The 144,179-nt window shown below is 35.8% G+C and overlaps 1 long non-coding RNA gene and 1 pseudogene across 1 annotated transcript; both read left to right on the top strand.

Annotated features, from left to right (window-relative positions):
- Positions 1–32,774: 32,774 nt before the first annotated feature.
- LOC118982307 (MKI67 FHA domain-interacting nucleolar phosphoprotein-like) lies at positions 32,775–33,779 on the top strand (annotated as a pseudogene).
- Positions 33,780–42,485: 8,706 nt separating this feature from the next.
- On the top strand, positions 42,486–127,821 carry LOC118982357 (uncharacterized). Its single transcript, XR_005065522.1, has 3 exons — positions 42,486–42,839; positions 122,989–123,041; positions 127,116–127,821. It is a non-coding gene; the product is annotated as an uncharacterized LOC118982357 (long non-coding RNA).
- The last annotated feature ends 16,358 nt before the right edge of the window (positions 127,822–144,179 follow it).

Raw genomic sequence — 144,179 nt, 5'->3', positions numbered from 1 at the left:
CTATTTTCATAAAGCAAAAAGAGGTAATGCACCAGTAAAAGAGGAAAAGAGAAAAAGTGTGTGGTTAATTAGGACAGTTCAGCTGATGACTGAACATCATTGGAGTGGTACCATAGAATAGTGGTACCATTGGAGTCCCTTGTGACATGATCAAGAAAGCCGAGATGTCTGTGCCACTTCCATTTATACTTTTCCACTTGTTTTAATGCACATAAAAATTAAAGGACAATGTCGACCTTCTGATTTGTAAGTGTTTACAATTTATGGAATTTTTACTAATTTTTATGGACAGAGTAAATACCATATCATCTTGCTTTTAAAGTTAAAAGAAGTCTTTCTTTCAACTTTCCTGTTTGATCCTGCACTTACTGTCCCATTATTCTTCCTAGTCGTTTGAAGATTGTATTAATTTCCTATTGCTGCTATGCAAATCACCAAAAACTTGGTGGCTAAATAAACATATATTTGTTTTTCTCACAGCTCTGGAGGTCAAAAGTCTAAAGTCAAGCTATTAGCAAAGCTGCGTTCCATTTAGTGGCTTCAAGGGAGAATGCATTTTCTCACTTTTTTCTGCTCCCGGAGGTTGTCTACATTCCTTGGCTTACCACCCATTCTTTGCCTTACTCCAAACTTTTGCTTCCACAGTCACATCTCCTGCTCCTCACTCTGATCCCCCTCTACAGACCTTTGTGGTTCATGGGAACCACTTGGATAATTTAGTATAATCTTCCTACTTCAAGATTCTCCGCTTAATCACATCTACAACATCCATTTTAACATGTAGCAGGGGTTAGCATTTCTGGGTCACACAGGAAGGAGAAGAGTTGACTTGGGCTACACATTAGATACACAAATAATGATGAAAATAGATGAGCAACAAAAAGATTTTAAGTAAATTTATGATTTTTTACTCTTTTAAAAAATTGTTGTTCAAGTACAGTTGTCTCCATTTTACCCCCACCGCTCCCCCCGACCCCAGCCTTCCTCACTTCCCACCCTTGATCCTACCCCCCCTTTGGTTTTATCCATGTATCCTTTATACATGTTCCTGAAAACCCTTCCCCTTTTCCCCCCATTATCTCCTCCCACCTTCCCTCTGGTTACTGTCAGTTTGTTCTTAGTTTTACTGTCTCTGGTTATATGTCCTTGCTTGTTTGTTTTGTTGATTAGGTTCCACTGTATCTCAGATCTCACCAAAAGTGGAACCTAAATTACAATTTTGTGTTGGACCACAGTCATAGCCATCCTGGGCCACATGTGGCCCATCAGCTGTGGTTGGACACTCCTGATTATAAAGCATCATACAGGCAGTTTCGGAGGATTTTGGACATAGACATCTTCAGGGGGTGTTTATTCAGTCTATCATAGGTATTAACAAGGCACTGATATTATCCAATTTGACAGATAAAGAAACTGAAATAATGGGATTGCAAAGGTTTTTATGAGTTCCACTCCCTGTCATTGGAAGTGGATTCATAGGATCCATGGTTCTTAGGACCCATAGGATCCACAGGGCTAGGATCCATAGTTCTTGACTTTGAGATTGCAGCAGTTCTCTGTGAGCCAACCAGGCTAGACTATGCCAGTTGGGCACTTCCACTCTGATTACATTTTGCCCAAGACAGCCCAGACAGGCAGTGACAAAGCCTAAACCCAACACTTCACAGTCAGTTGCCCCTTAGAGTCACGGGGTTTGAACCGGGCACCTCCACTGCAGAGACGAATACAATACAATGAGTTGCATGCCTGGGATCAGATCAGAGTTGTGGGGGCAGTAAGTGGCGTGGCCATTTCTCACTGCTGGCATCCTACCTTAGTAAGTACTTGAAGGGTCAGTCACCTTTTCTTTAATGAAGTGGAATGTGGATAACCCCCCAGACCAAGCCTGAACAAAAAGTTGGGCTGACAATTAAGAACAATGCAAAGATAATACAAAGGTGCACATTATCTAAATATTTATTATCTGTGTCATACCAGTTACAAAAGTTACAATTTCAGGTAAATAAAGGGAATCATGAAGGGAACATATTTACAAATGAACTCACACTTTATAAAATTAATTTCCCAATTTAGAGAAAATTAGCACAGCAGTTTGCTTTTATCTGAGGTTTGAAATTCTGTAGTTTCAGTTACAGTCAATTAGGTTCTAAGATATTAGACAGAAAAATCCAGAAATAAGGAACTCATAAGTTTTAAGTTGTGCACCATCTTGAGAAGCATGATAGCATTTGAAACCATCTTGCTCCATCCTGTGGGGATGTAAACCATCCCTTTGCCCGGCGTGCTGGCGCTGTGTGTGCCACCCGCCGTCAGTCACTCAGTGGCTGTGCTAGTTACCCGGTCAGCGCTATGCAGTGTTTGTGTTCAAGTGACCTGTAGTTTTCTTACTGAGGCCATATTCACATCACTGCTCCTATAGGATAACGTGACAATTGTTCTATTTTATTAATAGTTATTGTTGTCGATCTCTTAATGTGCCTAATTCATAAATTAAACTTTATTAGAGGTAGGTATACATGGATGTATAGGAAAAATCATAGTTCTGGGGTTCAGTTTATCCATTGTTTCAGGCATCCACTGGGGGTCTTGGAGTATATGTCCAGCAGGTAAGGGGAGGACCACTGTATTCTGCCCTACTGACTATCTTACTGATTTTTTTAAATTGTAAACACTGCATAATACAATTACAATGAATATCAGTTACAAATAAAATGCTGATTTTGTAATACCATATTAGAAATTCAATCAAACCATATTGAAAATCATTGACAAATTAAAATTAACGTAGCTCACTGCTCAATACTGACTAAGGAAAAATAACAAGGATAATGATAGGATAGATGCTTCCAAAGAAAATGATTTGATTATCAAATTATTAGCAGAAGCCATTGGGGAAACTGGTGAAGATCCCAAATATTGTACTTTTTTATGATCCTGTCATAAAGACAAAATATAAAAAGAAAATTATCATTCTCAGCTTTCATATAATGTGACTGATTTTAGGAATTTTTTTGTTCATTCTAAGAGTTAAGTAAAATTTTAATTATACTTTGATGTTATCAACTATAAAATGAAACAAACATATCATTTAGGTTTTATTTTTGAGGTAAAAAATGTCCCTTGATCTCTTAAGATTTAATGATTTCATCCTTATCTTAAGCAATTTCCTTGCTATAGTTTTTCTTATTACAAATGACCCTTGGATAATAAGGACTTTCTGTATTTGGGAGTCTGTAGCCCACCTTTAGCTGGCAGGGAAGCATGCGAAGTTTTCTAACTCCTGGTAAAACACAACTTAAGGCTCCTTTTTTTTTTTTTTTTGGCAGTGTGCTGGAAATTTTGAAGTGGGAAACAGAAGCAGTGACAGTTAATTGAGCTTCCTGGGAAGACAGTTTTCTAAAAGACCTTCTTGGGTCCTATTGGAAAAAGAATCCTACCTTCAGAGAATAGACAAATAGACCTTGTAGAGGGCTTATAGGAGCCAGGAAAATCCCTCAGAAATCCTAGAAGTGAGGCAGAGGGACCACTTCTGACCAGCAGCCGTGAGAGCCCACATCATCAACATGATTCACGGGAAAGATGAGCCAGCGGAGTCCTTCAGTCAAGGCGAGGCCTCCCCACTGCCCAGAGGATGACAGAAGCAAGGCCATTGCATTCTTCCAGTGGGGTGTGACTAGGTGAAACCTAGCAGGGACACTAAAGAGCAGTTAACAAGAACACCTTTTCTTGTGAAAGGCACGGGCTGCTAAACTCTTAATGTACCTATATTAATTGCTTAGTAAATCTTTCTGTAGTTAACTCAAAATATTTTGGTTTTCTTTCAACTCTTTTCTTTCATTGTTCACTGAATTCCCCAAGTAAGCATAATTTTAGGGTTTATAAAACAGAAATAATTGAATTTGAGTGAATGTAGCTAATCATTTGAGAATTTCTATAGCAATGCTGTATCAGGAAAAAATTAATAGTATACTATGACAAGGATGGTTTCAAGAATTGGTGCTTGAAAATGAACTTGTTTCCTTTGAGTGTTTCCATAAAACGTTGTAATCATTCTGTTATTTCTCTCCCTCTACGTCTCCCTCCTCGCTCTCTCTTTCTTTCCCTCTGCCTCTCTCTCTCCCTCTCTTTCTCCCCTTCACATGCACACTAACACATCGTCTGCTTCCCCTGCTAAATTTCACTCCCCTAAAGGCAGGAACTGTAGCCTATTAATGACTTAGTTATAATTCTCTTAATGTAAAAAAATGGATTAGATGAATCAGTAAATTTGAATAATTTAGTGTCATAGTTCTATAGTTGGCTTTATTTTCTTTCAAATTATAGAACAACATATTGTGATAACTGAGAATGTAGATCTAATTCCACTAATGTAGCAATATTTACCTCCTAGAGAGAAGAAAATAAAATAAGATGGTGTTTTATTATCATTTCCAGATTTATGGTTCTTCTAATTGATTGTATGTAGATCATAAGAAAAGAAGACCAAATAATATTTGGGAGCCTAGGATCTTCAGGCTATAAAACACTGAGTGATAAAAGCTCCTATAATTTACTACAATTTCTTGAGTATCTATTGTGCAAGATACTTACTTGTAGCCCCTTTTTACAGAAAAGGATATTAAGGTTCGTAATTTTCCCTGCATCACAGAGTAAAAAGCTTGTAAATGGAAGAAACCCAGAATTTAAATTCAGGGCAGTCAGACTCTGAAGTATTATGGTATGTTCTGGGTCTTAGCAGACTACTGCAAATGATATGCTCAGTTTGGGATACCAGAGTATGAGTCTAAAGGGACCATTCACTGGTGACTAGTAGCTAATTTTGGGTTTATGCATAGAGTCCTTCTTCAAGAAACACTTCACCTTTGTGAATTCTGAGTAAAGTAGCATCTGTAGACACTGTTGGCCATAAAGTCTTACTGACTCAGCTGTGTAGTGATGCAGGAAGTTTGTACTCTCATTGAGTACAGAAAGTCTCTAGACATAGATGACTAAATCAGCCCTCCCCTCAATTAGGCCTTTGGCATGTGGTGCTCTGAAAGCCTGTCTGCCTCTGTTCAAAGTAGAGAGGAGGTCACTCTTGTAACTGTGGTTAGTGTGGCTCTGGGAGAATAAAAAAAAGCCAAGTAATCCTGGCAAATACCAAGACCACAATGTGTGTATTGGGTCCAACCATTGTTTAAGTGCACACAGATAGACTTTTTTTGTTGCATATAATTTGAATTTTGAATTTTTATGCTACAGTATCCTGTTCTTACCTGTAATTCACCTAACTGCAGTTGGCCAGACTGGATCATTTGCAGAGAGAATGTCTGTTTCCCAGTGGTGTGGGCTTGATACTGATGACTGCTGTCTCCCTGGTTTTCTTAAAGAATGATTTGAGGAAACAATTCAAAAGACTTTTGAATTATAGCTACCCCATAAGCATATTTGCCTCCATAAAATTTTTCCTAATATGAACTTACAAATGGAGATGATTTATCAGTGTTTACATTAATACCATCAGGTGGGTGGAAGCCTAATACCATTTTTCAAATGAACATCTGTGTGTCGGCTGCATGCTGAGTGTTATACTTACAAGGACTTTGTCCATTGGCATCACCCTTCCAAACACTGTTTCCATTTCTGTCTTCAGGGTCCCTTGGTAAATCCAGATGCCGAGTGAATCAGGCTACAGGCGAGGCACATACAGATTAATAGGAGCACTAGATTGGCAAGGCTGGTGACTCAGATTTTCATTAGGCAGTTCGCAATGATTAGCCCTGTGCTCTTAAATGAATTACTTAATTTCTCTGAGCCTTAGTGTTCTCGGGTAAAAATGGGAGACTCACCTAACTGGCTCTGATGTTCAATAAGTCTACTGATGAATGTTGAAGACATATCAGTGATTTCTCAACAAAATTTAGAGGTTTTGAGGCCTTCATTTGGTGGTTAAAGCAGAATTAGGAAGAAAACCAGCAAAGCCAGGCCTCCTGAAACCGAGCTCTAAGGAACAAAGCAAGGCCTTTCTTTAAGCCTTACACCTCCTTGCAGTTCCTGTTGTCACTGCTTTAACTCCTCATGTTGTCATTCCCAACTCCCTGTGGCATTTCTGTAGTCACTCACTCAGACTGCAGTGATAACCGTCCAACTAGTGTCTAAATCTGAGTGTCCCGCAACTCTAATGAAGTTTACAATCTTCTTCCAGATTAAAATCCTTGAAGCAAAGTCATGTCAGTCTTATAACAAATTCAAACTAAATAAAGCACCAAGAGTGAATCGCTACTGAAATCAGAGTTAAAGCAAACTCTATTTACTTTTGTAATCTGACTCAAATATTATTTTAAAAAATAATTCCCATTGCTTTTCCCACAGTGTATGTTCCAGCAAACTGCCTCTGTGGAGTTTCCTATTGATGTGCCTTCATGTGATTGACATTTCTGTTATTAGGAAGTTTCCAAAAATGTCTTTTCAACTCCATCTTCCAAAATCTCTGTACACCAAATCACATTCTTTCAAGTTTCAGGTCAATTATCACCACCTTCACAAACGTCTTCATAATACTCCACTTGGAATGTAATTTTCATTTAGTATTTGATCCCATACGTATACTCTTCATATTCATATCTCTTTGCCTCTGTTTGGGCACTTAGCAATATCTCCTCTCTTTCTTGAAAGATTTTATAGATATAGATATATAGGTGTGTGAATATATGTAATGATATATTTAGATCAGTATATATGTCATCTGAGTATTCTTTTCCCATGTTATAGTGCCTTACAAATAGTGATTGCTCAATAAATACTTCATCATCAACTTGAATATCAGATTGTTAGTCAAAGTAGGAAAGAATAGAACTGGAAAACAAAAAATAATAATAAAAAGTAATGAACAGATTCTATTGTATTTCTTAAATGCAAGTTTGCTTTTTTATTTTCATAGGCTTTGAGATCTTTAATAGTTGCTAGAACTTGAGAACTCCCTTTGTTGCTCAAGTGATCATTTCATAACTGTCTTCTTTCTTAGTGGAATGATTATTTTTGTCATCTTCAAATAGCTTCTTTGTTTCTTAGCACCTGGAATGTATATCATACTGCCCACTTTTGTTTGTGTCTGACAAGGTACCCTGATTTGATTTTTCAGCTCAAAGAGCTAATATGTAAATTATATAAATTATATTAATTGTCCCATCCAAGTTTACTTATTATGTATGTGTATCTGTTCTGGTGTTGCTTTGATAGAAAATAATGCATTTGCACTATTCGTGGTGAGACTTTTGAGAAGAAAAGAATGTAGAAAATATATAGATTTTTAAATAGTTATCTTGCATTTTCAACATTTATAGTAGTGTTCATTTATAAGGCTTTTATTTCAATCATCTTTTGCTAAAAAGGATGACCATTTCTGTGGGCTGAGATGAAGGGAGGATGTTGAATAGGGCTTGTCTGAGTGTACCAGTAACTGCATTTCCTCAGAATGTGATTCATTTTTTCCTAAGACAATTAATTTTACTTTCTGCAATTAAAATTTGCTTTTCATGAGAGTAGGGGATATGAGTACCAAGAGAAAATTTATAACTACTAGCAATGCAAGTTGTGTTTGGGGATGAAACTTGGAATTTTAAGTTTTATATTAGTCTCATGTTAATTGAGTAAAATATATGAGTACTCACATGCTTTTATTGTAAGAAAGAGCTTTCTCTTCTAATTGAAAAATTAGAGTGATATTTTGCTTGTTTTTCCTATCAGATAGAAGAAATGGGTCATAAATGAAAAAGATTGAAATATTAGATATTAAAATATTTATTTAGTGTTGCTTTGTCATAACAAGTGGAGAACATATCACTGGTAATTATTATAAAATCGGCTATAATGTTATGCCTAAAATATCATATGCGTGCCCATCACACCCTGTAGCAGAAAACTAACACTATTACTTTATTCCCCAGTTATATGATGGGATTCCCTAAGTGCTGCTCACACTACATTTTCTAGACTGTAGTTGCTCTGCAGTGTATAGCCTCTTCTTACTGCTCTTAGGGTCCTAGTGACTGGAGACTGCTGCCTATAAATCAATTTAGAAGTCTTCTTGCTCTTCTTGCTCTTCATTACTGCAGTAATTAGAGCAATTACTGCTGGGACATCAATGTCCCAGCCAAAGTTGCATTCTCCATATTTGCCTTCAAAAACATAGACTCTTAGGGATCTAGACAGGGCAGGACAAACAATTTTACCTGTCACCTAGTATTTTTTTAAATAAGTGCTCTAGAGGGGTTTTGTTTTGTTTTGTATTTTATTTCTCAGATTTCATAAAATCTCAGAGTACAGTTATATCCAGTACTGTTTCTGGATAACAATCTTCTTTTAGAATTCTGAAGTTGCTTATGGAAACATTGTTTCAGCTGTTGTTTGTCAATATTTACTTTGTCCCTGTGTGTGCATGCAAGCTCTTCGCTGTTGCTGTGGTAGATTGTTAGACTCTATGCATCAACCATCCCTCTGTCCATAACATTTACTATTGACAGTGTAGTTGGTAGAAATGTACTCATTTGATACAATCCTCTGGTTCTGCATGAGCAACAGCAACAATCTAAGCGACATGCAGCAGTCACAGGTATGTTAGCAACCGAGGGTCAGATGACTCGTACTAGGCTTGGTAGGTGGCTCTACTTTAGCAACAGTGGCTGGGAAGCTTACCTCTTACTGCAGAATTGTGGGTTAACTGGGGGAAGGCTCTGCTTGTGTCTGTTATCCTCTTTGGACCACAGGATTCACCTAAGTGTGTTTTTCTCATGACAATGGTAGAAGTACAAGAGTCAGGCAAAAATGTGAAAGGCTTCCACCCAGTTCCATTGCTCAAGTAAATCATGCAGCTAAGCCGTAATTAGAGGATATGGTGTCAACAGGATTTCATTTTGTGAAGTATGTACTCTTTTCCCACCTTTCTGTCAGAGTGCATGCCTCCTTTTCTGCCTGAATTTTAGGAATATTTGGCTTTTTTTCCTTAGGATCTATTCTTTTACTTTGACTAACATTTAACTCTCAGACAACAAATTCATGTTTGCATCTAACATCATGTATCTTTTTTTTTCAAATGAAGGTGTTTTACCTGTCCACCAACAAAAGGGAAGCCTCAAAACACCATATTCATCCCTGGCTGGTATATCTCAGTAGATTGAGTGTGGGCTGTGAACCAAAGGGTCGCGGTTCGATTCCCAGTCAGGGCATATACCTGGGTTGTGGGCCCAGTCCCCAGTGGGGGCCATGTGAGAGGCAACCACACATTCATGTTTCTCTCCCTCTCTTTATCCTTCCCTTCCCCTCTCTCTAAAAACTAAAAAAAAAAAAAGAAAATATTTTTAAAAACACCGTATTCACTAGTTTTATATATCCAAATGAAATTTTTCACAGGTATTCACATTGCTAGATTTATGGTGCCATGAATTGAGGAACAAGTTGGTGAAATCAATGTTTGGATTACAATGATGCTACAGAAGGCATTCCATTAGTCTAGAGATGATGAGTTTAGCAAAATCTAATCTGTATGGAAAATAAATATATATGAAGTAAAAGCATAAATACTGGTCATGACAAGTTGCTGCTTTTTTCTTAATGGAAGTGAATTCAACCTGTCCCAGGTTCTTAGCTGGTTTCCTGAGTGACTGAAGCCCTATCATTTCACACTGACCTCTTCATTTATTGATTGAGGTTTCCACAGTAACATTGTCTAGATCAGCCTTGGTAAGAGGACATCCATGTTTGACACGATTCATCATCTCCATCCCAGTCACCCTGGCTAGTTTGTACATGGACCAGTTGAATAAGCATTGTAGCTGAAAAGACAAAACGTGACAATAGCCATAGAGTAAGTCACACTATCTACCTGATTTTTTAATACAGTTTGGTAGGCTTTCATAACGGACACAGTTAAAATTCTATGTCCACTCTGCTTGGTGCATTTCCAGATATTTTTGTCTCCAATCTTCCTATCTTGTTCCTCCCACATCCAGACCATACTAACAACCCATTGGCATTGTCTCTGAATCGGTGTATACCTCTAAATCATGTTATTTATTTATTTTTATTAAGAGTGGGCAGCCACATGTATTGCTCTTGAATTTTGCCTACTAAAGAGATTTTCCTTCACCACTCTTCTTCAGAGTCATCCCCAAGTGTGGCTGTAATGTAATGGCATTTCATTAGTTCCAGTGCCACCATATTATGCAGAGTCACTTGTAAAACAGGTCTCACTGTTTCTTTCTTTGTTACCTAATTATAGGGAACTTCACATGGGGTTATAAGTGGATGCTGAAGAAGGGTGAGCAATACAACAGGAATAAGCATCACAAGAATCTGATCTATCTGGTCAAGCAACATACTTGTGTCTTCTGACCTATTAAAACATAATGTTGTGTAAGTCACTTCCACTCAATGACACTGAAGCTGAATTCACTTACTATTGTGGCTCATTGGATTAGCTAACACCTAATTTATTTGAAAAAGGGCAATCTATAATAATTGCTTATTTTTTGGTCATGCTTTCAGTGTCTACCAAAGCTTAGTAGGCATCAAATAACTGCTTCTCCAAAAAGAACAGTTGTTCACACAAGAGAAAATAATTTTTCTCCAAAACTTTGGCATTGACTCTCCTCCTAAGTCCAACTAGGGGCTCCATGAAAACATCTTTATTTGCCATAGATACTTTGATTACTGTGGTTCTACTGGGTTATAGGACTTGAGTGGCAAAACTTGCAGCAGAGTTAGAATCTGCTGTGGAGTAGTCCTTAGCTCTAGGTCCCACTCACAATTAGCTGATTCATGTGCCAAATAAAATGTAATAGTGCCACACCCAAATGTGCTTTATGTTGCTTTCTAAGTCTGAAGAGGTGCATCATATATTGTGCTTTTCAACAGCCAGTAGCTATTACAGAGTATAGCAATCTGTTTTTTTCTTTAGTGTAGATACTCATCGATTCCACACATCACTGAATCTCTAGAAATTCTACTAATATACTAGGGTCTTAATTGGGGGGGAGTTTATCTTCTACCCTCTGAACATTTGATATAAAGGCATCTTGACATCTAGGGTACTTCCTATACACAGGTACAATCATAATGTCATCAATGTTGTAGGTCAACTCAATGTTCTTTGGGACTGTGGACTATATTATAACATAAAGCAGAACTAACTTAGCCCTAAGGTAAGACAACAAAGGTGTATTGATGTCCCCACCAGGTAAAATCAAATTAATTTAGATATGCCTTGCTATGCAGAAAAGTGCATTTGCCAGATAAATAGCTGAACACTATGTGCCACTGGCTGTGCTGATTTGCTCCAGTAAAGACCTACATCTGGGAAAGCCTCAGTTAGAATCACTCTTTGATATGTGAGCAGTAACACAACTCATAAATCCATCCAGCTTTTGCATTTTACAGACAATGTAAACAGGGACAGGCTGTGAATCATCACCCCTATGTCATTCAAGTTGTTTATGATTAAAGTAATCTTCATAATTTACTCAGAAATGTGGTATTGCATTTGGTTTAGTATTTTAGCAAGGAGGATTAAATTTAGGAACATTCACTTGGTCTCCACCATATTAGCCCTCAGTCCCTGAGTCAGGAAGCCAGTTTGTGGATTTGTTTCATTTGCTGAGTCCAGCTATTTCAACTATAAATACAAGAATTAACATATGGAACACCACAGGATGTGTGTACTGATTAACAAGATGAACTCAGGCTAAACCTCCATTTATCACTGACCTAATTTTCATATGGACTGCAATGCCATTTTATTTCTTCCAAATTAACATGAATTTAGAGCCAATGTCTCTCAAGTCTGGTTTTTCCAAGTTCATAGCCATCTCACATAAATGGCTTCACAGACCCTTGAAAACATCTTGGAGAAATACAGTATATATTTGTGTGTATATATATATATATATATGCATATATATATATTTGTATCAGTTTTATCTTGTTGATATAAAAATTCCCACAAATCTAGTAGCTTAACATAATAAAAATTTACAAGTCTTATCTTTCTACACGCTAGAGGTCTGATACAGATCTCACTAAGCTGAAATCAAAGTAGGCCTATGTTTGCTTGTGGCAGCTTTCGCAGACATATTTCTTTGCCTTGTCCAGCTCTAGAGACGGCCCTCATTCCTTGGCTCCCGCTCCCTTCCTTTATCTTCAAAGCCAGCAACCATGCAACTCTCTTGCGGTTCTTCCAGCCACATCTCCCTTTGACTCTGTGGCTCCTGATCTTCCTCTCTCTTGCACACTTAAGGACTCTTATAACTAATTACATTGGATTCATCTAGATAAGGCAGAAAACTATGTTTATTCTAAGGTCAGCTGATTAGCCATCTTAATGCCATAAGCGCACTTAATTTCACTTTGCCATGTAAACTAACATAGCTACAGGTTTCATGAATTATAACAAAGACATCTTTGGGCAATCACTTTACTGCCTAACACAATTCTGTCACCTGAGTGCAGAGTACTTCCTCAAGGAGCTCAGGCTCCCCTTTTGTAAAGAGCTGCTAACTGGGTGAGAAGTGTCTTTCTTTTTTTTTTTTACCTCTTAATTTTAAAAAAAAGTTCTAATTAGAGTTGCCAGGCAATATTATATTTGTTTCAGGTGGACAATATAGTCAGTAGACATTTCTCTAACTCACAAAGTGATAAGCCCGGTAAGTATAATACCTGACAGCATACATTGTTATTACAGTGTTATTGACTGTATGCCCGATGCCTTATTTTACATCCCAGGACTGTCTTTATAACTGGCAATTTATATTTCTTATTCCTTGACTTTTTATAGTGACAGTTCAAATAAGATATCTGTTCACCATGCACAAGGATTTTATTTCACTCCTTGGTTCACCATAAACAATGAAACTCTCATAGATTCCTTTATGTAAAAGTACCCTAAGTTCACCTCTACCTATGATGCCTGGTGCAGTATTGGTGCCCACGGTGTCTCTGATGACTTGTTACCTGAACTGCTTTTCTCCTGAATTCCATCATTTCTACTGAATTCAGGATGTTCATTTCAATGGCAGCACCTCCCACCATCATTCCTATTTGGTAAATGAGATTTTATACATGTTGCACCTTTTGTTATTTTTTAATTTCTTATTGTTTTAGAAAACGAAGTGTCCACTGGGTTCCCCTGGTGGATATAGTCAAGGAGAGGGTATTCTACTTGTACCAAATAACTTCAGTATGCTAGACCCATCTCTCATAATTTTTACAAATTATGCCAGGGGATTCTGTCATCTAAATTTCATTGAATGAAAGCCACCATTACAACCAAGATTCACTCAACCAAACTAATCATATGTTAGAGTCACTTCCAGCTGCTCACAGTGACACATTAAATCAAGAATCTTGATTAAAGACATCCATATTAATAAATTTATTCTTCATCCATTCATAATTACATCCGTTTAGTATGACATTCATAGAATTCAATCCTAGACATATTCCCTAAGTTCCAGCTGATATAAATTAACAAGATATTTCAATTGTTTGGTTTATAAGCAATCAGTCTCTTAATAGAGAAGATTCTGTGTTGGTACATAACTACTTACAGACTTGAGGGTAATGAAAAAATGTTTGGGTGGATTATGAGGAGAATATCATGTCCCTTGTAAAAAGCAACCCTTCAGTTAAAGCCACACATGGAAAGGCTAATTTAGTCAGACAAGAGAAGGAAGCTACTTCTGTTGGCAAAGGAAGCTCAAAAATATTTAGAGGTTCAAGTTTTATAAAAGCCTTCCTACAATACTTACTCTAAATACTCTCTTAAATTAGACAAAAATGACTTGTTAAAGCTATTTTCTACTTGAGTTTTGATTGTGAAATATGCATATTGAACATTTTAAAGCAAATTCTAAACCATGAATTCTCTGAGGCTACTAAATCAGAGATCTTAAAACTGAAAACTAAAGCCCATAGCCCATGCTCAAAATGGCTTAGACATTTTTAAAAAGTTAAAAAAGAAGAGGAAAAAATAAGACTGTCTAACATGGACTGTATGTGACCCCATAAATCCTGAAATATTTATGATTTGACTTTTACTGAAAATTATGGCTGAATCCCAAACTGGAAAAGAAAAAGGTCTTTTAAGATTATGTAGAAGGTCTGGTGTTCTAGCTGATGGTGCCTTAATTTAAGAGTTAAAATTCGGGTGCTTTTTCTATAAACTCTGTCATAAATAGTCATCGTACCTCTCAAATTGTAGTCATTATTACATCTGTACTGTCAACTAGAATAGCTACTTGGTCTCATAAAGCCTGTAGTCAGCCAGCATTTCAGCCTAAGCACCTATAAATTATAATTTCATAAAGTCATGTATTGATAGTAGCCCACTTTCACCAGAAAACATATCACCAAGAAGATAAGCTCAAGAGAACTGGATACTCCAATTTTGTAACTTCGTATTGAAAGTCTTGGTACTAAGAACAGTATCAGTCAGAATCCAGTCAGAAAATGGAAAACATTACATGTATTTCAAATAGAGGTAATTTAATATAAGAAATTGATTATATGTACAACATAATGGAAGAAGAGTAGCAATAGTTTAAGTGCCCATCAACAGATCACTAGGTTAAGAAGCAGCGGTACATTTACACAATGGAATATTACACAGCAGAAAGAAGGAATATTCCTTCCTTTTGTGAAATTAGTATGTAACGAGAGACTATTATGCTAAGTGAAATAAGCCAGCTGGTGAAAGACAAACGCTATATGGCCTCACTTATAAGAGGAATCTCATGAACAAAATTAAGTAACGAGCAAAGCAGAATCAAAGACATAGCAACATGGAACAGACTGACAGCTGCCAGAGGATGGAGGGGAAGGCATTAGTCAAAGAACATGTATGAATGATCCATGGACTTGGGCAATGGTGTGGGGGTTGACTGTGGGAATGTGGGGTGGTCTGAGTGGAGGACAGCAGGGGTGGAGGGTGGGGAAATTGGGACAACTGTAATAGAAAAACAAGAATAACAAAATGAAGTTCCCCGATGTCTCTAGGGCTATAAAGAAAAAGGGAAGAAATGATGTTATCAGAGCCCAAAGCAGGTTCATTGTGCAGCAGCTAGAATTATAGTGAGTGAGCCTATCAAAAGCTGGGACATGGAGCACAGACATGGTTGTTCAACACAGGATGGACCAATGTGTTCTTATGGGAAAGAACACAACTGCTTTTATCGATGCTGTTTAAAGCAGGTGAGTGAGGCTATTCTGCCCACTCTCTTACTTTTGGCTTGCGGTTTTCTGTTCTACCTGCATAGACTGAAGCTACTGGGAAATAGAAAGCAAGACAACCTGCAAAATGCGCTTCCCTCCTAGATAAAGCAAAGCAGAGAAACAAAAATAACTTACTTGTTTTGTGTTCAGCAACATGCTAAAATCTTTTATTAATTCAAAATTATTATATATTCTGCTTCATTATGCATGTAATGAACTTCATTAATGAACTTATATTATGCATGTAAAAATGAACTTCATTTTTTTATTCTTGTTTTTCTATTACAGTTGTCCCAATTTTCCCCCATCCCCGCTGCCATGTAATTTTGTAATTTATAATTTTTTTCCAATACAACATATATTTTTTACTTACTGCACTTATTAGAACTGCCAATAAAATTTTATATAAATACTGTAAATACTAAAATTATATAAATACTATATAAAATTTTTATATAAAATTTTATAAAATTTTATATAAATAGTATTTATATAAAATTATTGTCTTTTCACTATTGCAAAGGTAAATTTGCCAACATGTTAGCATTAAGTATATTTGCTATGGGTATAGGATGACTTTATTTTCCCATTTTATTGAGGTATAATCTATATACAAAAACCTGCACATATTTAATAAAATTTCATGAGTTTGGAAAAATGCATACATCTATGATATTAGACAATAATCAAGTAATAGACATATCCATCACCTCCAAAATTTTCTTTGAGTCTCTTTGCTTTGTGTGTGTTATTAACACTTAATATGATAGCTACCCTCTGAACAAATTTTTATGTGCATAACACCATATTGTTAACTATAGACACTGTTTTGCAGCAGACATCTAAACTTTATTTACTTAGTATAACTATAACATACATAATTAGCAACAACTTTACTGTTCTCTTCTCTTCTCAGTCCCTAGCAATCGCCATTCTATTTTTTCATAAGTTGGACTATTTTAGACTCCTTAAAAAAGTGGAATCACACAGTAATTGTCTTCTGGGACTTATTTCATTTAGCTTAATGTCTTTTGGGTCTACCCATTTTGTTGCAAATGGTAGAATTTTTCCTGTTAAGGTTGAATAATATGCCATTGTATATTATATACCACATTTCCTTTATCCACTCATCTGTCAATAGATGTTTGAATTGTTTCCACATTTTGGTTATTGTGAATGATGCCACAATGAACACAGGAGAGTAGAATAGACATCTCTTTGAGATCTATTTTATATTTAAGCCTTTATATAAAAATGTAAGAACTGCTGTATCATTTCATTTTTTTCACAGTTTTTTCTCATTTTTCCATTTATTTCATGTTCTTACTTTTTTATTTCATCTAATTTTTTAGCAACTGGATATTGGTATGGTATGAGCTATGCAATATATTTCCCATTTAGCATGCAAAGTAATTTTCTTAACTATTAATTTGTTTTCTTTAGTAAAATACTTTGGAGGTATTGTCTTTCTCTGGGTCTTCCACATACATTCTTGTTCATTCTAAAGAAACTTTTCATAACTTCCATTTTGGATTTTTTAATATTTATAAGTCCTTGCTCAAATGAAGATCTGACCAAATAGTATGCTAATTGTTTGGCCATATATATAGGCCCTGTTCAAACTCTTTGTCAGTCTCAGCACTGGTTGAATCCTCTTATGGTTTTCATGACTAGTAGACACATTGTGTATAGTTTATGCCTCCATTCTCAGTCTCTGATAGGGTTTGTTTAACACAATGAATCTGGAATAAGCTTCTCATACTTTGAGTACCCACCTCTTTGAAAATCTTAGCATATCAAATCATTTAAAAACTTCACATGCAGGTGTATATTGCTATCAGGATGCCGATGTTGGTTTCCAGATCCATGGCCAGTTGTATGTAGGAAACATATCCTGAGTAAGACCAGCAGGAGCACCCCAGCTCCTTAGAAACACGTAAGTGGGAAGTTGGGAGAATGCCAACCTTCTTATGTAAGACACTGCTATACAGCAAACTAATTTTTGATTAATTGTAAATGTATTCATACACATAATTATTGTATAAATACTTCAGTGGTGTAGTAAAAATGTTCACAAAGATGTTATCCATGTTTTATCTCTAGAATTTCTCCTTGATCCTATTTATACAAGGTCCTATAAACTATACTATCAGAGAGGATATAAAAATATGTAGCAAGAGTACAAATATATTTAAATTACAAGAACTATCTAACTTTATTCCAAAAAAAATCAAATTTATTTCTTGGTTTTTCTCTGATTTTAGTCACAGGTTCTTTGGAGATGTTATAAACCAAAGACTTCCCCAGCCCCAGCTGGTGTAGATTATTGCAGACATCGCTGGTCGAGAGGCAAAGAACTGTGGTACTGATCCTCTTTGTATATCTAATCCTCACTACAGAATTCAGAGTGTATCTGTGTTTTCTGTAAAACACAAGAATGCTGGAAGTCAGCCAGAGCAGAACAAAACTTTAATCAATTCACTGTTTCTTGTTGTGGGTGGTTTTGCTTCAGTGAGCAGAAATCCGATTATCTGTAAAAGGCTAAAAGTAAAGTTGCACATACCCTCCAATAATGGTTTACTGACCACACCACTTTTCCTATTTGTTTGCTCACTGAAATATGACCTCCTCTTGTCTTCCACTGAGTTTTTTAAAAGTGTTCAATTTAACTGGAAGTGAGTAGCAGCATGAAGATGAACTTGAAAATGAAATCCAATGTTTATGTGTTCATTTGACAAAAGTATGATTGCATATGATGTGTCAGATAGAGTGATAGGAACTGAAGGGTCCAAGGGTCCAAGATGCCTCTTTAATCTCAAGATGCTCCCAGACTGGTGGTGAAGAAAAACAAAGCTAAAACAATCAGTGGAATTTCTGCAGTAACACAGACAACATTTCTTCTATTTCTTTACCAGTGAGATAAAAAATTAAAGTACAAAAAGGTGAAAAATTACAATGTGGTTTTCTAAATTTGAAATTATGTATATATATGCACACATATGTGTATATGTATGTATACATACAGATGCAGACACACACAGACCTTCTCGCTCCCCCTCTTTTTTCTTTCTTTTTTACTTTACTTTTGTCTCTCATTATCAAAGTTTCAACTAACAAAGAAACAGAAGACAAACTGATTATATTCTACACACTTTGATAATACAATTATGTCACATAAGACATTGAAATATTTCATGAAAACATTTTGAAATTCTAACATTTCATAAAATACAAAGAGAAATTACATTTTAAAATTTAGTGTCTTTTTCATAAGGGTTCAAATCTCATCTGAGGACAATAAAATACTGAAAACATCAAACAGAAAAAAGAGCAAGTTAAATTAATATAATTGAATCACCTAATTGCTGCACTGAAAAATAAATAAATAAAATCACACAGGTAAAATATATGAGATTAGGAAATGCGATGGGTTTCATGTTCCTTTCCCCTAATTTTTACTTGCTTGTTTTAGAATGAATTTCCAGTGTTGTTCAAAGCATAATGAGTTTCTTTAAGATTTCTTTTGAAATCATGGGACAGGGAGAAGTGTGCCTGGGAATGAGTCTTGGAAGAATAACATCTTCTGAGAGCATGGGACTTCCACTAGTACCCTTTCAGAATCATGGATGCTTTGGTCCAAAATAAGTTTATCTCACTCATGAAAATCACAGTCAGAGGGGTTTTAATTGTACAGGCACTGGTTTTAAAGATTCTTATTGATAAGCATGTATTACAGAATGCTTTTAAAATGAGAATTTAAATTTAAATAATTCATATGTCATTGGTTTGAACTTATCAACTTTAATGTCTTTTCTAATAATATATTAGTGAATACTTTTACAGTTTACTTGGATACAAAATACTTCCAATTAAATATTCACATAGCAGTGTCTTCCAATAATGGCTATGTGAAGGAATTGTTGATCCCAACCATAAATAACAATTTTACATTTGAAAAACTAGAACAAAATATTTAAAAACAGCTACTTGAAGGAATTTAAAAACAAATCGGTCCAAAACTTGTCAAGTGTTTACTTCAGAGAAACTGCTGCACCAGATAAGAGCAAATGTGTGGCTTTCATGTTTGAGGGTGTTCCCTAACCCGGTGTCCCCAGTTTAGATAGTGGTTCTATGCAGTATTTTTGACCTAAGTTTTACGTAGGAGAGTTCTGAAGAGCAGATAAGCTGGAACACATTGCACACACTTGGGAGGTCTCAGGGAGTCCAGGGCAAGGTGGACAGATGTTAGAGAAAGCCCAACTTTGAAAGGGAATTGCTCCTGATGAGATTTGCATGTTCTATGTGCTTTTAGTGGGTTTCCAAACCCATATACAATTTGAGCAGAACTTGGGGCTCATAGTAAGATTGGGAACAAAGCCCAGATGCAAAGAAATGTCGAAGGAGTTAAACCTGAAAATCTGAATATAAACTCTGCCTGGTCTTTGAATTAATATTGAGCTACACAGGCTCAGGCGAGACTCCCAGGGCCACAAGCAAAAAAGTAACAGCTGGTAAAGAAAAAAGCTGAGCAGAATCATCAGCAGTTATCCACCATGAGGGAGAAAGATTTCTCTGTATAAGTGTTGGCAATTAAAGCAGCTACTATAACAATGCAAGGGCAACAAGCATCAGTAGAAAAAAAGATCATATTGCAAAGCTTCATAACAATGGATCATGAACATGTGAACCACATCAGGAAAAAAGCAATTATTAAAAATTGACTCCAAATAGACTCAGTTGTGGGATATAGTAGATAATGACTTCAGAGCAACAATTTTCAATTTGTTCAAATAATTAAAGTAAACCATGTATTAAAAGTCAAAGGTAAATTTTATATTAATAATAGAAAGATAAGGAATCACAATACGAAACTGGAAATTATAAAAATAAAATAATTGGAAGTAGTAAGCTAAAAAGTGACAGCTGAAATGAAAAATGTAATATATAATCATAAAAACATATTTAAGCTGGTATAAAGATAATCAGAGGGCTTAAAATTACATTAGTAAATATTTTCCAATCTGACCAACAGATACAAAAAAAGAGAGACGTTAAATTAATATGGTGGCAGAAACCTCTGGAGCAATGTTACATGAACACTGCACTTGTAGTTGAGAGACCCACGGGAAAGGTAAGTAAAAAGGGGGAAGGTAATTTTTTTGAAACAAACAAACAATAGTTCAGAACTCCATAAATTTAGTGAAATGCATTAACTTACAGATAAAAATAGTCTAAATGCAAAGAAAACTGCACAAAAGCATGTTGTATTTAGTTAAATGTATAAAAGACAAAAATAAAGAGAAAATATTGAAAGAAGTAAAAAAAAGCGCCAACATAGTGAGCTCTCATTTCACATTGTCGATGGATTCTATAACTTTAACGAAACAACATACTATAGAACCAATTTACAATAGGTTATTTGATATACATCAAGAGTTCAGTTCCTCCTGTATCTCATCAACTCTATAACAAAGTGATGTTGAACAAAACAACAGAACTGCATCTCAAAAAGAAATAGAGAAAATCATGATGAAAAGTAGTGACATCAATGAATAAATTGGATTACACAGAAGAAATAAAGAACACCAGAAATGGTAATTATATGGGTAAATATAAAAGACTACACACATACACATATGTTTGTACATACATATATATACATATACATATGTATGCATATTTTTCTCTAATTTCTTTGTGAGACAGATTAAAACAAAAATTCTAGCACCGTTTTGCTGTTTTTTAACACATGTAGATGAAATACCTGTACTAACAATGGTAAAAAGAATAAGAAGGTATAAATGAAACAATAATCTTGGATGTTTCCTATTTGAACAGGAATAATACAATGTTAAAGTAAATAAAGCTATAATAAGTTTAAAATGAATATTGTAATCTTGAGATAAGCTGCTACAATATGTGAAAATAGAGGTAAAAAGTCAAAAGATTAAAATATACTTAAATGTCAACACAAAATAAGGCATAAAAATGGGTAAGAGAAGGAAACATCCATCATATTAGACAAATGAAAACAAAGAAAAGTGGGAGACCTAAATCCAACCATATTTCAATCACATTGAATATAATGGACTAAACACTCTAATATTAAAAGGCAGGGATTGCCATACCTGATAAAAAAAAGCAAGGCCCTACTCTATTTTGTATAAAAGAACTCACATGACTCCACTCCAGGAAGACAAACAATCCAATTAAAATATGGGCAAAGGACCTGAACAGACACTTTTCCAAGGAGGACTTCCAGAGGGCCCAGAGACATATGAAAGGATGCTCAGAGTGACTGGCCATGAGAGAGATGCAAATTACAACCACAATGAGATACCACTTCATACCAGTCAGAAAGGCCATTGTAAACAAATCAACAAACAATGAGTGCTGGAGAGATTGTGGAGAAAAGTGAACCCTAGTGCACTGTTGGTGGGAATGTAGACTGTTGGCAGCCACTGTGGAAAACAGTATGGAATTTCCTCAGAAAACTAAAGATGGAACTGCCTTTGACCTGGCAATTCCACTGCTGGGCTTATCCCTTAAGAATCCCGAAACACCAATTCAAAAGAACCTATGCACCCCAATGTTTATAGCTGCACAATTCACAGTAGCCAAGTGCTGGAAGCAACCTAAGTGCCCATCAGTAAAGGAGTGGATCCCAAAACTGAGGTACATTTACACAATGGAATACTGTGCAGCAGAAAGAAAGAAGGAACTCCTATCATTGGTGATGGATGGAACTGGAGAGCATTATGCTAAGTGAAATAAGCCAGGTGTTGAAAGAGAAATACCATATGATCTCACCTATAAGTGGAACCTAAACAACAAAACAAACAAACAAGCAAAATATAACCAGAGACATTGAAATAAAGGACAAGCTGACAGTAACCAGAGGGGAAGGGCAATAACAGTGGGAAAGAAGTGGAAAGGTCATCAAGGAACATGTATAAAGGACCCATGGACAAAGCCAAAGAGGGGGAGGATTTAGGGTGGGAGGTGGGGTGGGGAGGGTGGAGGAGGCTGGTCTCAGGAAAATGGAGACAACTTTACTTGAACAACAATAAAAAAAGAAAAAATTGCACATAAAAACAAAAAAGGAGAGATACTAAAAAGACAAAAAAGTTAAATGTAAAAGGCTGGAAGACTATATATCTTGCAAACAATAATCATAATAAATTTGACTATATTAACAGCAAATAAGATATACTTTCAGATGAAAATATTACTTTTTATATTTACCGTTTTGTAAGAACCCAGGACAGTATACAAAATCAATTGTATTTCTATATACTAGTGATGAACATGGGAATGTTAAAGATCAATTTCTTTTACAATAAAAACAAATACTGAGGGATAAATTTTAAAATAATACTTAACTATATTGAGTGATATACCATGTTACATATTCAAAGATTCATTGTTAAGATGATAATATTCCTGAAATTATTCTATAAATTCTATTTAAAATTAGCCAAATTCTCCACAGGAATTGCAGGTTAATTTAAGATTTTATACGTGCCTTGATTGGTGTGGCTCAGTGGGTTGGGTGTCATCCTGCAAACTGAAGTGTCATTGGTTCAATTCCCCATTTGGGCTCATGCCTGGGTTGCAGCCAAGGTCCCAGGTTAGGAGCATGCGAGAGGCAACCGATTGGTCTCCACATCAATGTTTCTCTCTCTCATCAATGTTTCTCTCCCTCTTTTTCTCCCTCCCTTCCCCTCTTTCTAAAGAGAAATAAATAAAATCTTTAAAAAATTGTGTGTGAATTCAAAGAATCAATGAAAGCTAAAATGATTTAAAAAATTTAAGTTGGCCTTACAATAACAGATATTAAGATTTCTTTAATGTAATTAAAAGTGTGGTGTTAATTTTAAGAACATTTAAGATAAATGCATCAGTGAAATGGAGTAGAGAATTAATTGAATTGATAGGGAAAGCAGCGGGATAGGGAAAGTATGTTACCAAGAAAAGGTGCTTGAAAAAATATATCTATGTGAAATAAAAATTAGTTCAATTCTGAGAAGGGTGGAAATGGGAGGGAGGGGGGAGGATGGGGGGTAGGACGGGATGGGAGTAATAGACAGAAAACTGTACTTGAAAAATAATTAAATAAAAAAATTGAAAAAAAAAGAAAAAAACATTTGTTCAATTCTTACTTTACACTATGCAAAAGTTAATTCAAAATCAATTGTAGATCTAAACAGAAGAGATAAAATCATAAAACTTTTTTTAAAAAATAGGAGAAAATCTTTGTGACTTTGGGTTAAGTGAACATTTTTTGGATAGAACACAGAGATAACAAACCATGAAAAAATGTTGAATGAATCACAACAAAATTAAAAACTACTTTGAATTACTCTTTGAAAAGCATGTTAAAGAAATGAAGAGCAATCTTCAAACTCTAGATAAACATTTCCAAAAATTTATATCTGAAAATATGTTAGTATTTAGTTAATTCTTACGACTTAATGCATAGTAGTTTCCATCAAATCTGCTGTTATTAGACATTTAACAAAATGTTATGGACAAAAGAGGTTATACTCAACATCGCTCATCAACCTATAACCATTACTGGATACCATTATATTCAAATGTAGAATGAATAAAGTGAATACAACTGACAACACCAAATGCTGACATGGATAAAGAGCAAATGGAACTTACCTGTTGCTAGTGAAAATTTAAAATGAATCAACTTTGAAAGATTATTTAACAGTTTCTTATGTAGTTAAACCAAAACTACATGTGGCTGTCATATGACTCCATGATCTACTCCTAGGTAGTTATGAAAGTAAATGAACAAAATATGTTGATGCAAAGACCACAATTTATAGCAGCATAACTTATAAAGGCCAAAAATGAAACAAATGACCACCAACTGGTAAATGGATAAACAAATTTTGATATATCCAGTCAGTTAAATGATATCTAGCAATAAAAAGGAACAGACTAGCCCTGGCTGGTGTAGCTCAGTGGACTGAGCACAGGCCCGTGAAGCAAAGGGTCACTGGTTCTATTCCCAGTCAGGGCACATGCCTGGGTTGTGGGCCAGGTCCCCAGTAGGGGACACACGAGAGGCAGCCACACATTGATGTTTCTCTCCCACTCTTCCTCCTTCCCTTCCCCTCTCTCAAAAAATAAATAAATAAAATATTTAAAGATGAACAGACTATCTTTATATGTGCAATAATATAGATGAATTTCAAACATTATATTTTTAATGAAAGACACAAAACATATATTTCTGTTTTCATGAAATTCTAGAAAAGGTACCATTATATTGTAAAAGCAGTTTGATTATTGCCTGGAAAGGGAGCATAAAAGGACATTAAGGGACATTTTGGGAAATGGAAATGTTCTATATGTTAATTTTCATGGTATGTGTATGCCTATATAGATTTTTAAAAACTTACTGAACTATACAGTTGAAGTGAGGAAAGTTACTACAGTGGAATTTCAGTTCTTGAACATAATTTGTTCTGGAAAGCTGTTCAAGAAATGATTAGTTCAAAAATCAAATAATTTTTCTCCATTAGAGTAATGTATGTTGACTTAGTCCATTACAGACCCACGAATGATTCTGTTTTAACCTTTGTTATATACAGTACATGTCTGATGTACTGTTTAACCTATAAACACTCTAAAAACAATAAAAACATAAAATTTAAGTGAAAATTTAACAAAAGGGAAATGAAATCTGCAGTAAATAATGAAGTTTTATGTACACACTAGAACTTACCTTTAATGTTGAGAGCAATTGATGACTGAATTTGAGGAGGACAGATGGAGAGATGTTATTGTTGGGAAGGGGCGTTCCCTTCCATAACATCAGGTGTAAGTTCAGGGATTCTTTCTTTTGTCTCTGCTCCATTAAAACTTGCTTCAAGCTCATTGGGCCCCTGTATCATTAAAACCCTATCCAATGATGTTTGTTTTGCCTGCATTTTAACACTTGCCTGAAGTGAAGCACTGTATTGTCATTGAAAAAGCTTATTGCACAGTTTGGTACTTCTTTGTCAGGGTAGTATTTCTCAATAAAGCTTTGCATTTCTCTTCATTTCCCAAGCATTTCCTTGATGAGTGAAGTAGGAATATCTTTTCTTCCCTCTTTTTCTACTTCTTCAATTGCAAATTGAATGAATGATGTTTGAGAACCAAGGTTGCACTGTATCAGTATGAAAGGGGTGTCAGGCCAGGGCTGAAGTGTTGTTCAACAAATAGGACATTTTTTCTGTGATTAACTTGGTAGAGAACAGAATTGTTCCAGATAGGCCATGCTCGAGAACAGCACACTGTATATGTAAACTATACTTTATAAAGCTAGTGCAAGTGAGCTTAATAAGGAAGGGAAAAATAGTTGAAAGTATATAACTCTCTTATGTTTTGTTAAATCATGCTAACTAATATTTTTATACAAACTTCTTATCCCCTTCAGTTATAACTTTTCTCTGCTGAACCCAAGCTAATACTAGGTGCTGTGAAGATGAGCAAACAAATCATTTAATTTTTGCAAAAATTGTTCATTTTTGATTACTAATACATTTTTAAAATGACACATTTGAATCTCAGGGAAATTAAATAAATTTTCAAAAATAACAACTAGTAAGATGTAGAGTTGAGATATCAATGCTCAAATTCTAAAGCCTAAAATGATTTTAAGCCTGTAATGAAAAAAAACAAAACAAAACAAAAAAAACCGTACAAACTTGAATTCTCAGGTACTATTTATTCTTCTCTTTTTCTTGTACCATATGATTAGAGCCAATATAGCTACCTCTTTTATTCCTTGTTCTGATTTATTTTGTTTGGCCTTAATTCAATTATTCAGTAACTTAGTCTATCCTTATCTCTTAACTTGCACACTAATGCCAACCAGCTAAAAGATGTAATGATATTTACCTCATAGATACTTTGAAATACTAATAAATTAACATATTAATGTACTGAGGGGAGTGAAACTAAAATACTAATCACTATTTAGTAGGCTAAAATGCTATTATTATTTTGTCTAATAAATCAACACATTCTTTTCCATTGATTTTCTCACACTCTTCTTTTTCTTTCGCTCTGCCCTGACTCTAGTAAAGTTCTGCATGGTGCTCACTTGAGCCACATCAATAATCTTTCACTACACCCTCTCATCCGCCCTATACTCTGAAATTGCCCTTATCCTTCTTTTACAGAATTTGCAGCATATGATTCTTCAAGCCCAAAACTTTAACTCTCTATTGTCTGCCTATTAAAATCTGTACTTCTTTTGTTTTTCACCAATTTGATATCAGTTTTATCTCTCATATTCCAGTTAAGGAATGGTATTTGTTAACTTGATGTTTTTCAGTTCCATCTTTCACTTTTTCTTCATTAAATTTTGGTGATGCTTGCTCCCTTAAAATAATAATATCCTCCCTGACTTTAATACATTATGATTAGGTATCAAGATTGAGCCATTTTAATGAATCCTCTTCTGTGATTCTTAGATAGTAATGAACATTGTTTTCTTTGAATTTCTATAGTTCTTGTCCTCTGAACCTTAGAGAGAAGCAAAGTAAAGTTATAAAAGCGTAAGAGTTTAAGGCAAGAGACTTAGATTCATTTCTTGGGTTTTTTTTAAGACCTTTGAAATCGTGGGAACATTTTTTTTCCAGATCAAATATTGGAGTCCATGTGGTAATCCATAGAAAATGTATAATTATTAGTTTGTTTTTTTAATATTTTATTTATTTATCTTTTTAGAGGGGAAGGGAAGGAGAGAGGAAAGAAACATCAATGTATGGTTGCTTCTCATGCATCCCCTGCAGGGAACTGGCCCCTGCCGGAAACTGGCCTGCAACCTAAGGATGTGCCCTGACTGGGAATCGAACCGCGATTGTCTGGTTCGCAGGCCAGCGCTCAATCCACTGAGCTATACCAGCCAGGGCCTAATTATTAGTTTTTATTATTACCAGTACATGGCTTTTTATACACTATCAGATAGTATAGGCTTTGATATTAAAATTCTGATAGTGAGTTGAAATCTGTCAGGAACTAAGAAGCCATCATATGTTGTTATACTGCACCCATAATGCAACCAACAACATTTAATAAATAAGGACTCAAGGAACACTTTGAAATATATAGATCATGTATCATAAAAAATGTATGCTTGAAACCTATGTGATCATATTAACCAATGTTAATATTGGTTAAAAAATTTTAATTAAAAATAAAATAATCACTTCAAAGCCATTCTTAAAAAAGTTACATATATCTATGAAATATAAGAAAAATAATACTTTTCATTATATGATTAATGTGTAATGTGTAGATGAAAAATTCAAATTTTTGCACATTTTAGATTATTAAATTCTTTTGATGCTAATTAAAATATTATTCAAAATGTGACTTTTACAATTTTTGGTGCATTTCATAAACCATTTTCATGAGCTTGTGAATGATATTTGGCTCATTTAAAAAATGTTAATGTCTAAATTTCAAGTATGTTTTCCATCTGCCGCTCTGTTAAGGGTAAAAGATGAAACCCGTAGGGAAATACCATATAACTCTGCTATAGTTCAGCTTCTATCTCTTTCTTTTTCATCTAACATAATCATAGAATTTATGTCTAAATCCCTTCTGAATAATAACCATGTTTGTCATCGCGGATCAAAAAATATGACTCACATGCAAAAAAACAGCAACATAATAGGAATGACATCTATTCTTTAGTAATGTGCTAAGAACAATTGCATGTGCTTTACATGTGTGATTTATTTTGATCCCCACATCAAATTTCTGAAGTAATTATTATTTCCTTTTGTAAATGAGGAAGTTATGGCACAGAACGCTTAAACTTCCTAAGGTCCCTCACCTAATATAAAAGTAGGAACCAATTTTGAAGCCCAGGCAGCTTGAATCCAAACCTCACCAACTATGATTAAAATCTTGAAAGTCAACACATCTTATAGCACTTAATAGTTCACATATGCATGACAGATATTAAACCATAAAATCTTATTTTGGCCAGTTATGTAATGAAGAGGGAGTGGCAGCTTAGATATAATTAGTTGGGAGGGGAGGATGCTGTTGGTAGGCTAAAATGCTGTCCTCAAAGATATCTGAAAATCCCTAAAATTTGGGAACTTTTAAAGGGATATTTGTGGATGTGATTAAAAATCTTGAGATGAAGACATTATTATAGATAATCTCAATGAGCTTGCTTGCTTCCTTCCTTCTTTCCTTCTTCCTTTTCTCCTTCCTTCCTTCCTTCCTTCCTTCCTCTTTCTTTCTTTCTTTCTTTCTTTCTTTCTTTCTTTCTTTCTTTCTTTCTTTCTTTCTTTCTTTCTTTCTTTCTTTCTTTCTTTCTTTCTTTTTAAAAAACATTATTTTTATTATATTTTTTCCATTACTATATATCTCCTTATGCCTTTTTTCACCTCCACACACCCCACTCACCTCCTGCCCTCACCACACTGTTGTCTATGTCCATGAGTCCTTTTTCCTTTTTGCTCAGCCCCTCGGCTTTCTAACCTGCCCCCTTAGCTATCATCCTGCTCTCTGCGCGTCTGTCTTTATTTTGCTTGTTAGCTGTTTGTTCATTAGATTCCACATATAAGTGATATCATACGGCATTTGTAAGCTCTTTCCAAAAGTGTTCAAAAGTGAGGCATAGGGCGATTTCACACAGAAGAGGAGACCATAAAGTCAGTGACTGGAGTGATGCAGCCTCAAGAGTAGGAATGCCAATAACCACTAGAAGAAGTTGGAAGGGCAAGGATGGATTCTCAGAGCTCCCAAAAGGAATGCAGCTCTGCTGACACCTTGAATGTGGCCTAGAGAAACTGATTTCCAACATCTGCTATCCATAACTGCAAGAGAATAAATATATGGTGTTTTGATTCACCAAGTTTGAGATAATTTTTATAGCAACCATAGGAAACTAACTCATATACAGTCTCTGTCCCCACTCAGATGTTTCATGAGGTATAAAATAGCCATACTCCTCTTTATTCAATTACCCAAAGCAATATACAGATTTAATGGAATCCCCATAAAAATCCCAGTGTCATTTAAAAAATGGAAAAAATATTAGATTTGTACAGAACCACAAAATACCCCAAGTAGAGAAAGCAATCCTAAGAAAAAAGATCAAAGCTGGAGGTATCACACTATGTGAGTTCAAATTATACTACAGAGCTGCAATATTCAAAATAGCATGGTATTGGCAGAAAAACAGACACATAGACCTATGGAACAAAATTGAGACCCCATCAATAAAATTGTATGTATATAGGCAAATTATTTTTGACAAAGGAGCCAAAAACATACAATGAAGTAAAGAAAGCTTCTTCAATAAATGGTTCTGGGAGAAATTGTAATGTTATATACAAAAATAATGAAATTAGATTACAATATGTCCTCATGTACAAAAATTGATTCAAATGGGCCTAACTTCAAAATCTGAAACAATAAAGTACATAGAAAACACATAGGGACTAGATTTATGGACCTTGATCATAGAGAACATTTTATGAATTTGATCTCAAGAGCAAGGGGTGTAAATGCAAAAATAAATGAATGCGACTATATCAAACTAAAAAATTTCTACACGGCAAAAAATACTGATAACAAAACAAAAAGGCAACCAATTGACTAGCGGAAAATATTTGCAAACAACAGCTTTTAAATGGTCAATATCCAATACATATAAAAACTCATGCAACTGAACACCAAACAATTTAAAAAATCCAATTAAAAAATGGGCAAGGGACCTGAACAGACACCAGTCCCTAAGAGGACCCACAAATGGCCAACAGATACTTGAAAAAGTAATCAATTTCATTAGCTATTAGGAAAATGAAAATCAAAACTATAATGAGATACCACCTCACCTCACACCCATTAGAGTAGCTGTTATCAGCAAGACAAATAATAACAAGTGTTGAAAGGTTATGAAGAAAAGAAAACCCTCATTCACTGCTGATGGTAATGTAAACTGGTACAGCAACTATGGAAACAGTCTGGATATTCCTCAAAAAATTAAGAATACAGTGACCATATGACCCAGCAATCCCTGTCCTGGGTATCTACCTGAGAAACTTGAAAACGTTTATTTACAAAGATATACTCACCCCTATGTTTATTGCAGTATTATTTATGGTGGGCAGGACACGGAGACAACTGAAGTGTCCTCTGATAGTGGATTTCATACAAAAGATGTGGTACGTATATACTATGGAATACTACTCAGCCATAAGAAAAGTTGAAATACTGATCTTTCTGACAACATGGATAGACCTTGAGAACATTACGCTAAGCAAAATAAGTCAGATGGAAAAAGCTAAGAACCATATGATTTCACTCATATGTGGAGTGTAAAACTGAAACTCATAGACATAGACAACAGTATGGTGGTTAGAAGAGAGGGGTAGTGGATGATGAGGGTAAAGGGGGACAAATATTTGGTGATGGAAAATGATTTAACTTTGGGTGGTGGATACATATTGCAATGTATAGATCATGTATCATAAAAAATGTACACTTGGAACCTATATAATCTTATTAACTAATGTCACCCCAACAAATTTAATTTAAAAAGAAAGATATAGTTCCCAGAATATGGGGGAGAATAGTGCTGGCTAAAATACTCAGCTTGTATTTTGTGCCTGGATCTGTGCTCAGCACTACACAGTTTGTCTTATTTGACCCCATGCAACAACTCCATGAAGTGCTTGATATGATAATCTGCAGGCATTTAGAGAGATTGAGTAAATTGCTCGTGTTTACCCAAATGAGATTGGAACACACTTTTGTCTTAAACCATGTGTTGGTTTAACCATTATATTACATATATAGTGCCTCTTAATCAGGTATACGCTTCATAACAACTCAGCCATGGCCAAAAATTGTTCTAGAAAAAAATGTGAGTATAATCAGAAAAACAATGATGAATATTAATTTAAAAGCCACTGTCTATTTGCCTTGTTTGTATTTTGCCATTGGAATAAAAGATAAATAGATTTCTAATGATGATATATGGAAAAAGAGATAGCTTTACTGTCCCCTCCCCACCTTGTTAAACACTCAAAATGAGACATAGAAATTGGTCTCTGATGTTACTGGCTCAGTAAATCCAACAAAAATATAAGGCTTTGAAGAATCTAAATAAAGAAAATTATAGGTAATAATTGGTAGAAAGCTAGCTGGCTAGATTCCTTTATTAGATAAGCAGATATGATTCCTAAATTCATTTCAGATATTTCTCTTGGCTCCCTAATAAAAATATACTTCTTTTACCTTGTAGAATGCATTCAATATATTGGGGGATATTCCTCCCAACATCCTTTAGACTGTGTCCCGAAGGCGTGCACTTATGACCTTGCTGATGTGCTTTCTTCCCTAGGGTTTGATAGAGAACAATAACACACATAAAATGGTTGTGAATTACACCACAAATTGAGTAAGAATAGTATATTAAACAGTCCATTTCATTTTTTTAAATAAAGAACAAACTGGCAGTCACCAGAGGGGAGGGAGAAAGGGGATAGTGGGGGAAGACAGGGGAGGGCTAAGTCAGGGAACATGTATAAAGGACTCATGGACGAGGACAAAAGGTGGGGGGTTGAATGTGGGAGGTGGGAGGTAGGTAGGGCAGGGGAGAATAATTGGGGGGGGGAGGATGACTGTAATTGAACAACAATAAAAAAATAAGAAAAAAGTTTTCAGACATTCTAGCTGCTATTCAAGAATTAAAAAATGATATATTCTCTTCAGAAGGACATCATTAGAAGGATAGTTCTGCTTTCTTCAACCTGTGAAGGTTAGACTGCAGATTATCAACACTGCAGTGTCTTAGAAGGCTTAAATGTATTGGTAAAAATACAAACCCATTTTAAATACATTGTAATATATATGTATATATGTACACACATACACATATATTTTATTCTTTTAAATTAAAAGCATTGCTTTTGACTTAAAAGAAAATAATTTTTTGAATCAAGATCTTTCATGCTGGGTATGCTTAATTACTATTTATTTGTGTCTCACTAGCATTTTACAGTAAAAATATATGTACTGAGGCCATTTTATTTATTCTTAATTTTATTGAAGTATAACTGGCATAAAGTTGTAAAATATATACATTTCATTGATCCACTTTTAATTTCAGATTTATTGAGATATAATTGACAGGATAGGGGTGAGCAAAGGGGGAAATGCAACAACTACTGAACAACAGTAAATTAAAAAAATAAAATTGTAAGATATATAATGATTTGAGATATAATGAAAGGATTCTTCCCATCTAGTTAATTAACATATCTATGACCTCATACATTTATCTTTTTTGTGTGAGAACATGTAAGTTCTACTCTCTTAGAAAAATTCAGTGATACAATACAGTGCTACCAACTATAGTCACCATGTTTGATATTAGTTCCTTAGAATTATTCATCTTATAGCTGAAAATTTGTATCCTTTTACCAGCCTCTCCTAACCCATCTTTTATTCCAGACCCTGGCAACTACTTTTCTGCTACATTGTCTGCTACAATGCATGTCATTAAAAAGAAAAACAACAGAGCTTGGATACTTTCAGCATGGTGGTTTTTGCAGCCACTCCTGTCCCTGAACCCAAAGGAGGAGGCCAAGTTTCACAAGGAGGTGGCTCAGGTTCGCCACAGGTGCACAACTAAGCAACAGAAGCAAGAAAAAGAAAAACTTACTCCTGGTGTACTTTATGTGGGCCACGTACCTCCAGCATTTTATGAAACCCAGATCGGAGCATATTTCTCCCAGTTTGGCACTGTTATGAGATTCAGACTGTCCAGAAGTAAAAAAACAAAACAAAACTGGAAATAGCAAAGGCTATGCCTTCATGGAGTTTGAATCTGAAAATGTTGCCAAGATAGTTGCTGAAACAACGAACAACTACATTTTTGGTGAAGGACTCTTAAACTGTCATTTTATACCACCTGAGAAAGTACATGAGGAACTTTTCAGAGAGTGGCATATTCCACTGAAGAAGCTATCAGATCCAGCAGTGAAAAGGTGTAATAAGAATCGGACACTTCTTCAAAAGCTGTGGATGGAGGAGCTATTTAAAAAGAAAGAAAGGTTACTCAGGAAGAGATTAGCTAAGGCAGGAATTGGTTATAACTTTTTTTATTGATTTTACATAAAAGGGAAAAAGCAATGCTTCAAACACTGATCTTCGGAAATCCACAAACAGCAAGGTTTTACCGAAGAAGAAAGAAAGAAAAGGTTTATATCACACCTAATACTCCTGAGAAGACAGCGAGCAGCCAGGACGCCACACCAGTTTGTATACCAACAGTTTTGAAGAAACAAAAATCTGAAGTGGCTGAAATGGATAACTACGAAGATAATAAAATAGTGTTCAAACATCCTTTATCTGGCATAAAAGAAGAAACACAAGAAACTAAAACACAAGAGGAAGAAAACGCAATCAGTGATTCTGAATGTATCATGTATCATTTTGGAAAATGTGATTTTATTATGAGGGCTGGATATTTTTTGTATTCTTTTTGTATCTAAATAACGTAGAGTGCAGCTCTTGACAAGATCAGAAGAAACACTGTTGGCTCATGTCCATAAGGAAAGGAATCAGCGAGTGTGGCTTGCCTGCTGTAGCTGAAATACGGAGTGCACACACCAGTTCACTGCAGCCAAGCTCACGGTGCCTCTGTCCCAGTCTCTTCTAGTTTTCTTTGCAGATTTCATTGCTGTCTCTGATGACTCTCTCTGGATAGAAGGGTCACCATTAACTGCAAGTTTAAGTACTAAGCTGCAGTATTTGTTGTTAACACCAAATAAAGAAAATAAAACCTTGGGGGGGGGGAAGAAAACAACAACTATAAGTTTATTATCTGGGGGATTTCTTTACTTCATATTTCTGGTCTCATTATCTGTAATAGTTTTTTAGAGCTGTATACCTTCAAGGTCTTATCTGCTCCCTTTTAATTTTTTCATCTTAAGTATTTTGTATTTGAAAAATTCTCAAGATGAATATAATGAGTATTCATTTAAAATTACTATACAAATGAAATAAAATTCTTATGTTCCTTTCCCAAGTCTATTTTTTCTCACTCAATAATATCAACTATTATCAGCATGTGGTTGAATAATTACCATGCACTTCTTATTTTTATATATGTACTTTCTCATTAGTGTATAATATTGTTTTAAAACTACATTTTGTTACACCTTTCTATGTGCACATTTTATATACACTATGCATATAAAATGTTTTCTCTTAAATAATGCTTTTTACTCTTTTTAGTTTACTGAGATATAATTGACATATAACATTGTATAAGTTATATGGCATAACGAATTTGATCTACCTGTACATACAGTACTAGGGAGTGATTACCACAGTAAGTTTAGTTAACATTAATCTCCTCTTGTAGTTACACCCTTTTTCTTCTGCTGAGAACTTTTAAGATATAATTTCTTAGCAACTTTCATATACACAATGAAGTACTATTAACTATAGTCACCATGCTGTGTATTACATTCTTGGAATTTATCTTAGAACTGGAAGTTCATACTTTTGACCACCTTCATACATTTTCTCAACTTCCCATACCTTTCCTCTAGCAACTGCCAATCTAGTCTCTGTATTCATGAGTATTTGTTTAGATTCCACATATAAGAGAAATCATACAGTATTTGCCTTTCTCTGACTTACCTCACTCAGCATAATGCCCTCAAGTTTTATACATGTTTAGTCTTATTGTGTCAAAACATGTAGCTTTAGTTCAGTTTTTCAAAATGATATGTAATAAGCCATTGTCTAAATGTACTATAGTTAATCTTTTCCTTCTGTTAGGCTAATATAGATGTTTTGAGATTTTTTATTACAATCAATGCTCTATGAACATTATCGTGTATTTTCTAAGAACACATGCACAAAATTTTCTCTAAGGTATATAGTTAGTAATGAAGGGTTATAGTCAACTTTACTGGATAATATTATATTACTTTCCAAAATGAGTGCATGAAGTTACAAGCTCTCAACAATGTACAGAAATTTTCATTGTTTCATTTCCTCATTTACAATGCCATTGTGGCACTTAAATTTTGCTGATGCAATGGGTGTGAAGTTATATTTCCCATAGTTTCTATTAGTATTTCACTCATCACTAACGAGGTTGAGTTGCTTTTCATATGTTTACCAATTGTCTATATTTCCTCTTCTCTGAACTATTTTTATTGGGTTGCTTATATTTCTTACTGAGAAGTAAGAATTTGCTAACTTCTCTGCCCGCTAATTTTTCATGGTATTTGTCTTTCACTAACTGGCTTACTTTGCTTTAATATAATGAGCTCCCAGTTCACCCATGCTGTCACAAAAGGAACATACCAACATTTCTTGGCGGAATCATTAGGGTTTGCTATGTATGAGATCATGTAAACTCAGAAAAATTTTACTTCTTACTTTCTGATTTAGATATTTTTTATTATTGTTCCTCTTGTCTCATTGATTTGGATAAAATGTCTAGTACTATGCTGAACAGAAGTGGTGAGAGTGGGCATTTCTATCTTGTTCCTTCTTTTTTATCCTAAATAAAAGCATTATTAAAGTATAATTGTTATACAATATACAACATATACTTAAAGTGCCCAGTTTAATACATTTTGATATAAATTTATATGCTCTTGAAACCATCACCACACTCAGATAATAAAGGGTTGCAAGGGAGAGTGAAGCAACTTTCATGGGTAGTAAAAATCATTCCTTCAGGTTCAGAAGACAGTATTTTAGTTTTTACCACTGAGTACAACATTGGATATGGGATTATTATATTGATGTACATTATTTCTATATCTAATTTTGTTGAGCTTTTATTTTGAAGGGTTGTTTGAATTTTGGCAAATGCTTTTTCTGTGTCTACTGAGATCATTTGATTTTCTCATTCATTCCATTAATATAGTGTATCACATTTATTAATTTGTGTATGTTGAACTATTTTTGAATCCCAAGGACAAATGCCACTTGATTATGGTTTATAATCTTCTAAATATGCTATTGAATTTGATTTGCTAATATTTTGTTAAGGATTTTTCACCTATTATCATGAGGGATGTTGGGTCTCAACTCTCTTTTCTTGATGTCCTTGTCTGGATTTGATATTTGGCATTATGTGCTAATGCTTATTGAATGAGTTTGAAAATATTTTCTTCTCTTTAATTTTTTGGAGAGTTTGGGAAGAATTGGTATTAATTCTTTTTTAAATGTTTTGTAGACATCACTGTTGAAGCCATCAGGTCCTGCACTTGCCTTGGTTGGGGGGTTTTTGATTAATGATTCAATCTCCCTACTTGTTATTTCTCTGGATTTTCTAGTTCTTCATAATTCAATCTTGGTAAAATGTACATTTCCAGGAATTTCTACATTTCTCCTAGGTTATTCAATTTGTGGGCATGTAATTATATATAGTAGTCTACAATGATCTTTTTAAATTTTCTGTGGAATCACTAATAGTGTTGACTTTTCATTTCTGATTTTATTTGAGTTTTCTTTCTTTTTATCTTAGTATGGCTAAAGGTTTGTCTATTTTATTATTCAAAAAACTCAGTTTTGTTTATTTTTTCTATTGTTTAGTTTTCTTTTTTTAATTATTTATGTATTTTTAGAGAAGGGAAAGGAAGGAGAATGAGAGGGAGAGAAACATCAATGTGTGGTTGCCTCTCATGTGTTCCCTACTGGAGACCTGGCCTGCAGCACAGACATGTGCCCTAGAATGCCAATCGAACTGGCAATGCTTTGGTTCACAAGCTGGCACTCAATCCACCGAGTCATACCAGCCAGCATTGTTTTCTATATTTTGTTTATTTCTACTCTAATTTGTATTATTTTCTTTCTTCTTTTAACTTTAGACTTAATTTGTTTTTCCTTTTCTAGTTTCTTAAAGTATAATATTAAGTTGTTTATGTGAGATCTTTTTTTCTTTTTTGGTTGTTTTTGGGTTTTTTTTGCCCTATGGGTTGTTGTAATTTTCTTCTCAGTAATTTTCAGTATTGCCCAGAGTGTTTTTTCTTTATTTTATTTTTATTTTTAAATATATTTTCTTAATTGTGCTTTACAGTGGTCCCATTGTCACCCCTTTATACCCTTCCATCCTGCACACCCCTCCCACCCTCATTCCCCCACCTTAGTTCATGTCCATGGGTCTTATATATAAGGTCGTTGGCTTCTACATTTCCTGTATTATTCTTAATTTCAGCCTGTCTATTTTCTACCTACCATTTATGCTACTTATTCCCTCTACCTTTTTCCCCATCCTCCCTTCCCAGCTGATAACCCTCCATGTGATCTCCATTTCTGTGAGTCTCTTCCTGTTCTAGTTTGCTTAGTTTGTTTTTGAGGTTCGATTGTTGATAGTTGTTAGTTTGTTGTCATTTTACTGTTCATACTTTTTATCTTTTTTCTCAGATAAGTCCCTTTAACATTGCATATAATAAGGACTTGGTACTGATGAATTCCTTTAACTTGACCTTATCTGGGAAGCACTTTATCTGCTTTTTCATACTAAATGATAGCTTTGCTGGTTAGAGTAATCTTGGATGTAGGTCCTTGCCTTTCATGACTTGGAATACTTTTTTCTAGTCCCTTCTTGCCTGTAAAGTTTCTTTTGAGAAACCAGCTGATAGTCATTTGGGAACTCCATTATAGGTAACTGTCTCCTTTTCTCTTGCTGCTTTTAAGATTCTCTCCTTGTCTTTAATCTTGGGTAATATAGTTATGATGTGCCTTGGTGTATAATTCTTTGGGTCCAACTTCTTTGGGACTCTCTGAGCTTCCTGGACTTCCTGGAAGTCTATTTCCTTTGTCAAATTGGGGAAGTCCTTCTTCATTATTTTTTCAAATGAGTTATCAATTTCTTGGTCTTTTTCTTCCCCTTCTGGCACCCCTATGATTTGGAGGTTGTAACTTTAAGGTTGTCCTGGAAGTTCCTAAGCCTCTCGTCATTTTTTGAATTGTTGTTTCTTCATTCTGTTCCTGTGCAATGTTTATTTCTTCCTTCTGCTCTCAACTGTTGATTTGAGTCCCCATTTTCTTCCCTTCACTGTTGGCTCCCTATACACTTTCCTTTATTTCACTTTTCATAGCCTCCACTTTTCTATTTTGTGACTATATTCAACCATTTCTGTGAGCATCCTGATTACCAGTGTTTTGGACTCCGCATCTGACAAGTTGTCTATTTCTTCATCACTTAGTTGTATTTTTTCTGGAGCTTTAATCTGTTCTTTCATTTGGGCCATTTTTTTTTTTTTGTCTCAGTGCACCTGTTACGTAGTAAGGAGCAGAGCCTTAGGTGTTCACCAGGGTGGGGCAACCATGTCATTGCATTGTGCCACTGTATATGGGGGAGGGGTCTAAGAGGGAACAGTGCCACATGTTCAGCTGTCCACTGGCTTTCAGTCACTTCCACCACTACCCACAAGCAAATTAAGCCCTATTAGTACTGATTCCCTGGTTGGTGGGTTTGTGTACATTCTAGGACCCTGTGGGTCTCTCCAACAAACTCTCCTTGAGGCTGAAAGTTTCTCTCGCTTCCACAACCCCACAGATTTTTTCAGTCAGAGGTTTTGAGGCTTTATTTCACCACACTGGAACCCTGGGTTGTGAGGTCTATCTCACTCCCCAGTTGTTCCTCCTGGTTTATCTGCATGCAGATGTGGGACTGCCTGCTCTGCCAGTTGCCACCTTGCCTGTTCTCCAGGTGCCACCTTTCCCACCCCAGTCCTCCAGTGGCCACCTTGCCATGAGTCCTCTGTCCTGGTGGTCCATCTGTGTCTCTCCTACCAGTCTGGATGAATGTTTCTTATTTAACTCTTTGGTTGTCAGACTTCCTTACAGTTCAATTTTCTGGCAGTTCTGGGTGTTTTTTGTTTTTAAATTTGTTGTTGTCCTTCTTTTGGTTGTGTGAGGAGGCACAGTGTATCTACCTTTGCCTCCATCTTGGCTGGCACTTTTTACTTTTTTGGTGTAAGCATTTATCCCTTCCCTTTTAATATGAAATAGTTTTTTCTTTTCTAATTTTCCTTCTGTTATTAATTTCTAGTTTCATACCATTGTGGTTGGAAAAGACACTTGATATGATTTGAATCTTCCTAAATTTATTATAACTTGTTTTGTAGTCTACCATGTGATTTCTCCTAGGGAACCTTCCCTGTGTACTTGAGAATAATCTTTATTCTGCTGCTATTTGCATGAAAAGTTGTGTATGTGACTATTAGATCCATTTGGTCTATCATCTGATATTTCCTTATTTTTCTCTGTGGATGTCCTATTCATTGTTGAAAGTGCATTGCTGTTTATTTTTCCCTTCAGTTCTATTAATATTTGCTTTATCATTTTGGGTGTTCCTAATGAGTTGACTCTATTATCATGATATACAATGTACATTTTTTTGTTTCTCATACTTTTATTTTGTCTTTTTGTCTCATATAAAATGTAGCTATCTTTTGTTTACCATTTGTATGAAATACATTTTCCTTCCCTTTATTTTTATTCTCTGTGTGTCCTTAATCTAAAGCAAATCACCTGCAGACTGCATGTAGTTGGGTCTTTTATTTTTATCTATGCAAACACTTGAAATAATTTGACTTGGGATTTTAACTCATTTATAATTTATGTTTAAATTTATTATTAATGAGAAAGTATACTATTGCCATTTTCTTAATTTATTTCATCTTCTTTCATGTTCCTACTTTTTTACTGTCTTTGTGTTTTTAAGTTTTTTAGTGATTTTGTTTGATTTCTTTCTCTTTTTCTGTTTTTTTAATAATACATATGAAGTTATGTCCAGAAAGTATCCAGCCACACACTATGAGAAATAGAGACATTTACTGAAGAAGATACAAGATATAAGAAACATTGTATGTAGGACAATGTTGTCTCAGTCCCCCTCAAAAGAAGTACCTTGGGACCTCACACAGTCTCCCAGTGTCTCTTCCAGTGTTTAAAACACTCTGCAAAATCAGAGTGTTTTAAACACTCTTTCTTGGAATCGCCATCAGCTGCCCCGTTGTATTCTCCTGAATCTCACTGATGGTCTGAAATCTCTTCCCTTTCAAAGGTGATTATAGTTTTAGGAAAAGCCAGAAGTTGAAGAGTGCCATATCTGGGCTGTAGGAGGGATGAGTCACCTGGGTGATTTGATGTTTCACTAAAAAACTCTTCACAAGACATGATGTGTGAGTGGACATGTTGTTGTGATGAAGCTGCCAGTCACCAGCTATGCCAGTGCCCATAGCTGCTGCCATTTTCATCATATCACATCTCTCAACTGACTTAGAACATTGAGGTAGTACTCCTTATTCATTGTTTGGCCTGGAGGGGTATACTCATGATGGACAACACCTTCCCAATAAAAAATACAGTTAACATGGTCTTGACCTTGCTATGACTTTGTGCTACACTTTTATTTGCACTACACTCATCGCATCATTCCTGAAAGTCTTCTGAATCATCTGACTAATTTCCATGGGGAAATGTTCAAGATTAAGGTAAAATTTGATGTAGATTTTTTGCTTTATTTGTTTAGTCATTTTGAATAAGAAGGCCACACAGTATACTTGCTTACTCAGTGGTGTCTCCCACCATTACTTACTAGTATAGTAAAGTTGCCATTGTCCATTCATGGACATTTCAGTCCACTCTCCCTGGATGCCAGGTTACATCGATGTTGCACAAACTGCTCGTATTATATTAACAATGGCGGACTTTTTCCTGACAGACCTTGTTTATCATTCCATTCTCTTCTGAACTGGAAGGTTTTTGCTAAGAAATCTGCTAATGGTTTTATGGGGGTATCACTGTACATGATAAGTCTTTTGCTATTATCAAAATTTTCTTTTTGCCTTTGCTTTTCAGAAATTTTATTATGTGTCTCTATGTAGATTGTTTTGGATTTCTCATATTTGGAATTTCCTGGGCTTTGTGAATCTGAATATTCTTATTTATTTATTTATTTTTTAAGATTTTATTTATTTATCTTAGAGGGGAAGTGAAGGAGAGAGAGAAATATCAATGTATGGTTGCCTCTCGTGCGTCCCCTGCCAGGAACCGGGAACTGGCCTGCAACCCAGGCATGTGCCCTTGACTGGGAATCGAACTGCGATCGTGTGGTTCGCAGGCCCGCGCTCAACCACTGAGCTACACCAGCCAGGGCTGAATATTCTTTTTTAAATACTCATTTCTGCCCTAGACTTGGAGGGTTTTGCCATTATTTCTTTCAACAAGTTTTCTGCCCTTTCATTTCTCTCTTCCCCTTATGGGACTTTGATGATGCACATATCATATTTGTTCACCTAATTGTTTCCCCTAATTCATTTGGGATTTGTTTTCACTCTTTCATTCTTTTATTTCTTGTTCCTATGACTGGATAATTTCAAATGACCTCTTTTCCAGCTCATTGATTCTATTGCTGTATCAAATCTCTTGGTAAGGTATATATTGGATTTTTCAGTTCAGTTATGCTGTTATTTCATAATTTCTGTCTAGTTCTTTTGTAGGATTTGGGTCTTTTTGTTTATATTCTCATTTTCCTCATGTATTTTTCTCCCCATTTTTGTTTAGTTGTCCGTGTTTTTCTGCAGCTCACTGAGCTTCTTTAGGATAAATTTTTTTTTATTTTCTTTTTGTTTTGTTTTTAATTTATTTAATTATTTTTCAAGTACAGTTTTCTGTCTATTACTCCCCTCCCATCCCACCCTCCGTGCTTTTGAATTCTTTCTATGAACTTCATAGGTTTCTATTTTTTTCTATTGGTTACTAGAAATAATTTTTTATTTGTTAGTGTTATATTTCCTTGATTCTTTGTGTTTTTTTTGTAGCTTTGTGTTGTGTGTGCATATTTGAAGAAGCAGACAGCTCTTTCAGTTTTAATATCCGACTTTAACAAGGAAAGATGTTCACCAATCAGCCTGGTTAGAGATTCCGAATGTCTCTCAAGCCTTTTTATGGAGGATGCACATCCCACTCTCTCCCTCCTTCCTGGGAGAGAGGTCTCAGGACTGTATGTCTTCCATTTCCGCTGAGTTATGCTGGGTACTGGGAGCCACACTTCTCTTTTCCCAAGGACAGTGCACTAAGGTACCAGGACATTAGGCACAAGTCCCACTTCTCCTCCTCCTGAAGAAGTGTCTTGGTTGTGCGCCTCATTTCACTCCTGCAGATGTAATCCAGCTGCTAAGAACTGCACTGTGTTCTGAGATTCGTGCCTTCTGCTGAAAATTGCATCATCTGCTGAGATCCACACAGACTGCTGAGATCTGTACTATCCGCTGAGTTCCATGCCATCTGCTGGGGGATGAGCTGGGTTTTTTGTGCTGCGCCCGCTGCCAAGAGCCACCCATGCCTCTCCTTTGTTCTTAGCTGCTCCAAAGCATTCCAGCTATGCCAAATTCCTCAGTATTCTGGGTGAAGACAGGCAGGAGAAGATTTCTCGGGCACCATTCCAAAAGGCTGGGGATGTTGATTGTGCCTCTCTTTCTTTTCCTTGCAGGAGAAATTATTGGCAGCAGAGATATTTCTTGATATTTAACTCTGCCAAGTTGGAAGAGAGGAAGACACAGGTAAAGGTAAAGTGCTTTTGTTTCTTGTTTCGATGTGGTTGTCCTTAGTCCCATGCTTTTCTGGGGTACTGAAAGTTTTGAACTTGATTTTGAAGTTGTCATAAAGGTATTTTTGTCCATATGTTGTTGTTAAGTTATTGTTGTTTTGGGGAGGGGCAAGGATCAGAACCTCCTCTTCTGCCATCTTGCTGACATCAGCCCCTTTCTTCAAAACGTCTCGAAATAAATGTTTGTCAGAATTCCTCTCCCACTTGTATATGAGATTTTATTATTTGTGTAGGTTCTATTCCCAGCCATATCTCCTCACAGTGTTCTTTCCCTTCACTGAATATTTTGGGGAGCCCTGTGGACCCAGGGTATCTAGCATGTTGTGATCATCTCACAGTCCCCTTTTACTTGCCTGAAAATTGGAAACTTTGGAGTTCTCCCTAATTAGTCAGTTTACTCTTTCACTCAAAGAAGTGAGGGGCCGTCAGGAATTTTTGTTTCCTAGATCTTCCTCTGCCAGAAGCTCTCCCTGTCTTTCCTCTGTTGCTCCCACACAGCAGCTTCTCCTTGTCCACAGCTTGCACGCTGCCTTTGGGTTGGCCTGGCTTGCTCAGACGCCGAGGCTCACAAAAATATCCTCTCAGCAACTCTTATGGTAGATGTTATGTTTTTNGAAACTTTGGAGTTCTCCCTAATTAGTCAGTTTACTCTTTCACTCAAAGAAGTGAGGGGCCGTCAGGAATTTTTGTTTCCTAGATCTTCCTCTGCCAGAAGCTCTCCCTGTCTTTCCTCTGTTGCTCCCACACAGCAGCTTCTCCTCGTCCACAGCCTTGCATGCTGCCTTTGGGTTGGCCTGGCTTGCTCAGACACCGAGGCTCACAAAAATATCCTCTCAGCAACTCTTATGGTAGATGTTATGTTTTTCTTTGCTTGTCGTCTTACCTCTTTTTAAGAAAGGATTGAGAATATTCTAAGTTAGTGCTACTGCTACAATTATCTCATCACTTGCACATATGACTTTTAAAAGGGAAAATATTAAATATTTTAGGGGCATATAAAACATGCACAATACAATAGTACAAGACACGTATAATTTGTTTCATTTAAAAGCTCCTCTGGAATGGGCTGTTTAGGTCAGATTAGAAGCTGAGAAAATTTAAGCAAAAAGAGTCAATCAGTATCTTGGTTTGGAAAATGAATGGTGTCAGAGGCCAGAAACTTATAATTCTAGAGGGAAAACTGGGAGATATTACCTAACACAGAAGATTTATAATTGAATTATATGTCAGGAACAATAAGACAGTAATCTGACACAAGCTCAACAAATTAAGGACAGCCAGATTAATGTGTGCAAATAGACAAAGTTCGAAAATAGTGGATCAGTGTAAATTGAATTGCAGGATGCTGAAAATAATCTAAGAATATAAAAATTCACTGCCCAAATGAGCCTGTCTAAGCCAGTTGCTAGGGTGTTAATTTTTTTAGTCTCACATACTTACCACATCATTTAGGTTGTGGGACTACTTCACTGAACTCTTCACATTGACTGGCTGCCTCCCTGTTTCATAACCTGTTAAATTTCATGGTATTATACAAAAATAGTTTAGTTCAAAAGACAAACAAAAACTGCTTCATTTTACAAGAAGGTGAAACCAATAATAGCTAAGCAGTAGGATGTGTCAGAACCGAAAAAAATGAAAGAAAAAAATGTATAGTAACGAGAAATTTTTAAAAAGTACTTCACACCAAGATCCCAAGTAAAAATTTTTATTTGTTTAATTTACTTGTTTTAGTGGGGAGGGAAATGAACAACTTATTATGCAACAACATTATAGCAATCTAATATATAATCTATGTTTAAAAACTATAACATTTAGAATCACAAGGATATATTTTCAGGACTGTTTTAAATAATGGACAAGATTTCAAAGGAGGATAGTAAGAGCAGACAATAAAAGAATATGCCATTAGGCTGGCAATATTCCAATGTACAGTAGTTTTGTCTTATCTCTTACATATATTCTTTCAAAAATATCAGAACAATCAGAAACTAAGGTCTGGTATTAAAGTTTAAAAATCATTCAAAGCCTTCTGATTTTGGAGCTTCAAGAGTCAAACTTGGACCTGGCTTTAATTCAACTTTAAGAAGTAGTGCATAAAAAATTTATATTTGTTTTATTTAGCAAAGTTACTAAGGAAAAAATCTTCATTCTGATAGTTTCTCTTAATATTAAGAGGTCTCCACATTAATGCTCAGGTTGGTTCACTAATCTTATCATTACATAAATGTCTGAAATGTAGACACCCTCATGGAGTTAACATTATAACTGACTATCAAAATTTTGATTCATGTTGTACTTATTGATGTATTTGTTTATTCTTGGTTATTTCCTTATTTTTCAGTATTTTTATGAAAATTAGAAAATCCCTTGAAGTTATTTATGTCTATTGTATACATGTGGTGGAAGTACTATATATTGTATCTCTTCTCATCTTTGTATTCAGTGATATTGTGTCAGAAACCTGAAGTCAGCCATTGTGATAGTTGTTACACCACAAAAATCAGTAAACACCACAAACAAGAACTTCTTTCCATTTCCTTCCCTCCCCTTCCCTTCCCTTCCCTTCCCTTCCCTTCCCTTCCCTCCCCTTCCCCTTTTTTTCTTCCTTCCTTTTCCTTACCCATACCTCTGGCAATCTGATTGTTAAGTATTTACCAACAAACCACTATGGGGATCAAAAGTATGGGATGCCCAATGATAACAATTAATTTCCAAAGATCAATATATTTATCATAAAGAGCAAAAATGACATGGTAGTAATAAGAATTTCTTGAGTTTCAGGGATCTCTAACAGTGGCTAATTGATCCTGGTGTCCCTAGTCGGGGGAAATACTGGTTAGTCAACTAGAGCATTGCATGAAAAAAAAACCTTTATGTTTGGTAGCCAAGAACCTGACTTGAGCCATCACAATGGAGACTCATAACCATATTATTTTTAGACTTAAAGCCATTTGACTGAAGGGACAGTGAGTTTCTTTGAGGAAAAACCATGTATCACTGCTGCCAATACATAATCCAGTCTTTCTTCAAACAGACCTCTGACTGTTTAATAGAGGGACTCTGCACCAGAAAAAAAAAGAAAGAAAGAAATGCCAAGATCTCTTAGATAAAACTAGACACTAATTCTGAACTGGTGCTAAAATCTGAATGAGTGCTACAGCTATAGACCATGACTCAAAGCAGGGCATTAGGGTAGTCAAGTGATAGAGTCTTAGCTCACATTCAGTTCACAGGAGTTCTAATTGTTTTTCCAGTTCCTGGATTTATGATTGGAATAAATAGAAGAGACAACTGGCAGAATCCTTACATTTGCTTTCTGATCCAATAGTTGATAGCCACTTTTGTATGGAAACTCCTGAAACTTTCTCTCCTCATGAACATTGCATTCTGTTTCATAGCAGAAGACATTTTTTTTTTGCAGGAATTGTAGAAATTAATGCCATTACATCTTGAAAGAAGCAGGGTGGTGATACCTGTCACATCTACATTTACTCATAAGTTTAATCAGTGAGCCTGGGTAGAAATTGAATGAATTTTGGAGAATATCTGTATACTATTATAAGCTTAATCAGATGGTGGCTCTAATTACAGCGTCTGTTCTAAATATAGTCTCCAAAGGAAAATCTGCATGGCCCCTTCTACCTGGTACATGTCCGTTGACCTGAATAATGTCTTTTTTCCTGTATCTATTTCTAAGGACCACCAGAAGCAGCTTACTTATAATTTTATAGAGCTAAAAGTACACCTTCATGGGTTTGGTTCAGACGTACATATATTATCCTTCTCTCTGTTGTAATATAATCCCTAGAGATTTTGTTACTTTGACATTTCACAAAATTTCACATTAATCCTTTCCACTGACTGCATTATATTGATTGGATCCTATGAGTAGAAATGCAAGTACTTTAGGTGCCTTGTAAGACATATCAAACCAGACAGTGGGAGATCAACTCCACAAGAGTGTAGGGGCCTCCAACTCAATATTTCTAGTGTTGTGAGTTTTGGTAAATGTCTGGAATATTTTGACATATCCCTTCATAGTGAAAGTCAAATTGGTGTACTTCACACAATGTACCATGAAAAAAAGAGGCATAATATTTGGTTTGCATTTCTGGATTTGGTGGCAACATACACCACTTTAACCAGTGTTACTTTAATAAATCAACAGTTATTTGTAAGACTACCTGTTTGTCCTGGAAGCTAGAACTTTTCAGGAAGTTAAGGCTTCAATAAAAAATTGCCCTAATACTTGGGCCTTTTGATCCAGGAGATCCAAGGACACTCAAAATGTCCATAGCAAACAGGAAAGCTGATTGAAATCTCTGTCACCCTGGCTGGTGTGGTTCAGTGGACTGAGCTTTGGCCTGTGAACCAAAGGGTCACTGGTTCGATTCCCAGTCAGGTTACATGCCTAGGTTGCAGGCTAGGTTGCAGGCTAGGTCCCTGGTGGGGGCATGTGAGAAGTAACCACAGGTCAATGTTTCCCTCTCTTTCTCCCTCTGTTCCCCTCTGTCTAAAATAAATAAATAAAATCTTTAAAACAACAACAAAAAGAAATCTTTGTCATCACGAAAAGGAGAATCACAGCACAAACTTTGGAGTAATTCAATGCCTTTCCCTGCAGGTAACTAACCTAATTTTTGGAAAGAGTTTCTGGTTTATTAGTGGGCCTTGGAAAAAACTTGGGTCAGTATGGGACCTGAGATTACCATTACTGAATATTTTCTGCCCAACTTCCCTTTAGTTTGGGTGTATACAGCAACAATGTATCATCAAGTTGAAATGGTATTTAATAGACTCAGGCATGTCCAAAAAGTATAAGCTGTAATAGTACACTCACATTCCTTTGACACTGATTTGTTTTATATCATCTCCCCTCCCTTAGTCTGTGTCAATGGTCTGTTGCAGTGTTACTTACTACTAGTTGACGGGGAAAGTAAAAATTGGAGACTGGTGAACAACTGAGTCTTTACAATTTGCTCTTTTATAAACTAAAAAGAAATAACTAGAATATTGCAGGCCTACTCAAGAGTGACCCTAAAGGACAGTGGTAAAGAAAATCTTCTAGTGGGAATAAGTTCAAGCAGAACATTTGGTAGCTCACTTTGCCTGGTATAAGATAGCCAGAAGTATGGATATACAGTGATCTGTGGTCATTTGTAAATGACTTGAGTGGATGTGTGGCAATTTGGAAGAGATAGGATTGGAAGGCTGGTGACAAGAAAGTCTGGGTAAGAGGTATGTGGATGGACTTTTGAAACTGAGTACAGATTATGAATATATTTCTGTCCAAAGTGAATATCCATCAAAAGTATCCAAAAACAGAGGGAATCTTAATTACTAGGTAGACAAAACTATAGACTTTGTGGATGTGCCACATTTTTCTCAGATCTTGGTTGAAGAATCTATTTGGAAAAAAAAGTAGCCAGTGGGGGAGGCAGGTGGTAAGTAGCCCTGGAGATGGCGTGGAGGCTAGGCATGGGCTGTCCAACATGGGATTTTCCTTACCAAGCCTGACCTGGATAATGCTGCTGCTCAGTACCCCGCCCATTATTACAGGGGGCAACACAGCGCCAGTTATGGCGCCATTCCTCAGTGTAACCAGATAGCTACTTAGTCAATTACATTGGGTTTCTTCTACCTCGATGGGGAGAGGTTTATCCTTATAGGACGTTCTGGACACACATATTCTGGACACAGAGTTACTTTCCTTGCCTGTAGTACTTCTATAAACACCACCATCCCTAAACTCACAGAACATCTTAACCACTCTCATGGAGTCCCCACAACACTGTTTCTGATCAAGAACGTCATTTCACAACAAAGAAAACTCAGCAAAGGTTTCACACCTATGAAACTAACTTATCTTACCACAGACCTTATCATCCAGAAGTTGCTGAAGTAAGTGAAAGGTAGGTGGAAGAGCTTACTAAAAAATCAGTTAGATTGCCAGTTGGATGACAGCCTTTGAAAGACACACATTCTGTTTCAGGATGTGGTATGATTTAAATCAGAGATTATCTTATGTTTCTGTGTCCCCCAGAGCCAGTGTATGTGCTTGGGTTTGGGAATCAAGAGTAGAAGTGTAAATGTTTTCTTACTCTATTCTACCCAATGAATTGAACAAAATAAAAAAAATTACCAATATAAATAATAAATAAATAAATAGGGGTAAAAATGTTTTTTAAATAAGAAAATGCTAACTAATGAATTAAAAAAAGACAGAATTAGAAAACTATTATTTGACAACTATGGCAGTAATAATTCAAGCATGAAATAACAATGAAGGTTCTAAAAAGTAGTTCGATGAGAATGACTATTTATATAGACTCAAATACTTCCTCACAAAATGTATATTATGAATTACAAAGGGTAAAATAGTGATTTTACAGTGAAGGGAAATTGACAGACATGAGCTTAAGCAAATGATCAAAAGTGACATCATCAGTAATTGAATAATTGTACCACCTGATAGAATACAATGGGATAGGATATAGAAGTATGACCTCTGTAATATTCCTGTCAAAAATGCTTAACACGAAAATACTCGTGAGGAGCACTGGTTCATATGACTCAGTGGATTGAATGTCAGCCAGGGAACCAAAGGGTTGCTGGTTCGATTCCCAGTCATGGCACATGTGGGCCAGGTTTCCAGTGGGAGGTGTATGAGAGGCAACCACACATTAATATTTCTCTCCCTCTCTTTCTCCCTCCCTTCTCCTTTTAAAAAATAAATAAATAAAATATTTAAAAATACTCATGGGGAAACCTTTGACTAACCCAACTCAGAGGGCATTCTATAAGGTGCCAATGCCATGAAAGTTACAGAAAGCCTGAAGAACTGTTTCTGGTTGAAGGAAATCAGAAAGATGTGTTAATTAAATCCAAGATGTGGTCCTGAGAAGGATCCCTGTGCTGTAAAGGGCATTGTAAAAATTGAAGAAACTCATATGGAGTCTGTAATTAGATGGCAGTCTGTAGCTAATGTATCAGTGTTACGTGTCCGAGTTTGAGTGTAGTATTGGGTCCTATAATAATATATCCTTGTAAGAAGAATTATGTACTGATATATTCCGGAATGATCAACATCATGTTTCCAACTTACAAGTGTTTCAGAAAGAGTAGTTTTTGTCCTAGTACAACTGTTGTATAAGTATGAAAATATTTCCAATTAAAGGTTAATTTTTTACATTTAAGTAATTGTGTAACTATATATTACTGATTTTAGAGTTTTTGTTAAAATAGAAATTTAACAGACAGGACATAGTTTCATTTTATCTAACTATTGTAGGAAAATTGTCCATCACCTTACATAGATTTAGAGAGTTATGTAGGAATAGAAAGACATTTTTTTACCCAATTTCAAGTTCATAACATATGGAAATGGGGAGAGCAACAGGGAAAAGAAAGGAAGAGAATGGACACTTATCACAAATTAAAACTAATTTTGACCTCTGCTAGTCTGTAGTCAGATTACTGGCATCACAATAATCGTCACAAATTGTCACAATCTTCATCATCAATTGTTGAATTGTGTAAAGTTCTATCAAGTTGCTGAGAACATTACTAATAATTCATAATAATCTCTCCTTAATTCAGGATAGAAATTATAAAATATAAAAGGTAGATGAAACTAGTGGGAAAACTGTTCTCTAAGATGTTTGAATGTCTTTAAAATAAACTATACCTATATTATGCCCTGGCTGGTGTAGCTCAGTGGGTTGAGCACAGGCCTGCAAACCAAAAGGTTGCAGGTTTGATTTCCAGTCAGAGAACATGCCTGGGTTACAGGCCAGGTCCCCAGTGGGGGGCTCATGAGAGGCAAGCACACACTTATGTTTCTCTCCCTCTCTTTCTTGCCCCCTTCCCCTCTCTCTAAAAATAACTAAATAAATTCTTTAAAAAAATTATATTTTCTATTCTGCTCTCAAGTCCTCATATTTTTATGAAAAAGAATAGCAGAATGGGAAGAAAAAGAAAGCATTTAATAAAGTAAAACAACTACTAATTGATCAGTTCTCAGTCTTTTTTAACAGGATATAGTTCAGGTGAGTGATTTTTCTAATGTGTCCCCCAGCTGGGGTTGGTCAGAAGTTTCCTCAAGAGTATTTTCTTGCTAAGTATTTTAGCATGAATACCACAGAAGTAATGCCCTGTTTAACTACTAGAATTCTATCAGGTGGTACAAGATTTTGTTTTATCCCATTAGTAATAACATATAATTTTGATTATTTTTAATCTTGTGTCTGCCAGTTGTCCCCACTTCAAAGTTCTTGCTGTGACTAATTTTTCTCATGTGCTTTTGAGCAACTGATTGAACAAAGAAAGTGACATATCCATGTAGTCACTTGGATTATCAAGTGACTATGCAATTATCAGTGCGTCCCTCTGATAATTAAGATTCTCCTCTGCTGTGGGTCTTTTTGGTGGGTATTGACATTAGACACAAATATATTTGTAATCTGTATCCATATGATTAGTTTAATTGAAACCATTTAGTGTTCCTTGAGTTAATGAATTAAAATTAATAAAGATGATTTATGAATTTTGAAAAATGAACAAACCCATATTTAGTTTCCATCCATTGTATCACATGAGAAGGGGAGGATAAAAGCTTCAACACATTTGAAATCAACAGGCCATGTCTTTTGTGACCTTGGAAAAGTCATTTATTCTTACAGTGTCTAATTTCTAAATTTTCAAATGAAGCAAGTGAACAATCAAGAAATAAGCATTTTTATTTGGTGTTCACTATATACCAGCCATTTTAGTAAGTTTTGAACTACATTACTTAATTTATAACTAATGTAATATGTAGATAGTATCCTCCTCATTTTATAAGTGTGGTTATTAACATGGAGAGAGATAAAGAAATTTACCATTTCCAATTACTGAGTATAAGGCAGAGCTAGGTTCAAGGTTAGAGATGTCTAACTTAGAGGGCAAGCTCCAAATCTTACTCCACTTCCTTGTCAACTTACCCAGGGTCCATTTCAGCTCTACCAGTGTTTGAATTTCCATGAATAAGAAAGAGCAAATAGAGCTGAATTTTGTTATGTTGCTTTGAGTCAAGTAATTATATTGTGTCCAATAAAATTTTTCTGTCCTTTTCCTCAATATTTTTTAAGTTCTATTTGTAGTTCCCTGTCCTCCTTTGCTCTTAAACATTCAAAACTGGTTTTAATCTTTTCGCACGTGTTTTAGCTTGATTCTTTTGGCTGTCTCTCCTGAAATCTGTAACAATACAACAGTGTCACAGATCAGTTGACAGCTTTATGTAGAAATTTTATGTTTATCAGCTTTAGTCTAGAAAAGCCCAAAGGACATTTGTCTTCTGCCAAGTAAGGTCCTCCCAGCTTCTCTTCTTCCACATTAACAAATGATATACTGTGACCTTCCACACTCTTGCACTCTTGGGCATATGATTTCAATGACATGCTCACTCTACTTCCCCAAGCATTGCTGCTGATCTTAAAACTGTTATAAGAGTTTTCACATTTAATTTTTTCTGTCTGTTACTCAAGTTATTTTTAAATACTTGTTTTTGCCCTGGTTCACATCTCTAAGGACTTACCATGGGAACATCTGTGATTCGTGTATTAGAATGGATTTGGGGGGAAACTTGAGCCAAGCAGAAGGAATCATATTTATCTGACATGTTAAGAATAAAGGTATTTATGTATGAATACTTTTACCTATTTTTGTACTTTTAAAATGGAGCTGACTGGATATCACACATTAAAACAAAGCAAATTAAAACTCTTTATTGAGTAATGCTTTATTTCTTGCAAAAGATGTGATTTTTTGGTGTAAAAGTTTTAAGAATTGTGGGGATACAGAAGCTTCACTCCAAGATGTTCCTCTGTGGTATGCAGATTATTTTGAGCTAAAGGCGACCAAAGACCCTGTGGGCTCATAAGAAACTTTTACTTCTCTCTTAAAGAATTTAAATTAAGGGCCTGGCCCATAATTTGAGTTATCACCAGAAATAACTTTTCTGGCTTGGCTAAATGGCAGGGCGAACTAGGAATTACTGAACATCTGTTCTTATCATCCTGCAATGACCTTCCTCCCTCTGAAGCAGCAAGGTGCCTCATCTCACCCTCAGCTCAGAGAGCCCTACCACCTCATTCCCTGCTCTGTCTTTGAACCTCTCCTCTATGTGGCTTCTTTGACTCTCTCATGTATGTGCGATTCCCATGCATATGTGTGTAATTAAATTTGGTTATTTTCTCTTGTTAATATCACTCATGTCGATTTAATTATTAGAACAATTGGAAGAACACTGGGAGGTAGAAGATTTTTTTCCTCCTCCACAAAATCAAGACTTTATAAATTTTTATTTAAAAAGGCTTAGTATTAGCTTCATATGCCAATAAAACACATCTGTGATCATTTTTATTATAAAAGCACTATATTATGTTGAATAGTCTAAACATCTATTCCTGTTCATTGGCTTTTAAGATGGCATGTACAACGGTGCTTATGGAAAGCTCTTTAAGATAAGTAAATGTTACATATTTATTGCTGTGCTAATTTTATTTAACTTTTACATGTAAATTAAACCAGTACTTTGTGTTTTTTTATTTTGAAATAATGAAATTTGGAGGAAATATTAGTATTAAATACTGGCCTGCTTTGCCAGGTCTTGGTGGCTGGATGGATATAATTCATTATTCAAACTGAAACACCTTTTGGAGTTAAGGGAGGCACTGCCCTGAGGGTGACAGGACAGCAGGTGTCCTCTGGGAAATGCCAGGACAACCGGCATCAGTGTCAGGGAGGAAGTCCAGATTGTTTAGGCTAAAGGGCCTGTATAGCTGTGCCAACACTTCTCATATACTGTTGGGTATGAATAGACTTGCTTCTTTTTGGCTACACACTTTAGTCTCAATAATGCTCCTGTCTTGAACTGATAAACAGTGAATAAAGTGAAACCACTATTTCATATCCAAAGGTTATTATGTTTCAATATGTCCTCAATAGGGTAATTCAGAGCCAATGGCAAGAAAAGCACTTATTTAAGAGAATTCATATATACCAGAATAGGTTCAGACCTTCTACCCTGGAAGTGTTATTGCTTCATCGATGACTTATCCATTTTTCAGTAGTGTAGAATGACTCAGAGAATTCCCAACAGAAATCAACCATGAGGTCACCTTGATCTTGAACTTCTAGCCCTCAGAATTGTAAGAAAATAAATAAAACACAGTGTTATTTTCCACATAATATTGACAAAAATAAGAATATGACCATGCTTGTGGAATGTAAGTGGCACAGCTACTTTGAAAAGCAATGTGGCAATATCCAGCAGACTTTCAAATGTGCCTACCCAAGTATCCAACAATTTATGCCTGAAAACATACTCCACAGGAAGAGGGTATACCTAAGAAGGGATTTCTATTGCAGAAGTAATAGTAATCTTGGAAAACTTGAATCAATCTAAATATCTATTAGTAATGGCTCCAGATCCAGCAACATGGGAGATGTTAAAAATTATGTTGAATGAAAGTGGAAAAATGGAGGGTGATACACACAACATATTAATATGCACTGCTTAAGAACACTTAAGGTAATCTTATAGTAATTAGATTACAAGAATTTTTATAAAACTCCAATGGTGGTTGCTTCTGGGGAGTTCAAAGAAGAATAGTGCTGAGGGGTTTCATTTAAGAAGACTAGCTAAGTCTCTGAAGTTTTATTTTATTTAAATAAGAATAGCAAGAAAAATATCAGCAGTAAATATTCTAAGTGGTGAAAATATATATTTTATGTATATATTTTTTATTTTAAAATTTCTTTTAAAAATACAAGAAAAAAAGACCAACAGACACCTGAAATAGAAAATATATACTCCATAAAATTTGGAATATAAATAATTTTAAGAGCCCTGGCTGCTGTAGCTCAGTGGATTGAGCGTGGCCCTGTGAACCAGATGATTGTGGTTCAATTCCCAGTCAGGGCACATGCCTGGGTTGCAGGCCAGTTCCCGGCAGGGGACACACCAGAAGCAACCATACATTGATATTTCTCTCCCTCTCTCCTTCACTTCCCCTCTAAAGATAAATAAATAAAATCTTTAAAAATAATAATTTTAAGAGATCGTATTTACAAATGCTGAGATAAGAATTATTTCAATAATTTTATAATCACTAATTTTACATTTAATGATTTTATAATTTTATACTTTTTCAGATCATAATTTCTTAAATGACGTGGGCAGGAAAGATCTCTTTTATGTGATTAAGATGACCAAAAATAACATGGCACAATTAACTTCAAGAATTAGAATTATTCTGAATGGCAGCAAAATTTGTCACCCCAAAATATGAATAAACTCAGAAAGAGTCCAGAGACTTTGCTAAGAATAAATAATGAGGATATATTCAAGGATCTTAGGGTTTGTAAATATGAAACACAACTGTGCAATACCTGGGATGTTCTGAAGAAGAAGGGAAAGCTGAGGTTCTTACAGCAAAACAGTACATTCTCGAGAAGAATCAGTCTTTAAGTTCTTACCTTCTGGATTCGTCCAAGATGGAAATCCTCTAGATGACTGGTGGTCTGAGTAATTGAGGGCAAGTGACGGAGATATATGAACATTCTTTCCTTAGTCCTTTAGGGGGTTGTCTGGAGGTGTGATATATATTTAGGCGTTGATGCAAGACTGAAACATTTAAAAGTTTAAAGGCTTCCCAGGCTTGTTCAAAGAGAAATGGCATTATTTCTACATTCTTCAACCTACTTGCTTTTAGTAATTTAGCCCCTTGACTGTAGTAACTCCATTTGTTTTCTTTACTTCATTCCTCAATCCCTTGTTGGTATAAATATTATTTCAGGCTTATAATATTTAAGAAATAGCAGACAAAGGAGAAGATCTGAAAACTGAACAGAAGTTACCCTTTTGTAAAAGACATTTACATTTATGAGGAAAACCTCCATTTGAAGGAGTGTCTTCCTTCCTGCACCAGCAAGAGGGAAATGCCTAAATCTCTAGAAACTCTTATCAATGAAAAAGGCAAACACTTAAATCTGTCTAACAACCTTGCCCTTCTTTGCTGTGCTTTGCTTGAAAACTTCCCAATATTTTCTCAGGTTTTTAGCTGGAGTTAGCATTTTGTTGCTGGCTTGTATTATTTTGGGAATTACTCCTTTTTTCTAGACATCTCTCATGTATAAAGGAGTTATACATTTCATTAAACTTCTGGGGTTTTTTCCTTTGTTCATCTTTTACTGTGGTGGTGGTGGTCCTGGGGTCTCAGACAGGATCCTAAAAGTGTAGAAGAAAAATTGTTTATCTTCCTCCACATTCTGCGGGGGAATAAGATAGGTTTTCTTTGGAATGTTAACATGAAAATTCAGTTTTTATTATAGTGTCATCATCAAATGGAAGTGACTCATTTGTTTTGCAGTAAAGGTTAATTATTTGTGATACTCTAAAGCATGATTTAAATTAACTTAATCTAAGCTTATATTGTAAGAAACTAATATAGTCCCAGGTTTTACTAGCCTTCATTACCAATTAAAAATCTTTAACTATGATTTTTAAATGATGAATATAATAAAGGATTCTATTGTGTTTGTGTCATGTTTGTATCAATCTTTAATTATTTCTAGAAGTTAGACTAATTAATGAAGCCTGAATAGAAATTATTAAACACGCATTTGGATTTTCCTGTCTAAACACACTAGGAACACTTCGAACTAGGAACAGTGATCTTGTATTTGTGTTTCCTTAACACTTTTATTTTTTTATTTTTTTTTGTATTTTCATACTAGCCTAGAGTGGCTTTTATTATTTTTTAAATTTATTTAATTCTTATTCAGGTACAGTTTTCTGTTTTATATTCCCTGCCCTGCACCCCACCCCCCCAGTGCTCCCCACCTCCCTCCCATTTCCGCCCCCCACCTTAATTATTGTCCATGTGTCCTTTATACTTATTCATGTGAGTCCCTCCCCTTTTCCCCTATGATTTTCTCCCCTCTCCTCTCTGGACCCTGTCAGCCTGTTCTGTATTTGAGTGTCATTGGTCATATTTTGCTTGCTTGTTTGTTTTGTTGTTTAGATTCCTGTTAAAGGTGAGATCATATGGTATTTATTTGTCTTTCACCGCCTGGCTTATTTCACTCAACATAATGCTCTCCAGTTCCATCCATGATGTTGCAAAAGGTAGGAGCTCCTTCTTCCTTTCTGCAGCATAGAATTCCATTGTGTAAATGTACCATAGTTTTTTGATCCAGTCGTTTACCGATGGGCATCTTGGTTGCTTCCAACTCTTGGCTATTTTAAATTGTGCTGCTATGAACATCAGGGTGCATAGGTTCTTTTGGATTGGTGTTTCAGGGTTCTTAGGATATACTCCTAATAGTGGAATTGCTGGGTCAAAAGGCACGTTCATTTTTAGTTTTCTTCAAAAGTTCCATACTGTTTTCCATAGTGGTTGTACCAGTCTGCAATCCCACCAACAGTGAACTAGGGTCCTCTTTTCCCCATAACCTCTCCAGCACTTGTTGTTTGTTCCTTTGTTTATGATAGCCATTCTGACTGGTGTAAAGTGGTATCTCATTGTGGTTTGAATTTGCATCTCTCTGATAGCAAGCAATATTGAGCATCTTTTCATGTGTCTCTGGATCCTCTGTATGTCCTCCTTGGAGAAGTGTCTGTTCAAGTCCTTTGCCCATTTTTAATTGGGTTGCTCATCTTCTTTGAGTGGAGTCGAGTGAGTTCTTTGTACATTTTGGAGATTAAACCTTTGTCTGAGGTATCATTGGCAAATATATTTTCCCAAACTGTTGCTTCTCTTTTTATCTTGATACTGTTTTCCTTAGCCATGCAGAAGCTTTTAATTTTGATGAGATCCCATTTGTTTATTCTTTCCTCCTTGACACTTTAAAGTGTTTACTTAATTTTTTATTTCTTATAGATTGGAGCCAGACAACAACTGTCTACATATACTTTAAATAACCAAAAATACAGAAATGATTAATTAGCTTTATGCACAACAAAATAAAATTGTTATAAAGCTCTGTCTTGAGAAAAATTTGATGACTAAACCATATACAACCATAACCTGCATATTCTGGAAACTGAAACTTTGATGAAATCAAGGAAAAAAGGTTTTTATACTATCATTTCAATGTGAATTTAGTATATTTTATTTACCTAATAATTATAAAAAAGATACTGAATTAGATATATCATAATTAAAGTTTATTTGGAATATTATGTCACAAAAAATGAGAACATATTGTTTTAACCTTTTATCTACACTCCAAATTTGGTCTAGTAGTAAAATGATGTCTACATGTTAGAAGTACAATTAAACAGTTTCTAAATTGCATATTTTAAAAATGCTGAAGGAAGGGGTTGTTTCTGTGTAATGTGTTTGTTTTCCCTGAGTAATCTCATCCTATCAAGGAGCATTGTGCTGAGCACAAACATAAGTGGAATATAGAATATGTGTGCTACAAATAATCAAAACACTGTCTCTGGGTTCTTGTGATTTCACTGAAAGCAAGTGGACAATTCATTTTTAGTGAAACCTCTAAATTCTGAAGTAAAGCTTTAGTAATTCCAAGCTGTATTTTTGTCATTGTTGTTGCTTTTTTCTGATGTATTGCTTTCATAATATATATAGGGTATCCCAAATCATGCAGCATTTCATGACAGGTTACTAGTTATCATTTTAATATATTTTCTTCAGAAAAATTCTTACATTCTTTATTATATTGACCAATTATAATGAAAAATTAGAGCTAAATGCTTAGAGCTAGACATAAATCTGCACAGGAAAGAAGCAGTAAAGGAATCCCTCAGTGCCTTTCTGGGAGAATTATATTTGTGCTGCCTGACATTCTAGAACCTAGCGTCCTTTGATAGTGCGATTTCAGATGTGCCAGCAGAGCAGGCAGGAGGGAAGGAAAAGCCCATTCAGCCTTCTTTAAGCATCTTCTCCTCAAATCTAATCCTGAATGATCTGCTTCCTAAATCAGTCCTCAATTCTGGCTGTGTATCTGAATCACTTCAAATTGCGCAAAGACCGACTAGTCCTTAGTCCTGGAGTTTTTGATGTGGGTGCCTGGATTGTATTTTTATTTATAAGATAACTTTTATCTCTAGTCTACTTTATCCATTTGTGACGCTTGGGGTAGGGGCAAAAATCCCAATGCTTTTATCAAATGGAAAGCAGAAGGTCCAGTGTTTTCTTTCATCTTTTGACAATGTCAAAAAATAAAAAAGTGATCTTAGTGGATCCTCATTCATCATCCTCAAATAGTGTTTATGTAATGACCACAAGAGAAAGCTGTCACACCAGGAAATTATTGTGTAATCAAATTAATCCACCCACATAGACAACTGTCTGAGTTCTGGTCTGTATTTTACACCAGTGCAGAAGGCACCGAGAAGAAGGAAAAAAGAACATATTAATAGGAATAATTCTTTAAAAGGTATTGATAACTTTTTTCAAATTTATTTAATTCTTGTTCAAGTACAGTTTTCTGTCTTATATTCCCAGCCCTGCCCCCCCAGTGCTCCCCACCTCCCTCCCATTTCCGCTCCCCACCTTAGTTATTGTCCATGTGTCCTTTATACTTGTTCATGTGAGTCCATCCCCTTTTCCCCTATGATTCTCTCCCCTCTCCTCTCTGGACCCTGTCAGCCTGTTCCATATTTGAGTGTCACTGGTCGTATTTTGCTTGCTTGTTTGTTTTGTTGTTTAGATTCCTGTTAAAGGTGAGATCATATGGTATTTGTCTTTCACCGCCTGGCTTATTTCGCTCAGCATAATGCTTTTAATCTAATGAGAATACTTTCAGCCTCAGCTTTCACAATTTGGCAGTAGTCATGTAAAATAAAAGAATATTTAAACCCACTCTGCTGTTCTTAAGCATTTATAAAGCTATCACTTGAGTTCTGACTTGATCATGTTTACTGTGGAGATAAACAGGTGAAGGCATTTCTATTTTTACAAGTAGATTCAATAAAAATTTACTATGGAGGCAGGGAGACACACTGTCTTGTAGATACATAAGTAAATTTGATGAAAATACATCTCAAGCAGGCTTACTTTTTAAATGTTTTACTTGTAGTTCCGAACTTTATGTTATTGGTTCACCTCTTTTTTGACCTTTGACAAACCTGTTTTGAGAATACCATTTTAGGGTGAAATAATACTTTGGAAGGTATAGAACGAAGAAGCCCAGAGCATTCAACCACTGCAACACATAGGCTATGTCTCCACTCGGATGTGTTATATACCTCTATTCACCACTCACCATTTTCCCTCTGGTCCAACAAGGAGTTTTAAAATGCTCTTACCAGTACCACAGCTCAAACTACACACACTCCCTGAAAGAATTCCTGCACTCAACTGACTTGTAAACTTCAGCGATTTATAATTGTGCACCAATAACAATAAATTAAAACTAATTAATAGAATATTAAAATCAAATATGCTAGTGTATTTTTGAGGAATTTTGAACTATGAGTATGTAAAAAGTAGGTCAAAGTTTTTTGATGGGATAAAGATAAAACATTTATAATTATTTTTTTATGATTATTCTCTAGAATGGCTGTGTGCAAACATATAATTCCACGTATACAATAGATGTCATTTTTTTAAAAATTTATCTTTATTGTACATTGTTCAATAACCATTTGTACATTGTACATTACCATTTGTTCTGCTTAAACCCCCTACTTGCAGCAATCCCCACACCGATGTCCATGTCCATGAGTCCTTTTTCCTTTTGCTTGATTCCTCCACCACCTCACTTCTCCCCACCCCACCTGTCATCCTGGTTTCCAGCTCCACCTATACAATAGATAATTACTACTTTAACTTTTTTAAACAATGTTCAAAGAATAAGAAATACACATGAATCCTAATATATTTAAAATACACATGAATCTAAAATAAAGCATCATTTGTATTTTGCCATAGAATGAGGTGTTTGTATAAGTGAATTTATAATAAACAAGCATCCTTTTTCTATCTTGATAAAAATATTTAAAAGCTGCACTGCATTTTCTACACTATAAATAGATTATAGAAAACTACACATTTTTAAGCATCAATGCCGTCATCTAAAATATTCTTTTGTTTGTACTGAAATAAATGCATGTTCATTAAACTTCTTGGACATTTTGCCATTAAAATCTAAAATCTGCTTAGTATATTTTTTTCTTTATTTTTTCTCACACTTTACAATGAAATTCTTTTTCCACTGCTACATGTATACCTGCTACTTACTTTTAAAATATTCTCAATCCATTAACACCTTCATAATGTCCTGCTTCAAATCTCCTGCAAGCTTGGAAAAGAGATAACTAATTTTGTTAGACATGTGGCCAAATAAAAAGGAATGTATGGTGATAAAAAGCAAATGAGCTCCAAATAGAATAGGTGAGATTTAGAGCTTGACATGCATGCCATTTTTCTTGACCCTTGTGATGTCTCATTTTCTAGTTTACGTTTCTCACCATTATTTCCCAGAGTTGAAAATGTTTTTTTGAAAAAAGAAAATGTTCTATACATTATATTTAATTGTATTCAGCCTCACTGAAACCAAATTCTTTTTTGGCAAAACATCATGTTATGCCCAATGAATGTTGGAAATGTGACAAAAGCAATCACACCAGGCTTTATAAGAGGAAGAAATAAGCATTCTATACAATAGAACATTTTGGGGGCTATTATCATGTGTAATAGCTTTTTTCAGGAAATCACAATCTATAGATGGAAATGCTTCTTAGAGAAATGTTATAATAGACAAATAAAATACAGAAAGTATAAAAAGGAAAGATGAGAGGAAAAATAAGCAAGTAGGAATTTAAGATAACTAAGTGGTTAAAATCCAAAAGAAAAAGTTGAAGGTATTTGTAGTATTACGGATTTATTCTGAAGTCCATAGAAACGATCGAATCAATGTACAACTGAGGAAATCTCTCTTTCTAGGTGTGCATGGCCCATCAGCAAAGGCTAGAGTTTGGCCACCTTTCTTTTACAAACTCGAGTCTTTTAAAGTATTTGTATTTGTTAGGAAAATGGACTACTTACATTCATTATAATTTTCCCATGAACTTAATATTCTCTATTATAATTTTTTGTTTTACTATATTTTATTTATGATGTTTAATTAAGTTTCTTTTTCTTACTCATCTCTTTACTACTTTGGAAGTTCTAGTACATGTCTTCTTTTGTCATTCTACCTTTAAAGAAATATTAAATCTGTATCTCCCTATTGTTACATTAAATTTAAAAGACAAGCATCCCTCCATATTAGGTTAGTTTATCTACTTCTCTCTTCAGCACTGAAATCTTTATAATGGTTCTAATTCTCCCAATGATGTTTCATTATAAAAGTTTAGAATTTTTGGTTTAAGCTATTGTTTTCTTTCTGTTACTTTAATGTGTGTGTGATCTTTACTTAACACATTTTAACAATCCTTTGTTGTACTATCATTATATTCATAGAGATTAAACTATCATTATTAAAATATTTATTGAATTATGATTTTGTCTTTCACCATCTTGAGAATTTGTTCTGGTTTAGTTTAATTTAATTAGAATGATATCCTAATTTCCTCATATAGGATAAAAAGCTGGCATGCATTCTGATCCATATATATTTTTAAAAATTTCTTTTCCCCTTATACAAGGTTAAGTATAGAATACTCAGATTGCATTGTTTTTCTTCATTGAGGTTCATAAGTTTTTCTCACTTAGACTCTGGTAATATAGGTAATAAATTAAAACACTGGCTTGATTTACATCAATAAAGCATTCTTTCTGCCTGGAAATATGTATTGTTTTCAACTGGGCTCCACTTCAAAGAGCATAATATTGATAAATAGTAGCTTAAAGAATAGAAGTTCCCTTTTTCCTAATGTAAAAGAAGTTGAATGGGTAAAAAACTATGGTACATATACACAATGGAATTCTATGCAGCAGAAAGAAAGAAGGAGCTCCTACCTTTTGCAATAGCTTGGATGGAACTGGAAAGCATTATGCTGAGTGAAATAAGCCAGCTGTTGAAGGACAAATACCATATGACCTTACCTTTAACAGGAAGCTAAACAACAAAACAAACTAGCAAGCAAAATATAACCAAAGACACTGAAATAGAGAACAGGCTGACGGTGAACAGAGGGGAGAGGAGAGGGAATTTCAGGGGAAATAGGGGAAGGATTTAGAGGAACAAATATAAAGGATACATGGACAACAACTGAGAAGGGTAGAAATGGGAGGGAGGGGGGAGCATGAAGGGTGGGATGGGATGGGAATTGAAAAATAATTAAATAAATTAAAAAAAAAGAAGTTGAGGGGTAAAGAGTCCAATGATCACCCCAGACGTGTCTATCCCATCTAGATATACATTGCCGATATACATCTATCATGAACCCACTTCATTTCAGAGACTGGAGGTCTTTCATACAACTCTCAACTAAACCCTAAGAAACAGATTTTTGTCCTTATGGTTCAGTGCAGTCACTAGAGCTCCTGTTATCTGTCACCTTCCTGTTCCAAGCAACAAATTGAAAAAGGTCAAGAAAATGGCATCTCTTTTTATTTCATAAAATCAGCCTTATTAAGCTGTAAATTTCACAAAATAAAATGCACCTATTTTAAGTTTTCAGGCCATTTTAAGTTATTATATGTCAAAATGAATTTTGAGATATGTATATATTTGTATAAACATTACTACAATCAAGATTTTGAACATTTCCCTCATTCCAAAGTTTTCTCATGACTCAGCCAGTTCACTACCTCACTTCTTTTTTTTAAAATTTTAGCTTTTTGAAGTATATTTTATTGATTATGCTATTATAGTTGTTCCAATTTTCCCCCTTTTATTCCCTTCCACACTGCACCCCCACACCCTCCAGCATTCTGTCACCCCCTTAGTTCATGTCCATGAGTCATACATATAAGTTGTTTGGCTTCTCTATTTCCCATACTATTCTTAACCTCCCACTGTCTATTTTGTACCTACCATTTTTGCTTCTTATTCCCTGTACCTTTTCTGCCATTCTCCGCTTCCCACTCCCCATGATAATTCTCTATGTGATCTCCATTTCTGTGATTCTGTCCCTATTCTAGTTGTCTGCTTAGTTTTTGTTTTTGTTTTTTAGGTTCAGTTGATAGTTGTGAGTTTGTGGTCATTTTACTATTCATTGTTTTTGATTTTCTATTTCAAGGCAACTATTGATCTGATTTCTATGAGTATATAATAGTAGAGTTTATCCTAGAATTTATAGATATAGGATAATATGTATTATGTTTTATCTGATTTCTTTTTCAGATAATGTTTTTGAGATTCGTCAGTTTTTCTTATGTATTGGTAGTTTGTACTTTCAAATTTCTAAATAGCATTTTATTTCTAAGTTGTTACACTTAGAGTTCTCAGTAAATGTTCTTCAGTCTTGTGATATATCACCCTATAGATATAAAGTTTAATATTCAATCAATGACTCACATATATCCCCATACAGACTTCTGGAGTTCTTTTTTACATATCTTACTCTTTTTCAGAGCTATGCCCTACAAATTTCAGATGTCTAACAACTCAGAGAGAGAGATAGTCTCTGAATTTTCCCTTTCTCTACCAATATCTAGAAAGTGCTTCCAAGTAAGGAGCTGGGGCAGTTGTTGGGGTTGCATTCTTTGTTTCCATTCTTCTAGGATCCAAATTCTATGGTGGCATTTGTCTAATGTCTAAAAACCAGTTCTTAGTTATTTAATTCAGTTTTCTAGTTGTTTATATTGGGACAGCTAATCTGTTACCATGTTGACTAGAAACTAGGAGAGAGCCCCTTACCATTGAAGTAGACATGTTTCATTTGACATGTCAGCTTATATTTTATTGGTAAGAACTAAAATCATGGCTACACTTACCTTACAAAGTTGTCTTGGACATATAGTAATATATGTAATTGAAAATATACACAACTAAAACTAGTTTAACTAACCTAACTAGTGTTAGATTGAGACATCTTAAAACTGTGATGAGAGGTTCTTCTCCAGAGGCCCAAGGCTGATTAGTTTAGGAAGCCGAGGTGAGAATACTCTGCTCTTGGGTAGATGTGTAGTGTTTTCTCAGTAAGGTACTATAATCCCTTTCCACAGCTTCAATCTCTTCTAGGAGCAGCTCTCCACCAAGCCACAAGAATAGCACCCATTAATCCACCAAATAGATTTCATACAGATCAACTTATTCCCTTTCTCCCACTAGGCATCCATATAATGGTTCTGCCGTTAAGCTTTGCCTCTGATTCCACTGGCAGTACAAGACTCTTTTTCTTAAAGAATCTGGGTTTTCTAGGTTTTCTCTACCAAGGTCTTGAGTAGACATTGTACTTTAAAGGTCTCAGCTAGCCCTGGCTGGTGTGGCTTAGTTGGCTGGGGGTCTCCCTTAACCAAAAGGTTGCAGGTTCGATTCCTGGTCAGGGCACATGGCTAGGTTTCAATTTGACCCTGGTATGGGCATGTGCAATTCCAAGTCCAGGCACACAAAGGAGGCAACTAACTGATGCTTCTCTATGGCAGTGATGTTACTCTCTGCCCCTTCCTCTATCTTTGAAAGCAATAAAAAGAAGTCGAGTGAGGATTAAATAAGTAAATAAATAAATATTTAATAAATAATAGCTTTATGCAGTAGAACTGCATGTGAACTAGCTACATCCATATTCTATCTCTGAAAACAGATAAGTGGATATGTAGTTGGAATGGGAGATAGAGATAGGTAAATGCTACGTCCTTCAGGCTCTAGCAGTCAGCCAGGGTGGAGACTGGTAACAGGTTATCAGGACCTTGTTGAGGCTGCCAGCTTTCCGTGTTCACGGATTAGCTCTTGCTCCACTTTCTAATCTACAACCCATAACAAAAATAAGTCATTAAATTCTTCTAAGACATGAGGATAGCATTTAGATTCTTACTAATTATTAAGAGAAATTGTTATTTCAAAAGTATTGATGGTATTAAAGATTCAGGCCCTCAGAAGTGTCTGTTCATTGGTGACAGGCCTGCATTTTATAGCTGTGTATTTTCCACAATGACCACTGCCAAGTAACAGTAAAGTCCCTCATTGTCAATAATTTTACAGGTCTTTGGATTGCAGTTTCTCAGTTTTATCCACCCTGCTTATGGGCTAGAAAGATTTACTTTTAATGTCAATAAATAGAGATCAACTTCCATCAAGAGTCATATAATTCACCCAAATCACTGTATTCTTTGCATAACCAATATGAATTTTCCTTTAAAAATCAAAATGAAATACAGAAAAACCTGTGAAAGTACAAGTAATCTTTCAAAGGAATTTTAAAAATATACAGAAGCACTTTATGCTACCTACTTATTAAAACTGCCAACAAAGAGGACAATTGAAAAAAATCTGTTTTGCCCATTACTGAATAGTATTAGAGTTGTTAAAACAATAAGCCAACACATTTTTTGAAAAGGAGCATCCACCAGCATTAGCTAACTTGAATTTACCCTTGGAAGTTCAAATCAAGCAAGTGAAAATAATAATCCAGATGAATTGGCAATAAAAATTAGGCCGTATGTCTGTTTTTAACATTGATGGCTCTTAATATTTCCAATTTTCTGAATAATTTACATCACAAATGTGTTAAAAAGATAAAAAACACCAAAATGCCATATTTGTGGAAAATGGATTTATGAAATGTGGTGTTTTGTGCACCATTTTTGGTGTACTATTTGAGTTCAATAAACCTAGAACACTCCATTCTGAACACATATTGTTGTTTCATTTTTGAATATCTCTGAATAGTTATATTTTAGACTTCCACAGTTTTACTATGCAACTATTATAAAATAACATAATACATTGATACAAAGAAAATAATCTTTAATGCATATTAGTTTCAACTGGGTAGATTTAAGAAATCCAATACCCATGCTGCACCTCAAACTAACTAAATCAATAGTTTCCAAAGATTCCCCTAGTGATTCCATTATACAGTAAGGTTTGGAACTTAGATATAAGTATTTTTTCAAAGTTCCCCAGATAAGTCTAATTTTCAAAGCTGGCTTTTATAGTCTTGGCCCAAACTACGAACAAAGCACACAGTAACACCTTCCAAACTTACTCAAATGGCTAGACACAACCAAATGATCCCATAAAACTTACTTGTAATTTGTAGTATTATTTTTATCTAGCCAGTATACTAAATTATTTTAATATTTGTTTCCTCAAGTATGTCTCTTGCAATTATGTAAATATTGTAAGGTAACTTTGATGGTCATATCTTCAGTGGTCGAACAGAGATACTTTGAATCTGAGAATGCAACAGTCGTTAGTAGCAAAGCTGGCTCTGGGACCCTGATTTCTGACTTCTCCCGTGAGAGTGCCTTCAGGGGCCAGACAATGGGAAAGTGTAAATACGACACACAGTGATGGAAGATGGCATCTTACAAATTGCATGAAATATATTTGTAGTGCAAATAGGCCTGAAAATGTATTTGAACAGAGCCAGTATTAAACAGTGAACCAGAAGTAAGCAAAAAATCACAAATATTCTTTTATACTTTGGTTCCAAAAAATCAGAACTTTGTGTTCTTTGAGACACATTAAGGGACTTATTTTATTATCATGTGCTGCTAGGCACCCAAATTACAAAATAGAGCATCTCCTTCAGAACAGGGTGTTATGTAACCAGAACAGACCTGGTCAAACAGATTGACTTTTTATGTCAGCAACTCTTCCGACTAGCTGTGGAATCCTGGGGACTAGTTAAGAAATCCAAGGTGACTGGTTAGTACCTTACCACTTATTAAATATTATGTGTACTTACTCCTGTTGACAAAGCTATTAAAAAGCACACAATTAAAAAAAACTCTATGAAGACCTATTTACTACAGTAAAAATGACAAAAAATAAAGACAAAAGGTTGACATCATTTAAATTTTATCATTGAATTACAAGAAATTAGTAGGTCTTTTGGACACAAATATGTGGTAGTGGTTATGGAGTAAAGAGGCTTGAAACACGTGTGAACTACTTTAAGAAATAAGAGTAAATTATAACCCACTCCACCGTTTTTCTGATGGGGCTAAATAGCAATATTGCTGGAAGACATCCAGACTCTTCCATATTGACATACACTATTAATGATTTCTGAAAATTCATAAAACATAATAAACTGCTTTGACCCTGAGGACATTACAGTTGCACGTGCACTACATAAATAGAACATTTATGTGTTCTATTTAGTATGTGTTCTTTTATGATGTGTTTTGTTTTATTTGCTCACTCTGTACATCATTTAGAAACTTGTTTTGACTTTACAGCCATAAATATCTGATTGGTTATTCTTCACGTTGGATGGTTGATAGGACACTCGTAGGTCAACTGACTTTAAAACAATTTATCAGAGCTAAACTAGTCCCAAGCCAACCAGGACTAACTGAGAGTCCTCTAACTTGACTTTTTTCTCTAATACGGCATTACTACATGTCATACTATAATTATGTGGCATTAGCATTGCACTCAGGACAGTGTGAGATACTAACCAGTAATGATAAATGTGTGTAAGTGTTAAAGATTGAAAAGTGTCCTTGTAACCTGATTCATAAGAACTTTTGAGTTGCAGTTGTTTGGTGGTGGTGTTTGTTTTACAGCTTAAAATGTTACTATGTTTCATTTTATTGTTAGGTCAAACAGTGTTTTAGAGACACTAAGTAAAACCAGACAATGCTTGTTGCTTTCAATGTCAGAGGACTTGAGCGTAATGTGTGGTGAATACACACCCCATGAAATGCTTCTCCTTTCCATTACTCTGGTCATTTAAGGGCTTCCGAGGTTCTAGTCTAATCACTGTTCATTAGATGGCTCATTCTTAATGCAGACTTTATTTGTGAAGTTCAATTTGTGGAGTTAAAGTAAAATGAAAAGAAACGATACTTGTGCTAAAAATGCAGCTCATAAATACAGAGCTAATGATGATGAATGGGAAGATTAAACAAGCATATTGTCTTCAGGTTCCAGTGGGAATTGTTCAAATACTTGCTGAAACTGCTCACAGTGCTGGGATTTCCAGAGGCAAAAGTGAAGTGTGGCAGCAAATTTTGTGATTTCACCTGCTAATCAGCAAGAAATTAGAGATGGGATGATGAGATAGTAACAAATCAGGATTAAAATAAAGCAATATTTTCCCATTAAATTTACTTCTGTTGAGCCCTTTTTTTCACATGAAAATGTGTCACTTTTAAAATGAAGCTGAACTATCTTATTGGCAAGCTAGAAAATGCACCGATTGCCAATCTGAAATACAAGAAGTCAAAAACTCAGAATTTCTCCAAGTGATGTGTTTCCCAAATTCTCAAACATTACCACAGACTTCAAATCCATGGTAGCAATCCAAGCAAGGTCAAGGTAGGATATTAAGTGGAAGAGAAGAGAGAGAGATTCCATCCCTCACAGAAAGAATGGCACAAAACACAGTTCAGAGAGAGCAAAGCAGAAAATACACTTGGAAAATAGAGCATGATTCAGTGTGTCCAAAGGGTAGGGCTCTTCAATTAGAAGTAAATCATGGGAAAGCAGGTCTTATACTGATAGTCAAAGCCTCACCTGTGAGGCGAAGGGGTTTTGAGTTTATTTTGTGGGAGATGTGAATCACTGTTTTTGAATAGGGTAAGGAAACAACTTGGAACAAAGTTCTCTAGGGAGATCACATCGGTTAGAATGCCGTGAAAGATCAAAGAAGACATCTTGTATTTTAGTCTTATCAGATTTGGGGGTACAGACGTAAAGTACTGAATAAAGATGGAACAAGAACATTATCACCAAACAGGAGGGTGCGGCCCAATCGACTCAATCTCGTACATTCAGAACCACTAGGAATCAGGGGGCTGTAGCAAAGAGTGATGAAATGAAAGTTGTATCCTTAACTAGAAAACATTTTTTTGTTTCTCTTTTAGTATTGATGCAAGGTTAATCCTAACACTGAATACGATATTGCCTTTTCACAGCACACTGTGAATTTCTAAGAAAACTTGATATACACAACCAATGCTATAGACAGACACTTCTAAAATGTTATCTCCCTTTTTTTGTATAGGAAAGTGTCATTTCTGACAGGAACAGAAGAAAGAAAAAATTACCAAACATACCTTTGAAAGTTGAGAATAAAAGGTTCACATCTTAAAAGTAAATAAATAAACAAACTCTAATACAATTTTGGACCCAAATATGAATCTTATTTAATGAAGTTTTAAAATTTTCTAAGGAGGAATTCAAATATTAATGGTGCCTAATAGGTATGGGCTTAAGCTTTAGGAACAGATACTATTCCTTTGATCTCTGATTAACTCATCAAATGAGAAGAAACTCTAAAAGGAAAATATTATGAAAAGTCTGTGGCATGCAAATATGGTAATACTGGTTTTATTTCAAATAAATCAAGCCCTCAAAAGAAGTAAAATCTCAGCTATTAATGACCATCTGATATGTAGTCTAAAAGAAGAAGGCATGATGTTATTGTTTTATATTTATTGAAAATAAATATGAGTAAAACAATTATGTAAATTTTTAGGACAGTAACTTACTAAATAGATGACTATCTGAAATACAGCAAAGAGAGTTTCCAGCATTACTGTTAGGGTATCCACAGTTTCTGCCAGGTTCTAAGGGTGAAGTTTCCTAAAAAAATAAAGATAACAAAACAAAACAAAAAGACCAGCAAGTTTCAAAAGGAGGTCAATTGAGACCTTTTATAGATGAAACCTGTTGCGTTGGCCAAAAAGTTTGGTTTTTTCCCCTGTAAGATGGCTCTAATAGTGCTTGATTGACTTTGACTTCTTTTGAAACAATTTTGTTAGATCGTATTGTGGCAGCTGTCATACCAGTGTACATTTAAAAAATACTTATCAAAATTGGTGAATTTTGGGGTAGCCATTTTAATACTGAAGATGGAAGAAAACATGCAACATTTTGGCGTATTATGCTTTATTATTTCAAGAAAGGTAAAAACACAACTGAAATGCAAAAAGAGATTTGTGCAGTGTATGAAGAAGGTGCTGTGACTAATTGAATGTGTCAAAAGCAGTTTGTGAAATTTTGTGTTGAAGATTTCGCATTGCACAATGCTTCACAGCTGGGTAGACCAGTTGAAATTGATAGCAATCAAACCAAGACAGTAATTGAGAACAGTCAATATCATACCACGTGGGAGATGCTGATGTACTCAAAGTATACAAGTCAATAAAGTTATTGGTATTGGTGAAAATGAAAAATGTGTCTTTTATTTTACAGAAAAAAGCTAAACTGAATTTTAGGCCAACTCAATACTTTCTAGAAGTAAACTGGTCAAACATATGCACTACTGGAGAAAACAGATTGTGAAAATAGGTCCAGCTAGAAATTATGTTGGGTATCTATTTAGATCCAGTTATTTTCCATCCGTGGAGGGAGATTGGTAACTGACAGGGATGTGAACCACAGTGGAATTTCATACAGAAGTTACATGTTAGCTAGTTGTAATAACATCAGGATAGATGGAAATTGAAGAGGGATGCTACCAAAACAGTTGGGCAGTAGTATTTAACTAATACTTGAGGGTCTCTATTCCTAAAAGATGTTTTGTTGAGAGAAGATGAGTACAACTATAGTGCCTGTCAGCCAAGAAATCTGCTAACTTCTGCCTGTTTTTGTTTCCCATTTTGGTTCTGTGGTGTTACTTTCAGAATTGCACTTTCCTTCAACTTGTCATGTCTGCTGCCAAAAATTTTTGTAAACAGGAGGTTCTAGAATGGTGACTTCATGTGGCAGAGGAAAGGAAGATATTATCCTGTTTCATACAAAATAAGTACATCCATATGTTTAATAAAAGTTATATTATTGTTACAATGATGAAAATGATCAAGAACATGTCACTCTCCTGATCTACTAGGACGTATAGGCAACCATGCAATTAAGTAATTGGGAAAACATTTAGCTAAAAATGTGTTAACAGTAAATTCAGTATAGGTGAATCATGTATCACACCAGCCAAAACTGGCATTGCTCCTCTCCTCCAAAATCTCATAGCTTAATTGTATATACTTTTAATCATGATACTCAAAAATGATCACCATTTGATTAAATTTTAATAGTTTTACTATTTTCTATGTATCACCAGCCATCCTTAGTTCACACAACATATTCCCAATTCCAGAACAGTTTATATATTTTTATTATATTTTCTTTCTTTTTGTTAATCCCTCAGCAGGAAGTGTATTTTTCTCCAACTCTGTTTTATTTTTTTTAATTTTATTTATTTATCTTTAGAGGGGAAGGGAAGGAGAGAGGGAGAGAAATATCAATGTATGGTTGCCTCTCTGCTGGGACCCCTGCTGGGAACTGGCCTGCAACCCAAGCATATGCCCTGACTGGGAATCGAACCGCGATCGTGTGGTTTGCAGGCCTGTGCTCAATCCACTGAGCTACACCAGCCAGGTTTCCAACTCTGTTTTAAAATACTTAACCATTTTTCAAGGTCTAAATCAAAATATATCTACCTTTTGTTTTGCGAAAGGTAATTTCAAAATAATGAGGAGACAAGCCACAAGCTGCAAGAAAATATTGCAAAAGATACATCTGATAAAAGATTGTAAAGAACTTTTAAAAGTCAACAATAGGGAAACAACTCAACTAAAAAAAATGAGCAGTGGACTTTAAAGAAGTCACTAAAGAAGTTATACAGGTGACATATGAAAAGATGCTTCACATCGTATATAATTGTAGAAATGCAAATTAAAGTAAAAATGAAATACCACTATATCCCGACTATACCTAATGCTGGTGAAGATGTGGAGGATCAGGAATTCCGATTCATTGCTGGTAAGAATGCAAAAACTGTACATCACACTGGGACACTATGACAGTTTCATATTAAATTAAGTTTACTTTTATCATGTGATTCATCAATCACACTTCTTGGTATTAACCCAAAAGATTTGAAATTTTATGTCTACAAAAAACCTACACATGGCTGCAGCTGGTATGGCTCAGTGGAATCGAGCAGGTGCCTGTGAACCAAAGGGTCACTGGTTAGATTCCCAGTCAGGGCACACGCATGGGTTGCAGACCAGGTCAGGTCCCCAGTAGGTGGTGTATAGGAGGCAACCGCACATTGATATTTCTCTCCCTCTTTCTTCCTCCCTTCTCTGTCTAAAATAAATAAAATCTTTTTAAAAGCCTACGCATGGATATTTATAGCAGCAATATTCATAATTGCCTAGACTTGAAAGCAACCAAGCTTTTTTTAGTAGGTGAGTGGATAAATTCTGGTGTATCTAGACAATGGGATATTATTCAGCACTAAAAAAAAGAAAACTATTAAGTTATGAGAAGACTTGGAGAGACCTTATTAAGTGAAAAGAGGCCAGTCTGAAAAAGTTCCAGCATGAGTCCAAATACATGACATTCTGAAAAAGGCAAACATATATAGACAATAAGATGAGTGGCTTCTAGGAGGGGGGAGATTGGAGGGATGAATAGGTGGAGCATAGAGCACATTTAGAGGCATGAAAATACTCTGTATAGCACTGCAGTGGTGGGTCTATATCATTATACATTTGCAAAAACCCATAGAACATACACCACCAAGAATGAACCATAATGTAAATTATGGATTTGGGATGATTATGATGTGTCAACGTCGGTTCATCAATTTTGAGGAAACAATAACTCAAATAAGTACATTTTAAAGATGTTGAAGGAAATTGAAAACTGTTAGACTGGAAAATATAGACAGGATAATTTATTATAGTTTGTTCCATTTAATTTGCAGGGTGCTGAGAAATAAACAATGAATCACAATTACAGGGAGTCAAAGATAAAGAAAGATGGTCTAAAATAGTTGGTGTCCAAGAATGGAATGCTTATGCAAAAGAAGTCTTACACTCACAGGTTTTTTTTTTAATTTAATTAATTTTAAAGTACGGGTTTCTGTCTATTATTCCCATCCCATCCCACCCCTGTGCTCCCCACCAACTCCCATTTCCACCCTTCTCAGTTGTTGTCCTTGTATCCTTTATATATGTTCCTCTAAATCCCTCCCCTATTTCTCACAGGGTTTTTTTTTTTTTTAGCACAGGTTGAAATATTGTAGAGGGAATGCCNAGGATAATTTATTATAGTTTGTTCCATTTAATTTGCAGGGTGATGAGAAATAAACAATGAATCACAATTACAGGGAGTCAAAGATAAAGAAAGATGGTCTAAAATAGTTGGTGTCCAAGAATGGAATGCTTATGCAAAAGAAGTCTTACACTCACAGGTTTTTTTTTTTAATTTAATTAATTTTCAAGTACGGGTTTCTGTCTATTACTCCCATCCCATCCCACCCCTGTGCGCCCCACCAACTCCCATTTTCACCCTTCTCAGTTGTTGTCCTTGTATCCTTTATATATATTCCTCTAAATCCCTCCCCTATTTCTCACAGGGTTTTTTTTTTTTTTAGCACAGGTTGAAATATTGTAGAGGGAATGCCTATAATTAGCAGACATTTCAGGGAAAGTGAGTACAGGGCAAATAACGTAGATTTTTCAAAGACTTTTTAGGAAGATGTTGCGTTACAGCCTACGCAAACCTTCAAAGTTATTATTTCCTCAAATGATCAAGCTTATTTTTCACAGTTTTAAACATTATCAACATGAATATCTAAAGCTTAGAATCTTGACTTCTGAGGTAACACCTTCAGTCTTGAAGTTGACTTACAAACTTTTTATGATTCAGTGAATGTGTCATAAATTGTTATTTTTATCAATTTGTACCAACTAATAATATCTACATCTTTATTCATTATCATGAATTTAAATAAAATATCCATGGATATCAGCCTGGACATAAGAATCTTTAGAGAAAGAATCTTTAGAGCAAGAAAGAAAAAAGCAACCCCGGTTGGTGGCTCAGTTCATTGGAGCATCATCCCACACACCAAACGCTGCTGGTTTGGTGTCTGGTCAGGACACATACCTAGTTGTGAATCCCGTGCCCAGCTGGGGCACATTGGGAGGCAACAGATTAATCTTTCTCTCTCTCATTGATGTCTCTCTCTCTCTCTCTCTCTCTCTCTTCCTTCCTCTTTCTCTAAAAACCAATAGAAATATCCCTGGGTAAGGATTAAAATTTTTTTAAAAAGATGGAGAAAGAGATAGAGAAAAACATTTCTTTTACACTCTTTATAACAATAAATTAAATGAGTAATATTCCAGGCTTAGACAATTTTGTGAGTTAAATAACAATAGCGATAGGTTTTTATTATTATTGCTTTTTAAGTTTTTCACAGGCTAGTAAAATGGCTGATATTGAAAGTTAACTTAGTGAATTTAAATCAGGAAATGAGGTTTTGACATATTGTATTTGTGATTAGCGATACAGTGTTACATATATTTTAATTATTTCTGCATGTTATTTTAATTATTCTTTTTTAAGATTTGATTTATTTATCTTTAGAGGGGAAAGGAAGGAGAGAGGGAGAGAAATATCAATGTATGGTTGCTTCTTATGGGTCCCCTGCTGGGAACTGGCCTGCAACCCAGACATGTGCCCTGACTGGGAATCGAACCACGATCCTCTGGTTTGCAGGCCCGCACTCAATCCACTGAGCTACACCAGCCAGGGTGTAATTATTCTTCATAGTTTTAAAATTATTATTAGTTCTTATAATCATTTCCCAAACTTTTTTTTTAAAAGGGAGAAATTGAGACAACTATAATAGAATAACAATAAAAATGATTTAAATAAAAGCTGTTATTTAACAAAGTACTTTATATGTAATCTTTAAGTGTTAGATATCCTGGTGTGTTTAAAGAGATTTAATGAGATTTATTAAAAGTTTATATAATTGAGCCCTGGCTGGTGTAGCTCAGTGAATTGAGCTAGGGCCTGCGAACCACATGATCGGAGTTCAATTCCCAGTCAGGGCACATGCCTGGGTTGCAGGCCAGTTCCCAGCGGGGGACTCACAAGAGGCAACCATACATTGATGTTTCTTTCCTTCTCTCCTTCCCTTCCTCTCTAAAGATAAATAAATTTTAAAAAAGTTTATATAATTGAGTTTGACAGACATTTTTTTTTAAAGTCAGTGGGTTTGGGGGTTTTTTGTTGCTTAACATGGGCAATTTTGATTTAAGCTATGAAAACTGTCAATCATTGGTGTTTTCTCAGGCCTAAATACAATCTCAGCAGAAATAGAGAAAAGTACACATAGTTTATAAAAATGATAAGTATAGCCTATAAATCACTGATAGTCTGTACTTATCATTAGATTCCATTATATTAAAATGAAAATGTTTATAAATATACCTAAATTATTATATCATGCACCTTTAATAATTTCCTTATTAAAATTCATTTGGCAGCATTTTAAAGACATTTAAGTCCTTTAGGTGAACAGCTTTTGATATGGAATGCAAATATATTCATTTAATTTATACATTTGATAGACATAAACTACATTATTATATATTAAATGACTAAATCATTTACCCTAAAGCTTAATTTTAAAAACATGGATTCAAGATACATCCCATGGAGAATTTTAGCTAAATAACATCTTAAGACCTAGCCCCCATTTGCTTTGTAAAAAAAAAAAACTAAATAATTTTAAAAGTTCCTTTTGAGACTATTTAACCTAATATTTATTGAGCTTTCATATTATATCAAACCCTGTATTCTATAATTTAACACACTTGTCAGTTTATAATTAATATATATGAAAAATTTAATTACATTAGAAAATAATTTGGTTGTAACTCTATACACAGAAAAAAGGGGCCAGACCACTCATCGCTGATTTTGACTCCCTTGTGGACATTCATTCCTGCCATCGTATCTCCTCCTCTTTGTTTTTGAATCCTTGGAGAAATCTAAGGAGATAGAAGAGGCATGAGGGGAGAAAATGAGCTACATTGTTGCAGGGATGGGAGTGAAGTTTTTCAAATATTAAATATAATAGGCTACTTTAAAAATATTTTTTCTTGTATAAATTTCTTCTAATAGTTCAGATTATAAGAATTGTGGAATTTTCCAATTTTCTTTTCTCCTTCTTCTCCATCACACTCTTGCAATCACATACTCCTATTTTTAATATTTTCAGTTTAGTTGCAATCCAAAGAAGAAGAAATACTTTGAATAAGAATCACAGTGAAATCCTGATCCTTACAAGATCTAAATAAAAACCACATCTCAAGTGCCTTATTAAATCGTCTGAAGTTATACAATTTTAGACAAGTGATAATCATAGTTCTAATAACATGAAATCATGTATGTAACTTTGCAGTCTGTTAAATTAGAAACAGAAGTGTCTCATAATTATTCACAATGGGCAAAAGAAATACTTTACCAAGGAGGGGCTTATAATATAAAGTAATGTGTATTTAGAAAGTCACTGTCTGTTTAGATCAGTAGTGGTCAGTGGTCATTTTAAGCCCAAAGTGACACGTATTTAAAACTATTCCTATCTGTCCACTTGTACCATAACACACCATAGTGAAATTAGGTGTTTATGTAATTTCTGGACTGCCACATTTAATTATGTGCATTCCAAATTGGGTTGTGTTGGAGCCCACGTACCGAGAACCTTAGGGGACTGAACATAATTGCTCTATTTAGAAGGTGGAAAGCTGTTTTAGATCTTCCATTCCTCCTGCATTAGAATCAGGGTTGCACCAACCTGCTGTAATTTAAAGCCATTATTGAAATCTTCATAGCATGATATAATTCCTTTATCATCTTTGAAAGCCTTGGCATAAGGCGGCTTATTTCCAAAGACTTTCCCACAATGACATAGTAATCACATAATTTGTAACCCAGAAAATGTCCCATTGTTACTGAGTTCTTACTGAGTATTTAAAATGGCCAATTTTGGATATAGGGTTTAAATGAGGACTGCTAGTAGAGCTGTCAAACTCCGTGATAAGACATAAACCTAACGTGGTGGTAGTTTGCTATATATATATCATGATAGCTTCTCTTGAATAAAGAGAACTTTATTATCACACAAAGAATATTATCAAATTTCTTAATAACAGTTTACAAAACTGCTTGAAAACCTTTTTTTTTTCAGTAATAATGGGTTGGAACTCTGTCTGAAGTTGCCAAATTCACATTTTTATCCTACTGCATTTGCTATGAAAGACAGACAAAAGGAATTTCCCAGTGGAGAAAGACCTTTGTTCTGAGTACCACTCTACACAAGGTGGTCCACTTATGTGGGATAGGCCACAGAATATTTTGGTTAGTGCTATTTTATCTGCTTTGAATCACACATAAATGTGATGATGATGATGATGGTGATGATGGTGATGAAGAAATAGATGATGCAAAGTGAGATAATTTGAAGAGAACACAAAGTATTTATTTACAAATATGTAAAGTATATAAAACACAGAAAGTACAGTAACCCAGTGAACAGCATCTAAGCCCTTACCACTCCTAGGCCAGAGGGACAAGGGCCAGGTGAGTTCCTGGGCCCCTGAAGACGACAGTAAATGTAAACTCAGCAGTAGTCTTCAGTGGAAGGACACGTTCGTCTTCATGCAAGTGTTTAAGAAGAAGCTGAAAGCAAAGATGCCCTGACCATTTCCTCCTCGCTTCCTTCAAACTCCTGCTGGTCTTCCTGTGTCCCTCAGAAGCCAGGGAATTTAGGGAAAATTTTAACATGATCCACAAAGGTGAGTCTTCTAGAAGAGAGAACAACACAGAGGAAAGTAGACAGAGGATTTCGGAGGTCACCAACATAAGGACAGTATTAAACAAAAAACACATTTTTTCAAAATGCAAAATGAAATATCTTTCCTATATAAAAATTGGAAAATAACTAAAATAAATGATGGTGCAAACTATCCCTTTCCACCAGTTACTATTTTTCCTAATGATAGTGGAAAAACAATAGAATGACAAAAAACCTCCTTAGGCATGGATCATGGAACAGACTGACAGATTTCTGAGGGAAGAGTGTTGAGGGGCTGGAAGAGATTGGCCAAAGAACATGTATGCATATATGCATAGCCCATGAACACAGACAACAATGAGGTGAAGGCTGGGGGTGGGGTGGGGTGGGAGCTGGGTGGAGGGGAACAAAGAGGGGAAAAGGAGGACATCTATAGTAATGTCAACAATAAAATCAACTAATCAATAAAAGAATTAGGGCAATTTTTGGGGTGGTTTTATTTTGTAACTTAAATGATGATACCAAAGACCCATTTCCTCTTAGTATCTCTGCCTGCCTCAGTATCAATATTAACCCAAAGCTGATGCCTCAAGGTGGCAAAATGGCTGCAGCACTTCCAGGCTTTATATCTGGAAGAAAAAATGCAAAAAGAAAATTGGCCCTTGCAATTTTATTTACCCAGAGCTTTCAAAAAATTTTTCATCTGTTGGGCCTGAATTGAATCACCTGCACCAATCTCTGTGGTCAGAAGAGAACCATATGCATATTAGTTTAGGATGAGGTTATAGAAAGCAGTAACTGACAGAGAATAAGATTACCATCCCTCAAACTGGTGTCTGAGTCAGCACCACCCCCAATGGTATGGTGGCAGCCCTTAGGAAGAGGCAGAATTAATACTGTGAAGACAATCTCAGTATCTAGTATTGACCCTTTACTCTCTACAGTCTCTTTAACAGGAGAGGAAACAGGCTTAAACAGGTCAAGAACATTTCCTGATGGCATTCAACTATTAAATAATAGGGTGGGTATAACATTTTTAGTCTTCTAGTTTAAATTCCTATATTTTCAAACCACTATAAATTGCTATAAAAAGTAATCTGCTGTATAGAATATCCTATAGTCTTTTGAGTAAGGGCTTTTAAAATATAAAGCACAAAAAAGCATAGATAAAATTAATAATTAAATATACCCACTTTAAGAACATATTTTTTAATATAAGCATTAGTAATCAATGTTATAATAGATTAAGGACTAAGGTTCACTAATACATATCTGAAAATAAAATTTGGAACACAGAGAAACTTAGAACAAGAATTACTACTATTCAATGAGTATAACATGTATAGGCATTTGGCTATTCTACACATAAAATTAAGACTATCTGTGAATTTGAAAAAATAATCAGATTACCAAATCTTTTAACTATATTTTACTGATTATGTTATTATAGTTGTCCCAATATCTTATCCTTTTTATCCCCTTCTGCCCTGTGCCACCCCACCCTCCAGCATCCCCCATCCCTTAGTTCATGTTTATGGGTTGTACATGTAAATTCTATGGCTTCTACATTTCCTATACTATTCTTAATCTGCCCCTATTTTGTGCCTACCGATTATGCTTCTTTTCCCCTGTACCTTTTCCACTCATTCTCTCCGCTCTTCCTCCCTGCTAATAAGCCTCCATGTGACCTCCATTTCTGTGATTCTGCCCCTGTTCTAGTTGTTGGCTTAGTTTTTGTTTTTTAGATTCAGTTGTTGATAGTTGTGACTTTGTTGTCATTTTACTGGTCATAGGGTCGTAGTTTTTGATCTTCTTTTTCTTAGATAAATCCTTTTAACATTTCATATAATAAGAGCTTGGTCGTGATGAACTCCTTTAACTTTACCTTATCTGGAAGTGATAGCTTTGCTGGATAGAGTAATCTTGGATGTAAGTCCTTGCCATTCATAATTTTGAATACTTCTTTTCAGCCCCTTCTTGTTTGTAAGGTTTCTTTTGAGAAATCAGCTGACAACCTTATGGAAACTCCTTTGTAGTTAAGTCTCTCCTTTCCTCTTGCTGCTTTTGAGATTCTCTCCTTATCTTTAATCTTGGGTAACTTAATTATGATGTGTCTTGATGTGTTTCTTCTTGGATCTAACTTCTTTGGGATTCTAAAAGCATCCTGGACTTGCATGTCTAGTTCCTCTGCCAGATTGGGGAGTTTTTCCTTCATTATTTGTTCAAATAAGTTTTCAATTTCTTGCTCTTCCTCTTCTTCTTCTTGTATCCCTGTGATTTGGATGTTGGAATCTTTAAAGTTGTCCAGGAGGTTCCTCAGCCTCTCCTCATTTTTTTTTTAATTTTTGTTTCTTCAGTCTGTTCCTGTTGGATGTTTATTTCTTCCTTTTGTTCCAAATCATTGAATCCCGGTTTCCTTCTCTTCACTGTTGGTTTCCTGTATATTTTCCTGTATAGCCTTTTGTATAGCCTTCATTTCTTCCTTTATTTTGTGACCACACTCAATAATTACTGTATCTTGATTATCAGTGTTTTGAACTGTGCATCCAATAGGTTGTTTATCTCCTCATTGCTTAGTTCTTTTTCTGGAGTTTTGATCTGTTCTTTCATTTGGGTCATGTTTCTTTGTCTTAGTGTATCTGTTATGTTAAAGGGGTAGAGCCTTAGGTATTTGCCAGGGCTGGGCAACCCACATTGCTGTGTTGTGGTGCTGTATGTTCAGGAGGGGTCAGAGAGGGAACAATGCCTCTTGCTTGCTTTCTCGGCTCTCACCTCACTTACCTTCACTTCCCTTTCTTCCCTCAAGTTAATTGGGCCCTTTCAGGTGCTGATTTCCAGGTGGATGGGCTTGTGTATATTCTAGGATCTCATGGGCCTCTCCAGTGGACTTACCTATGAGACTGGGAGTTTCTCCTGCTGCTGCAACCCTTACAGGGTTTTACAGGCAGAGTTTTTTGAGGCTTTATTTCCCTGCACTGGAACCCCAGGTTGCATGGTCTGTCTCATTCCCAAGTTATTCCTCCTGGCTTATCTCTGTGTGAATGTTCACCAACTGCTGCCTGGCCAGCCCAGCTGCCCCTCTTTGCCCCTCCTACCAGTCTGGATGAGTACTTCTTTATCTCTTTGGTTGTTGAACTTCCATGCAGTTTGATTTTCTGGAAGTTCTGGTTGTTTTTTGTTTTTAAATTCATTGTTATTCTTCTTTTGGTTGTGTGAGGAAGTGAAGCATTTCTACCTATACCTCCATCTTGGCTGTCCCGATTACAAAAATTAAGGATAGGAATGAAAGAAGTGATCCTTGTGCAACCACTGCATCTATGGATAAAGTACTAAGTATTTGAAATATGCTTCAATATGCATGTATATTTTTGATCTCCGGAATTCTATGAATTGCCTAATTTGTCCTAATTTTTTTATGTTTTTGTTTGTGTCTTGTAATGTTTGTACATGGTAGATAATAATTTTATATTTGATAAAATTTGTAAAATACTTAATTAGAAAGATATTTAACTGTGCCTTTTTCTTTTTATCTCCTGACACTATTAGACCAAATTATGAATCTAGGCTCCTCTAAACCTTTTAAACTGTGCAAGTATCAATTCCAAAGCAAAAAAAAAAAATTGACTATCATTCCCCAAGTACATGGTTTCTTCTGCAAAAAGCAAAAGAAATCAAAGAAAAAGTTGAAACAAAAATGAGATCTTACCATTTCAGAGAATCAATTTCTCACAAACTTTATCTTTTGTCGTGCACTGCTCACCACTGAACAAAATTGGAAAAACATCACATAGATGAAATGTCTGGCTTTTCATATTACACTCCCTGAGAGTTAATGAGGGTTTACAACCTACTTCCAAGCTCCAGACATTGAACACAGTATTGGGCTTACTGTAAATATAGAATGAATCCAACATTTGGAAGAGAGGGGACATAGATTATTGATACAATGTTAAATATTATGTCAGGTTTTTACATTTGTTTTTTAGCTTGTTTTTATATAAAATGGTCAAAACTTTTATAATACAGCCTAAAGTAATTCCTGCCCTTGTCAGCAGCTGGTACCCAAGTTTGGAAGTTGTGGAGGCATGGGGCAAACTACAAGAAAGAAACATGTGTGACATTTCCCAAAAAGTTGCTCATTATGACCAAATTGTAATCTACACTTCTCTTATTACTATACTTCTTTTATTAATATTTCACATTTAGGAGGTTTCCCTGTAACTATTGGAAAAGCATTTTAACTGTGTTCACATACTGACATTATATTTGGTATAATATATAACTCAAACCAATCAAGAAATCCACTAAACTATACTATATTTAGATAATACAATTTAAACTTTTAATTAACCATGTATTCATATTTACTGAACATGGAATATAAACCTGTTCAACAGTCCCTTTCTGAGTAGGCAGAATATAGTACACATATTAAATTATATGAGATCACACAGGCTGGACTTATCCCCTCATGGGATAAAAGCCTTCTTATTAGGCTGAATTTGGGATGGTGCACAGCTTCTCCCCTGTCGTGTGTGTTTTATTTTGGCCAGCAGTGCAGAGTGTGTGGAGAATCAATGCACTCCGTGACATAGGGGTGTTGGGGAGTGTTGGCAGGGTCCATATCGGGGTTAGGTTTCTCTTATAGCCTTTGATTCATTTGGCAGCCCACCCTGTATAGCAGACCTTTCTGTTGCCTTCAGAGCATAAGGAAGCTGACTTTCCTCGTAAAGGCCACATTTCTGCCAAGGAACAGAGCATGCCCCCAAAGCTTTGCTGTACATAGAAATTTATGGGACATAAAAGGTGATAATTAAGAATGTAGATGTGGTCTGTCTCTTAAAGTTTTAGTAATAGATGGAGGTAGCTCACTGGGATTGGAAAGTGCCAGATTTTGTTTTCAGGCCCATTTTAAGGCTCCCTGTGCCTTCTTAGAAGTCTACTCGCTTTATCTTCTAGCAACATACTCTTTATTAAAACAATCAAAATCCCATGACTTCAACCTGACACCTGATTAATTTAAGTCTCATGTATTTATTTGCATAACTCAACAGAGGTAGGAAAGGAGTAAACAAATAAATATTTGTTGAACAACTATTGCCCCATGTTGACAAAATGTTAATTAATTCATGGAGAAGATGATCAGAAAATTAATTAAAATTCACCTCATATTTATCCCTAGAAGATAGAATAGAAAAACAATTGACTAGGTAAATGTATGAGATAATGAAAATTATATAAAACAATATACTACTTATATTAAAATACTTGTTAATAATTTAGATAATAATTTCTTACCAGGCACATAGTAAGTTATTTTAATTTTAGTGCCTCTCTCATTTACCACTGCATGTCTGTCTTTTTAAAACCTGTCAATATGGAAATATATATGTATGCATTTCCATTTGTTTTCAAAACAGATTAAAACATGCAAGTTTACAGGCTTTGCACTGCTGACTCCGTCTGCAGACTATGAGCTGAAGTAAGATGTGCTCATCATTAAACTGTCTCTCAGGATTTGCAGGATGGATTATTGTTAGGAATGTTTACTATGGACAAGTAAATTCATTTCCGTTAAAGGTTGTATGTTAGCCCTGGCTGGTGTAGCTAGTGGATTGAGTGTGGGCCTGCGAACCACATGATCACAGTTCAAATCCCAGTCAGGGCACATGCCTAGGTTGCAGGCCAGTTCCCAGCAGGGGACCCACAAGAGGCAACCATACATTGACGTTTCTCTCCCTCTCTCCTTCCCTTCCCCTCTAAAGATAAATAAATAAAATCTTTAAAAAAAGGTTGTATGTTAAAGTGCATCTCAGAGGATCAATTTTTTGACTAAGGTTCTTTCCCCAACTAAGTATCTAAATAACTTCCTGCTTTAAAACCTTAGGGTTTTCTTACTTTTGTACTTGTAAACTAAGCTTCTAAGAATTGATTATAATTTTAATTATTAATTTGGTTTCATAAGCAACTATTAAAAGATAAGCAATGTAAACATAAGAAAATCAATCTATTTTTAATGTAGTCTTGTATACTTAACAACTCTGCTCTGTTTGACAAATTTAATGTGGGTAAAATCATAGCAAATATATGTAACATAAATATGAAAGAAACTGCTCTGCATGGTAAAGTGTTTTTTAAAATATATTTTATTAGGCCCTGGCTGGTGTAGCTCAGTGGATTGAGCGCGGGCCTGTGAACCAGACAATCGCGGTTTGATTCCCAGTCAGGGCACATACTTGGGTTGCAGGCCAGTTTCCGGCAGGGGTCAGTTCCCTGCAGGGGATGCACCAGAAGCAACCATACATTGATGTTTCCTTCCTCTCACCTTCCCTTCCCCTCTAAAGATAAATAAATATTTTTAAAAAATAATAAAATAAAATATATTTTATTGATTATATCATAACAGTTGTCCCATTCCCCCCCTTCACTCCCCTCCACCCTGCACATCTCTTCCCCACCATTTCCCCCCCTTTCATTCATGTCCATGTGTCACAAGTTCTTTAGATTCTGTATTTCCCATAGTATTCCTGCCTTCCCCCCTGTCTATTTTCTACCTACCGTCTATGCTACTTATTCTCTGCACCTTCTCCCCCCTTCTCCTCCTCCTCCTCCCCTGTTGCTAACCCTCCATGTGATCTCCATTTCTATGGTTCCGCTCCCGATCTAGCTGTCCTCTTGGTTTGCTTTTGTTTTAGGTGAGGTTGTTAATAACTGTGAGTTTGCTGTCCTTTCACTGTTCATATTTTTAATCTTCTTTTTCTTAGATAAGTCCCTTTAGCATTTCATATAATAAGGGCTTGGTGATGATGAACTCCTTGAACTTGACCTTGAACCTGAGAAACACTTTATCTGCCTTTCCATTCTAAATGAAAGCTTTGTTGGATAGAACAATCTTGGATGTAGGTCCTTGCATTTCATGACTTGGAATACTTCTTTCCAGCCCCTTCTTGCCTGGAAGGTCTCTTTTGAGAAATCAGCTTGACAGTCTGATGGGAACTCCTTTGTAGGTGACTGTCCCCTTATCTCTTGCTGCTTCTAGGATTCTCTCCTTCATTTTAATCTTGGCTAATGTAATTATGATGTGCCTTGGTGTGTTCCTTCTTGGGTCCAACTTCTTTGGCACTCTCTGAGCTTCCTGGATTTCCTGGAAGTCTATTTCCTTTGCCAGATTGGGGAAGTTCTCCTTTATTATTTGTTCAAGTAAGTTTTCCACTTGTTGCTCTTTTCTCTTCCCCTTCTGGTACCCCTTTAATTCAGATGTCGGAACATTTAAAGATGTCCTGGAGGTTCCTAAGCCTCTCCTCATTTGTTTGAATTCTTGTTTCTTCATTCTTTTCTGTTTGGTTGTTTCTTTCTTCCTTCTGGTCCACTCCATTGATTTGAGTCCCAGTTTCCTTTCCATCACTATTGGTTTCCTGTGCATTTCCCTTCATTTCAATCAGTTTTGCCTTCATTTGTTCCTCTAATTTGTGGCTAAAATCAACCAATTCTGTGAGCATCCTAATCACCAGTATTTTGAACTGTGCATCTGAAAGGCTGGCTATTTCTTGGTCACTTAGAATTATAGGCTCTGGGGCTTTGAGCTGTTCTTGAGTCATAATGTTTGGTCTGTTCGCACCTGTTATGTATGAGGGGCGGAGCCTTAGGTGTTCACCAGGGCTGGGCAACCCAGTCCCTGGGGTGTGAGGTTGTATGTGGGGGCAGGGTCAGAGAGGGAAAAAATGGCACTTTGCTCTGCTCCACTCTCTCTCAGATTTCTGTCCCCTCTGCGGCTTCCCACAAGCAAATTGGGCCCCTCTGGTGCTGGTTCCCGGGTGTATAGGCCCGTGTACTCTCTAGGACCCTGTGGGTCTCTCCAACGAACTCCCTGTGAGCCTGGGAGCCTCTCCCAGCTCCTCGACCCTGAGAAAGTCTTTCCAGTTGGTGCTTTCAGGCTCTAATTCCCATCCCTGGGGCCCCAGCCTGAGCGATCTGTCTCACTGTTCACTCCTTCACTTGGTTTATCTGCACGCGAATGTGTGATCGCAGTCAGCCAGCTGCCCTACACCCTCACTGGGTCCGCCCGCTGCTACCCCACGCCTGGGATCCACCAACTGCCTCCACCTCCGCTCCTGGGTCTGTCAGACCAAATGGTCTTTCTAGCCAGACCCTACTCTGCCACTGACTCCGCCCCTTTTACCGGTTTGGCCAACTGGTTCGTTGTTGTCAGACTTCTGTACAATTCAATTTTCACTGTTTTGGCTGCGTTTTTGTTTCTAAAACTTCACTGTCTTTAAATTTAGTTGTGGGAGGGGGGCACAGTATTTTCACCTATGCCTCTATCTTGGCTGGAAGTGCATGGTAAATTGTTTTACTTGAAAATAAGAATATAATATAGGAGACTTTTCAATGATTTTTTTAAGATCTTAAAACAAAAATCAAGTCACAAGTTGTTTATATAAAACTTTGGACAGTTTTTGAGTAGAAATATATTTGAGTATCATGGTCATTCATTATTCTTGTTTTTTATAGTGATAGTTCACTTTAATGAAGCTCACTATTCATCATGAAATGTTACTATTTGATACAAACTGGAGTTCTCAGTATATTACTACATTTTTAAAACACTGAAATACTATCTGGCCTGCCCTAGTTTCATTTCTTATTGTAGTCCCAAGGATATCTCACCTTTGTATGTATATTCAATTGTCAAATGTATATGGATGACTTGCAAAATCCTATTTTCTGTTCAGCTCTCTCTTCCTAAGTTCTAGGCTACAGCTATCCTATTGGATATCTTCACAAGGATGTCTTCCACGTATATTAAACTTGACTACCCCAAACTAAACCCTCCTCATTTTTCCTTCTTTGTGCTCCTGTTGCAATGAATGGCATCGTATTTCACTTAAGTTCTAAAACCAAGCACCTGAGAGCTTTTGAGTTTTACTTTACTCTCTTATATGAAATTGATCATAGAGTCTTGTTGACTGTATCTCTTGGACCATCATTATTAAAGAGTCTCCTTACCACATCTTCTGCCTATCATTTTATTTCTTCCTAAAATAAAAATATGGCCATGACATTTTTATTATTTAAATGTCCAATGCTGCCAAATATTGGCAAGTATACTCACAGGATTTATGACCCCTTTCAGCTCCTGGCCTGCGGCTTCCTCCTCACACGATCTCTTCCCTTTGGCCACACCACAGCCACAGACCTCATTCAGTTCTTCAGCTGCCAGGCTCTGTCTCATTGCCCTGTCTTTCAGCGCGCACTCCCCATATATGTCCAGAATGCTTTTCACCTTCCCACTCCCTTCCTCCCATTTACTGGCTTAAATCTAAATTAAACTTCTGTCTCAATCTCTATGTCAGTTTCTCTAAAAGACTTTCCATGGCCCTCAACTAAATCTCCCCTTTAGAGAAAGGGGTCTCTTAAGTGTGCTCTTACTGCACACTGAATTTTCCTCTCACACCATCATCACATTTCACTGAAATTGACTCTTTAGTTGCTTTTAAAATTGTTATTTTATCATGTCTTTCTCACTAGAGTATAATCCCTATTGAAAGCCCAATCAAACTTTTCTGTCAAACTCTCCAGAACCTATCCAGCCATGTAGTATAGAAAACAGAGACATTTATTGAAGAAGATACAAAATGCAAGACACATTGTACGTAGGACAATGATGCTTCAGTCCCCTTCAGAGTAGGTATCTTGGGACCTCACACAGTTCTCCCAGTATCTCTTCCATTGTTCAAAACACTCTACAAAAATCCTTTGTTAAGATAGCCATCAGCTGCCCCATCATATTTTTCTGAATCTCATTGACAGTCTGAAATCTGTTACCTTTCAAAGGGGATTTTAGTTTTGGGAAAAGCCAGAGTTGCAGGGTGCCAAATCTGGGCTGTAGGGGGTTGAGTCACCTGGGTGATTTGATGTTTTGCCAAAAAACCTCTGCGGGAGATGTGATGCATGAGTGGGCACATTGTTGTGATGAAGCTGCCAATCACTAGTTGCCCATAGCTGTAGCTATTTTTGTTGTATTACATCTCTCAACCCACAAAAAATATTGAGGTAGCACTCCTTAGTCATTGTTTGGCTTGAAGGGGTGTAATCTTGGTAGACAACACCTTCCCAATCAAAAAACACAGTGAACATGGTCTTGATCTTGCTGCAACTGTGCCATGCCTTTTTCAGGCATGGAGAACTTAGCAAATTCCATTGGGACAACTGGGCCTTTGCTTCTGGATCATAGCCGTAGACCCATGAATCATGTCTAGTTATAACCTTCACGAGGAAATCTGGTTCATTCATGGTGGTTTGAATCAAGCCATTAGCAACTACAGCATAATATCCCTTTTGCTTTTATATCGAAAGCTGCAGAATGAATTTTGCCACAACATGTTTCATGCCAAAATTCTGCATCAATATCTTGGACACAGTAGTTTTTGGAATCCCCAGATCAACTTCTACTTCTCACACTGTCAGTTGCCAATTTTGTTGACTGCAGCCTGTACATGGTCATGATTCTCAGGTGAGAACCATGATTCATGGTTCTGCTTGTTGCAAGCCTCCCATGATGTGGATCACTTTCAACAGATTCTAGACCATCTTTGAAGTGTTTGTGCCACACTTTTATTTGTGTTGCACTTGTTGCATTGTCCCCCCAAACCTTCTAAATTATCTGAATAGTTTCCATGGAGGAATGTTCAAGCTTAATGTAAAATTTGATCCAGATTTGTTGCTCTACTCACTCAGTCATTTGGAATGCAATGAACACACAGTACACATGCTCAGTGGCATCTACTGCCTCCACTGACTGGTACAGTGAAGTTGTCATTTTTCACGAATGTGCATTCCAGTCCACACTCCTTGGCTGCCAGTTTACATCAATGTCATGCAAACCGTTCTCGTTATACTAACAATGGCTAGACTTTTTCTAGACAGACCTTGTAAATCTTTTGCCTAGGATGATGTGTAGGTGCCTAGTGAATATTTACTGAGTATATAAATGGTTGAATGTTGGTATGAATAATAAATTTGAGCTGAATTTTATTGATAACAGTTCTTCTAGAAATTTTGTATGTATGCTGATACTTGTCTTAATTTTTAATAACGTTTAATAAATTAAAATTGATTCAGATATATTACATTTAAACACAGCATTGATTCGATATTGTAATTGGAAATATATATCTAGAACTCAGTTAAAAACTTATCACACAAATGTTAACAGATATCAAATTGACCTAAAATCATTATTTAATTTCTTTTATAATTGAAAATTATTTCAGCACAGTGGCATACTCATTTTCTTTTTTAAATTTAGGGTATATTACTCAGTGTCTTCTGCTTATTCAAAACATGATAATTCTTTTCTATAAAGTTTATTTGAGTGGGACAGTCTTACCATTAATGGCATCATAAAAAAATAAAAGCCAATTGACTATTTTTCATGAAGCTTCAATTATTGAAGATTAAAGGTTTTCTTTTTTAAAAATGTATTTTCTCTCTGATAAATATGCTCAGAGTAACTTGATTTTATATGGGATGATTCAAACATGTATCATCTACATTACTTATTTTCTTTGTACAGATAGAAGAAAATCTTTAATTTGGGTAGCTTTCCATTTCTATCTTAGAAAGGAAATAATCCATGTTCATAAAGTAAGTAACAAGAAGGCAATTACAGTTTGAAAAATTGGCATGGGAACTGTCCAAATGGAATTATATTTTTGAAGTTTTGTATGCATGTGTTAGAAAATGATAGGCGAGTTTCCACAACTTAATTTTTTCACATGTGTAAAGATGTAGTCAGCCCTGGCTGGTGTAGCTCAGGGGATTGAGCGTGGGCCTGCGAACCACACAATCGCGGTTCGATTCCCAGTCAGGGCACATGCCTGGGTTGCAGGCCAGTTCCCAGCAGGGGACACATGAGAAGCAACCATACATTGATGTTTCTCTCCTTCTCTCCTTCCTTTCCCCTCTAAAGATAGATAAATAAATAAATAAATAAATAATATGTAGTCAGCAAAGGGCTTTTTTATCTTCACTGGAAACTAATGCCTGCATAGACTAGAATAGTAAGCAACAAGTGCAGAAACTCACTGGTGGTATGATCATATTTATTTTTTCATGACATAAATATAAAAGAATATATGAAGGAAATGCAGGGTATTGTGATAATCTTGGTATTGTGAAATCTCAAGCTCAACCATAGTATTTATTTTATTATTATTTTTGTTTGTTTAGTTAAACCTTTATTTCAGATTTCTTTTTTACTTCTGGCCATTGACAACCCACTGTCATAAATTTTCTAAACAACTAATTGCCTTATTTGTATGTATTGTATATGTCACTTATAGTTCATTTTAAAGATGATATCATCTGTGCTAAAAACCTAGAAAAATTCACAGACTATTTGAAGATAATATATTTGGTAAAGTTAACAAAACACAACCAACATTTAGAAAATAAGTAATTTTTATTTACACTAGCAATAATCAGCTGGAAAAATAACAGAAAGTAAGACAACTATTTCAATCATCAACAATAAGTCTACTAAATATTTGGTGTTTAGGAATTACCAGTGAATGCTACCAGTTAGCAGGTAGCATTTTAATCGATGGCTGTCAGAAGGAAGTGGGGAGGGGACCACTGGAAGGAAAGAGATTAGCCAAAGAACATATATGCATGACCCATGGACACAGACAACAGTGTGGTTGTCTGTGGGAAGAGGGGTGAGGGCAGCTGGGAGGAGGGCAAAAGGGGGGAATATGGGGATGTCTATAATAATGTAAACAAAAAAGTTAATAAAAGAATACAATAAAATACATGAATACATAAAGAGCTTTATCATGGTCCTGGATAGAAAGACATTAATTTTTCTCTGAGGAAAAGGTTTTGTAAAACAACATATTTATTTTGCATATATTAAAATAAATGACAAAGTCATAGTTACTAAAGTATGATATTGGTACCAACACTAACTGAAATAGAACAGAAGAGTGAACTTTTACTTAGTATATAACTGAAGTAGCACCACATTTAACACAATAGTGCCTGTCTGGTTGATTGCACTGAGAAAGCTGGATCATAATATGGGAAAAATTAACAAGTGCTTTTATATCACATATACACATATTGAAATAAAATCTCAGGTGATTTAATACCTAACTGTGAATGGTAAAAACAGTAAATGTCACAGAGGAAAACACAAGAAAATATCATCACATATCTTAAAGATTCCAAAAAGGCCAATTTATGAAAACAGGAAGAAAGTAAAATTTCAAATTTGTGAGAGATATTTATAATGTCAGCACTGAAAAAAATAACAGCTAAAATACAGAAAAAACCTCTGATTTGTTAAAAACAAAGAATAGCAGTTAATAAATATTAGCAAAGAATATGAATATCAATTCACAAAAGAGGAAACCTAAATGGCAAATATTCACATTGGAAAGATATCCAACTTGAGTAGTAATGACAAGTGCACAAGTTAATTCAATAAAATGCTACATTAGACCTTACCGGTGTGGCTCAGTTAGTTGGGCATCCTTCCTCAAAGTAAATTAAAGGTCACTGTTCCATTCTCAGTCAGGGCATGCACCTGGGTTCTGTCCCTGGTTGGGATGCATACCAACCAATCAAGATATCTCTCTCAAATCAATGTTTCTCTCCCTCTCTTTCTCCCTTCCTTGCCCTCTCTCTAAAAATAAATAAATAAAATATACATAAAAATAAAATACCACTTTATAGCTCTCATGTTGACAAAAGTTAAAATGTCAGATAGTATTAACAGCTTATAAATGTATGTATATAAATAATTTAATACACACTATATAATATACATGTATATATAGTATATAGTATATAGTATATAGTATATAGCAAGGGTGTCAAACTCATTTTCACTGGGGCCACATCAGCCTCATGATTGCCTTCAAAGGACCAAATGGAATTTTAGGACTGTATAAGTGTAACTACTCCTTAACTAGATAGGGGCACGGAGCTCAGCGCTGCTGCTGGGTAGAAACAGGGTGCCAGGCTGGATTAAACAAGGTGGAGGGCCAGATTCAGCCTGCGGGCCTTGTGTTTGCCACCTGTGGTATATAGTATATAGTATCTGATCCAGTAATTCTATATAGCCCAGAGAATTGTTTACACTGGTCTCTGAAGTGACATGAATGCGATTATTCTAAACTGAGGAGTTTCTTAAGCAAAGAATTAAAGACAACCTAGGTGTCACTAAAGAAAACTGTATTTAATGTATTTTAAATATGCAGTAATACATAGCAGTCAAAAGCAAAGAATTATGTAAATAAAAGTGACATGACTAAATATAAAAAAGAATGTTGAGGTAAATGAGAAAGAAATATTATTTATAGTGCTATACTAGTTATGAAAATTCCATAGACACAAAAGATGTATTTTTGGTTCTGAAATACACAAATATAAAAATACATGACTGGAATATAAATTGCAAAGCGTGAATTAAATTCACTAAAAGTAGTACCTATTGGGATAAGTTGATATAACTGAGGTAAAAAAATAAAAGTGAACACAGATTCATGCTGGAGCTGATAACAATGGTTTGGTCAAACCGTCTACATGGTTTCTCCAGCCCATCTATTTTGGTAAAACATTTTCACATATATCTGACACTTATCAACAGTTCAAACCAGTAAAATTAGCAAAGTTTTTGAAAGATTTGAAATATGTAATTAAAAGCTTGGTTTATTGGACATTGTGTTCTTTTAAAAATATCACTTACCAACTGGTTCAAGAAGAAATAACAACATTTAGGAATAAACATATCAAAACAGGTATATATAAAAAGCATACATTTGTATTAAAAGATATTATAGATGTCTTCTTAGGTAAGAAGATTCCACATCATAAATATCTCACTTTTTCCAAATTGATCAATACATTTCACGTAATTTCAATGAGATGGAGGACTAAAAGCAATGTAAATACTCCTGAGAAAAATGAGACTAGATTGTAAGACTAACTAAAGCCATGCAGTATTGGCACAGGAACAAAGTGGGTGGAGTGGAATTGTCAGAAACAAAACCAAAGTTGAACTATAAGACAAGTGACTTTGAAGAGCAGTTGGAAATGAGTGAGTGGACCAGGACATAATTGGAGTTTATTTATTGTGTATCATTAAAAAATAAGTCAAATGGGTTTTCATCCTCATACCATAAATAAAATTGTTCCTTCATGGATTGAAAGCTCTAATGCTTATGTTAAAATAAAAAATAGAAAAGAAGAGAGCAAATTATATGAAATAGTATTTCATAGAGGAGGAGATAGAAATGACGATGCACATGTGAAAAATATTAACCTTGCTTAAAAATCAGTGAAATAGTAAAGACTACATTGTAATATTATTTAGTACACACCACTTGGGCAAACTTTAAGAAGTCTGCTAATTTTCAGTGTTGAATCAACAGGAACTTTTAAGCCATTCTGGTAAGTGTATAATAAGAAAACATGAATTTTTGTATAATCTACAGCAATTTCACTATGATGTGTGTACAAGAAATTCTAGAGTACACATTAAGAAACATATACAAGAAAGTTTATTGCATTACTGTTTATAATAGCAAAATCTGAAAATAGGCTAGTTTCTTCAATAGGACATAGACAAATAAAATCATGCTTTTGAAAAATAAAATATTATAAAACAGTGAAAATAGAGATGTTCTATTATAAAATTATGTGTTCTGCTATATTAAAACTGTTGAAGAAAAAGGATGAGAATAATAAAGGTTAGGAAGAAAAAGGGAGTGAAAAAGACAAATTCAAATAGTAATTACCTCTTTCAAAGGAAGCAGAGGCAATGGGATAAGGAATGAACACATATTTTGGTCATTTTGATGAGATTCTGGTTTGGGAATTGGCTGGTAGGTTCATACATTTCCATTTTTGTTGTGAACTTTATAGCTTATACACATATAATACATACTTTCCTTTGTATAAATTCATTATTATGCAATGTAAATAATCTAAAAATCACACAACATGTATTGTACCTTCATAAAAAAGTACCAACACACAATAGACTCTTCATACATATTTAATAAACCAAAGGATGTACAATTAAAAACACATTTTAAATATTTACAGTGGCAGGAGAAAGTCTTCAAAATACTTATGAAAAGAAGGAGGGCAAATTAGTGTATTACAATAAAGTATTTTAATGAGAACAAAGCCCAGGTTAGGTTATAAAAGAAAATCTATGACTGAGAGGCATTACTTCAGCCACTGAATCCACTTAACCAGATGTCATTTCACTTCCAGGTAAAGAGAGCCGTGGAGCTCTTTGTATTTATAATCTTAAAATCTTCTTAGGACCAGAAGACTAAGGCCAAACAGAAATAAGCATCATCAAAATCTAAGAGGCAGAATTTATTTGTAAAACATGCTAACAGGAAATTCAATTCATAAAACAACCTTTTCAGACAGAGGCCAACAGAATTTTAAGATTTTTAGCAAAAATCAAATACCCTTTCAAGTTTCTAAAATGCTAAACTTGTTTTCAGATAGAGTGAAATTCTCAGTAGCAACATATCAATTACCTCATTTTTATTTTAGGCTGACAAAGGGAAATTAAAACTAATTACTGCATTTGTGTGAGTGCTACAGTTTTCTGAAGGCTTGCAAATGAATAATGTTTAACTGATAATTCAGAGAAAAAGCCTTTATCAAATGGATAAATTTCTTCTGGGTGGTTTTACAAATATGTGATTGTTTTACGTTAAACTTTTGGCTAGGCCACAGAAAGAGCTATATTACAGTCTAAAAGTGCACTTCTCACACAAATCACACAACATTGCAAGATTTTCTCATCACTACCCAGCAAGCCTTTACTACAGAATTGAGTGGTTCGGAACCCTTCTGCAAAGCTAAGTGACCTTGTTTCAAATCTTGGCCCTGGGAGAACCATCTGTATAACTTTGGACAAATTCCTTAATTCCTCTGTGCATGAATTTCCTCATCCGAAGTGGAAAATAACAGTAATATTTAATTCATAAAGGTATTGTAAGAATTGATAACTAACACATGGTAGAAATATCAATAAATAATTGTTAAATATTTTCATGCTGTTACAATAAACAGTAAATAATTTTCAAGTAGCATCTAATATTAACATTGAGTCTTTATTAACATTCCCAGACATACTGCTTGGCATATGGTGGACACTTAGCAAAGAATCTCAGAATAAATATACTTGGGATATTGTTCACTCATTTGTTAATAGAGTTGTTTCTTGATTGTGCTGATTAGTGCTGATTGTAAAGAGAATGCAGCCTGGGCAGTGGCTGGGGCTGGGGCTGGGACGGCAGGCTGAGGAGAGGCACACAGCACAGATGTTGCAGGTGTTCTCCTCCCTCTCTCATACTGTCCTCTCCACACTGCACACTGATCAAAGCTAATAGGCTATTGAGAAATTCACTGAACTCTTGATTCATTCAAACAGCATTTATCAAGAAGGTTCTGGACAACAGTCACTACACTGTTGTCTGTAAACAAAATGTTCCAGTTCCCATGGAGAGCTGTTGCAAATACAGGTGGGAAAACAAGGAATCAGAAAAGTGGTGGTTTTTTTTTTTTTTTTTTGGTAATTTGCCTTGAAAAATCCACCGAAATTAGAGAAAGAGCTTAGTATTTTTTTTTCTATTCTCTGTTGTCTAGGCAGGGAAGCAAATTATGCTATCCTAAATTTATGTATGCTATAGTGATTGTGGTAATGAGTCAGATTTGAGGTTATTCTCAGTTGTTAGGACCAGAGACACTAATTTGTAGAGCTGGCAAGTCTCCAGAAAAATAACATTGAATATGCCATCATAAAGATTAATTTATTGAAGGAATCTTGGTGAGAAATGGAATTCATATAACTTTACTTTTTATTCCACTTAACATGTACTATATGGAAGGGGTATAAAATTAAACCTACATGGTATTAAAAATGAGCAGATGTGCACATATCCATGCTGTATTACCATTCGTGGTACACTAGCTGGATTAAATTTTAGTACAATGTGAATTTAATAGGTATGGTTGCTTATACTGTTTCCTGAGGCTAAGTAAGCTAGTTCCTTTTGGAAGCGTCTGGCCATTGCAGATATTGAATTCAACGTTTGTTCACCATTAATTGAGGTTTTATTGCTCAGTCTTCTAAAAGCTATTCCACATGAAAATATCGTTCCCTTCTCCCTTCCTTCTCTGCAACCACCAACCCAGGAAAAGGGGGATTTAAGGCTGTTTCCAGAAAACACAGAAAATATTATGATACAGCATGATCTGGCTTTCACATCTTAAAGGCTGAAACGTGCCCTTGCTCACTTGCAGTGGGCCATGTAATAATTATGTTGTGTGCTAAATGGCACTTTTCACTTTTCATTTGTGCTTCAACACTCAGTTTTCAGTAGATCATTTAGAGAGGATCAGCATTCTTTGGAAACTAAAAACACACCACGGGTCAGGGCAGCATGGCCTGATGGGAAAAGAATGCAGCCCACAAAGGTGGTCTTTGTGCGACGTGAGGACTTGCTGGTGTCCATTACAGAACTGGCAGGCTCACCGCTTCCCCTAGTGTCTGCTCCTGAAATACTAAACTCATCTGTGTTGCAAGGCACGACTCAAGGAAACAAGTAGGCTTTCAAGGCACCCAACCCTCTGTTTCAGAATAAGGATTAATTTCACACATTTCAGTGAAATCCTTCAGTAAAGGAACCTGATGTTGTGCAGTGGGTTTTGGTGAAGGGCCATTTAGTTGTTGACTCTTTTTAATGCGGTTCATAACTCCTAAGGTTCAAAGTGATCATTGAAATAATAGGAAAATCGACAATCCATTTCTAGAAATGTATTGACTGCCCTATTACATTATTCTTTTCAGTGAGTCTTGAGCTGTTTTATCAACAGAAACAACTATAGCATTTTATACTTGGTGTTCATTTCTTCAGGCCTATTTTGAATATGAGGCACTTTGAAGTTCCATAAGCTACATTAAAAGTGACTATATTAATATTTGAAAATATTTTCTATTTGAAAAAAATCTTCGGGATTTACACTTTGTCTAATTTGCAAGTTGAGGTTCTCTTTTTCACTTCTACCTCACAGAATAGGCAACCTGCCAACTTTAGCATTGAAGTTGAGTAATCTGAACTTTTACTTCTAAATAAGACCTAATTCCAATGGCTAGACAACCCTGCATTCTAGTTCTTGTTAAAAATTCATTGTTTATAGTGTCATTTTAAAATGTGTTCCTTCAATTTACAATGGCCATATTCTTCAACCGTGGTGGAACATGTAAGAATGTTTTGTATTGGAATTATGAGGCAGCAGATATCTTTAGCACCTTACTTTTCAGGCAATTTAAAATATTTTAAAGCCCTGAATTATTTTCTGTTGTTACTGTGAGAAAGAGTAGTATTAAACAGCATTTTTCCTAAAAAACGAATTAATGTTTTCTTAAAGTGTATGGTTAGTTAAAGCCCATGTGTGTCATTGTGCCCTACATTTCAAAAACACTTTGGCATTTTTTCAATAATCCTCATATTTGTATTTTCCCCTCTCTTCTTTTATCATCAGATGTTCTTTTTTTCTTAGTGTTTAATTTAAATGTATGTTAACACTGTTACGCCCATCTCACTTCATATTTTCTTTGTTTTTGTAATAATGATGTGCTCTACAGTCAGTATACATACAGGGTTTTCCACTTCACAATTACTTTTGCGTGTCTTTTCACATTTGTTCTTTACTCTCACCCTGGGTGGTGACCTTACCCAAGGTCAAAGCACCTCTGCACGGAGACAGAATGTCAGGACTTGCTATTCTAAAATTTTCACTCTTTCCTCATTTCACAGTTTCCTTTTGTATTTAATAGCAAAGTGTTACTTTTATGTACACATTTTTCCATCATTAAGCATATAGCACATGTTACTACTAAACATCAGCTGAACAGCTATCTATAGTGTCCTACCTGGTGGCGTATTTGTCCAAAAAGAAAAAAAAGATTTCTGCTCTTCTTAGTCATGAAGCCACTGATTTCCAAAGTAATCATAAATAGATATCAACTTGTAAAGGGAATATATTTTCAGGTCAAATGAGGCAAATGGAAACCTCAAAAGTGAGAAAAATCAATGTGAATCTTAGCTAGTAACTGAGGGTACAAAAACTTTAACAGTGATTAAAATAAAAAGAAATATCACCTCATAATTGACTGAAAGTTGCTAACACTAATACCTTATGCCTTTATCTTTGTATGGGTAGACTATATATAATTTTTTGTGTTTTCTTCTCAGTTTCACAATGAAAAATTTAATAGAATTACAGATCACTGTAAATGAATATTATCCCAACCTCTAATTCTAAAGTCCTAGTATTATTTCTATTTTTCTAAACTATGTCACACAGTTGTATTTGCGTCTAAGTTTTTGAAAACCTTATGCACACCCAATTTGACACCTTACTATTTTCATTAATTTTTTATATGAAAGATTATTCTGGTTAATTGCAAGTGTTTATATTTAATTTCATTTCATGATTTCACACCCAATCATTTTTTCACACAGCATTTTTTTCATTTATTGCTGCAATCTATGGTTATTCTTTTATGTGGTTTGAGGATAAGATAGACATTGCTCATCTGTGGGAGGTCATAGATTTTAGGTAATGGGATAATATAATTTATTATCCATAGAGGAATACTTTTTTTCTTTTTATTTTTTTCATATATTTTATTGATTATACCATTACAATTGTTCTATTCCCCCCCTTCATTCCCCTCCACCCGCACCCTCCCTCCCCCACCATTCTCCCCCCCTTAGTTTATAACCACGTGTCTCAGGTTCTTTAGATTCTATATTTCCCCCACTATTCTCGCCCTCCCCCCTATCTATTTTCTACCTACCATCTATGCTATTTTCTGTGCCTTCTCCCCCCTTCTCCTCCTCCCACCCCCCTGTTTCTAACCCTCCATGTGTTCTTCATTTCTATGGTTCCACTCCTGATCTAGCTGTCCTCTTGGTTTGCTTTTGTTTTAGGTGTGGTTGTTGATAACTGTGTGTTTGCTTTCCTTTCACTGTTCATATTTTTCATCATCTTTTTCTTATATAAGTCCCTTTAGCATTTCATATAATAAGGGCTTGTTGATGATGAACTCCTTGAACTTGACCTTATCTGAGAAGCACTTTATCTGTCCTTCCATTCTAAATGAAAGCTTTGCTGGATAAAGCGATCTTGGCTGTAGGTCTTTGGATTTCATGACTTGGAATACTTCTTTCCAGCCCCTTCTTGCCTGTAAGGTCTCTTTTGAGAAATCCGCTGACAGTCTGATGGGTACTCCTTTGTAGGTGACTGTCCCCTTATCCCTTGCTGCTTCTAGGATTCTCTCCTTCATTTTAATTTTGGCTAATGTAATTATGATGTGCCTTGGTGTGTTCCTTCTTGGGTCCAACTTCTTTGGCACTCTCTGAGCTTCCTGGATTTCCTGGAAGTCTATTTCCTTTGCCAGACTGGGGAAGTTCTCCTTTATTATTTGTTCAAATACGTTTTCCACTCTTGGCTGTTTCTTTCCCCCTTCTGGTACCCCTATAATTCAGATGTTGGAACATTTAAAGATGTCCTGGAGGTTCCTAAGCCTCTCCTCATTGTTTTGAATTCTCATTTCTTCATTCCTTTCTGGTGGGATGTTTTGTTCTTCCTTCTGGCCCATTCCATTGATTTGAGTCCCAGTTTCCTTTCCATCGCTATTGGTTTCCTGGACATCTCCCTTCATTTCAATTAGTTTAGCATTCATATGTTCCTCTAATTTGTGACTATAATCAACCAGTTCTGTGAGCATCCTGATAAATAGTGTCCTAAATTGGGCTTCTGAGAGGCTGGCAATCTGTTGGTCGCTTAGAATTATTGGCTCTGGGACTTTGAGTTCCTCTTGCGCCATCTTTTGGGCTGTTCGTGCCTGTTAAGTAGCAGGATCGGAGCCCTAAGTGTTCACCAGAGCAGGGCAACTCAGTCACTGGGTTGTGACATTGTATGTGGGGGCGGGGTCAAAGATGTACAATGGCTTCCCTCTGCTGCCCGCTGCCGCAACCCCCACCGGCACCGCAGCCACCACTGTCACCAGGCCCACGCGTTTCATTCCACTGCACTCGAGTGTGCCACCGCTGTCAACCCTCCACCACTGGGTTCGTCCCCTGGGGCCTGCGTGGTCCGTCTCACTGTCCGTCTCACTGTACGTCTCATGGTCGCGAATGTGCGACCTTGGTCAGTCTGCCCCGCACCCCGACTGGCTTTGGGCTGCCCGCACGCCTAGCTCCTAGGTCGGAGGATCTGTCCTGCCCGACCCTGCTCTGCTGCTGGTTCCGCCTCTCTTACTGTCCCCATTGAAGGGTTCGTAGCTGTCGGACTTCCGTATAATTCCGTTTTCTGGTCTTTGGGTGTGTCCTAGTTCTCCAAAACTTTTGTTGTAGTCACTAAAGTTTCTAACCACAACTTGGTTGTGGGAGAAGGCACAGTGTTTCCACCTATGCCTCCATCTTGGCGGAAGTCCCATAGAGGAATACTTTTGATACTGAAAGAAAGCACCAGAAATAAGGCTGCTCTGAGTGCAGTGATGCCTACAATGAATAGCAGAAACCTTAAAAAAAAAGCACCAGAAGTAATTTGACCCAATAAATTAAAACTGTTATTTTCCTGGGAGAACTGAGCTATACAGTTATTTTAGTTTTAAGTAAGTCCATAATTGTTTGTTCTTTTATAAACCATTTTCTTAGCCAAAGAAAGGAACTAGAAATCTTTTTGTTTACATATCTCCAGTGCAGCATGCCACATTTTCAGCATCATTATAGAGGAGATTGCTGACCATTTGGTGAGAAGTGCTACTGACTTAGCCTTACTAAGCAGATATCAGCTTAAAAGAACACAAAATACTGCCTGGCTAGTGTAGCTGAGCAGCGGGCCTGTGAGCCAAAGGATCGTGGTTTGATTCCCAGGCAGAGCACATGTCTGGGTTGCAGGCCCATTTCCAGCAGGAGATACATGAGAAGCAACCATACTTTGATATTTTTTCTCTCTCTCTCTCCTTCCCTTCTCTTCTAAAGATAAATAAATAAAATCTAAAAAATAAATAAATAAAATTACTTAAAAAAGAATGCAAAATATGAAGTTCTGTGTAAGACTTTTCCAATTCCTTTTTCAAGGTAAAAGTTAATGACATATCGTAAATGCAGGCATGCATTCATTACTTGGTATTCATGGTAGAGATTGTGTAAGATCTATCAATACTAGATTGGGCGCTGAGATCAGAGAAACTCTCATGGGAGTAACCCACTTATTTGGATGGGGTTAAAAGGACAAATGCATCCTGCAACAGCTGATCTTTAATGAAGCTCTGTCTATTTTCAATGGTAAGATACATTCATAAGATACAGCACATACACGTGAATATTCTAGAAATGATAGTGCCGAGATGTTCTCACTTTAGATACTCCCAACACAATGGTAAGATATGCATTGTATTTCCTCCCAAACCTCCTTTGGAGCTCTGGTGACTCTGGCTCATGGGACTTCTAGAGGCTGGGCACTAGCAGTATCTTTTACTTACAACCATAGTGCATAAGTTGGTGAGCAAATTTAAAATTTGTTTCCCGAGAAATGGTTATATATTTAAGTCAGGAAAGTTGAACGTAAAATGAGACACAGCTCCAGAGGGGCCCAGAGGGGCTGGTAGTAGTTAATCGGTAAAGACGAAATGGAGCTGAAGGGTAATAAAATATTGAAAAAGCAGACAGTGAGAGAGAGTCCTAGAAGGTTCAGATGAGACATTTGAAACTAATTTCAAAAATATAAAGGACCCAATTTGAAATACCTGGGTGCCTTGTATGTGTTCCTAGGACCTGCCTACAACATTTATTTAAGCCAAGATTTATGAATATGGCAAAATGGTTAAAAGAAATGAACCCAACCCTGACCAGTGTGGCTCAGTTGGTTGAAGTGTCATCCTATTGACCAAAAGGTCACGAGTTGCATTCCTGGTCAGGGCACATGCCTAGGTTGCAGGTTCTGTCCTTGGTCAGAGCATATATGAGAGGAAACCAATCAATGTTTCTCTCTCACATTGATGTTTCTTTCCCTCCATTCCCCCCTCTCTAAAATCAATAAGCATGTCCTTGGATGAGGATTAAAAAAAAGAAATGAATCCACACGATGGGTTGAGAAATTCATACATTTTGCTCGTATAATAATTTAAGCATAAATGTATTATTCATCAGCTTTTAATGACTATACAGTGGAGTTCAGATGTGACATGGTAGTTCTCCCTCATCAAATAATTGGTGGTTACCTTTGGTCAGTCTGGAAAAATAATTGGAAGCCTCCTACTTTTAAGCCCCTACTTTCACTCACAATTATTCCCAGCCTACTAATTTGGTTTTTCAAAGTGATTTTTAAGAATAACCTATGAAAATTAGTATCATTGAATGCTTTGCTTCCATCAGCAAGCACTGCAGATTTCCATCTACTGCAACGCAGGGCACAGCTGTAGCCCACACAGGGTTGCTACAAACAGTGTAGAGTCCAAAGGCAGAGGTGGATCCAGGCTCTTCTCTTCCTTAGTCTCCCGTCTTTCTGCCTCAATGCCCACTCTACCTCCAGCTTTGTTTACTAAGTTTTCAGTTTTTAAAAATTGTAAATTCTCCAAATATCCCTCCTTACTCTGTGATAGTCTAGAAGTTTATCTACTCTGATTTGTTCCTCTCTCAGGCTAATGCCATTTTTCTTTATCTTTGAGAAAATTCTAAAAAAATTCACACTGTTGATAGCATCTCTACTCTCTTTCCCTAATACTATTATTGATTTGTTTATATATTCAAATATGGTATGTTATTTCAAATAGTGTTTAGATATAAGGTGAAAATCAGATTGGCCAACATGTAATGGAAACTCCAGCTTTATTAAGGTCTAATTAATAAATTATAAGATGTGGGGGATATATGTATAAGTTGTGAAAGGATTTTTCCCATTGAGTTAATTAACACATTCATTACCTCACATAGTTACTTTTAATTAATTTATTTTGGTGAGAACATTTAATTTCTATTCTCTTAGAAACTTTTAATTATAGGACACAGCATTATCATGGTATTCTAATTCACCATTCCATTTTCTAATGACTAACTGAAATACTTCCATGAAATAGAAGCATCCCTTTACCAGCAATTTAGTTACTGTTGGATGGAGATGATATAGAAAAGATAAAATGCAGAATTATGCCTGGCATTTTTCTCCTTGATTAGCTTTTTAAATCATGCTTTATTTCATTTTCAAAAGAATAATTTTCATATGTTTGTATCCATCAAAGTGTCTTTTTGTTTTTATATCATTGTGAACCCTTGGACATTAACATATTTGATAAATTCAATGAGTTTTGATTATCCTTATTAGTGTTCTAATTGTCTCAACTTTGGCCATAGTTTCTGAGTTCTTATTTTCTACTATAATAAGATAATTTATGTTTATTGTATATATTTCCTTTTTTAAATCTACTGTCCACTACTTTTCTAAAGAACATGGTAATCTATAAGAGGGAATGATGTTGAGGCTCCCAAATCTAGGCACTTGGAATCCTTACTGCTATGAAATTAGCTTAGGTATTTCAGTGTTCAAGAAATAAGAAAGAGTTTTTTTTTTAAAGAGAAACCATCTTGAGGTTTTTTTTTCATATTTCAAATTGGTGATATTTAAAATTCAAATTCAGGATTAGAAACTTTACTTAAAAATGTTTTTAAACATTTTAAAATTGTTGTTCTAGTTTTCTGCCTTTTCCCTCACCCCTCCTCACTACCCTAGCACTTCCCACCTCCCTCCCCTGTTTCCACTTCTCCACCTTGTTATTGTCCATGTGTCCTTTATAAGAGTTCCTGCAAACCCTTCACCCTTTTCCCTTATAATCCCCTCTCCTCTCTCTTCTGCTCACTGTCAGCCTGTTCTCAATTTCAGTGTATTTGGTTTTATTTTGCTTGCTTGTTAATTTTGTTGATTAGGTTCCGGTTAAAGATGAGATCACGTAGTATTTGCAGACTGGTGCAACCACTATGGAAAACAGTATGGAATTTCCACAAAAAACTAAAAATCGATCTACCTTTTGACCCAGCAATTCCACTGCTAGGATTATACCCTATGAACCCTGAAACATCAATCCAAAGAACCTATGCATCCCAATGTTCATAGAACACAATTTATAATAGCCAAGTGCTAGAATCAACCCAAATGCCCATCAGTAAATGAATGAATCAAAAAACTATGGTACATTTACACAATGGAATTCTATGCAGCAGAAAGAAAGAAGGAGCTCCTACCCTTTGTGACAGCATGGATGCAACTGGAGAGCATTATGCTAAGTGAAATAAGCCAGGCAGCGATAGGATTTTTACTTTTTGAAGTCACATGTATGAGGTCTCTCCAGAAAAACTCCAGTCATTGTTAATATAATGAGAGTGGTTGGTTCCACATTGATAACCTGGAAGCCAAGGAGAGTGGACTGGATGCACATGTGTAAACAACGACAACTTCACTGTACTAGTCAGCAGGGGCAGTAGACACTATTGAGTGAACATGTGTACTGTATAGCCATCACATTTAAAATGACTGAGCAAGTAGAGCAATGAATCTGCATCAAATCTTGCATTAAGCTTGAACATTCATCCAAGGACACTATTTGGATGATTCAGAAGGCCACAGCTATGGGCAACTGGTGATTGGTAGCTTCATCATGACAATGTGTACACTCATGCAATATGTCTCGTGTAGGGTATTTTTGTGAAACATCAAATCAACCAGGTGACTTAGCACCAGTACAGCCCAGCTTTGGAGCCTAATGACTTCTGGCTTTTCCCAAAACAGAATCACCTTTGAAAGGGAAGAGATTTCAGACCATCAGTGAGATTCAAGAAAATAAGATATGGCAGTTGACGGTGATTGGGAAAACTGTGTGAGGTCCCAAGGTGCCTACTTTGAAAGGGACTGAGGCATCATTGTCCTATGTACTATGTTTCTTGTATCTTGTATCTTCAATAAGTTTTGAAGTCTCTATTTTTTATATTACATGGCTGGATACCTTCTAGACAGAACTTGTATATCTCTTTTCTTTTATACTAACGTCTTGGATCCTAAATGGCATTAGCAAGATTGCTCTACTTTTATAATTCTACCCATTCATCTTTAATTTTTATGGTTATATCTTGTTCAACTTGCTAAGATGTTTAATAATTTTTATTTGACAGAGAGTTTATATTAGGAATGAGTCTTGCATCTTGGCCAAGGTTTTTTCAACATCTATGGAGATTGTATATAATTTATGTATATTTATAATTTGTTTTCTTAGATATATTATTATGTGTTATTTTAATGAATTTCATAGTGTTGAACTGATTGTGCATTTTTGAAATGTATGGTTTATTATTTTGTTTATCTGTTGTGGGATTCTGTTCACTCACACTTCATTTAATACTTTTGCATTGACATTCTTAAGTGGTACTAGATTTTACTTTAATTTGTTATAAATTAACAAATTTGTTATAAATTTGCTTCATAAAGAGAATGTGAATATTTCCTTAATTTTTTATGCTTTGGAAAATTTTATGTAATAGTGGAATCTATAAAGTTTTGTTAGAATTCTGTTTTGAAAGTACATATGCCCAGGTCTTTTTGGAGGATCAGAAACAATGGTGTGATAAAGCTTTCTTAAACCAGCTTTCAAGAGCAGGTTGTTATATTTCCAGGAATTTAATGAGCTTATTGTTGAATACAGACAATATTACATAATTTAGAATGAACAATGTTCCGGTCTGCAGCAACACAAAAAGATAAGAATTAGTAAGAATGTAGTGGGTAGTGAACATATCAACCCCCAAAGTTTCTTTGTGTTCCTTTGTTGACCCTCCTTCCCTGCCCCCAGTCCCCAGCCAACAATGACAGCATAGTTCTTTCATTCTTTTTATTCAGCATAATTATTCTGAGAATTTTTTTGTGTTGTTCCATACACCAATAGCCCATTGATATTTATTGCTGAGAAGTAGTTCATTTTATGGATATTCCACAGTGTGTTTATTTATTTATCTCTTGATAGGTATTTGGGTTGTTTCTAGTTTTTATTTATTGCTGACTATCTTTCTGTGAGGTTATTTGCCACCTGTATAACTTCTTTATTGAATATCTACTCAAATCTTTAGCCTGTTTTCTGTTGGGTTCTTTGCTTTTTTATTATAGTGTTTGAGGATCATTTTTGTTATACTAGCTTCATATGTTTAAACGCTATGTTGCTCATATATAAGATGTATTTTCCTGTGCTTGTAGTAAACAGAATGATCCAGAATTGCTTTTCTAGCTGTAGCTGAAAAGGGTTCTTGGGTTGTCTTTTTTTGTTGATAGGTCTATTCTTCAACCTCTTACAATTTCATCTGAAACTTCTCTTTCTCATGTCTGTAGTGTCTTTTCTAGCTCATTTTGGATTTTGTTTCCAGTGGTTTCATCTCAATGAAATTTTCACCTCATTGAGATACCCGTGTTCTGAAATGGATTGTATTAACCAGGGTTCTTCAGAGAAATAGAACTAATAGGAAATCTATGTATCATTTATTTACCTACCCACCTACCTAAGTGACTTACTAGAAAGCATTGAATTACACTATTATGGAGTCTGACAAGTCCCAAGATCTGCAGGGTGAACTGGCAAGCTGGAGATCTAAGACACCTGATAGTATAGTCTAGTCTGAAGACTGATGGGCTGCAGGCCCAGGGAGAACTATTGCCTCAGTTGAAGTTCAAAGGCAGGAAAAAGTTGATTTCCCAGTTTGAAGGCAGTCAGGCAGGAAGAGGATGGTCTTCCTGGGATGGTCAAATGTCTTTCTATAGGGAACAGTCAGCGTATTTGTTCCATTCAGGCCTTTAGGTGTTTAAATGAGCCCCACCCCTATTAAGGAGGACAATCTGCTTCCCTCAGTCTACTGACTAAATTCTGATCACATCCAAAACACTAACAGAAATACTCAGAGAATAATATTAGAGCAAATATCTGGGTCCTCCATGGCAGTTAAGTTGAGATAAAATTAACCACCACTGAGATTGGATTATCTTTTAGTGTTCATTTGGCTCAGAACAGTATAGCCCTCCTATGCTCTTCTTGTACCTTACCTCAGAGCCTGCAATGCCCCCTCCTAGTTTCAGATTCTACTCTCTTGCTGGCCCATGAGACTGCATACAGAGTGAGCTGTCTTCCTCGTAGAGTAAGCATTTGTAGGCCTTTCTGGGTTCTCTGACTATGAGGACTGCAGAAGCCCCTTTGACTTCCCTGTGTTACTTAGTATCAACAATTGTTGATACTATGCAGGTCTTGTGGCACAGTATGACTATGATTGTTCATATATTGAAGCTTGTATTGAGATCACCTTTTAAACTATAGATGCTTCCTGAGTTTATGTTTTGCACCTTAGGTATTGTGTTGTTTGTATTGGTTGAAACAGGAACTTTCAAAGATTATATCATTCCTTTTGCCCTGTATCCTTTTTTTGCAACTAAATATATTGAGTTCCAGTGTAATCCCCCCAAAAAAGAGGTTCAAAATAGAGGTTCAGCAACCCGTTGCCTCAAAAGCCAAACTCATGGGACATATGCTGGTGCAAAAGGAAAGAATTTTTATTCAGGTGATAGTGACCTGGGAGAATGGAATACTTCTCTCCCAGGAGCCCATCTCCTCTTTCTGCCATGAAAGAAGTTAAAATGTGTCCTCAGCAAGATCAAGACAAAAGCCAATGTCCAGAGTTTCTGCTCCATTTTAAAGCACAGTCCTTTGAGGGCCTGCAGGTGGCTGCTAGGCAGTCTTAGTCTCTATCCTGGTAGCTTGGCTTGATTCCAGCTGCTGTCTACTTCAGGCTTCCTCTAGGAACCCACATGTGGAACCTGCACAATCATGGGCCAATGGTTGCCAGTGCCACATGGTATTTTGCTCCTGGGCAAGGGTGTGTGAATGCACTGGTAAGTGCATCACCAGGTGGATAAGAGAGGGAAGGGGAAAGATACAGCCTCCTGGAGGCCATGAGCCACGTGGACCATGGAGAGAATAGGTGAGCGTACCGTACAAATGCAGGTCGTGTGCAAGACAGACAGAGATATTTTTTCTTCTGGGATTACATCAGATTGGGCATGGGACAGACCAAGAGCTTTCTCAAAATGAGTCTCCTTCCTGAGCAATCCCTTCTTTCCCCCAAATAGACTGACAGACCTCTTTGGTTTAGCACCTCCCCATGAATCATTTGACTTGCATGGCACATGTGCCTGCCTTCCCCTGGTCCCACTCCCAGTTTGGTACAGGGAGGAAGGGGAAAGGGCTTTTTTCCTACCCAATTATCTTTCTAGTGTAATATAGATAAGAATCTTATCTTAGTGTAAGTGTAAGAACCTTTTCCGGTGCCATCTTGGTAGCTGGGAGACTCTGGTGCTCTGGTCGACAAGCTCTCTGCTGTTGTTAAAGGTATACAAACAAACAAACAAAACAAAAAAACATCCAAGACTATTCTCAAGGGTCTTATATACTTGTGGGAAAGGGAGGGTAATTTGGTAGAAAATTAAATGAATAATAATATTTCAGATAGCACTAAGTGCTATGTTTGTAAGTGAAATAATTTAGAGCAATCCAGGGAGAGGTTATTCTGCGTAGGCTAAACATATAGGGCTTCTCTGAGGCAGTGATTTTCACTGAGACAAAACTTCATATTTAGGTATCTCTGGACAAAAAAAAAGAGGTACTATAGTAAATCATAAATTCTTAACTGGGTAGGTCATGGTGGGTAGTCACATCCCAGGCCTATAAACTTCTTCAGTGAAAGTTTTTTAAGCAAGCCCTGTTCATTGCACTTGTGCATCTAAGTTAATACACCTTTGAGATGCCTGAAATAATACCCCTCTAAGGCATAACCATCCTAAGAAAGCATATAATCTTGTTAACTATCCTGTAATTCATTCTGGGCCTTGCATTCTCTCACCTCCATATAATCTTCCTTATGTTCCCCCCTTAATTCCAAATGCATAAAAGAAGCTTCAAAACTGTTATTCTTCAGAGTTTTTGTGATCTTGCTCCCTGGCATATGTCATCAGTTCGGCTCAAATGAATTTGTAAAAATTGTCTACAGGTTTAGACATTTCTTGTATCAACAGATATGAAGACTGAGCATTTTAGACAAAAGGTAGATCTACTTTAAAAGCTGTCAGGTAGGATTACATTGGCAGGAAGAAGTCCAGTGTGCCTAGAGAACAGAGAGGAGACTAAACATAACTCATAAGTCTTTTATGAATTAAATTCACATAGACCAGTTCCAGGCAGATGAATTACCTCAGAATGCACATACTTTATTGAGTTTCTAAATGCATTATGTGGAGGATTAGACTTTGGCTGTTAATACTCGGTTAAACTATTACCTTTATAGTGTTCACAGTTTTGATCTTCCTTTTTCTAAATAAGTGCCTTTAACATTTCATGTCATAATGGCTTGGTGATGATGAACCCCTTTAGCCTTACTTTTGTCTGGGAAGGAGTTTATTTGCCCTCCCCTTCTAAATGATAGTTTTGCTGGATAGAATAATTTAGATTGTAGGTCCTAACTTTTCATCACTTTGAATACTTCTTGCCAGTCTCTTCTTGCCTGCAAATTTCTTTTGAGAAATCAGCTAATAGTCTTATGGGAACTCCTTTGTAGGCAACTCGCTGCTTTTCTCTTGCTGCTTTTAAGATTCTCTCTTTATCCTTAACCTTTGCCATTTTAGCATTAAAAGGGCAACAAATTCACAACTATTAACAACTGAATCTAAAAAATTAAATAAAATAAAAATCAAGCAACCAGAACAGGAACAAAATCATAGATCTGGAGATCATTTGGAGGGTTATCAGCTGGGAGGGAGAAGGGGAAGAATGGGGGGAAAGGTACAGGAATTGAGAAGCATAAATGGTAGGTAAAAAATAGACAGGAGGATATCAAGAACAGGAAATGGAGAAGACACAGAACTTATATGCATGACCCATGGATATGAGCTAAGGGGGGCGATTGCTGGAGGGAAGAGAAGTTCTGGGCAGAGGGGGACCAAGGGGAAAAATTGGGACAACTATAATAGTGTAATCCATAAAATAGATTTTTAATGAAAGTATTACTATTAGAAGACCCTGACTAAACAGCCAGACAAATATCTGTAAACATTCTTTCCTTGAATTCATTAAATGTATCCTGACTTTAGAACAACAGTAATATTTTGTGGATTTGAAACTGTACATGTAGACATTTAGCCCTGTTATAAAACATTAGGCCTGTTGTATCCTAGAAGTCCTTTGAAAGGATATATTGGCTCTCTGTAAGTGAAGAAAGCCTAAAGTCAAAAATAAATATATTTTCTTTATATATTATAAATTGGCTCTGATTTCTTGTGATAAGATGCTAATAACTAACACTAATTCAAGCCATGTTTAAGTTTATTTTTGAAATTCAGAACAGGGTAAAATATCAATGTATTTGTATAACATTATATTTGAAAATAATTTATATTGTCCTCCTTTTTTGTTCTTGATAACACACTTTCTTTCATACATATCTTTGTGTTTGCTCTGTATAGTCTTTTCAGAAAAAGATATTGAGTTTCCAGAAATAAGTAATACAAGTGAACAATTTCTTTCCTAGTTCATCTATGAAGTAAAAAAGTACATTGTCAGAATTGGCAAATCTCTTTGGCTTATCATTCATGAACTGTTTCCCTTGAAATATGATGACAGCGAGGAAAGCATCAGCTCAGTGGAAATCTCACCTTCCATGCCATTTTAAGATTTCCATAAGTATGATCGTTGTAGCTTAATGTGTGGAATTAAATATACCACTCATGTGGCAATTTAATTTATTATATTTATGAATGATTTTAAAAATTTGATTCCTGAATTAAGCACTTAAAAAATGGAAAATAATTTATGTCAAGCCTGCAAAGTCAAGTATATTGTATTAGTCCATAAAGGCTAAAGAGTTTAAGATGGGAATAGAAAATAATTTAAGAGCTCAAGAACTGAAAGAGAATTTTGATTACCTGATATAAACATTGAGATAATCTTTTCTTTGCTAAATGGTAAATAATAAACTTGATTTGTAGCATTTTTTAGTCAGTTATTATATATATTATATATATATATATATATGATGTATATATTATGATTACATACATTGTAACAGGTAACCTGCAGAGGGCTTAGAAAATGGAAGAAGTTCAGAGCTACTTCTTTCAAGAACCCCTACTAAAGAAGTTTACATTTTAATTAAGTAATTTATGAATTCCATCACTGCTTTTGTAAAAGTAAATCAGAATGAATGCAGAATATCTTTATTTTTATTTCTTAATAACTTGATGCTTGATTATGGAACAGAAGGTAATTTTAAAAATTGACTTAAAATCATCTGTTTAGTCTGAGAATTTAATTGATCTGTGGGGTAATCCAGGGCAATAAATGCCCTTACATAGGTAAGCCTGCTTCTGTTCTGTGTGGAAAATTTTAATTATACATCAGAAGTATGTTTGTGGTCCTCAGACCTAGGAAAGTTGCACAAGGCCAGTCCCATGCCTCCCTTCATTTTTAATATCCTTTCCCCTGTATATTTGTACTTTTAGAGGAACTTCTTGTTCCCATTAAATGAGTCAGACCAGATGGGAATGCTAATTTATTTTTAATGAATGAGTGTCAATCCAAAACTAAAGGGGTTCTGTCATTCTGGAGAGCATAGCTTAGTGTTTTGGCAAGAAGGCCTCTGCATTCAGATACTCCTTCTACCTAGTTTCTGATTTCTTACATTATTTTATTAAGAAGCACTATCTTTCAACCAACTATTGGAAATAAAATCTCAAATCCCAATCTTCCTATGTTATGGTTAGTCAACATAAGTAACCAGTATAACCAAAACCGATGCCTTCTTTCAACTCAACTCAGATTCTAAAAGTGAGAGAAGGCCACTGAAAATGTAATGGGTACTTTCAGGGTGCTAACTAAGCATAATATTTCCCTCTTCATGTAACTTGAGATTTGCTCAGACCTGGCTGTTTGAGCATCAGTGAAGTGAATTTGCACCTCCTGTATGCCCTAAAAGAAGGCAATCCATAAAGTGTCATCTAATGCCCATGGTGAAATTCCACAGAGAAAATGTCAGCAAGGGAGCCAGAAAGCCTGCATTCCAGACCCAGTGCCTGCATCCCCCTGATCCCGATACCCTTGATGGTCAGTTAAGCTTTTGATGTTCCTCATCTATAGGATGAGTCTCAGTTTTAACCTTTAGGTATGTAAACAGTGAAACAAAACAAGGTCAATTTGTAGTCAACATTTTAAATTGCATACAACTTGTTCTTTATCATGTATGAAGCAATCTCTGTGAACTGCTTTATGGATGAGATGCCCCATCTCCAGGTTTGAGGCAGAAAAATAGACTGATTTATTCTTTGCTTACAGGGGAAAGAAGGGGAAGGGACAAGAACGGGAACACAAGTAGAGGACCCATGGGCACGGACAATGTGGGAAATTGTGAGCGTTGGAGGCGCTGGGGCAGGGATGAGCAAGAGGGGAAAGGCGGGACAACTGAAGCTGAACAACACTAAATTAAAAATGAATGAATAAGAAAGTACTAATACTTTGTGCCATAATTGAGTAAGATGTACCATAATTGAAAAAAGTAGTTTTCTGTTTTCCCCCAAATGCCTCTGTGTGCTTCTTCTATAAAATATATTCTTATTATTGACTTTCCCTCTAATTTTAACTAAACATGAGTTGAATCCATTCAGAATACTGTCCCTGTGTGTGCTATATTAATGTCCACCAGATATAGGTATGAAGTTAGAAGGAAGTTTGGAGTAAGCAGTCAATTTTTAAAAACAATTATTGAGACATTTTAAATGCACAAGAGTGGTTGGAAAATTTTTCCCTTGGAGAGATCCTGTAACACTGAGAGGTTAAACTTGGATTCATCTTGAAAAACTGAATCCAAACTTAGTGCTGTATACAGGATGTAAAAAAGGCCATCTGGCCACATTGGGGGGAAAAACAGTTTGAAGTGAGTGGAGGAGAGGCTGGACTTTACTCTCTATCATATTTTGGAAAGACAGGGCCTTCATATGACCTTGGGGCCTTTAGTTTGCCAAGCAGTAACAATGAGGAAGAGAGCCAAATATATTTAGACTTGTTTCAGTTTGAGACAAACTTGACCTATTGTTTGTGTTAAAGCAAGGAAAAGCTGAGGGCCATTCTAAAGTGCTTCAGTCTGTATAAAGTTTCCAGGGTTATTTAAATATACATTATTAATATTAAATATTTGAGGGTTGATTGGGATGAAATTTAAATATAAAGAAACCCAATTTTTGGAAGAAGAAAATGAAACGAAAAGATATGCCATTTAAAAATATATTACATTTGTGAGGTTAGAGATAAACCATAATTGCGTTTATAGCCTAGTAGATTGTCGGGGGTTCTTTATTTCATGTGTCCTTAGTGGGGTCTTTTGGATATGTTTCCTGATTCACAGAGAGGAAAAAAATAAAAATAATGTGGCTGCCTCTGGAGAAATGTGGTTTGAGTGCTTGAGCAATGAGTGTATATTTTTTCCAACTATAAAAAGAACTGGAAAAAAAAGGAGTAACTTTATTGATTGTCTCTAAGGCCTAGTTTTTTCAGTGTTCCCCCTCTTAGCTGCTTATGCCTCATAGATAATTCAGTTTTGTTCCGTGTAAACATGAATGGTACTAGTCCTTGAGGCGTCCATTATAAGCTGAACAGGAAATACGAAATAGCCTGGTGAGAATTACATCCAGAGGGTGTACTTTGCTCTGAGTGGTGACCAGTTGAGCTAATGAGATCACCCATCTCAAGATACATCATTAATTAACAAATATAGACAAATGGTTGTGTTCTATAAGCCTCAAGACACAGAGAAATCAACAAGCAGACGCTATAAGGAGCTACCAATTGGATGATAACAGGGAAACTTAGTAAGGAAAAAACATGAAGCAGAGCAGAGAGAACGGGAAGCTGTTAACAGTAGGAAAATTCTGATGAAATATCTGTTTTTGTGGGCTAAATGCAATAAAATATAAACAATTTTATATGATTCAATCTTGAAAAACTAGTTTCTATTAGAAAGTAGTTGGGTCAATGTAGTAGTTGGAAGTATGTCCTGGGAAATTCACTTCCAGAGTTGCTGAGGCACCATTAGAACTCCCAACACTGAGTTGTATCTGATATTTTTGCGAAGACAGAGTAAAAGATGGCTCCCTAACTTTCTATTTAATGTGGCAGTGAATGTCTTTGTTCTATGAGATCTCAAAGAATCTAACAGAGACATGTGAAGTCAATATGGAATTAGTAACATTGTCATGCCCCCAGCACTATCAACAAAAAATAATCACCTAGAGGAACATGCCACTCTTTGAAGATATACCATAGTCATCCTATGTTTTGATTGTTGCATAGGTAGAATCCTAGACATAATAAGAATTTGAGAATCTAAGAATAGTCAGAAGAAAATTCTGATAATTCAGCACATAATCTTTCAACAATGAAAGAAAAATGAAGTGTATGACGTGGTTTAAAGTTCTCACAGGCAGAACACAATTTTTTTGATTAGTAGTCATTGGCTTTTTATTTTATTTATTTATTTTTTAAAATTTTAGTTGTTGTTCAGGTACACTTTTGTCTTTTACTCCCATCCCGGCCCAATCACCAGCCCTCCCCCATCCCTCCCATTTCCACCCCCCATAGTTATTGTCCATGTGTCTTTTGTATTTGTTCCTGTAAACTCTTCCCCTTTTCTCCTGAAATTCCCTCCCCTTTCCCCTCTGGACACTGTCAGCCTCTTCTCTATTTCAGTGTCTTTGGTTATATTTTGCTTGTTTGATTATTTTGTTGTTTAGTTTCCTGTTAAAGGTGAGATCATGTGGTATTCATCTTTCACCATCTGGCTTATTTCGCTTAGTATAATGCTTTCCAGTTCCATCCATGCTGTTGCAAAGGGTAGGAGCACCTTCTTTCTTTCTGCTGCATGGAATTCCATTCACAGGCCAAATTTATTCACCTTGAGAAAGCTGAAATTCTGCAACAGAGATCACACAAGATGACATTCTCTAACCAAAAGAAGTACCATAGTAATAACTTATAAAGCTGCTAGGAACAGTGTCCTGAAAGGAAATAGGCTGCGGAACTGAAAATGTGGGGTAAAGGGTAAAGGGAAACAAACCAACTTAGGATAACAACCAGGTTTGATTGATGGGCTGCTGCTCTGAATTCACCAATGATGTTCTGGTGTCTCCATTCCACTAGCTATATTATATCTGGACTCCGCTTCTGCTGATTAACTCAGCAGTTGAATGCTCTGCCTAGTTCACAAAGGCGTATCTCTTTCTGAACACTCTCTTATACACTTTTTTCCACAGACAAATTCTGGTCCACAGACAAATCCTAATCCATCCTATAGCTAAGAAGAATTCAAATGGTTGTGAGAATTTAATTAGGTTATAAACATGAATTTCTTTGTAAACATAAAAATACAGAAATCATTAATTTCTTTTAAAATATACATTGAATACTTACAGTGCACCAAATACTGTTCAAGTTATAAGAGAAATGTGAAATAATCCATCCTGTGCTTTCATGAAGTATAAGGAAGCAGAAAATAAAAATGCATAGATTCAATGATAGAATTTATCTGTATGTATTACAATGGGGTTACTGGTGAGGGGTGATTAATTCTGGCTCAGATATCAGAAGACTTACATAAAAAATCCTCTGGGTTATTCATCAGAGAAATAATGAGAGGAAGGCTGGGAACAGTGTGATCAAGGCACAGGAACACCGTGTTGAAAGAACAGCAACAGGAGGCTGGGGTGTGAGCTTCGAAAGAAATAATGCTGGAGAAATGTCATACCAGATTATAGAGACTCCTTTCATTTTAAGAATTTTAAGGGGAGTTCATACTTAATGGACTTAACTTTCTCAGTGATGCAGAAGCTAACTAAGTTCATCTATTGAGACAGGGAGGAAGTTTCTTAAAGAGAACAATAAATCATTAGGTTGCTATTATAGGAATGGCAGACATATCCATACTTGAAAATGGGTGAAGATATTGAGATTGAATCAATTTTAATCTATGCTGTTATGTACAATAAGCTCTTACTTAATATCATTGATAGATTCCTGGAAACTGTGACTTTAAGAAATGACATTTAACAAAACCATTTTTACCATTTTAATTGAAACAAATGAAAATTAAGTTTCTATGCTATATTTCTGGTCACAAACCACCACCAAACTTCTAAATAAAGACTCAAACCACTTCTAATATTAAACATTGAAATAAATGTGAGCTATATATACATTTAAGAAATAATAATAGAAAAACAAGTAAGAAAATTATTTTGAACCTACTTATTCCAGCTACCCTGACAGCTCAGGGTAAAAAGTCAGGATCAGATCACCCTTCCATGACAGCCTCTCACAGCCCCCCCACACTCACCCAGACTGGGACAATTCAGATATAATGTTCACCTAACTGGCATGTGAAAGAATCTGGAGTACCCAGAGAAAACCCACTCACACATGGAACAGCATGCAAACTCCATACTGTCAGTGGCCTTGGCTGGGAATTGATTCTTTTTTCCCCTTAACATTATGAAGAATTGACATTGGATGAAACTAGGTTATTAGATGACCTGCTGTACCTCTTTCCAGGGGGTTCAGTGGCTTTTCTTTGAATAGACAGCACCTTTCTGGGAACTGAGACCATTCTTGTCATTTCAATTATAATTCCTGTAGATTTTCCTTCAGTTTCTTGGATTATATTTGCTTCATCTACTGATATTTTTACTGTTTTTTTTCTCTTGTTAACTTTGTTGACAAATTTTACAAGTCCATAATTCAAAAAGTTTTGAGTCATATGCACTCAGGAGACTAACCCCAAAATCATAACACAGAATATTTTCATCCTCTTCAAAATATTCCATTTGCCTCATTGGAATCCTCTGATCCTTTCATCCTGGTTCAATACAGCTGACCGACTATATGTTGATATATTATCATTTTTATGTTGTAAAAATTAAATCATATATAATGCATTCTTTTGTTCTAGCTTCTGCCCCTTATTTTAAGATTTACCAATGTTGGATGGATCAGTACTTCATACCTTTTTATTGGCAAATAGAATCCATTGTATGTATATACCAAATTGTGTTTATACATTCACATACTGTTAAACATTTGGGTTGTTTCCAAGTTTAGGCTATACAAAAATAAAGGTAATATGCTTGTTCATATTCAAACTTTTATATGGATATATATTTTCATTTCTCTTCGATAAATACCGGGTATTTGAATTAATGTGCTAAATAGTATTATACATTTAAGTTTTCTATGAAACTTCCAACTTTATATCCAATAAGCAGTGTTAAAAAATTCTAGTTGCTCCATAGCTTCACAGAACTCATGTTTTGTCAGTCTTTTTAATTTTAGTCATCCTATTTCATAGGGATTTTTTAAACAATGTCAAACATTTTGAACATGTGCCTACTGTCTATTCATATATCTTTTCTTTCAGGTGTGTGTTTAGATATTTTGACTTTAATATCTATTAAAGATATTAATAGGGAGGGGGAGAATGGTTGAAAAGGTACAGGGAATAATAAGCATAATTGGTAGGCACAAAATAGGTGGGTGTTAAGAATAGCATGGGAAATGGAGAAGCTAAAGCACTTATATACATAACCCATGGACATGAACTAAGGAGTGGGGAATGCTTGTGGATGAGGGAGACAGGGTGGAGGAGGATTAAGGGGAAAACTTGGACAAGTATAATAACATAAAATATACTTAAAAATGGGCAAAAGACCAGAATAGAAAGTTCTCCAAGGAGGGCATACAGATGGCCCATAGGCATATGAAAGGATGCTCAACATCACTAGCCATCAGAGAGTTGCAAATTAAAACCACAATGAGATATCACCTCACACCCATCAAAATAACTATCATTAATAAATCAGCAAACAACAAGTGCTGGCAAACATATAGAGAAAAGGGAACCTTAGTACACTGTTGGTGGGAATTCAGACTGATGCTGCCACTGTGGAAAACAGTATGGAATTTCCTCAAAAAACTAAAAGTGGAACTGCCTTTTGACTTAGCAATTCCACATCTGGGAATATACCCAAAGAATCCTGAAACACCAATTCAGAAGAAATTATGCACCTTCATCGTTATTTATAATAGCTAAGATTTGCAAATAGCCTAAGTGCCCATCAGTAGATGACTGGATTAAAGAAACAGACAGTGCTACATCTATGCAATGGAATACTGTGCAGCAGAAAAAAAGGAATTCCTACTTTTTATGACAGCATGGATGAAACTGGAGACTATTAAGCTAAGTGAAATAAGCCATCAGTGAAAGGTAAATTACATATGATGTCACTTATAAGAAGGAGTCGAATGAATAGAATAAACTAATGAGCAAAAGAGAACCAGAGGCATAGAATCATGGAACAGATAGACAGCTGTAAGAGGAAAGGGGAGAAGTGGAGACTGATGGAAGGAAGGTGAAGGGACTCGTCAAAGAACATTTATGAGGGACCCATGGACATGGACAGTGGTGAGGGTACTGATTATGGAAGTGGGGTGTGGGATGGGTCGAGGGGGCAAATTAGGAAAAAGTCAAATAACTGGAATAGCATAAATGAAATATTAAAAAATATTTTCAGCAGTGTTTTCATTGTGGAGGTCTTGCATGCATTTAAACATTTTGTTAAATTTATTCCTAAATATTTTGTTTATGGCTCTAGTATAAGGAAATTTCTAAAAATTTACTTTCCATTTTTTTTGCTAGTATGTAAAAAATACAATTGCTTTAAAAATGTTAAACATATTTCCTATAACCTCACTAAGTTTTACCACTTCTTTTATGATCAGTATGCCAGTTATGTTTTTTCTTGCCGTATAACTAAAGTCTAGGACCACCAGCACAATGCTTAATAGAAAAAGATCCGGGTTTAGACACCCATGCCTTGTTCCCAAGCTTAGACAGAAAGTGTACAATATTTCAGATTTATTGTATGCTATTAGCTATAGCATTTGTTTCATAGAGGTCCATTTTTTAGTTGAAAAGTTTCCCTCTATTTCTAGTTTATTGAAACACTTATAAATGGGTGTTAAGTTTTGTCAAGTGCTTTTCTGCATATACTGAGATGATCATACAATTTTTCTTCTTTATTCTGTTATACAGTGAATTATATTAACTGGTTATGAATGATGAACCTTGTTCTGGAATAACTTCTTGTCATTGTGTGTTAATGATTTTTTTATATTGGATTTAATTTGCTGATGTTTAAAGGATTTTTGTATCTATGTTCATGAAGTGTATTGGTCTGTAATTTTATTTTCTTGTGTCTTTCTAAGGCTGTGATATTAGACTAATGTTGACCTCTCAGAATGATTTGAGAAGTATTCCCACCTTCTCTGTTTTCTAAAAGAGTTGGCATATAATGTTATTATGTCCTCCTTATATATTTGGTAGAATTCACTAGTGAAGTCATTTTGCTTTTATTTTTTTGACCTTTTAAGTATATTTAATATACAGAAAAAATGCCTGCTTGAGTGAGGTTGGTAGGGTAATAATATGAGTGTAATAATTTATAGTTTCAGGCATTTCATTGTTATTCAGTTACAGTTGTCCCCATTTCCCCCATTACTCTCCCCTCCCTTACCCATCCCCCCTCTCCTGCATTCAATCCTGTCCCCCATTGTCTTTGTCCATGTGTCCTTTATAGGTGTTCCTTGACCATTCCCCTTCTCTCCGTTATCCCACTCCCTCCTCCCCTCTGGTCACTGTCAGTTTGTTATGTCCATGTCTCTTGTTCTATTTTGCTTGCTTGTTTGTTTTGTTGATTAGGCTGAAGTCACTTTAGACCAGAGTTTTATTTGTAGGAAGATTATTTTTTGTTTGTTTTTTTTATTTTTATTTATTTATCTTTAGAGGGGAAGGGAAGGAGAGAGGGAGAGAAATATCAATGTATGGTTGCCTTTGGTGTGTCCCCTGCTGGGAACTCGCCTGCAACCCAGGCATGGGCCCTGACTGGGAATTGAACTGTGATCATGTGGTTCCCAGGCCTGTGCTCAATCCACTGAACTACACCAGCCAGGAGGAAGATTCTTAATATATTAAATATAAAGCTCTTCCAGATTATATACTTTTCCTTGAACGTACTTTAGCATTGCATGTCTTTGCAGGAATTTTTTATTTATTTTACAGTTTTGAATTTATGTATAAAGTGTTGTATTAAGCATAAAGTGCTTAATAACATTGTCACTCACCTTTTAATTTCTGTAGGATATGTAATGATAAACTCTTTTGTTTGTAATATTGATGATTATGTCTTTCCTTCTTTGTCTTGATCCATCCAGCCAAAGAGTTATCAATTTTGTTGATCTTTCCAAAGAACTAGCTTTCAATTTGGTCAATTTTCTCTACTCTCTATTTGTGTTTTGTTTTGTTGATTTGGGCACTTACCTTCTAGAATAACCTAATTATCTTCTTCTACTTGCCTTGCATTTATTTTTCTTTTCCTTTCCAAGCTTCTTGTAGGAGAGCCATGATTATTGATTTTAGATCCTATTCTTTTCTAATAAAAACATTTAAAGCTGTAGGTTTTCCTCCAAATGCAGCTTTAGAGCCTCCCACAAATCTTGTGGTTTCTTTAACTATCAGTATTTTAATATTTCTTGGTCACCTCTCCTCCTATGTATGTAGTATTTAGGTATGCATATTTTTAATTTTCAAATATGCATGATATTAATATCTCATTATTATTAACTCATCAATCAATTCCAGTTTCTAATTTTGTGATTAAATATGACTTGTGTGATTTTTGTATCTTTATATTTATGAAAGCTTTTTAAAAATTGCTCAGTATATAGTCTATTATGTTAAATGCACCATGTACATTTGAAAGAAGGTGTATTTTGTCATTGCTGTGGGTAATGCTTTATAAATATTATATTTAAATTTAGTAGAAAGTGGTAGTCAATTCTTCTGTGTTGCTGCCTTTTTCTAGTGTTATAAATTGGTGAGTATTAATATCTATTACTATTATGAAATTACCTATTCTCTCTTGTAATTCTCTCAAGTATTATTTCATGCATTTCAGTGCTATAGTTAAATATATACTTACGATTTGTATGTCTTCTTGGTAAATGTTTTTCTTTATCATTGTGAAGTGTCTCTCATTATATTTTGTAATACTCTTCATTGAAGTCTCTGTTATTTGATATTTACATAGCATCTCTGGCCTTCATATGCTTACTGTTTGAATAAAATACACATTTCATTCTTTTACTTTTCATCTACCTGTATCTTTATGTTTAAAATACTCCTCTTGTAGATTAAATATAGTTAGATGTTACTTATTTTATCTATCTTATTATCCCTGGTTTCTAATTGGAATATTCTGCCTTAATATTTAATAAATTATACATCATTTGTCTTGGTTATCTTCTCTGATTTGATTCTTCAGCTTTTGCTTTATTGTTTTGTTTTGAAGTATTCAATTACTATATTTTATTGGCTTTTTGGCTATATCTTTGTGGGCTATTTTTTACTGTTTGTTCTAGAGTAACAACACATCATTAATTTTTCACAAATTATATCTAATATTATAACACTTTATATTAAGTGTAGAAACTCTCCAACCATACAGATTTACCACCCTATTACTCTATGTTACAGGTATCATATGTATTATATCTATAATAGTATATCCCAATAAACAATGTTTTAACTTTTGCTACAAACAATAATATGTGTTTTGAATAAATTAAGGGAATATATTAATATTATGTATATTAATCCTTATATTGAAGAATTCTAAAATTCTTCATTTATATCTGAAAAATTAAAGTCTTTGTTTTACAATCCCAGATTTAGAACCATTTTGAATTTGATACCTATTGATTGTTTTTTTCCCTTTGAGATTGAGTTACGTTTTCCTTGTTCTTCGTATGTTTAGAAATTTTGGATTTTATCCTGTATATTTTGAATATTATGTTATGCAGACTGTGATCCTGTTATACTGCCCTTAATAGAATTGAGTTTTCTTGTTTTGTTTGTTTGTTTTTTTGTTTGTTTCTCTTTGTTTATTTGTTTTAGCAGACAATTGCCTTGGTTGGACTGAAACTGAGATCATTAAGCTTGCATTGGGCAATTACTCAGTTCTCAGTTTAGCTACTAACTGGTTTCAAAACACAGTTAAGGACCAGCCAAGTGCTTAGGTTTGAGTTTATTACCAAAACTAGTGGCCTCCTTCTCTGACTTTCTCCTTTCTGAAAAATTTCCTTACTTTTTAGGGGCCCTACTTGTCCCAGTTACCCTTCACTTGGTTTCTCCAGCCAGAATGATGGTAAGTTTTTTTATTAGAGTTTTAGAAACTATGGTTGCTATCAGAGTGAGTCCACATACTCACAAACAAAAGAAATGATCAATAATAAAAACTATAAAGTCACTCAATGCTCATCACTTGTTTCAAGTTTCCCTCACCTTCAAAAACTGCCTAAACACCAAAAAAAGCAAACAATCCAATTAAAAAATGGACAGAGGACCTGAACAAACACCTCTCCCAAGAAAACATATAAACAGCCATCAGATATAGAAAAAGATGTTAACTTCCCTCTCTGTTAGGAAGATGCAAATCAGAACTACAATGAGATACCACCCCTCCCCCATTGGACTGGCTATTATCAACAAGACAGGTAATAGCAAGTGTTGGTGAGGTTGTAGGGAAAAAGGACCTCTCATTCACTGCTAGTGGGAATGTAAAACAGTATGATGGTTCCTCAAAAAACCAAAAATAGAGTTATCATATGACCCAGCAACCCTTCTTCTGGGTATTTACCCAAATAACTCAAAAACACTTACTTTCAAAAATATGCGCAGCCCTTTGCTCATTGCAGCATTATTTACAATGACCAAGACATGAATACAAACAAGGTGTCCTTCAATAGAGGATTGGATAGAGATGATATGGTACATATATACTAGGAAATACTACTCACCCATAAGAAAAGGTGAAATACTGTTACTTGTGACAACATGGACGAACCTTGAGGGTATTATGTAAATGAAATAAGTCAGTCACAAAAAGCTAAGAGCCATATGATTTCAGTCATATGTGGGATATAAAATTGAAACTCAAAGACACAGATAGAAAACAATATGGTAGTTATCAGAGGGAAGGGATAGGGGTGGTACAAGGGGTCCAAATAAATAGTGAATGAACATGGTTTGAGTTTAGGTGGTGGGTATATACAATGCAATATACAGATCAGGTATCATAGAAATGTATGCTTGAAACCTATATAATCCTATAAGTATTATAATATGGAAGTACCAGTTTCATAGGGACTCACTTCTCTAATTCAGAAGTGGAAGTATTAATGATCAATCTTTAATTTGTTTTTTGTTTGCATTGTACATTTTTTCATTTCGTTTACTCCTGAATTACTCTTGCATAGATGTCTTGTTGCTTTTCATTTTGCTCATGATTCCACTGGGCAAATCAATTGAGACATCGTCTATTGTGACTTAGTGTGGGTGACATTTTCTTGGCTCATTCTGACTTTTTTATGTACCTATTTGCCAGTGTATCAAGCTTCAGTGTGAGGGCTGATACTGTATAATGATTGTTAAAACTATGAGGCACTGGGCAGCAAATGCTTTCTATGTGTAAGGCTTCCATGTGCAAATCTTCACAAAAATCCTATAGTTACATCATTCTTCCACTTTACAAGTGAGGAAAGCAAGACTTAGAGGGAATACATAGCCTTTTCAAGTTTATATAGCCAGTAAAATGTAGAAATGGAGCCAAATTTAGTAGTGATCTCCAGAGCCACGGTATTAACCAGTCTACTATGACCTATCGTAATTACCACCTGCATTTGTACAGGCCGAGGGAAAGGAGCTGTGTTTGTTTTCTATGGCTGCCAAAGCAAATGACCACAAACGAGGTGGCTTAAAACAACACTAACTTATTATCTTGTTCTGTACTTCCGGAGTCCTTTATGGGTTTCACTGGGCTAAAATCAAGGTGTTGGCAGGGCTGTATCTCTTTTGGGAGTCTTTAAGGGAGACTCCATTCGACTTGCTTCTTTCAGCTTCTAGAGGCTATCTATACTTCTTGACTCTGACTCTCCTCTTCCATTTCATTTCATTTTATTTTGTTTCATTTTCTCTTTAATATTTTATTTATTTATTTTTAGAGAGAAGGGGAGTAAATAAAAAAGGCAGGGAGAATTGGTATCTGAGAGAAACCTTAATTGGTTGCTTCTTGCATGCCCCAACCAGAAACTGGCCCTCAGCCCAGGCATGTGCCCTGACCAGGAATCAAACCAGTGACATTTCACTTTGTGAGACAACTCTCAACCAACTGAGTCATCCTGGTCAGGGTAGTCCTCTCCCATTTAAAAAACCAGCAACACAACTTCTTTCTGACCCTCCTTCCATAGTCACATCTCTTTCTCTGCTTTGGTTCTTCTTCCTCCCTCTTTCACTTTGAAGGAAATTTGTGATTAGATTTGGCCTACCCTGATAATCCAGGATCATCTCTCTATGGTAAGTTCAGTTAATTAGCAATCATAATCCCATTTGTAATTTTATTTCCTCTTTGCCCTATAGCCTAATACATTAACAAACTCTAGAGATTTGCACTTGGACATCTTTGGCAGGGCATTGAGTACTTGCCTATTTATAGAGCCTGTGGGATAGAGTTTGGTGGAACCTTAGGTACGTTGGGGTTGGTGTACCCAGATTTGAGCTATCTTTTTGTAGTATTAAAACAAGTCCTGTAACAGAGTTAATTACATCTCAGCATAATTATATCATATTGCAATAAAGGGAAACTTGGCTTCAGATTATTACACTAATTCTAAAAGGATGTCATTGTTGAAAGAAACAATGAGCTGTGGTATTCACATTCCCAAATTCAGTGAACTCCCTGACACCCATCTCCACATCACTCCCAGCCAACGGAGAGAACAAGTCACATTAGCACCTTTTATCTATCTTTATCTATCTATTTTTGTGTTGGTTTCTCTCCCTCAGAAAATATTATTATTATTATTTTGTATTTGTCTACCAACTATGTGTTTAAGAACAGAAAAAGATTTAAACTTTTATGAAAAAATTTTTGTAGACACTTTACATATATCGAAACATGATTATTTTTAGATCAGTGTGTATTAGGGAGGTTTTAAAAGGATTTAACTTCTCATTTTTCACCTGAATATGAGTTAGTTGGCTTGAGTCTATACTCAGGATAGTATTTTGAACCAAATGGTGCATATATATTCACTTTGACAAAGTTCCGTAAGAATGCTCTCCAGAATAGTTAACACAAGTCTGTATTCTCTACAGCAGTGCAACACAGCGCCTATATTCTACAACTCTGCCAGCAAGTCATTATTCTAAGAAATGCCTAAACAAAATGAAACTATTTAAAAACAATAAAGCATATGAATCAGAAAAGTAGATTGTATTTAATTTATAATTTCTTCTTTTTAATTCATACTAATACAAATTTTAAAATATCTTATAAACAATAAACTCAGGCTAACTGTAACTTAACTCATGAGTTTTATCGATTCAAAATATAATACTTATTCTAGATATTGGGGGCGAATTTGTTTATGTTTGAATGTTTGATGTAGAGGAATGGGAAAATGTGAATAAGATGACAGAGCAATGATACTAGAGTTTTAGTATAGAAATAAAAAATATTTTGACAGTAACGACTTTCAAAGTTATATTGTTGAACTATATTGCTTTCTATGAACCAAAATGTCCTATCTTTGTTTTTAAAAGTGTTATTTTTTTCTACAAATCTTTATTGCCACAATTGATAATTATTTTCTTCGTTGTCTTGGGCAAATTCATGTTTGTGTGTGTGTAATTTTGTCTTGGAGTTGTCTAACAAGATCTGGATAATTGTTAAAAATAATGACTATAATTCAAAATTTATTTAATTAAATATTGAAAATTAAATAAATTTTAATTAAATAATTTTAACTACATAAAATAACTAAATAAGTATTTAGTATGTTAAGTAGTTTTCAGTCAAACTGCACATGGATTGAAAACATTGAGCTGTAAAACGAGTGGCCTTTGGCTTGATAAAATTGGCTTAACTTTATTAACTGTGGCTCTAAAACATCAGCTCAGAAAAAGTCAGGCTATAAGTTAAAATGATTTGGCTTAATCTCAGAAATACAATACCTTATTTTGTTTATTTGTTGGTTTAATAAACGTTTCTTAGGTAAGATGGGGAAATCAGTCTGACCACAGTTAGCTAAGTCAGAAATGGAGATATGGTACTCTTTTACATCATTAAATCTCCCAGAAAGCATATTGATACTAAATATATGTGAATAATGAATAAAACAACATGCCATTGTTAATATTTCAATGAACTTGTGACTTTTAGGAAAATGGCTCACTGCGGCGTACAGACTGTAGCTGAGACGCTGCTGTGGCTCCTTGCCTGTGGGAAGTTGAGGATCGAGCACAAGAAGGGGATGTCTCTACTCTCTGCAGATCCCTAGGAATGAAAAGACTTTAAAGTTGTCATGTTTTATTGTCCCTAACCACAGAATATCACTCCATTTACTTGCCAACATTAATAAGCCTTTTCTTCTGACCAGTACCCTTGTACATTCTGCTCTTTGAAAGGACTCAAGGAGCTGATGATGGGCAGTGACTAAGGAAGGCTGTCTTTGGTTGGGAGGGAAGCAAGTCTACCAACTAGAGCTTAATGATGGCTGTGGGCCTTACTTAGCAGCATAGTTTCATAGCATCATAGTTTCAGTAGAGCCAAGCCAGTATTGTGTTTCATGAACAAACTTCTGGTGTATGCGATTGTTTTGCAATCATTGTTTTCCCCATTGAGGAACTCTACAATGTTCATTTTTAACAGATCTCAAAAAAAAAAGCAGCTGTAGAAAGAGAGGATGCTTACTGCACTGACTGAAAGTCCTCAGAACCCTTCCCCACTGAACACACAAGCACACACATGTGCACACATGTGCACACAATAATCCCCGAGATGTTTCTACAATTGAGGCTAATTTATCATGTCCTTAATTATTTCTGTACTCTTCAGAAAAATATTTCTTGATTATTCTCAACCTTTAAAAATACAGTAGTCTATAAAGTTTTATGCATCCTAGTGTTGTTTATAATAGTAACACATCAATAAAAAATGGCAACTTTAGCCCTGGCTGGTGTAGCTCAGTGGATTGAGCACAGGCCTGCGAACCAAAGGATCGAGGTTCGATTCCCAGTCAGAGCACATGCCTGGGTTGCAGGTCAGGTCCCAGTAGGGATCCACGAGAGGCAACTATACATTGATATTTCTCTCCTCCTCTCCTTCCCTTCCCTTCTAAAGATAAATAAATAAAAATCTAAATAAAATAAAGTCATTTTAAAAAGACAACTTTATATATAATTAAGGAATTGTTAAAAAATTATGATGCTTCCATACAAAGGAATGCAATGTAGCCATTAAGTATTTGAAATACTTAAATCACTGTTCTTTGTCTGTCATTTTTATTGTACTGTTTCCATTACCATCTATCCTCCTGTACTCTCTGTCACCTACACCTACCCCCCCCCCGCCCCAGCAATCACCACCTTGTCCATGTCCATGAGTCCTTTCTCTTTTTTTCTCTTCTATGCACAATCCCTCCACCCCTAACCATTTTTGTGCATGGAATTTTACAGCATGCTGAACATTATAAACAGTGTAAATAACTGTAGTCACTGATTATGATTTTACATAAAATCTTGCAAAAATGCATAATAAAATTATTACCAGTGATTATTTCTGGGTTGATTACAAAATAATTTTTACTTCCCTTTTATACTTCTCAATATTTAAATTTTGCTTAATCATATTATTTTATAATAGAAACAAAACTACTTTAAAACATTAAAATTAAAGTCTTTCAAATGAAATTTGACATAACCCCACAATGAGATCTGAGTAAGCAAAATTTAGGGAAAAAATGTACTTCAGCTCATAGGATGCCATGAAAATCTGTTTCTCCTCATCAACATACATTAAAAAAAAACTTCATGTCTTATTTACTTATATATTCATTTATTGGACATTTTAGAGCACATCATGAATGAAAAGCAAATGATATAGTACTTGCTCTCACAGGAAGTAAGAACTAGTATTAAACTGGTTTAATTAATAAAAGGCTATTGCCATTAAATTTGTATGTATTTATGTCGTGATTCATATTGTATATGGTTTTTAATTTTGCTTTTGTCTTTAATTCCAGAGTGTTAGTGTTTTTCTATTCATTAAATTTACTTTAGACCATAATCTGAAATTTTAAAGTATATCCCATAATATATGTATACATTTTAGTTTGATCATCTCCTATTAAATTTTGTTATTAAACTATCTTTTCTAAGGATTAGTGTATCCAGTTATTCTTCCATCCATCAGTATTTGGTTATGGTGCCTGTGTTACATCATTCAGAGCTGCATTCATCTTGTTAACAGCTTTCAACTTGATCGGTGAAAATGGCATTTGCTTTTTCCTTAATTATGTTTTCAGGAATAATTTTAGAAAAAATTTAAAAACTTCCTTTTTTATCAAAATCATCAGGATAATTGTGCATAATAATTATCCCATAATTGTACATAAACCTAAATACCAAATGCGTGGAAAAAATCTCAGTTCTATGAGACCTCGTTCAGATACCTGGAGAATATCAACTGGTATGCCTGCTTTACTGACAGGAACTTTTTTTTATAAAGAAGGCTTTGGCTCAGAGACCTGAGTATCTGGCAGATTTATTCTCATTTTAGATGATTTTCTTAACTTACAGTTTACGAGTAATTTAGAGTTCTATTAACGCAATCGATTAAGCACAAACAGATTTTCTACAAGTGCATTTTCATGTCACCCTGACTATCTTTCTGAAGTAATCTATACAAGCTGTTGGAGAAAAAAAATTATGATAATGTGGCTAGTTCCTAGCTATTCGAAGCAAATCTTGACTATGGTCTTAGTCTGCAGTGAAGTTCCCTGAATATTTTTATTTTTTGTCTTTTTTGTTTTTTAGATTTTATTTCTTTTTAGAGAGGGGAAGAGAAGGAGAAAGAGAGAGAGAGGAACATCAATTTGCAGTTGCCTCTCACGCGCCCACCACTGGGGACTTGGTCCTCAACCCAGGCATGTGCCCTGACTGGGAATTGAACTGGAGACCCTTTGACTCACAGGCAGGCACTCAATCAGTTGAGACACAACAGCCAGGGTAGAATATTTTCCTTGATACATAAATTTGTATTAAATATAATCCATAAAGTTTGGTTCTGCTTCTTTTTAGCATTGAAACTAGACTCGGCTAAGTTATAGTTGATGAAATTAAAATATGACAACCAAATTAACTGGAAAAATGTGAAATTCATATAATAATGCACAAAGGGTGTCTCTTTAATAATGCTAAAGGGTGTTTTATTCAAAACAAAAATGGAATCTTTTAAAAAATTACTCTTTTTGATTTTTGTTTTTCTAGCGACAACAAGCTCTAAAACCTTTCTCCAACTCAGGTTTATCGTCCCTTAAATTTTCTCAAATTAAATGTTTGAGCTGTTTATCAATGATCTATTGTTGTAATAATATTTCAAAGCAGCAACCTCCAAGCCTCAGGTATATAAACAATAAATATTTTTAGCTCACTAACCTGAAGGCTTCATGTGATTTGAACTGGGCTCATACATACATCTGTGATTGACTATAGATTTGCTAGGCAGCTCTGCTGATGTTGGCTGGACTTGTACACGTGCTGGAATCAGCTGTCTATTCGTGGAGCTAGAGTGATCTTGCCTTGGATGGCTGAGAGTACTTGGGTTTGTTCCCTATGTTTTATCCCCAGCAGCGTCACCCAGACATGTCCTTTCTGTGGTGATGGCCGAAGACAAGAGCTATCAAGCCAGTTGCACAGGTGCTTTTCAAGCCTCTGTTTTTATCACATATACTAACACTTATTGGCTAAAAACATGCCACATGACAGAACTAAAAGTCAGAGTGGAAGGTAGAGTTAAATGCAATGTAGGCGGTGAAGAAAAATCAGGCTATTAATGAAAGCAATATACCAAAGGCAATTTTATTTCTCTAATTGTTTCTGTTTGTGTGTGTGTGTGTGTGTGTGTGTGTGTGTGTGTCTATGTTGGTGTGTATAGTCTCTACCTATTTGCAATTTCCCCTTTTCTAACAGAACTTTAGATAGCCCCCTAGGCTGCCTCAACTTTGCCCTTCAAGCCTACTGTGGGTTGTGTAATTAAAAATCATATGATCTCACCTTTAACTGGAACATCATCAACGAAAGAAAAAAGCAAACAAAATATAACCAGAGACATTGAGATTAAGAACAATCTAACAATAGCCAGAGGGGAGGGGGGGGGACAGTGGGGAGAAGGGTTTTCAGGAACTACTGTAAAGGACACATGGACAAAACCAAGGGGGAGGGTGGAAGCAAGGGAGGGAGGTGGGTTTGGCTGGGGTAGGAGGGAACGGCGGGGGTGGGGATGCAGACAACTGTAATTGAACAACAATAAATAATTTTAAAAAATAAAATAAAATGCAGAATTAGTGAAGACAAAACTAACATGGGTGCATAGGTCCAGGCATTAAAAGGACAAAATCAGAGGGGATGAAAGTAAAACTTTGTTTGGGAAGAGGGACAAAGGCTGTGAATTTTTCATATGTTAAATTTTTAAATGTCACTAAAAAACAATGTTGGAAAAGAATATATCCCAAGAACATGTTCTTCCACTGCAGAAGCTCCCCGAGAGGAAAGATTAGACTTCCTTCTGAGCTATTAGAGGTTCATTATCCCTTGGCCTGCCCACCTGAATGCAGTATTATTCAAAATTAGATATCCCACTGGAGCAATGCTATGGCCCAGATGGTCATTTATAACCTCTACTCTTCCAGTTTTTCCAGGCTGAAATAACTTTTCCCATACTTAAGGGTGAATAACTATGGGGTGAAAACCAGTATTTTAGCCGGTGCTTGAATACATTCAAAGTTTTCCTCATAGTAGTTAAGTGGTCTATGACCTTGTAAAATTGGCATGTGGGAATAAGAAGTTTTCTTATTTCAAATCTTCAGTTTTTACAATAAAATATATCCCCCCTAGTACCATCTGATATTCAAAGAATTTAATGTGAATTGCAAACTGTGGGTTATAGAATCAGAGAGAAATGATTTTGTTTTCTGCCCCCACCTCTTTTTAATTTCATTCATTTTCTTTGAAATTTTGATTAATAGCATTTTTCTCAATTTTCTCTTAATATTATGGGTGCAGTGAGATACATTTTTTTCAGGAATAAATGTAGTAAAATGAAAATACCTAATGTTCCTTGTCACAGGTTTATCAATACCCTTGACTCCTTGGTTCCCATCAAGGTCCAGCCAGTACATGCTCTGGAGAGAGTAACCACAAGGATGACATCCCTCCTTTCCATGTGGCAGCACCTCTCCACGAGGCTGTGTTTTGCCATCACCTGGGAGTTCTGGGAAAACTGCGTGTCTGGTTTCTATTCTGGAACACCCAGTCAGTATCCCTAAGGTGATGGAACCTAGGTATTCATTTTGTTTTTTTAGTTCCTGAGGGGCTCGTGATCACAAGGAGGGCTGAGAACTATTGCTCTAGTCCAGAGGTTCTCCGTGTGCCTCCCAGGCCAACAGGAGCAAACAACCCTGAACATCACAGAAACACAGACTCTCAGGCATTCCCCAGATCTGTTAAATTAGAACTAATAGGGTGTAAAACAGCAGAGTGTGTCTCTAACAGGTCCCCTAAGTGATTCTGACGCACAATAGAGTTGAAGAACCAGTGATGTGATCAATGGTAATCAAGTGTAGTGGATAAAAGAATCCCTTGAAATATTTCCTTAAAATGTGGATTTGTGTGTCAATATTCACAGAATTTTACATTAAAAATGTTAATTGTGTTGTTGTATTATGTTTTAATATAAAATATAACCTCAAAATAGCAATCTGAGGATCCTACCATCAGAAATTCTGAATCAATGTGTCTGGTTTGGAGCTCAGCACCTACTTTTTTTTCTTTTTTTAACTTTTTTAAAGTTGTATTGATTGTGCTATTACAGTTGTCCTGATTTTTTCCTCTTTACCCGCCTCCACCCAGCAACCCCTACTCCATCAGGCAATCACCCTATAATTGTTCGTGTCCATGAGTCATGTGTATAAGTTCTATGGCTACTCCATTTCCTATACTGTATTTTACATCCCCATGGCTATTCCGTAACTACCTGTTTGTGCTTCTTGAGCCCCCACCTCTTCACCCATTCTGCCCCTCCCACCTTCCATCTGGCAACCTTTTGGTAACTAACTTCTTTTCTCTTGGGGCTTTTATGATTCTCTTTTTATTTTTAATTTTTGGTATTTTGATGAGAATGTATCTTGGAGTGAGCCTCTTGGCATCCATCATAATTGGAACTATGTGCTTTCTGAACTTACATGTCTATTTCCTTCACCAAATTTTCTTTCACTGTTTTTTTAGATAGGTTTCCAATTTCTTGCTCTTTCTCTTCTCCTGGCACCCCTATTATGTGAATGTTGGACCTCATGAAGTTGTCCCAAAGGGCATTTATACTATCCTCATTTGGGGGGATTTTTTTCTTCTTGTTCTGATTGGTTGTTTTTTAGCTTCTTCATGTTTCAAATAATTGATTTGATTCTCGGCTTCATCCATTCTACTGTTGTTTTCCTGTAAATTGTTCTTTATTTCAATTAATGCAGCCTTTGTTTCTGACTGGGTCTTTTGTATACTGCCGGGGCCCTCACTAAGTTCCTTGAGTATCCTTATAAACAGTGTTTTGAACTCTGCATCTGATAGATTGCTTATCTCCACTTTGTTTGGCTCTTTTTCTGGAGTTTTGATCTGTTTATTCATTGGGGCCATGTTTCTTTGGCTCCCCGTTTTGGCAGTCTCCCTGTGTTTGTTTCTATGTATTAGGTAGAGCTGCTTTGACTCTGTGTTTTGGTAACATGGCCTAATATAGTAAATGTCCTGTAGGATCCAGTGGCACAGCCTCCATTACCACCCAAGCTGGGTGCTCAAGGTGAGCCTTTCATGTGGACTGAGTACGCGCTCCTCTTGTAGTTGAGCCTTGATCACTGTTGGCAGATTAATGGGAGGGATCTATCCAGGCCAGTCAGCTCTGGCTGTGACCATTGACCACCAATTTCCACCCTCAGTGGAGGATCAGTTGTTGGGGGCAGAGTTGTTGTGCTCCACCATGGTCTGTAGCTGTCCACTAGGTGTACTGGCCCTGGGGTTTCCTGGGTGTTGGAGACCAAGGTCAATCTCCACCTGTGTTTTTCCCAGGGCACCCTGTCTCAGCTGTAAAGCAATCTGAGATGGCTGTTATTTGTGCTAGGCCTGCGGATTCCCAGGTGAAGCCAAGCTGTGACTCTAATCTGGCTGCCAGTGTGGCTCACTGAACCAGCTGTTGTTTGTTTGATAGGATTTAGAAGCCAGGACCAGTGATTCTTACAGAAAAGCAGCTTGGGTGGGCTCATAAGTTGGGTGGAGTAGAGCCTCTGAGGATCTCCAAGGTGGGTCACCCAGTGTTAGCCAGATTGATGGAGTCTCAGATATGGCACCAGTCTACTGGCTCTGTGGGAAGTGGGCTCAGCAAAAAGACAATGCCCTCTGCTCACTCCTATGCCGGACACTTCATCTTTTCCCTGTATGTCACTGGTGGCCTTCAAGCTGCTACTCTGGTGCTAGAGCTCAGAGGGAGCTAGTCTTCATAGGTGAGTCTGTGTCCCCAAGAACAACTACTTAGGGCTCTGGCAGTCTCCTCCGCCGACTCAATCCCTGCTGGTGTTTGCAGCTATAAGTCATGGGGACTCATCTTCCTGGCACGGGAATCCTGGGCTGAAGGGCCTAGTGTAGCTGTGGGGCTCCTTGCTCCCAAGATATCCCTCCTGAATTTTTACCCATGTGGGTGTGGGGCCAGCTTGTTCTACATCCGCTTGTGTCCTACCAGTCTGGATGGATGTGGTTTCTTCAATTCTGTAGTCGTCAAACTTCTAGTCAACTCAATTTCATAGTTGTGAGACTTCCCTTCAACTCAATTTCTGACATTCTTGAATGATATTCTATATTTTAGTCGTAATTTTGATGTGGTTGTGCGAAGAGGCAAGCCATGTCTGCCTACTTTACCATCTTGACCAGAAGCCACCAACTATATTTTTAAAGCATCCAGAAGATTCTGTTCCAGTGGACCAACCTCAGATATTGGGTAATGTGATCTACATTCCAATATAGCTGTAGAACAAATAATATATGTCAGTTCATTTAACCAACAACCCATATGTTCTTTTTCTACTTCCTCACATAAATGCCTTAATGGAAAAAAGCATTCATGCTACTTTTGATATAATGTTCTTTTTTTTAATTGTTCAATTACAGTTGTCCTAATTCCTCCCTCCCTCCCCACTGCTCTCCTCTGATATAATATTCTTAAGTGTCAAAATAGGAAATGGTTTCAAGAGAAAATATTTTGCATATCTTCCATAAATGTTTTTATCCTTTAGTAATCTTCTTTATAAACCAATATGATAGTTTCTTTATAAAATTTATTATCAAGTGAATTGTCTTCTATACTGATTGCTGAAACAAATTTTCTTACCAAACATTTAATACAAAATATTACTAATATTTCACTTTTGCTGTAACCATGACAGATAATTTAGAGTCACATTTAATGTCAGTTGTATCACTATATTGATTTAGATTTTCATATATTCTTTTTCACATAGTATTTTTTCTATATGACAATTTTCTTGAATGCATGCATCATGATGTCAAATTAAACATTTTATGGACAGAACAGAATGAGAACTGTAATAAATAATAACCTTCATGGTAATTTGAGTGCCATTTAAGACATTCAATTACCCTGAAATAGTGAATGTAGTCCACTAATTTAATTCTAAGAAAAGGAAAATCAGGTACTGGGAAGATTTTAAAAACACCTGAAAATTATTTTTAATACAAAAATACTGATTGTGTTTTGTGTTTAGATAAAGCTTTCAGTCAGCACATTTTGTCCATGGAATATATCAGGCAACACAAATGACACAATTGTTATGAGAATTTAATTTCTGGCTTTCTGGAAGGAAAAACTGTGTTTTCTAGAGTATATAAATCTATATAAAAATGCATGATCCACTGATGTGAATGTTCCTTAAACTGAATGTACGACTCTAATAAACTCTACTGCACGATTGCACTCACAGATTGCAACCTCTGGTCTCTCTCTGCCCTGGGGTGGAATTGTTCTCAATGGGACAACAATTGTCCCCTGTAGGACAACCATCAAAATGTAAAATTTCCATACAAAGAGACTTTAAAACTTGCAACATAAATATCAGCATGCCCACAGGTTCTTTTCAATGGAACTCTTAATAAGTGAGTTAGGCTCACAGCTACAGTGTATAAAATAATAATAACAACAACAAAAAGTTTAACTTGGGAATATATCAAACTACAGATGTATAGAAGGATTTCATTTTGTTTTTAAAGGCAGTCAAGTTTATGAATGCTTCCTTAGAAAATCTGTGAGAGATAGAAAATCAACATGTTTTGCATATTTTCCACACTTCACTAAGCTTTTATTAAACCAAGGATCCCAATAGTGCATGTAAAAATTCATATTTCTATATTCGTAGAAGTCCCTAGAAAACTCTCTTTACATATTATGATGAAAAAATGCCACTGAAAAGTCAGATGTTTATGATTATCTTTTTTTCTAGAGGACATGTGCCTCTCTCTGCGTAAGCCACATCCAGGGCAGAATCCAGAATCCAGAATGACCTCATTTATATATCTACACAGGGAATTTAACTTGAAATGTTTTCTTAAAAATGCTTTTAATATTAAAACATTACAAATTTTGTGTGAAAAAAATAATAGTCTTACCAGGCAAACACTTTTTTTGCAACACTAATCACTGTAAAAAGTGTTTTTAATTTTCAGCTGACCTTACCCTAGATGTTTTTAAACAGTTGTGAATACATTCTATATTTCTAAGCCTTCAAATATAACACATAAATTCACCTGCAGAACAGATAAACATGCAACTTAATGGATTAGCTACACTGCCGCTTTTTGAATAAAAAGTATGAAGTGCATAAATCATTATTAGGTTGCTAAATGCCCTGAGGGTTCAGCAATACTGTGTGAATGGATTTTAATCAGCCGAGGAAGACCAGTCTAGAAGGGTCTGGGTTTGGCACTGATGAAGAGAAGTTTCTGGTCTGCTGCTTTGTGATGAAGTATCTAACTTCATTTTTGATGTTTGATGGCTGACACCCTTAAAAAAAAAGTACCATGAGATTCCCAAAGGCTATTGTTTTTATTGCCCATCATTGAAAATATCCCTCTTGAACTTATTCCTAGAAACCTCATGTAAAAAAGTTAAACTTTATTTTTGTATTAGCTAACTTAATAAAAGAGTTTTTATTTCATAAAATTGGTAGATGTGCAGCTGAATAGAGAATTTACTCCTAATAATGTGAACTATGACTCTTTTGTCTATCGGTCATATATATTATCTCTGAAGAAATTTCAACTGCCATGTGAAATTTTGTGCTATGTGAATTCACCTCTCCAACTTGTACTTATTAAGTTCTTTGTACCAGAAATTAAGCAGGCTATCGAAGTAGTTACACAATACAGAGCTTCTGCAGTCTAAGCATACTTGGCCTAACAGAGAAGATTAACCCATGAAAGATTATGTGCACAATGAGGGCATGCAGGGAAGGAATCGAAATATCTGGTATTGATCTCTGTGTGAAGTAGGCTAGATAGCAAACCAAGGCAGGGAGGAGGAGGGAGACCTGTCTCACCCACTGACTCAGCAGTCCTGAGCCTGGCCCGGTAATCTTGCCAGGTGTGCCAACAGCATAGGAAACACCGTGCTAACATGGGAGGAGGGCAGTCCTTGAAATTCTATGTACCGTCTCCACTGTCTGGGAAAGAAAGGCTTTGAAACGGTGCTTTCATCCCAAGGCTTGAAAGGCCAGAAAGGTCCAATAGTGCCCAAAGGAGGAAGCCCATTAATAACTTTAGGAATTCACACTACCTCCCAAAGAAAGCTGACACCACCTTTACCTGTTTATCAATATGTAACTTTATCACTGCCATCACACCAACAATGTAAGTCCTCAGAACAAAGGACTGGGAACATGCCTGCCACCCAAGGCTTGGTCATCCCAACTTTCACACCCCTTACCCTGCTTTGCCCTGAACCTATGCCTTTCGCCCTCCCCACCCCCACCTTAACTAGGCCTGTTCTCATCCATGAAAACGGATCACCAGCAAACCCTGTTTGCATACTAACAGACTTGCTGACCTGTAATTCTTTACTGCAACAGTGGGAAGCACTAAATTTCTGGAAGTTTTTCCTGTAACATATGGACAGGAAAATTCTTTAATATCAGTTCATTGGATCAGAATTATTTTCTCATTTAACAGATAAGGAGAGTAACAAAGAGGTCATCGCACTTGTCAAAGGTCGTGGTGACTGGAGAAGTCACTCAGGTTTGTCCAACTGCTGCCAGTGTCCTTTCATTTTTATTTCACTTCTTAGCAGGAATAGCTACTAAAAAAAGCCAACAGTTAATTATTTTCCTGTCAATTTCTGTCTTCATTAATAATTTTTTTAAAAGTTTTAAGCTTCTTGAAGAGGGAGTTACTCAGTAAATGAGAATATATGTCTTTCAAAGCAGATTTAAAGCCCTGTAAGCTTGAAATTTCAGAGAATCTCTCACTAAAACTTAGCTTGTATTTCTTGTGACATTTAAACTTACCTGTAAAAGTGAGGAGTTACCTTCTGTTTCTTGACTTTATACATACCATTCCGCTCATCACTTGAAAATAGCCTACTTTAGAACAGTGGTTATAGATTTCTTTGGTTTAGTCTTCCCACTTAGGATGTGAGTCAAACATTTATATTTTATATTAGTATATTATATGCTACTTGAAGGAAGTGATACTTCACTGCTCTAAAATATATTCTCCCTAGATACTCTATTGTATTCTCAGGTATTGGGAAGAAAAAAGAAGCTAGCTTATTTTTTCTTTTCAAATCCATAACTACCATAAGCTTTTCTATTGTTTATTAAAAACCTGAATTTTAAAATTAGCAATATTGCTCCTAAGAGTGCTAAACTTGTCATCAATAATTACATTACAATTTTATAAAGGGATGACTCTAATTTTCAATATAACTTTTCAAATGCAATAATCTTGTCATCTGTTAAAGCGGGCTGTATGACTGTATCATTTTGGAATGATGCACTACACTACAATTATCTCAGATTAAAACATAACAAACCAACCAAAGAATGATTTGTGTATATTTGTGATGAGTCAATTGGCTTCCCTGTGAATCTACAGGACAGGAAATATTTTCACGGGTGTGAGAGTGGCGGTTTGCAATACACAGTCTCAGAAACATAAAGACCAGGGTTGCTCAACACCATTTGCATCAGAAAACAATGAACAAACAGGCCAAAGAGTTGAAGGTTGTGCCAGCCTGGACCCCCGATAGTGACTGTCCTCAGGGGAATTCTAAGAAGTCCTCTTATAGCATGTCCCTGTGTGGGAGCGTGGGAGGAATGAGTTGCCCTGGCCAGGCCACCATCTAATAGCCCATGGCTTTGTTCAGGCTCCATGCAGTCAGAACTAAAATGGCAGTTTCTGTCTGGGACATTATGGGGCAGAAAGAAGCACTACACAAGTCACATCAGAGACTTTGGGGGGAAGTTGGAAGGTTAGGAGGACATTTGATGTGGCTGAGAACTGGGGATGAGGACAGAACAGATAGGGAACAAACGTGGAAGCTTTTGGGCAATCACTTTAAATAATACTTTTTGCAGTTTGGGCTGGTGGCTGAACGGCCGTTAATTGGTTTAGAATGGCTTGAAGTATAAATGATACAAGTTGTAATAATGTCGCTTTTGCATAGAGCTGCCTGAATCCAGCTGTGTCCTCTGCTACCAGGGATACTTGAGCCCATTGCCTGTTGCCAGGAGAGCATGGGAACTTCCCCTTTTGTTACCCCTGTATGGAAATGCAAGGCTCCGGACAAAGGCCAGGAGAGGAAGTGGTGCACAGTGTTTAGCTATTGCTGTCCCTACGGCTGATAAACACTGATTCCATTCTTTAAGCATGCATACTCTTTAATTCATTCCTAACAGGCATTTGTATTAATTGTTTACAAACCTCTTTCTCTCACATAATGCAGTTATTTCAGAATTTATATAGAAGGCTGAAAGTAATTAGATACGTGGTTTAAATGGCTAATTTTTGCCTCTTCTTGTGTACTTCAGTATTTAAATCCACTTTTTTTGCTTTCTTTTTTATACTAGAAACCTCACATCAACCTCCAGAATATTATAAAAGCCTAATGATATCATCTCTACATTTAAATCAAAATAAGGTTATGAAGTTGGTCCATAACGCTTCAATGTAGAAATGAACAGACAGAATCTTTTCTGCGTTTTTCAAATCAGGTGTCTGATAAAGGGAACTCATAAACTTTTTTTTTGCATTTTTAAAATTTTTATTAGTGACACTATTACAGATGTCCCCACTTCCCACCCTCCTCTTTGCCCACCTCTGCCCAGCCCCTGTCACCCTTCCCTCTGGCCATCACCACACTGTTGTCTGTGTCCATGGGTTATGCCTATATGTTCTTTGGCTGATTCAGTCACCCCTCTCGCCTCCCCTCTGACAGCTATCAGTCTATTCCATGCGTTCCTGCTTCTGTTTCTATTTTTGTTTGGCAGTTAATTTTGTTAACTAGATTCCACATGTAAGTGAGGTCATATAGCATTTGCCTTTCTCTGGCTGACTTATTTTCCTTATATAATAATCTCCAGGTCCATCCATGCTAGTGCACTGTTGGTGGGAATGCAGAACACAGGCTGGTGCAGCCAGTGTGGAAAACAGTACGGAGTTTCCTCAAAAAATTAAAAACGGAACTGCCTTTTGACCCAGTGATCCCACTTCTGGGAATATATCCTAAGAACCTCATAACACTAATCAGAAAGAATCTATTCACCCCTATGTTCATTGCAGCATTGTTTACAATGGCCAAGGTCTGGAAGCAGCCCAGGTGCCCATCACTAGATGAGTGGATGAAAAAGCTGTGGTACATTTACACAATGGCATACTACATGACCATAAAAAAGAACACATAAACTTTTAAGTAGTTTGTTTTAATCAAGTGAAATAAAATGAGAACAGTTAAAAATAGTCGTAGGAAATTTTCTGTCAAAGTCAAAAATTCATAATTTGAAAGTGGCTGGATAACTACTGATGTTTTTGTTACTCTGAAGTTTTTCCTAAATTATGTGAAATATTATTATCAAATAAAAAACATTTTATTTAGAATAAAAATCTATACAGTTGCAGAAACTAGAAACCCTGAAAATACTGAAGGACTCCTTTGGATATATTTGTAAGAAAATGCCAGAATGCTCACTTAGCAGGTCTGGTGGGGACATCAGAGAAATGTGACTCACAAGAAGAAACCCAGGAAACAACCCAAACAATGACTGTCATGATGATATCTATACTTAGATTCCATTTTCTCATAAACATGTGGAATGTTTCACTAAACCCTAAAATATGACAAGAAGAGCAAAACCCGCCTGCGGTCAATTTATTAGACAGGAACTTACCTGGATTGTTCCCCTTGCCCTTGGATTTGTGATGGATCTTGGATGTCCAAGTGACCTTCTGTGCTCCCCGTCCCCCACTAATCCCTCTGTAGATCATTCGTGAATGTCTTTCTCAGGGAGCCATCTGATATCAGAAACATGGTGGAAAGTCATCTAAATCTGTCAATAAAAGGACTTTGTCATCCAATTTTTCATACCTAATTACTCAAACTGAGTTTTCTCAACTTCAAACAATGCTATTTGAGCCATGGTATTAATATGAAAGGCAAATGAAGTAACATCTTTAAACTCTATTTTAAAAGTCTGAAGCACTTAAAAATCACAAGCAGCATATAATTAATCTTTTATAATGAATTTCTACCAATAAATATATCACTTTATTAACCCTCAGCATCACATTTGTGTTTTGTTCATATAATAGGATATTCAAAGAGCCTCTTCATATCGCCTCAGGTTTCAAGCTGATACCAGGAGATGAGAACAGGCAAGTGTCCACACACCTTGCTTAGAGATAGGGATACAAGTTCTGCTACCCTTGGTCTCTCATCCAGCTTCCTACTAAATAAGTCTGTAGAATTATAAAGGTGAAGGTGAGAGAAACTTTCTGAATTTGTCAGTAGAGAGAGCTTAATGTATCTTGTTGACTCCTCATTGGAAAGAAATGACAGGACTCTTCCCACCACCTAAAGCCTGATGGGGTATGAGGATCCAAGTGCATTGTAGGCTTGTACATAGTATCTTCTGGAATTTGAGCCTCATAAGATTAATGCTCGACTCTGCTGGAAGACTCTGCATGAAAGAATCCTGGAACCTCCACTGATAAAGTTGAGCTGGTGTCATTGGCAGTGCCTGAATTTTAGAATTTGGCAGGAGAAAGGTGCCAAATTTCTTTTGGGATTAAATGGGTCCAGCAGAGAATTCTACAAATAGAACTTTCTGCTAGGGTGTCTCAGGATTAATTTTACCTTTGACTAGGATAAAACTCAAGACAACATTAGCTTAAACACTGTAGTTTATTTCTCTATTTATTTGGCAGATAAGTAGCCCAGGGCCAGAATAATACTCAGAACCAGCCGGGCTCCATCTTTTTGTCCCACCTTGGCTGGTCTCACGGCAGCCTGAATCCTTGTAGGTCTGTAGAGTCAACAGCAGGGGTCAGACATCAGAAGGAAAACAAAACAACAGGAAAAGATGTGAAGGACACTTATTGGAAGTTATATATAAAAAATGTCCATACCATTGGCTGGAGTCAAATCACATGGTCACACAAACTGCAAGGTAGCTAGGTGATCATTTTAGAAGGAAATATGCTATTAGTTACAAATGAAGAAATCAATCTGAACTTGATATCTCACATGTGGAACTCCAGCTTAATCATAAGGGGACTAAGACTTATGTCTTGTATACAGGTTTTATTTTACATAGTGCTGACTGGTTCTTTGCTACAGATATTTGACCATTGACCTGCCCTCTCTCTGTAGATCACCACTCCTAGTTGCTATAGTTCTGCATTCTAAACAGTTGGATGCAGAACAAACTTTTATTTTGTCTTAGGAAAAAATTACAATAGGGGAAATACTGTGGTCAGGAATAGATTACTTAATTTACTAAACCACATGCTCATTCCACACTGTTGAACTTCAGATGAAGGCATCTGGCCTTGTTGTTTTTTTTCTCTAAGAATGGAAGCTTCTGACCTAAATTAAAGTTTTCAGGTTGTCAAACACAAAGCCTTTTGGAAACTGATCTCAAAGGAATTGTTTTGTACTCACTAAGATAAGCCCCGGCTGAGTTGTTATGTGACAAATGTAATTCATCCACTCCGGAGTTAGACTGGGAGGAGTGCCTTTCCACTCCCTGCTTGTGGTTTGTTACCAAGAGTTCCAGCCTAGACTGGTCGACAATGAATCCGGATCTGCTAATATAATATACCTAATTTCTTTTTTGAGACAGACCTTTTTCCTAAAACTTTGGACTGAAAATAAGAGCAATGAAATCACAGGCTATCCACTATTCCATTGATTAATTCGTTTATAGGCTTTATACTGAGACTACTTCCAAGAGGCTTTGAGGTAGTTCAGTCTTCAGAACCCTGTGCTCTCACTGCCAAGGGTGGTTTCTGGCTGTGTCTCAGGGACAGTTTCAGATCTCAGAAAGAGTTCATTGTGGATACCCTGAAGGTATTACCCTAGCCTTGTGACCTCCCTCTATGTCAAAATAAAAATATCCCACCATTCCCATGGCAACATAAGGACTCTTCCACCACACTAATACACCAGGGAAAGTAATTATAACCCACCACCAAAGGGCCCTCGGATAGTGAAGAACATGTAAGTATACTTACTATACACAAATGCTCCATGCAAGAGACAGTAAATGAATCCCAGTGAGCATTTTTATAGTGAGTAGCTATCTGTCTTAGTTTCCTAAGGATACAATATCTGTCTTATTCACTTTGATGTCTTGCCTGAGATGTACACATATTCAGTCATCTCTCCTATATTTTTCATAACCATAGAAAACTATATACATTTCCCCTCCTCTCTTTTGAATTTCTTGCTGTCAGAAATCATTAGACCCATTCTATGAAACATCCTTATCATCTATACCAGTTCATTTCTGCCTCGCCTAAAACCTGGCTTCCTTGAGGGTTCCACTGCTCCTTGACATCTTGTTCATTCTGTCACTCCCATCTTACCTCAGAATTTGCTCTCATCATCAGTAATGCCATTTACAGA

Source organism: Sturnira hondurensis, unplaced genomic scaffold (assembly GCF_014824575.4).
Source record: "Sturnira hondurensis isolate 20B ecotype Veracruz unplaced genomic scaffold, ASM1482457v3 Scaffold0025370, whole genome shotgun sequence".
NCBI classification, from domain to species: domain Eukaryota; kingdom Metazoa; phylum Chordata; class Mammalia; order Chiroptera; family Phyllostomidae; genus Sturnira; species Sturnira hondurensis.
The sequence above is the reverse complement of the archived record's forward strand: the minus strand, read 5'-3'. Positions and strand labels throughout refer to the sequence as shown.